The sequence below is a fragment of the Hyla sarda genome, chromosome 11 (assembly GCF_029499605.1).
Source record: "Hyla sarda isolate aHylSar1 chromosome 11, aHylSar1.hap1, whole genome shotgun sequence".
Classification (NCBI taxonomy): Eukaryota; Metazoa; Chordata; class Amphibia; order Anura; family Hylidae; genus Hyla; species Hyla sarda.
The window spans coordinates 85,482,726-85,626,904 of NC_079199.1; the positions used below are offsets into that span (position 1 = coordinate 85,482,726).

Sequence of the window (144,179 nt, forward strand, 5' to 3'; positions counted from 1 at the left end):
GCTGGAACGGACCTTCCTGTCTCACTGGACTCTCTAGTCACGCTGGCTACCCCCATTGATGTACGTTTCTGGGAGCGGTTTTCTCAAGCTGCCAGAGCGAAGGGAATTCCAAGACTAGCTCCAGTTTTTCAGAAGCCTGTTCAGACTGTTCCTATGATACCGCCTGAAGAGCCAATGCAGGTGGAACATCTTAAGCTTACAGCTTACGGAGCGTCAAAGACGTTGAGCAGAAAATCTATGTCTGTACTGTAGCGGAAAAGGTCACTTAGCCCGTACCTGTCCCCAGAAGGCACAAAGCTTTAGTGCCTTGGTTCATTGGGAGTAGTGACCCTAGGTGGAAGTGACAATTCTCCCAAACTTCTGGTTCCAGTGGTCCTGTCCTTTGGCAAGTCCAGTATTCCTGTATCTGCTTCCCTGGATTCCGGCGCTGCAGGGAATTTTGTGAGTTAAGCTCTAGTCTCTCAGTACCAGATACCTACCACTCATCTGGCAAAGCCAGTAATTGCAACTATAGTAAATGGACTGTCTCTGCCTAAACCTATTCAGTATGTGATTACTTCCATCAAGTTGCAAGTTGGGGTTCTTCACTCTGAGGAGATCGTCTTCTACGTTCTGCCTGACTCCATAGACTCTGTACTTCTGGGACTACCCTGGCTTCAACAGCATGCTCCTGTCCTGGATTGGAACACTGGGAGTATCCTTCATTGGGGACCTCAATGCCATACTACCTGCCTGTCTGAGGTTTGCCCAGTATCTCCTCTTCCAGCTGTCATGCCCCCTGCCATAGGCTTGCATTGAGGGGGCGGAGCGTGATGTCACACGGGGAAGGGGCAGTGACCCCACAAAACTCTGGCCCCGTGGTTGGCAGTCATCAGACCCGGAGCGAACATGCTCCAGGGGCTGATGGTAACAAGGTGCTGCGTGAAAGATCACAGGGGTCCCCAGCGATCAGGCATCTTATCCCCTATACTTTGGATAGGGGATAAGATGCCTTAGCGCCGGAGTACCCCTTTAAAGAAAACCTTGAGATGGGGTTTATCCGAAAGCCCACTTCTCCGACAGGAGCCGGCTTCTTCTTTGTGGCTAAGAAAGATGGCTCTCTGCAACCATGCATAGACTATCATGGACTAAATAAGACTATTGTAAAGAATAAGTATCTCTGAACTTTTTGACCGCATTCGTGGCGCCTGGATCTTTACCAAGTTGGATTTGCGAGGGGCGTATAACCTGATCCGAATCAGTGAAGGCGATGAGTGGAAGACTGCTTTCGACACTCGTGATGGCCAATATGAATACTTGGTCATGCTCTTCAGCCTCTGTAATGCACCTGCAGTCTTCCAGGAATTTGTGAATGATATCTTCAGAGGTTTGCTGTATTCCTGCGTAGTAGTGTACCTGGATAACATCTTAATCTACTCCCCTGACTTGTCCACTCACAGAAAACAGGTGCGTCAAGTTCCACAGCAACTGAGGGAGAATAGACTGTATGCTAAATTCGAGAAATGTATCTTTGAACAGTCTTCTGTGCCTTCCTGTGATACATCATCTCTGACACTGGTTTACAGATGGATCCTGACAAAGTTTTTGCTGTCCTGAATTGGCCTCGTCCACAGGGTCTTCGTGCAATCCAAAGATTCCTCGATTTTGCCAACTTCTACAGGCAATTCATCCCCAACTTTTCTTCTCTCACTGCTCATATTTCTGCACTGACTAGGAAGGGAGTGGATGCTAAAAAAGTGGACCTCTGAGGCGGAATCTGCCTTCTTGCAACTAAAAGACTGTTTTGCTGCTTCACCAGTTCTTCATCATCATGACACTCCCAAACAATTCTTCCTTGAAGTGGATGCTTCTTCGGTCGGTGCTGGAGCAGTTCTGTTGCAAAAAAACACTTGTGGTTTTTTCTCTAAACTTTTTTCTTCCGCAGAAAGAAACTACACCATTGGTGATAGAGAGCTGTTAGCTGTCAAGATGGCCTTAGAAGAATGGCGATATCTTCTGTAAGGGGCGCTGTATCCTGTTGTAATCTTTACTGACCACAAAAATCTTACTTATTTACAGTCTGCACAGCGTCTGAATCCTCCACAGGCCCAGTGGGCACTCTTCTTTGCCAGATTTAACTTCCTTCTGCATTTTAAGCCTGCAGACAAGAATGTGAAGGCGGAGGCCCTTTCCCCTTCCTTTGATTCCACAGACCAGGGTAAGGAACCTCAAAACATGATCCTGCACAGTTGGTGTCGGTTGCCAGCATCAAAGTAAGAGACATTCCTCCTGGAAAAATCTTTGTCCCATCAGCCAAGAGAAAGAACATTCTGTCTTGGGGACATTCTTCCAAGTATGCTGGTCATCCTGGGGAGCGTAAGACTCTTGAACTTGTTAGTCGTCATTACTGGTGGCCCACTCTCCCAAAATATGTTTGTGAATTGGTGGCTGCCTGTTCCTCTTGTGCCCACAACAAGGCTTCCAGAACAAAACCAGCTGGTCTTCTTCAGCTTCTGCCCATTCCTGAAGTTCCTTGGCAGCACATCGCTATGGACTTTATTACTGATATTCTGCTCTTTGCTGGCTGTTCTACTATCTGGGTGGTGGTTGACAGGCTTTCTAAGATGGCTCATTTCATCCCACTTCCTGGACTACCTTTTGCAAGTCATCTGTCTCATCTATTTGTGGTGCACATATTCCGTTTGCATGGCCTACCCCTGCATATTGTCTCTGACCGTGGAGTACAATTTACCTCCCGTTTCTGCCATGCTCTCTATGGACTACTTGAAGTCAAACTGGATTTCTCTACTGCATATCATCCACAGACCAATGGGCAAGTGGAACGAGTGAATCAGATCCTGGAGAATTATCTGCAACATTATGTCTCTGCGCACAATGATGACTGGGTTCGTCTTCTTCCCTGGGCAGAATTCTCCTATAGCAGCCATACTGGAGAGTCTACAAGGTCTTTTCCTTTCTACATTGTGTACGGCCTTCATCCTCATGTTCCTTTGCCTATGTCTGCAAGTTCTGTGGTTCCTGTTGCCGATTCCTCTTAAAGAGACTTTATCAACATTTGGAACCAAACCAAAGACGCAATCTCTCAGGCGGTGTGCCGAAAAAAAATGTTGAAGAACGCCTCCTCAGTTCTCTCCCGGTGACAAAGTTTGGCTTTACTCCGAATGAAAATACCATGCTATAAATTTGCTCCTCGGTTCTTGGGTCCATTTGAAGTTTTGGAGCGAATAAATTCTGTTTCCTACAAGCTCCGTTTACCTCCTTTTCTCCGGATACCCAACTCCTTTCATGTTTCTCTGCTGAAGCCTTTGATCCTGAACTCCTACTCCAAATCTTTTCCTTCTGCTTCTGTACCTGCAGACGAAGAGTCTGAATTTGAGATCAAAGACATCCTCGATTCCAAGACTGTCGGTGAGAGGAGATTTTTTCCTGTAGATTGGAAGAACTATTGTTACGCCGAGCGCTCCGGGTCCCCGCTCCTCCCCGGAGCGCTCGCTTCACTCTCGCTACTGCAGCGCTCCGGTCAGTTCCACTGACCCGGTGCGCTGCGATACCGTCTCCAGCCGGGATGCGATTCGCGATGCGGGTGGCGCCCGCTCGCGATGCCCATCCCGGCTCCCGTACCTGACTCGCTCTCCGTCTGTCCTGTCCCGGCGCGCGCGGCCCCGCTCCCTAGGGCGCGCGCGCGCCGGGTCTCTGCGATTTAAAGGGCCACTGCGCCGCTGATTGGCGCAGTGGTTCCAATTAGTGTGTTCACCTGTGCACTCCCTATTTATACCTCACTTCCCCTGCACTCCCTCGCCGGATCTTGTTGCCATTGTGCCAGTGAAAGCGTTTCCTTGTGTGTTCCTAGCCTGTGTTCCAGACCTCCTGCCGTTGCCCCTGACTACGATCCTTGCTGCCTGCCCCGACCTTCTGCTACGTCCGACCTTGCTTCTGTCTACTCCCTTGTACCGCGCCTATCTTCAGCAGCCAGAGAGGTTGAGCCGTTGCTAGTGGATACGACCTGGTCACTACCGCCGCAGCAAGACCATCCCGCTTTGCGGCGGGCTCTGGTGAAAACCAGTAGTGACTTAGAACCGGTCCACTAGCACGGTCCACGCCAATCCCTCTCTGGCACAGAGGATCCACCTCCTGCCAGCCGGCATCGTGACAACTATGGTCCTGAAGAGTGTTCTTGAGAACCTGAGGAGAATATCAATGCCCCAAGTCTTCTTAAAAAATTCTTCCAGCGTATCAGGACAAAGAAGATAGGGCATGGGGGGGGGGGGTAATGTAATGCTGGTGGTTGGCGTCCGCCGACATGTACCTCGATCCACCGTCTTTCGGGGACATGCAGCATGCACGATTCATCCTGCTTGCTGCAGACTAAGATCAGTGAGGTCTGCAGCTGTTCCTGATGCCTCCAGCAGAGATCGCACTGGGTCAGTTGATCTGAAGATCTGTGCATGCCCATGATCCAGCCCTCTCACCAATCACACTCTAGTTCCTGTTATATAAGGAGCCTCTGAACTTCCAGCATGTGCCTGATCTTCTAGTGTTTACACCTTGAGCTAGGCACCTGCTATCTGACTTGCTGTATCCAGTTTATTGACCTCGGCCTGTTCCGGACTTCGTTCCTGCTTTATTCTCTGTTCCTGTTTTGCCTCTCCTGGATTGATTCGGACTGCCTGACCACTCTACTTGCTTTTGGAGCTATCACTTCTACTTCACCTGTACACTTTCAGCTCTACTGCATCTTGCTAAAAACACCTGAACTGTTCCAGTTTCCAGTCCTGGTGCTCACCAGCACCATCTGGTGTCAGCCAGCTCCTTCTGAAGTGACCTCTCCTTCCAGAATTCCTGATCTGCTTCTGCCAGCAGTCATCTAGCCGAGGCCGCGTTTCCATCATCTGGATTCTGGCTAAAAAGAACTTGGCAAGTGACACAGAGGGATAACACCCTGATGAGCATTATAAACATACTCTTAGCACACCAATAAGTCCAGCCTAAAGTCCAACTTCTTATTCCCTAATTATGATGGAAAAATTTATTTAGGTTTATTTAGTGTGGTTGTGCCTTGGCTTGATCATAACACAACCCCTGGCACAAGCTGATAAACCACTGTTAATGGATACACATAAAAACCACAAGACTCAATATAAAATTTATAGTAAGATTACAATGTAATAGAATTGTAACCTCAGAGTTCTACCACCGCATCCTATAGATCAACTATGTCACATTCTACTTGGTTTGCACTTTGGCCGCTGTGTTGTAGGTGTCCTTGGAGGGTGGAATAATGAAGAGAGGCTCCATACTCATCGTTCCGTCCTGATCATCTTTCAATGGCACTTGAAATGTGTATTGCTGTGAGTGACATCATCAAGGGCACTTGGCTAAATTGCTGTCATGCATTGGATGCAATTGTAGATGACAAGATTTTACATTCTGTTCTGCAAAGGGGAGAACTCACTGGTGGACACTGGAGTGGAACATACTCCAAATAATAAGCTGTAATTACCAATACTTTTTAGTCATTCAAATATTTGTTCCTCCAGAAGATGTCTTGTTTATGAATATCACACAAATTAAGGAGCAGAAACGTATTTGGACTGAAATGTTTCTTTTTTGATATTAGTAGTAATAAATCTTTATAGGGGTTCTCTGCTTTGGACGATCCCAACTTGCTAGAAGCAGATGATAATAAGCAGACCATTATGTTTTCCTGCTAGGGCACACAGCGATCAGAAATCATCTGTTGCAAAACCTGGCTGTATGTGTTAAATCTACCTGCAGGACCATCACAGGGGAAACAAATCATTACAGAGTTACTTGGTTGTGTGTAATGCAGGGTAGGCCCGGTCTCAGAGAGAAGGAGCTATGCTCTTAGTAAAAACTCTCTACTCTGTCCTTTAGAAAAGGTTCCTGAACATTGATTAAAAATTTCCAAAAGGATGGAAGTAATGATACACTTCTGTGTCTTGTTAAAGGGGTACTCCGTCCCTAGGCATCTTATTCCCCTATCCAAAGGATAGGGAACAAGATGTCTGATCGAGGGGGTCCCGCCACTGGGGACCCCTGTGATCTCGTCTGCGGCATCCCAGACATCCGGTGCAAGGAGCGAACTTTGCTCTGTGCCAGATGACTGGCAATGTGGGCAGAGGCTCGTGGCGTCATTGTCACGCCCCGCTTGTGACATCATGACCGCACCCCCCTCAATGCAAGTCTATGGGAGGGGGTGTGATGGCTGTCATTCCCCTTCCCATAGATTTGCATTGAGGGGGCGTGGCCGTGACATCACGAGCAGGGTGTGACCATGATGTCAGGAGCCTCTGACGTGGCACGCGACGCTCTATAACCCCGCGATCAGACATCTTATCCCCTATCCTTTGGATAGAGGATAAGAAGTCTAGGGGCAGAGTACCCCTTTAACCTGTTCAGGACATGGGGCGTATGTATACGCCCTGAATCCCGAGTCCTTAAGGACGTAGGGCGTATGCATACGCCCGTGGGAATTCCGGTCCCTGCCGCTAGCCGGTTGGGGACCGGACCGGGATGCCTGCTGGAATCATTCAGCAGGCATCCCGGCACATCTCCCAGGGGGGTCCTGAGACCCCCCATGTCGACGATCGCAGAAAATTGCATGTCAATTCAGACATTCGATTTTCTGCTATTCCGGGCTGATTGGGTCTCTGGTCAGTGACACCCCCGATCATCCTGCCTGATAGGAGCGAGGTTGCAGTGCTGCGATCTCCTCCTATCCCCTGCCATTAGTCAGAACTGAGTTCTGACCAATGGCAGCGCAGGACAGGGGGTTGCAATGGAAACCCCAGTTTAGCCCACCCCTGGATGTCGGGCAGAACGGGGGGGAGAAGATGGAGACCGGTACCTTACCTGAAGATGGCGTGGGGACCGAAGATCATCGTGGAGACTGCAGAGATCCCGGCTCAGGTAAGGAAACGACGGGGGGGGGGGCAAATGAAAGTGAAAATGAAGCGATCTTTACTGTGGCAACCACTAGGAAGGCCGAACTGCAACTCCCAGCATGCCCAGACAGCCAAAGGCTGTCTGGGCATGCTGGGAGTTGTAGTTTTGCAACATCTGGAGGGTCACAGTTTGAAGACCACTGTTACAGTGGTGCCCAAACGGTAGCCCTCCAGATGTTGCCAAACTACAACTCTCAGCATGCCTAGACTGCCCAGGCATGCTGGGAGTTGTAATTCTGTAACATCTGTCCCTTCAGATTTTGCAATTTTCATGAAATTTTTGAAAATTGATGCTCTACTTTGAAGCCCTCTAATTTTTTCAAAAAGTAAAAATATGTCCATTTTATGATGCCAACATAAAGTGGACATATTGTATTTGTGAAGACAAATAAAATTTATTTGGAATATCCATTTTCCTTACAAGTAGAGAGCTTCAAAGTTAGAAAAATGCTACATTTTCAAAATTTTCATGAAAATTGGGGAATTTTCATCAAAAAAGGATGCAAGTAACGCCGAAAATTTACCACCAAAATAAAGTAGAATGTCACGAAAAAACAATCTCAGAATCAGAATATTCGGTAAAAGCGTTTTAGAGTTATTAATGCGTAAAGTGACGGTGGTCAGAATTGCCAAAAAGGGCTCAGTCCTTAAGGTGAAAAAGGGCTGCGTCCTTAAGGGGTTAAATAACATCCAGACAAACTCAGGGAAGCTACCCATATTCTTCACCACTCTGGTTAGCAGGATCTCAGGCCACCCCTGTGCCCGCATCAGAGTCTGCCGCAAGGTCGAATGGACTCGGTTGCCAGGGACACAGGTTGCATCTGCAAATTGTGTTGTAACAGAACACACGCACAAGTCAGTAGAAAACAAAAACAACTCAGTGTACCAGGAAGGGTAACATTATTTTCCTATGCATATAGGTTCCCTACGTGACGAGACTGATGCCTGCGGTGTAGCGCTCCACGGAGGATTACTTATTCTATATTAAAGTATACCAACTTCCAAGTCAGGTAAGGGTGTGCTGTGGTTTTTTACTATGGGATATTACAGCACCCAGACCTGAGTAATGGTAAGGGTATGCTGGGAGTTGTTGTTTCGCCCATCATTGCTAAAGACCTTACATGTGACTACAGCACCGATGGGATACAGAACACACAACGTTTGTAACTCACAGGTGACAACTCATCTGTAATAGTTTCTTTCCTCTTGGTTTGGTCCAGACCACAATGACTTGTTTCTCTGTAATGTTTGATGCCCGGACATCTTTAGTGTTTCATCTTTGCAGCAGATCCTTATCCTCTATACCAAAACAAGCTCATCATAGTGGGTCACACTGTTCTCCCGAAACACAACTGCTTCACACACTGCCCCACGGAATATAATACTGCCACACACTGCCCCACTGAATATAATACTGCCACACACTGCCCCACTGAATATAATACTGCCACACACTGCCCCACGGAATATAATACTGCCACACACTGCCCCACTGAATATAATACTGCCACACACTGCCCCACTGAATATAATACTGCCACACACTGCCCCACTGAATATAATACTGCCACACACTGCCCCACGGAATATAATACTGCCACACACTGCCCCACTGAATATAATACTGCCACACACTGCCCCACTGAATATAATACTGCCACACACTGCCCCACGGAATATAATACTGCCACACACTGCCCCACTGAATATAATACTGCCACACACTGCCTGTAAATTGAATATTACCACACTTTCTTCTTAGTTTATCTGAATCCCACCCCTGTACTGCCCCCTCCCCCCCCAACAGACCCCTCTGTCCCCTCCTCCAGACTCAACTGCCTCCTCCCCAGACCCCTTTGCTCTGACACAGACTCCTCTGTCCTTCCTAGACCCATTTCTTCCACCTTAACTCCTCTGTCTTCACTTTACAGACCCATCTGTCCCCCCCCTCTTAGACTGCTTTGTCCTGCTCCAGAGCGCTGTCTCCCCCAAACTCACCTGGATTCAGGATTGCGGTAGGCATGGTAGGCAATCTGCAGGCTGCAGTTACTGTCCTGACACACAGCTGTAAAAAAAAAAAAAAAAAAAAAAAAAAAAGCGGTACACACAGTTTTGGGAGGTGTGTGCTGAATACACGTCTCCCCTGCTCAGGCCCTAGCCTCTGTGCCTATACCATCACCCAGCCCTGTAGCCTGTAACAACGGCTTGTGAGATAAAAGTGTTGCTGTCATGCAGGCAGGTAGCATGGTGGGCAGTTAACCAGCCCCCTCGCATAGACTTGCATTTAGGGGGCATGGCCATGACATCACGAGCGGGGAGTGACCATAACGTCACAAGCCTCTGGCGCTGCACCAGACGCTCTAAACGAATGCCGGGTGCAGCAGGAAGATCATGGGGGTCCTCAACAGTGGGACCCCCGCTATCAGACATCTTATCCCCTATCCTTTGGGCGGATTACCCCCTTTAAATAACATCCAGATAAACTCAGAGGAGCTACCAATGTTCTTCACCACTCTGGTTAGCAGGATCTAAGGCCACCCCTGTGCCCGCATCAGAGTCTGCCGCAAGGCCGAATGGACTCGGTTGCCAGGGACGCAGGTTGCATCTGCAAAATGTGTTGTAACAGAACACACGCACAAGTCAGTAGAGAACAAAACAAAAACTCAGTGTATCAGGAAGCTTAGTATAGCGGGTGACTAGTCAGGGTTAGAAACCAGGGACATGATTTGGAAACAAAGCTCAGCCCTGGAAACTAAGCCCTGACTGTCAATCAAGCAGGGACAGGGACGGCATAGAAGCATTCCAACCGTCAGCGAATCAGGGCTACCATGTACCTTCTGTCCCTAACGGTTATCTAACAATGTCAGCAGTTTGGACCATAAATTGCAGTTAACAACTTAATACTACTTACATAATACTGAACCACTAGGGATAAAGACAATGGAATCCAATGATCAGACTGTTCCACCACTATGGCTCAAACCACTGGCAAGTACCAGTCAGAGTACAAACTACCAAAGAACATTTCTGTACCACAATCAATGTTTACGGTGTACACTTGATTTATTGTACAGTATTTGGGGTTCAACAACAACAGGGTTAGACTTTTCCCACTGGTGTGCCAGAGGATCCTTCATTGTCCAATAATAAGCCCTAATGGTTTAGCAGAAGACAACCCATGCAGAACCAATGGCATGCCTTTAAGGTATCTCTCTTAGGAACTGATTCATAAATAACCTTATTTTTTATGTCCTGTCCTGTACAATGATAAAGAACATAGTTTTATGTGCTATTAAAAGGGGATTATGACCTTGACTCTAGTTATCAATTAGATAGTACAATAGTTGGAACTATTGCTTTTAAAGGGTACCTCTCATCAAATAAACTTTTGATATATTTTAGATTAATGAATGTTGAATAACTTTCCAATAGCATGTTAATGAGAAATAGGCTTCTTTCTATTGTATTTTTCCCGATCAGTCCTGTCAGCAAGCATTTCTGACTCATGCTGGAGTCCTAAACACTCAGAGCTGCCAGCCTGCTTTGTTCACAGCCAAACAGGCTGTGAACAAAGCAGGCTGACAGCTCTGAGTGTTCTCCTTTGTGAACAAAGCAGACTGGCAGCTCGTAGTGTTTAGGACTCCAGCATGAGTCTGAAATGCTTGCTGCCAGGACTGGTAGTGAGACCCCTAGTGGTCATTTCTTCAAAGTGGAAAATTAAATAGAAAGAAGCATATTTTTTAATAACATGCAATTGTAAAGTTATTCTGCATACATTAATCTATAATATATCTAAAGTTTTTTTGATGAGAGGTACCCTTTAATAGACAACAAGGATTCTATAGTTTGTCAGTGAAACTTTGATGAATAGTATGGACAACCCCTGTCCTACCCACAAGTTTTCCTTCTGTAGACAGTCTAATCCACTGATCTGGCAGGAATTGATGATATTCTCCTACATTGTTACCACTTAGGGGAATGGGACTGATGTGTTTAGGCTGGTTGCACCAAAATAGATCTGAGAATTGCATTATGCAAATACAGTACAGCCTGCTCTGTAAAACAGATTGAAACAGGGAGAATATTTTTAGCTGAGGTACAAGATAACAACCCAGGAGCTCATTTTTACAGTATAGAAAATAATCCACTTTAGGATTCACACATCAGATTATTACAATGTTCCAAATGATTTAAAGTTAAAACTAAAATCATAGAGTAAGTATAAACAACTGAACTGTTCTCTACAATCCCACATACAGTCATGAGAAAAAGAGAGAGCACTCGTTTTCAGTTCCATAGTTTTGCATCTCAGGACATAAAAAAAGACAAAAAAACATTGGGTCCATAGAAGGTGGTTTTTATTTTATTTTAAATTAGGTAAATTAATGGAAAACGTAGAGCGATTTGCGGGAGTCTACGCTAAGCCCAAATTGAAAAAGTACATCCAGCATATATACAAAAATAAGGGGGAACTGTATAGTGTCCGGGATGTGCACTAAAATTTTACTTTTAATGTCTCAATTAAAAGATGATTATTAAAGGGTAGCTCCCACCATCCTATTTTTTTTTTCTGTTCCTGCCTATTGCCAATCTATCCCTAACCCCCTCCCTGCTTTTAATTTTTATTTTTACTATATTAAAAATGCCTTTTGTCTGCCTGGCACTGTGCTCACTACCAGGCAGACTTCTCCAGCAGGCACCACGTCACTGATGCCTGCTGGGGCCGACACTTCCGCCCTTAGTTCATCTACACAGGGTGCCTCCAGCTGTTTCACCACTACAACTCCCAGCTTGCCCTGACATCTATTGGCTGTCAGGGCATGCTGGGAGTTGTAGTAGTGAAACAGCTGGAGGCACCCTGTGTAGATAAACTATTAGTTAGTTACAGGCGGCGCTATCCCGTTCCCCCCCCCCCCCCCCCGCTACGGCACTAGCCCGTTCCCTCCCCCCCCCCGCCCTGCATACCCCGTTCCCTCATTACACTTGCAGTTACTGCAGAGTCCGGCAGCGGGCGTGCAGGGACAGCGGCGGCAACGAGGCGGCGGCGATGTGGGGGAGGAGTGGCCTCCCAGCCAGTGGCCGGGGAGCTAATGCACTCGCTCCCGCCTGTTTGATTGACAGGCAGGGAGCGAGTGCAGCCTAACTGAAAAAGGACTGATTGCCACTCCAAAATCAGTCCTTTTTCAGTGGCCGGTTTTTAAATGTAAATTAAACCTTTTTAGTGAAAAAAATTATAATAAAAGTATATTAGAGATATGTTGTAGTACATAAGTGCTACAACATATCAAAAAATAAAGTTGGTGCCAGTGCCCATTTAACTTGTGTCAAAAAAGTGATGAATATTTTATATACAACTCGGTCTATTTATGAATATGTGGGTTTACTTGGGACTCTGCAGGGCCCAACCAGTCCCAAGTAACCTATCACAGGAGGATGCTGTAATTCGCAAACCTGATGTGAAATTTAAGTACCAACACCCAACGCGTTTCTGCTCGCTTGTAACTAGCGAGCGTCCCCAGGACCTAGAGAGACTTTTTCTATCCCTAAAACAGCCTGCAATGTAAAAATATATCCGCAAGGTGTATTCCTGTGGGGAGGAAAGTCTATCCCTAGGGTCACTTAGGCATACAGAAATATAGTGCAGTCAGCGTGATGAGGATCCACCTGCAAAAAAAAGAGAGGAAGCCGATTTTGAGGAGCCGGACCTGAAAGAAATTGCCACACTATACAATGATAGTGTAAGTTTACTCACGGTTAGCCGAACTGCAAGCTGTATGCAGACGCAGTGCCCGCTGTCACCGGAAGCCGGAGATGTCCGTCCGCTCTCTCCTCGTGTGGGGAGCGATGGCGTCTGACGTCACATCCCTCAGCTGATCTGCTTAAAAACAGCGCGGCGCGCACCGCCCCCATGACGCCATCCGGGGGTGTGCGATCGCGTGTAAACAAACACACGCCGTGCTGTCAATATAAAGGTATATACTGCTAGAGAAACGGTATAAAATGCAAATGACTACTGAATGATATTAATAATAATGCACAGTTCATATCCATGATTGGTATATCTATGACCCGCCCGACCCTCCCTATTCCCTCCTCCCCCTCCCCATATTATTTCTACCCAAATTTCCGAGTAGGAGGGGGTACTTATCATTAATAATGATATCATACTATACCGCCCGTGACCTGGATGCCTGTCTCTCCTTTAATGATTATTGGTTCTCATACCAATTGCAGTCCCATATATGTATATATTCACGATCTGACTAAGTATCCTCCCACCATGGATTTTCCATAGATATCCCAATCCTGGATATGAACTGTGCATTATTATTATTAATATCATTCAGTAGTCATTTGCATTTTATACCGTTTCTCTAGCAGTATATACCTTTACAGTGGTCCCTCAAGTTACAATATTAATTGGTTCCGGGATGACCATTGTATGTTGAAATCATTGTATGTTGAGACTAGAACTCTATGGAAACCTGGTAATTGGTTCTGAAGCCCCAAAATGTCATCCAAAAATAGGAAAAAGTGAGAATTAAAGAAAAATAAGTAGATAACTAATATAGATAAAGCAAATCCTTACATATAAAAGTAATAAAGATCTGCTGGGAGCTGTAATCACTGTCTATTTCAGTGTTTCCCAACCAGGGTGCCTCCAGCTATTGCAAAACTACAACTCCCAGCATGCCCGGACAGCCAACGGCTGTCCGGGCATGCTGGGAGTTGTAGTTTTGCAACAGCTGGAGACACCCTGGTTGGGAAACAATGGTTTATGTAGAGGACAGGAGCTTCTTCAGGGTCCTATACAGTACACACAATGTCCAAAATGGAGCCGCCCTTACTTGGTGTCCAAAGGAGCAGCTAACCCTGGCACAGGTAAGGAGTAGTACAGAACTTGTAGTTCCTCCCTGTACTGTAGGGGGCGCTACCAGACAGCCAGTCAGTGCATACGCTTCAGTAATACAGGTGATTTACCAGTGAATGCCCATTCTGATTGGTCAGTTCCTCCAGTTGTGACACATTTCACAGATCTGGACTGTCCGTAGCATTGTATGTTGAGTCTGGTTTCAAGTTACAATGGTCCAGAAAATACCATTGTATGTTGAAACTATTGTATGTTGAGGCCATTGTAAGTTGAGGGATCACTGTATATTAGTTATACATCAGACGCTCCAGCTTATACCTAGCCATTTTCCGGTATGTTTCTAAAACTAAGTGATCCCTTCATTATTATCTATTATAAACGACACTATGTATACGATCACTAACATCGGCATCTGCTGGCTATCTTTGACAGCACGGCGGGTGTTTGTTTACACGCGATCGCACACACCCCCGGATGGCGTCATGGGGCCGGTGCGCGCCGCGCTGTTTTTAAGCAGATCAGCTGAGGGATGTGACGTCAGACGCCATCGCTCCCCACACGAGGAGAGAGCGGCCGGACATCTCCGGCTCCCGCTGACAGCGGGCACTGCGTCTGCATACAGCTTGCAGTTCGGCTAACCGTGAGTAAACTTACACTATCATTGTATAGTGTGGCAATTTCTTTCAGGTCCGTCTCCTCAAAATCGGCTTCCTCTCTTTTTTTGCAGGTGGATCCTCATCACGCTGACTGCACTATATTTCTGTATGCCTAAGTGACCCTAGGGATAGACTTTCCTCCCCACAGGAATACACCTTGCGGATATATTTTTATATTGCAGGCTGTTTTAGGGATAGAAAAAGTCTCTCTAGGTCCTGGGTCACTACAACTAGATTACCTATTATGCTCCCGATGTCATTTTGCAACTATAAGACATTTTAATATTGTGCATATTTAGAAAAAATATTTTTCTCTTAGCAGGATATTGATGTGTATACCCCCTGAGGACGCAAGCGAGCAGAAACGCGTTGGGTGTTGGTACTTTAATTTCACATCAGGTTTGCGAATTACAGCATCCTCCTGTGATAGGTTACTTGGGATTGACTAGGCCCTGCAGAGCCCCAAGTAAACCCACATGTTCATAAATAGACCGAGTTGTATATAAAATATTCATCACTTTTTTGACACACGTTAATAATCATCTTTTAATTTAGACATTAAAAGTTAAATTTTAGTGCACATCCCGGACACTATACAGTTCCCCCTTATTTTTTAAATTAGGTAAACACACAATAAATTACAATTTGCCATTATTATAATTTTAATTTTTTTTTAGCAAAAACTCAAGTACTGCTAATCTTTTGACCTTGATAAATTGATCATCAGCAAGTGTGACCACAACTCTTAAAGGGAATGTGTCACAAAATTATATATATATATATATATATATATATATATTTTTTTTTTTTTTTTTTTTGTTAGAGGTTAAATACATTTGTTTACATGTTTGAAATATTTTTGGAAATCTTTAAAAAAAACATTCTTATGTCAGAAAATATGAAAAATAATGATTAAAGTTTTCTTATACAACTACAATTCCCAGCATGTCATGTCCTTCAGCTGTCAGTACATGTTGGGAGTTGTAGTTTTGCCACAGCTAGAGGCACATTGGTGGGGAAACGGTTACCTAACTCAGTGTTTCCTCACCAATGTGCCTCCAGCTGTTGCAAAACTACAACTCCCAGCTTGCACGTTCTGTCAGTGCATGCTGGGAGTTGTAGTTTTGCAAAACATCTGGAGTTCTGCAGCATGGTATGGTCTCAGCATGCAAGTGAAGCAGATGCTCGGCATCTGTTATCCCCTTTGCCAGGCATAGGCAATCTTCGGCACTGCCGATGTTTTGGACTACATCTCCCATGATGCTTCGGAAGCATTTTAGCTCTAAAAGCATCATGGGAGATGTAGTTCAAAACATCTGCAGCGCCAAGGGTTGCTTACACTTGCCCTTTGCCCTGTGTCTGCTATAAAGCCTCTCTCACTGTGTCGTGCAGTGACGCAGTAGAGAGATGTTTTAGACATGGCAGTCCCTCTTTATAAGCAAAATAATAAATAAAAATGCAGTACACTTTGCAACGCACACATATGTACATATATACATTCATATATTAGAACAAATATTTTCATTAAAAATGATGACACGTTCCCTTTAAACCACTTTATTTTTGCAAAAACGCCACTAGGCACACAGCACTGGGCACTCAATGGTTAATTGCCTGACCTAACAATTTTGTTATGGAGGGGAGGGGGGTTGGAGTCCTGGTCAGCAGTGGGAGAGGTCAGATAAATGACAGGACAAGTACAGGACTTCTGGCAGGGTTAGGGTGTGTTCACACTACGGATAATGAATGGAATCTCCGCTCGCAGAATTCCGCGAGCGGAGATTCCATTCTGGCGGCCACCGCCGCAATACGGCGGTAGGACCACGCGGCAATGCGCTGTCACCATTGACGGCTATGCAGTGTTCGCGCAAAGAATGAACATGTAGAGTTGCCCATAGTAACCAATCAGATCCCTTCTTTCATTTTTCAGAGACCTTTTCAAAAATGAAAGTAGTGATCTGATTGGTTGCTATGGGCAACTCAGCAACTTTTCCTCTGGACAGGTTTTTGATAAATCTCCCCTGGTCTGTATACACTCCTCCTGACTGTGGAACTTGTACAGTGGTCCCTCAACACACGATGGTAATCCGTTCCAAATGGACCATCGTTTGTTGAAACCATCGTATGTTGAGGGATCCGTGCAATGTAAAGTATAGGACAGTGGTCTACAACCTGCGGACCTCCAGATGTTGCAAAACTACAACACCCAGCATGCCCGGACAGCCAACGGCTGTCCGGGCATACTGGGAGTTGTAGTTTTGCAACATCTGGAGGTCCGCAGGTTGAAGATCACTGGTATTGGAAGTTGTACTCACCTGTCCCCGCCGCTCCGGACCGTCACCGCTCGTCACCGCTGCCCTGGATGTCGCCTTCCATCGCTGTCGCCGCGTCACCCGAGGTGTCCCCGACGCTCCGGCAAGGCCTCTGCTTCCCCGGCATAATCGCTCTCTGTCGCCGCCATCACGTCGTTACGCACGCTGCTCCTATTGGATGACGGGACGGCGTGCGCAGCGACGTGATGACGACGATAAAGAGCGCCAACGATGCAGGGGATCCTGAAGAGGACGCGCCGGAGCCCCGAGGACGGGTAAGTGATCGTCAGCGGACCACACGGGGCACCGTAAACGGCTATCCGGTGGCAGCTGAAGCAGTCTGCGCTGCCGGATAGCCGTTTATGCGATGGCCCCGACATACAAAAGCATCGTATGTTGATGCTGCCTTCAACATGCGATGTCCTCTGAGAGGGCCATCGTAGGTCGGGGCCATCGTAGGTCGGGGGGTCACTGTATATAGTGGGTTTCTAGAGCCTGGGGGTCAGCAAGGACTGTCTGCGAGGGCTCCCTGTGATAGGGAGGGGGCCTAATGCTGAAACTTCAGTGATATTTATGCTCAAATGTTTATAGAGATCGGGCAGAAGATGGAGCGGCATCACGTTGTGCAGACTACATGTCCCACACAGCACAACACAATGCTGCCCCAGTACCTGGCAGTGAAGGTGCAAATCGGAGAGCTGGCATATGAGGAAGTGGCTGCCCTCATAGATTAGAAGAATTGAAAGCTCGTCATGCTACAGGGGTGGGTCCTCTGGGCTCCACTAACATGGCGCTGGGCACCCTCTACTTCTCCAGAGTGTAAGTGACCTGCCAAGCTGAGAATCATGCGCATTGCAATACAGTTCCTGTATACATTTTCAATTTGAAAACCGTACGGAACTGTATTGAAAACCGTATGCATTGACTCTCCATTAAAAACCATATGCCAACAGATGCATCCGGTTGTGTCCGTTTTGCATCCCGTACGGTTATGTCAGTTTTTTTTCCCGTACCCGAAACCGTAGCCTACCACGGTTTTTGGTCCGGTTGAAAAACCGTATTGAAACGTATACGTTTTCTTTAACATGGGAGTCAATGGGAACCGTACAGAATCGTATGTGCGTACGGTTACATCCGGTTTGCACCATACGGTTTTTGACTTTGCACAGTTTTTTTTCTTGGAATTTCAATAAAACAAGTGAAACTTTATTCATAATGGAATGAAAAGTTTTTAGTATGTACATGCACGTTAATATGTTATTACAAATATAATAAAAACAAATAAAAACGGACACATTCCCTTTAAAGCAGACGTTTTGGCAGTGTGCTGGTCTGGAGCATTTAGGTGTTAGTTAAAGGGGTACTCCGCTGCTCAGCATTTGGAACAAACTGTGTCGGGAGCGTCGGGAGCTCATGATGCCATAGCCCGCCCCCTCATGATGTCACGCCCCCCCTCAATGCAAAACTATGGGAGGGGGCGTGACATCCGTCACGCCCCCTCCCATAGACTTGCATTGAGGGGGCGAGGCGTGACTTCACGAAGGGGCGGGCTTATGACGTCACGAGCTCCAGGCGCTGGCTCCAGCGTTCGGAACAGTTTGTTCGAAATGCTGAGCAGCGGAGTACCCCTTTAAAGGGGTATTCTGGTGTGATATGAACTTTAAACTATTTTTGCTGTTATGCAGAGTAATGTTACTTTCTTATATACATGTTTTCGGGGTCTCAGCTGGATCACCGACTTTTTTATGTTTTTCAGGTCACTCAGGTTAAGCCTTCCATTGTGGTCTGTATGTCGCTCAGCTCATTGAGGTTTTTGAGCAATGGCTGATACAGAAAACCTTACTTTAAAGGAGTACTCAGGTGGAAAACTTTTTTTTTTTTTTTTAAATCAACTGGTGCCAGAAAGTTAAACAGATTTGTAAATTACTTCTGTTAAAAAAATATTAATCTTTCCAGTACCTATTAGCTGCTGAATACTACATAGAAAATTCATTTCTTTTTGAAACACAGAGCTCTCTGCTGACATCACGAGCACAGTGCTCTCTGCTGACCTCTCTGTCCATTTTAGGAACTGTCCAGAGCAGCATATGTTTGCTATGGGGATTTTCTCCTACTCCGGACAGTTCTTAAAATGGACAGAGATGTCAGCAGAGAGCACTGTGGTCATGATGTCAGCAGAGAGCTCTGTGTTCCAAAAAGAAAAGAATTTCCGCTGTAGTATTCAGAAGCTAATAAGTACTGGAAGGATTAAAAAAAATGTAATAGAAGTAATTTACAAATCTGTTTAACTTTCTGGCACCAGTTGATTTAAAAAAAAAAAAAGTTTTCCATGGGAGTAAGGTTGTAAGTACCTAATTTTAAGACCTGATGTCCTAAGACGTAAACCATAGCACATTCTCTTTCTCATGACTGTATATGTAATGATTTCTGGTCCTTGCACTACATAGCACTTGCCCATAACCACCCCTAATAACCTTTTTACAACAAATTATCATTATTGCCCCCAATAGTAATCAATATTACTACTTTTTGGTTCAAAATCAAATTGTACTTCACAAGTAAAAGTATTACAAATTGTAGAAACACAATTGTGAACAAACTATTTTAGAAGTCAAGTAGAGTAAATATAGAGTAAATATATACATTGTTTGACATCTCTATTTATCTAAGGGGAAAAAAAAAACATTTTAGGCATAAAGATCATGAAGGCAGATACCAGGGGGCAAAAGGGAAGGAAAGAGAAATGGAGACAAAGGAGAGTGGTTGGATTCTACATGTAAGACTGGGGAAGGGTCCCAGAAAGCCAAATCTGGAATGCAGTGGCCATACACCTTCAAAAGCTGTCTGCCAAACATTTGTTTAGCTGACAACTATCTCTCTTGATTCCCGATCTCCACATGCACATGAATGTGACGCACAGCCGGACATTCTTATGTTTTCTTATGAGAGGCGGGGTAATCCACTGCCAGACAAAGTGTATGTGAAACTAAAGGGAGGTGAAGTAACAGAGTAGTCAGTGGCATAGCTAGGGTAGGCATCACCCTGAGTGTTAGAGAATGGTATCAACCCACTCTCCCCCCCCCCACCCCCTTCCTGCAAGTACTTATCTTTCCCATACAACACCTAGGGAGCTGTCTGAGGAAACTGCGGCTGTGTTAAAGGTTAACATTATTTTCCTATGCATTTAGGTTCCCTACGTGACGAGACTGATGCCTGCGGTGTAGCGCTCCACGGAGGATTACTTATTCTATATTAAAGTATACCAACTTCCAAGTCAGGTAAGGGTGTGCTGTGGTTTTTTACTATGGGATATTACAGCACCCAGACCTGAGTAATGGTAAGGGTATGCTGGGAGTTGTTGTTTCGCCCATCATTGCTAAAGACCTTACCTTGTATTAGAAGAGAACTACTTCTTATATGAGAATGCCTTTTACTTACAGAGGCAAGGGTCAGCTATGGGGGGGGGGGGGGGTGAATGTGGCCCCCCATACGCTAATGCCTATATGGCTTACTTTGAGGAAGTCCACATATATCCTCACCAACTTTTCCAGTGTTACATCAGAACCTGGAGAAGGTTCATAGATGACATTTTCTGTGTATGGGAGTGGCCACATTCCCAGCTCATACTATTCATGGAACACCTAAACAATGTCAGACCAGAACTTAAAGGGTACCTCTCATCAAAAAATGTTTTGATATATTATAGATTAATGTATGCAGAATAACTTTACAATTGCATGTTATTAAAAAATATGCTTCTTTCTATTTAATTTTCCACTTTGAAGGAATGACCACTAGGGGTCTCCCTACCAGTCCTGGCAGCAAGCATTTCAGACTCATTCTGGAGTCCTAAACACTACGAGCTGCCAGTCTACTTTGTTCACAAAGGAGAACACTCAGAGCTGCCAGCCTGCTTTGTTCACAGCCTGTTTGGCTGTGAACAAAGCAGGCTGGCAGCTCTAAGTGTTTAGGACTCCAGCATGAGTCAGAAATGCTTGCTGACAGGACTGATCAGGAAAAATACAATAGAAAGAAGCATATTTTTCATTAACATGCTATTGGAAAGTTATTCAACATTCATTAATCTAAAATATATCAAAAGTTTATTTGATGAGAGGTACCCTTTAAATTCACATTGGTGAGTGACAAGAACCAGGTGAATTTCATGGACACAATGGTGCAAAGGATAGGAGATAAGATGTCTGAGCGCGGGGGTCCTGCCGCTGGGGAGCCCCGAGATCTCGGCTGCGGAACCCCAGACATCCGGTGCACCGAGCGAACTTCGCTCTGTGCTGGATGACTGGCAATGTGGGGTGGAGGCTCGTAACATCAAGGCTGCGCCCCGCTCTTGACGTCACGGTCATACCCCCTCAATACAAGTCTATGGGAGGGGACGTGACGGCCCTCACGCCCCCTTGCATAGACTAGCATTGATGAGGCATGGCCGTGACGTCAAAGCAGGGTGAAGCCATGATGTCATGAGCCTCCGGCGCTGCACCCGACGCTTAAATGAATGCCTGGTGCAGCAGGGAGATCGCAGGGGTCCCCAGTGGTGGGATCCCCGCGATCAGACATCTTATCCCCTTTACCAAGCATAGGCAACCTTCGGCACTGCAGCTGTTCTGGACTACATCTCCCATGATGCTTTGTCAGCATTTTGGCTGTAAGAGCATAATGGGAAATGCAGTCCAAAACATCTGCAGTGCCGAAGGTTGCCCATGCCTGCCCTATACTTTGGATAGGGGAAAAGATGTCTAGGCATGGAGTACCCCTCTAATGTCATCTCTTTTTGTTGACATCACTTTTAGAAGCTGACCTGCGAGCCACTGTTGCTTACATTGGTATTATTCTGTTTTTTAATTCTTATTTTTTATTTCTGGTTTTGAAAATGCTTAATAATGAATAATATTAATAAAAAAATAAAGATTAATGACTGGATACGAGGGACCCAAATCCAGGTTTACTTACAAACATTTATTCTGGACATGGAAATAAACATTAGAAACTGGATTGTTTTGTGGTGGCCCAGTATGGGAGTTGTTACCCCGTACCCTTGCTGCCATGTCGGGCAGCCTCCCTGCAGTGTCCCCTGGGCCTACCCTGCATCTGTTCTACTGTAATTGTATATTATCCCTTATGTTATGTATATAAGAATGTTGTATCTTTAGGACAGGTTAACATGTGATCATCAGTTGTCATGTGATTGTTACCCAGGAGGAATCAGTGACCAGATGACCTAAGGGTGACCAATGGGACCCCACCAGAGTCTTCCCCATAAAAGCCCTGGGAGGAGCCTCTTCTCTCTCTTAGTTCCTGAGTCTTTGCTGAAATGCAGTCGAGCCTAAGAGTCTGGAGTCATAGGAGCCTCAAGTCAAGTCTGCAGCCACAAGCTACAAGTCTACAAGTAAGATAAAGTCACAGCTTAAATGGAGAAAGGACGTCCAAGGGATGAATGGCTTTGAACAGCGCTGACCACGAACAGAAGCATGAGGTAAAAACAGCAGGTTTATTTGGATTTCCCACAATGCAACGCGTTTCACTGCACCTGGGTGGCTTCATCAGGCATGACAAGTACAGGTAGGGGGGAGCTTATATATCGAATGAAATTAACCATTTCATGACATTTTGCACTATTCATACTATAAAGCTATTTGTGCTCTAGGGAGTGCAGAGGCCGCTAGTAGATCAGTATTCACATTCGCAGCAGCGGCACTCCCGCAACACACTTGCTTTCATATCACAAATAGACATATACAATAAACACATACACAAAGTCACAGCTTAGTCTGTCCCCAGTCAAGCCAATTCAGTCACTGTCATCTACTGTCAAGTCAATATGGCCTGCACTAAATTGTCTAAAACCACTGCAAGTCCCAACAAGCCCTTAAGGTCACTGAAGTCACTGGTCACCTCCGTGGGCCTGGCTACACTGTATAGACTGGTCCATCTGTCACTCAGTAAAGCTACCGTTGTCCGTAACTTGGCGTCGGAGTCATTATTGCCCCCGTGCCTAGCCCAGGATCCAGCAGTATACCTTCGGGTGGTATTGAGGATAAACCATGCCCTGGCGTCACAAATAAAAGGGGTTAATGCCATCTGCCCCTAGGGTAATTCCATCTGCCCTGCATCGCGCACCCCATACCACAACTTTAATAACCACTGACCACTTGTGACTGCACATCCATTATACTGCTTTTTATTTATTTTATTTAACCACTGACCACCAGGGAAAGTAGATGCATACACAAATGATCCCTATAGAACAGATTCAAGATTTAACTACTTAGACCCAAATCTAGGTTTACCACTAAACACTTAATGTCATGTTCTGGATATATCATTGAACACTACAAGCTGAATTCTTTAATAACTTGTGACTGCCTATCTTTTATCCACACCACATCCACACTTATTATTCATGATTTACCACCGATTACCAGGGCCTGGATTTACCACTTAACATTGGGAAGCAGACTTAGTCTTCCACCGAACACCAGGGACTCAATTGTGCATTATTTATTAAGAACATCTCAAACATCAAGACCGTGGTGTTTGTAAAGGCGTGTAAGCCAATGAAGAAGATAATGTAGCATGTGTGGGAGGTAGGAATCCCGGCAATGGTCTCCTATCCTTCCCCTGGGTAACAATTTCGGCGCTGCAGCGCCGAAATTGTTACCCACGGGAAGGATAGGAGACCCTTGCCGGGATTCCTACCTCCCACACACGCTACAGGATCGCACCAACCGTCTCAGACGGGACCGACGGCCAGCTGCTCCCGGCGCACCTACAGAAAAGATACCTGCTTAAAGGGGTACTCCGCCCCTAGATATCTTATCCCCTATCCAAAGGATAGGGGATAAGATGTCAGATCGCCGGGGTCCCGCTGCTGGGGACCTCGGGGATCGCTGCTGCAGCACCCCGCCATCATTACTGCGCAGAGCGAGATCGCTCTGCACGTAATGACGGGCAATACAGGGGCCGGAGCATTGTTACGTCACGGCTCCGCCCCTCGTGACATCACAGCCCGCCCCTTTCAATACAAGTCTATGGGAAGGGGGCGTGGCGGTCGTCACGCCCCCTGCCATAGACTTGCATTAAGGGGACGGGCCTTGATGTCATGAGGGGCGGAGCCATGACGTCACGCTGCTCCGGCCCCTGTATTGCCCGTCATTACGTGCAGAGCGATCTCGCTTTGTGCAGTAATGATAGCGTGGTGCCGCAGTGGCGATCCCCGAGGTCCCCAGCAGCGGGACCGCGCCGATCTAACATCTTATCCCCTATCTTTTGTATAGGGGATAACATGCCAGGGGCGGAGTACCCCTTTAAGGCTTCCAATCAGCGTTGCGCCTGACATTAGCGCAACATATAAAGGTGAGCAGGCTCTTATCTACCTATCATCCGTTATCCACGGATAACCGGCACTATTAGCACCACATCTGTCTACCTTTTTCTCCCCTACATATTAAGGAAGAAGAGAACACATCTGGCCACGTAATAAGGAAGGAGCAGACCTAGAGCCTATCTTTCCTGGATTTTTGTGGTTTGGCTGATCACAGTTATCATGGATAGAGATGAGCGAACTTACAGTAAATTTGATTTGTCACGAACTTCTCGGCTCGGCAGTTGATGACTTATCCTGCATAAATTAGTTCAGCTTTCCGGTTCTCCCGTGGGCTGGAAAAGGTGGATACAGTCCTAGGAGACTCTTTCCTAGGACTGTATCCACCTTCTCCAGACCACCGGAGCACCTGAAAGCTGAACTAATTTATGCAGGAAAAGTCATCAACTGCCGAGCCGAGAAGTTCGTGACGAATCGAATTTACTGTAAGTTCGCTCATCTCTAATCATGGACCACATTACAATTGTACTTTTAACTGCAGCTTCCCTATATATAAATGTGGACCCTAATCCAGAATCATATTAAATAATAACTCTTAAAGGTATCATTGGGATAGCAATTCCATCTCTCAGGAGACAGTGATAATAAAGATATAGACTCATTATCTGTGCATAAAATTGCACACTTGTGAGGGTTTTATTCACTCTTCTGCCCACTTAACTTGCTGGGGTCTCTTTTTTTCTTTTATGCAACCTCCGGACATAGGCATGGGTTGAAAGCTGGCTTTTAGTGTATGAATGGATGTGGGACACAGAATGTTGCATTGTCTTTGAAGTCCATAGACAATGCATGCTGGTGGGTAATTGGTTGCTACGGGCCTCATAACAAAGATGCATCTACTGTCTTTGATTATTGAAAGGTTACAAGATGTATAGTGTATCGGCACAAAGAACAACCCACTGAAATATCAGTGGCAAGGGGTTGCATAGAAACTTTTTGGTGGGTGGCAGGATGAAATGGTAATCCCCACCAATGATGCCAGGGACCAATGTAGACGAATACATTTTCTGTAAAGTAGGAAAAGTAAAAAATTATTTGGTGATTAAAACTTTAGTAAGTGGATACATAAGTACAAATACACATCCTTTCTTGTTAAAGGGGTATTCCAGGCAAAAACTTTTTTTTATATATCAACTGGCTCCGGAAAGTTAAACAGATTTGTAAATTATACAATGGAAAAGGGTAGCGTGCACTCACCGCGGGTAAACTGCTGCAGGCCCGAGATCACCGCGGCATAGACGAGGACGGTAAGGGGCGCTCAGAGGCTACGCCGGCAGTTTCGGACGTAGGAACGTCCTTCTTCCGGCCTCCAAGATGGAGGCCGGAAGAAGGACGTTCCTACGTCCGAAACTGCCGGCGTAGCCTCTGAGCGCCCCTTAACGTCCTCATCTATGCCGCGGTGATCCCGGACCTCGGGCCTGCAGCTGTTTACCCGCGGTGAGTGCACGCTACCCTTTTCCATTGTATTGTTTGATACTTTATCTAGTGTGTGCACCCCGCAGGTGCTGCGTATGTTATATATCTGGTCCGGAGGCTGCCAGTGTTTACCAGTGGTATCGTATATCTGCTTGCTTAAGTTGTACGGTGTGCTCTCTCTACGGTGGCTTAAGATTTGTAAATTAATTCTATTAAAAAAATCTATAGTTATTAGCTTCTGAAGTTTTCTGTCTAACTGCTCATTGATGATGTCACGTCCCGGGAGCTGTGCATGATGGGAAAATATCCCCATAGGAACTGCACAGCTCCCGGGACGTGAGTCATCAGAGAGCAGTTAGACAGAAAACAACAACTCAACTTCAGAAGCTAATAACTATTGGAAGGATTAAGATTTTTTTTATCAAAGTAATTTACAAATCTGTTTAACTTTCCAGAGCCAGTCGATATATAAAAAAAAAGTTTTGGCCTGGAATACCCCTTTAATATTAATCCGCTCTTGTTAGCTGAACGTACTCATGTGGTCAGATAAGTGGCTATTCTAACAATTTAAATACCTTTTAAATGCTAATTTTGAACATATGCGCCCCTGCTGCATTGAGAGGAGAGGCTGCAGTAGTAGATGTATATGTGTCATTTTGTTCCAAATCTGCGTAAGAATAGAGCCGGCCTTTCACATTTTTAGCAGCGCCTGCCTCCCACTCAGCTCTTTGGATACTAAAATAGAAGCTGAAAACATGCAGGAGAGAACAGACGGAGTTGTGAAACCCACCATGAAAAATGACAGCATGAAATTACCTGACTGAGCATTTGCAGTAGGTGTTTTTAACTCTCACTGTGGCGGAGGGGCCTTACAGGATACACAGGAGAGAAGCAGAGTCTGAGGATGTACGATTATTACTGATCTGTATATCTATAGACGACTGTTTTCTGAAGAGTTGGTTGGGTTTATCTGACCTCACAGATAAAAGGTTTAGTTTAGTACAAAATACTAATACATCATTTGTCAAATAGTAAGATGCTACATTGTGATTTTAAAGCAGTGAAATGCTGTATTAAAGGAGTAGTCCAGTGGTGACCCAGTGGTGAACAACTTATCCCCTATCCTAAGGATAGGGGATAAGTTTGAGATCGCGGGGGGGTCCGACCGATGGGGCCCCCTGCGATCTCCTGTACGGGGCCCCGACAGCCCGCGGGAAGGGGGCGTGTCGACCTCCGCACGAAGCGGCGACCGACACGCCCCCTCAATACAACTCTATGGCAGAGCCGAAGTGCTGCCTTCGGCAATCTCCGGCTCTGCCATAGAGATGTATTGAGGGGGCGTGTCGGCCGCCGCTTCGTGCGGAGGTCGACACCCGCTATCTGGCCGGAGAGCCGGGGCCCCGTACAGAGAGATCGCAGGGGGCCCCAGCGGTCGGACCCCCCGCGATCTCAAACTTATCCCCTATCCTTAGGATAGGGGATAAGTTTTTCACCACTAGACTACCCCTTTAAGTGCACCTCACTTCTCCTGATGCACCGAGTGACCTCTGCTTCGTGCATGGACTACTGCCGATCACAGCACAAAGCAGTGGTTGAAACACCCCTCCAAGTATCTCTATGGGAGAGCCGGAGATACACGAGCGCTGTTATCTTCGGCTCTCCCATAGAGATACATGAAGGGGCGCATCGGCCACCGCTTCCTGATGCGATCAACAGTAATCAATGCATCGAGCGGAGGTCACTCCGTGCATGGGGAGAGCCAGGGTGCTGAACAGGAGATCACAGAAGGTTTCCACAGTCGGACGCCCCGCCCCCCCTGCAATCAGATGTTTGTCCCCAATCCTGTGGATAAGGGATAAGTACTTATGTACCAGAGTTCCCCTATAAGGTGGTGATATTCTTCTATTAGCCAAAGACAAGATCTCTTGGAACTGGTGGAACTTGGAAATGAATGATGCAGAGATTACTTGGCTTCTGACATGCTATCTTAGATGTTTAAAAGAAATAAACACCCATTGATTTAAGGAGTCATATCTTGTCCTAGTGATCAGCATGACTGAGGGTGACCAGCGCTACATGGAGGAGATTTCCAAAGTAGTCTAAAATTAAAGGAATATTCACATCTGCACGTTTATGACATATCCACAGGATATGTCATAAATGTCCAATAGATGCAGGTCTCAACCACAGGAACCTGCACCCATCTTGGGAACTACATTGCATTTTTCATCAGATTTCTATTCTGCAGACTTACTCTCTGATTTAATATGTCCCTAAGTTTGTGAGTGGAGCCTAGTCTGATTGATCCCTCCATACAGGGATCACACACAAAAGAGGAGATACTGCCCTTCTATCTCTTTACAGTACACCCTAAAAAGCAGCTACAGCATGGAAGACATTATAGAGAAGTACTGGGTAGTCTTACCTCTAAATCAAGCACATGGAGATCTGATACTCTAAACTAGTATACATTCTCTGAAGTCTCTGTTTGCTTCTGGCTCTCTCCAATCACTATCACTCCCATTTCCCTCCTCACCTCCTTCCATCCTATAGATTTGAATGGCTAGTATGTAATCTGATCCTTCAGAGTTTTGTTAGTCTATCTAGTATATTCAAAAAGGAATTAAAGGGGTTATCCACCATAAGGTGATTTTAGTACGTACCTGCCAGATAGTAATGGACATGCTTAGGAAGGATCTGTGCTTGTCTTGGGGCTAAATGGCTATGTTGTGAGATTACCATAACACTGTGGCTAGCTTTTTGGGAACTTGTGTTTCCTGTTTGACTTTTCTTTTTTGACTGCAAATCCCTCAATTCCATTTTATTCCCTCCCACACAGCCACCCCACCCATTGAAACAAAAGACCTGTGGTTTTCAATCAGGGTGCCTACAGCTGTTGCATTAGTTGCAGATTGATCTCTCTCCCACCAAGCGATCCCTCCACCCATTAAAGCAGACAGGCTCCCTGTCATCAGCTGACTAGTGAGTCAGGTCTCGTCCACATTGCAAGCTGGGAAAAATGTGAGACAACAGTCATTTTGTATGCTGGTAAAAATAAATAGTGGGGTGAAAATCACATAAGAATTGTGAGAAAACCGTCACACACAGGTACAGAAACTATATTATGAACTACACTAACTTTACAGCTCCTGTAGCATAGTCAAATAAAAAAAAATCCTGGAATACGCCTTTAATCTATTTTTCGGAGTGCAGGAAAAGAGCCTGGTAGGAGAAAGAAGCATTTTTCCTCTAATAAGATATTTTAAAATGTTTGTTACATTCATCTGTACAACTGATTAATGCAAAGGAAGTTTAAACAACAATACTTATAAATGGGTAAATTTATTGCCATTTTTATTGCTTCAGTGGATCTAAAATAAAAAAAATCAAGCTAGTAGCATTAATTGAAATATTTTACCATTCTGTCTATACAGTCAGCATGCAGACCTGTGTCTCCATGGTTAAAAGGGTACTTCGGTGGTCAATGTGTTTTTTTTGTCATCTTAACTTACCCTTGTTGTTGTTTGTCCTTAGTTTCCTTTGTGTCTTGGTTGCTAATTTTCAGTTCTCTGGTGTTTTTATGTCTGCAAGTTGATGTTTTTTAGCTTTGCTGTTTCCTTTTTGTTGCTGGGCTCTAAACTACAAATCCCAGCAGGCCACATGTTTTCGTTTGGGGCGTGTACTTTGCTTTCGTTTGTTCGTTTGCTTTCCCCTTTGTTTTTTGGTGACACCTAGCTCCCGCCCTTCTGGTTAGCATTATGTCTCTCACGTGGCTAGGTGTTTGGTTGCTATGTTGCCCTGTCAGTGTTTGCTTATGTTTGTGGGGTATTGGCCAACCAGGAATGTCTGTTGCACGTGACACACACACAAACGCACGCACAGATCAGTTTTTAATCCGTTGGTATAAGCTGTCTGCAGACTCCCGCAGCTGGAACTACTACTACTCCCATCATGGAACAGACTCCTTTCCATAATGGGAGTAGTAGTTCCCTGTTGTGGGAGTCTGCAGGCGGCTGGGAGGCTAGATTAGTGTTTGTACTACTACCCCCATCATGGAACAGACTCTGTTCCATGGTGGGGGTAGTAGTACAGGGGATAAGGGATTGATCACACCGGGTCTCACTTCTGAGACCTGATGGGATCAGCAGTTATTAAGCAGGGGAGTGGGCGGCATGGCCCACTGCTCTGCGATATATAGAATGTTTTTACTTTCACTTTTAAATTCCCTGCCGGGAGCCCTGAATGGCCGGTACCGAGGAGCCTGTCAGGGCTCCCAGCAGGGTTTATAAAATGAACAATGTGAGTGTGAATATGTTTATTAAACGCGCTGTTGGTGGGAAGATATATAGCGCTATATACAGTCATTGCCGTAAATGTTGGCACACCTGACATTTTTCGAGAAAATTAATTATTTGCCACAGAAAAGGATTGCAGTAACACATGTTTTGCTATACACATGTTTATTCCCTTTGTGTGTATTGGAGCTAAACATTAAAAGGGAGGGGGAAAAAAAAAATAAGCTAATTTGACATGTCACACTAACTCCAAAAATGGGCTGGACAAAATATTTGTCTGCACACCCTTTGGAAAAAATAGCTGAAATCCTTCCTATAACCATCAATAAGCTTCTTACACCTCTCAGCCGGAATGTTGGACCACTCTTCCTTTGCAAACTGCTCCAGGTCTCCCTTATTGCCACTCTCTTTTCCCAGCAGCAATTTTAAGCTCTCTCCACAGGTGTTCAATGGGATTTAGATCTTGACTCATTGCTGCCACTTCAGAACTCTCCAGCGCTTTGTTGCTTTTGACGTATGTTTGAGGTCATTGTGCTGCTGGAAGACCAAAGATCTCGGACATATACCCAGCTTTCTGACACTGGGCTGTACAGTACGACCCATAATCCGTTGGTAATTCACAGATTTTCAATTCAAGGCACCTAGTGCCAGAGGCAGCAAAACAACCCCAAAACATAATTGAACCTCCACCATATTTCACTGTAGGTACTGTGTTCTTTTCTTTGTAGGCATCATTCAGTTTTCGGTAAAGAGTAGAATGATGTGCTTTACCAAAAAGCTCTATCTTGGTCTCATCTGTCCACAAGACGTTTTCACAGAAGGATTTTGGCTTACTCAAGTTCATTTTGGCAAAATGTAGTCTTGCTTTTTTATGTCTGTGTCAGCAGTGGGGTCCTCCTTGGTCTCATGCATAGTGTTTCATTTCATTTAAATGTCGACGGATAGTTCACGCTGATGCACTGACACTGATGCTCCCTGAGCCTGCAGGACAGCTTGAATATTGTTGGAACTTGTTTGGGGCTGCTTATTCACCATCTGGACTATCCTGCATTGACACCTTTCATCAATTTGTCTCTTCTGTCCACGCCCAGAGATTAGCTACAGTGCCATGGGTTGCAAACTTCTTGATAATGTTGCGCACTGTGGACAAAGGCAAATCTAGATCTCTGGAGATGGACTTGTAACCTTGAGATTGTTGATATTTTCCACAATTTTGGTTCTCAAGTCCTCAGACAGTTCTCTTCTCCTCTTTCTGTTGTCCATGCTTAGTATGGCACACACAGACTGACAATGCAAAGACTAAGTGAACTTCTCTCCATTTTATCCGCTTTCAGGTGTGATTTTTATATTGCCCACACCTGTTACTTGCCCCATGTGAGTTTAAAGGAGCATCACATGCTTGAAACATTCTTATTTTTTCACAATTTTGAAAGGGTGCAAATAATTTTGTCCACCCATTTTAGTGTGACATTATGTCCAATTAGCTTTTTTTTCCTCCCTTTTATGGTTTAGTTCCATTACACACAAAGGGAATAAACATGTGTATTGCAAAACCTGTGTTACTGCAATCCTTTTCTGTGAGAAATACTTCATTTTCTAGAAAAATTTCAGGGGTGCCAACATTTACGGCCGTGACTGTATCTAGCACCTCAGCGCATTTATCCTCTTAAGGACGCAGGGCGTACCTGTACACCCTGCGCACGGTCCCGGTATTTAAAACAGGGTCACAACGTGACCCCGCATCATACCGGGTCGGTCCCGACTGCTAATGATAGCCAGGACCCTGGGCTAATAGCTATTAACCCTTCAGACGATTGAGCTGCCGGGAAGCTTTACTTTCGTTTTGGACGCGGCGATCAAAGTTGATCGCCGCGTCCAAAACGAAAGTAAAGCTTCCCGGCAGCTCAATCAGGCTGATCGGGACTATCACGATAAAATCGTGATGTCCCGATAAGCTAGGGCGCGAGCGGAGGCCCCCTTACCTTGCTCCGTCGCGTCCGATCAGCGTTTGATTGCTCCAAGCCTGAGCTACAGGCTTGAGCAATTGAGCCCCTAGAACACTGATCCATGCAAAGCTATGGCTTTGCAGGGATCAGGGTAAAAGATCAGTGTGTGCAGTGTTATAGCCCCCTATGGGAGCTATAACACTGCAAAAAAAAAAGTGAAAAAAAAAAAAAGTTAATTAGGTCATTTAACCCCTTCCCTAATAAAAGTTTAAATCACCCCCCTTTTCCCATAAAAAAAACAGTGTGTAAATAAAAATAAACATATGTGGTATCGCCACGTGCGTAAATGTCCGAACTATAAAAATATATCATTAATTAAACCGCACGGTCAATGGCGTGTGCGCAAAAAAATTCAAAATCCAAAATAGTGTTTTTGGTCACTTTTTAAATAATGAAAAAAATGAATAAAAAGCGATCAATAAGTATGATCAATACAAAAATTGTACCTTTAAAAACTTCATAACACAGAGCAAAAAATTAGCCCTCATACCGGCCCATATGCGGAAAAATAAAAAAGTTATAGGGGTCAGAAGATGAGAATTTTAAACGTATACATTTTCCTGCATGTAGTTATGATTTTTTTCAGAAGTACGACAAAATCAAACCTATATAAGTAGGGTAATATTTTAACCGTATGGACCTACAGAATAAAGATAAGATGTATTTTTACCGAAAAATGCACTACGTAGAAACGGAAGCCCCCGAAAGCTACAAAATGAAATTTTTTCTTAAATTTTGTCGCACAATGAATTTTTTTTCCGTTTCGCCGTGGATTTTTTGGTAAAATGACTAATGTCACTGCATAGTAGAATTGGTGGCACAAAAAATAAGCCATAACATGGATTTTTAGGTGCAAAATTTAAAGCGTTATGATTTTTAGAAGGTGATGAGGAAAAAATGCAAAAATGGAAAAACGCTTAAAATAAGGAGTCCTTAAAATATGCCTCCACTGAGCATTTATAAAAAAATAATATGACCCCCCCCCCCCCCCCCCCCCGGCACAATTAGAAATATACATCCCCCTACGCGCATTTTTAACTATATGCTCCCTGCCGGCGCATTTTTAACTATATATCCCTGCTGCGCATTTTTCATATTATGCCACCGTAGCGCTATATATGAATAGTATTCTACGAGCAGCACATCAAGCCAGCAGCCAAATGCAGCTGATAGATTACTTTTCACATATAGCGTTGCAGGGGCATATGTTGTTAGATGCGCTAGGGGGGCAGACATAGTATTATCTTGCCCCACACCAGCGCTTCTATATACATACAGTGCATAGTGAAAGTATTCGGCCCCCTTGAACTTTTTGACCTTTTGCCACATTTCAGGCTTCAAACATAAAGATATAAAACTGTAATTTTTTGTGAAGAATCAATAACAAGTGGGACACAATCATGAAGTGGAACAAAATTTATTGGATATTTCAAACTTTTTTAACAAATAAAAAAACTGAAAAATTGGGCGTGCAAAAATTATTCAGCCCCCCTTAAGTTAATACCTTGTAGCGCCACCTTTTGCTGCGATTACAGCTGTTAGTCGCTTGGGGTATGTCTCTATCAGTTTTGCACATCGAGAGACTGAAATTTTTGCCCATTCCTCCTTGCAAACCAGCTGGAGCTCAGTGAGGTTGGATGGAGAGCGTTTGTGAACAGCAGTTTTCAGTTCTTTCCAAAGATTCTCAATTGGAATAACACCTGGATATGTTTATTTGTGAACCATTCCATTGTAGATTTTGCTTTATGTTTTGGATCATTGTCTTGTTGGAAGACAAATCTTCGTCCCAGTCTCAGGTCTTTTGCAGACTCCATCAGGTTTTCTTCCAAAATGGTCCTGTATTTGGCTCCATCCATCTTCCCATCAATTTTAACCATCTTCCCTGTCCCTGCTGAAGAAAAGCCCAAATCATGATGCTGCCACCACCATGTTTGACAGTGGGGAGGGATGGTGTGTTCAGGGTGATGAGCTGTGTTGTTTTTACGCCAAACATAACGTTTTACATTTTTGCCAAAAAGTTTGATTTTGGTTTCATCTGACCAGAGCACCTTCTTGCACTGTTTGTAATCCAAGAAATAATTTATTCACCCATCAGTGAGATGCAACGTTTCGATCCACAATCCGGATCTTTATCAAGCATAGTGATCAAGTGTAACAAAACAGTATTTATATGGTATCACATGATGACATCATATCCTTCAGGGGGTGTGGCCACCCATGTAAACACAAACTAATTAATAATATAATGCATAATCAACATGACATAATACATAGTCCACCAGACCTAGTGTTAATATAATCATGTACCTAATAAATACAGTGAAAATCCACCTATATAAGTGTGTATAATAAGAGTTCTGACCTCCGATATCCAACTGTCCGGTCACCTTCACTTACCACCATATCCGGAACGTCATTACCAGAAGCATGCGGCCTGTGTTTGTACACAAACACTCTGCGCAGAAGCTGATGGCCGCTCGCGATCGCAATGGGCCGACGCTGTGCGCCAGCATAAACAGCAGACAAGTCCCATGATCACAGTCACATGACCATGTGACTTGTCTGCTGTTTATGCGGGCGCACAGCGGCGGCCCGTCGCGATCGCGAGCGGCCATCCGCTTCTGCGCAGAGTGTTTGTGTACAAACACAGGCCGCATGCTTCCGGTAATGACGTTCCGGATATGGTGGTAAGTGAAGGTGACCGGACAGTTGGATATCGGAGGTCAGAACTCTTATTATACACACTTATATTAGGTGGATTTCCACTGTATTTATTAGGTACATGATTATATTAACACTAGGTCTGGTGGACTATGTATTATGTCATGATGATTATGCATTATATTATTAATTAGTTTGTGTTTACATGGGTGGCCACACCCCCTGAAGGATATGATGTCATCATGTGATACCATATAAATACTGTTTTGTTACATTTGATCACTATGCTTGATAAAGATCCGAAATGTGGATCGAAACGTTGCATCTCACTGATGGGTGAATAAATTATTTCCTGGATTACAATCCCTGGAGTGCCGCTTCTTATTTGTATTCTTCAGTTACTTGGGATCTTGAGTCGGACCCTTGGAGCCTGTGCACCCACTTTGGACTATAAGTCCTCCACTGTGCCTTACCTATTTTTTCTTTGTTCTTCTTCCACTGTTTGGTGTGTCTCCCAGGTGGCTTGTGGCAAACTTAAAATTACACTTTTTATGGATATCTTTAAGAAATTGCTTTCTTCTTGTCACTCTTCCATAAAGGCCAGATTTGTGCAGTATACGACTGATTGTTGTCCTATGGACAGTCTCCCACCTCAGCTGTAGATCTCTGCAGTTCATCCAGAGTGATCATGGGCCTCTTGGCTGCATCTCTGATCAGTCTTCTCCTTATATGAGCTGATAGTTTAGAGGGACGGCCAGGTCTTTGTAGATTTGCAGTGGTCTGATACTCCTTCCATTTCAATATTATCGCTTGCACAGTGCTCATTGGGATGTTTAAAGCTTGGGAAATCTTTTTGTATCCAAATCCAGCATTAAACTTCTCCACAACAGTATCTTGGACCTGCCTGGTGTGTTTCTTGTTCGTCATGATGCTCTCTGCACTTTAAATGGACCTCTGAGACTATCACAGTGCAGGTGCATTTATACGGAGACTTGATTACACACAGGTGGATTCTATTTATCATCATTAGTCATTTAGGTCAACATTGGATCATTCAGAGATCCTCACTGAACTTCTGGAGAGAGTTTGCTGCACTGAAAGTAAAGGGGCTGAATAATTTTGCACGCCTAATTTTTCAGTTTATTTGTTTACAAAGTTTGAAATATCCAATAAATTTTGTTCCACTTCATGATTGTGTCCCACTTGTTGTGGATTCTTCACAAAAAATTACAGTTTTAGATCTTTATGTTTGAAGCCTGATATGTGGCAAAAGGTGGAAAAGTTCAAGGGGGCCGAATACTTTCACTATGCACTGTATGCACACACAGCCAGCGCTATGAATGAAAATTAGTCTATCAACAGCGCATCTGCCGTCCGGCTTCCCCGGCAGATGCGCTGCTGATATAATACTTTTCATACATAGCGTTGCGGGGGCATATCTATATAGAAGCGCTGGGGGGACAGATAATACTATATGTCGCGCCCCCCCCCCCCCCCCCAGTACATCTATAGACTTATGCCCCCTGCAACGCTATATGTGAAAAGTAATCTATTAGCAGCATCGGACTGGCTGCTGGCTTGATGTGCTGCTCATAGAATACTATTCATATATAGCGCTATGGTGGCATAATATGATTAATGCGCAGAGGGGGTATATAGTTAAAAATGCGCAGGCGGGGGTCATATTTTTTATAAATGCACAGCAGGGGCATATTATAAATGCACTGGGAGGCAAGATAAGTAGCGTGATATGTCTGCCCCCTACAGCGCTACATATCTTTCCACCAACAGTGCTTTTAATAAACATCATTGACTGAGGTATAGATACTGGCACTGGTACTGGCATTAAAAGCAAAAGAAGGAAACACGAGGGCACTCACGGTACTTCGTTCATAGCAGGCTTCTTTATTCAAGTAGCGGTTGAACACATGTTCTGGCGGGGCGCCGGGAGCGAGCGCATGGGACCGTTCCTGGTGCTCGCTCCTGGCGCCCCGCCAGAACATGTATTTAACCGCTACCTGAATAAAGAAGCCTGCTTTGAACGAAGTACCGTGAGTGCCCTCGTGTTTCCTTCTTTTGCTTTTAATAAACATATTCACACTCATGTTGTTAATTTTATAGACCCCGCCGGGAGCTCTGAATGGCTCCTCAGTGCCAGCCATTCAGAGCTCCCGGCAGGGGATTTAAAAATGAAATATAAACATTCTATACATCGGAGAGCAATGGACCATGCCGCCCGCTCCCCTGCTTAATAACGGCTGATCCCATCGGCCTCAGAAGTGAGACCCAGTGCGATCAATCCCTTATTCCCTGTACTACAACCCCCAACATCGAATAGACTCTGTTCCATGATGGGGGTAGTAGTACACGCACCAATGTAGTCTTCCTAGCTACCCACAGACTCCTATAGACATATAGCACTATATATCTAGCCCCCCGGAGCATTTAGAATATGCCCCCACATTTCTTAAAAAAATAAAAATATATAGGAACCCCCGCCGGCACATTTAAACTATATACCCGTCGCAGCGCATTGATCATATTATGCCACCAGAGCGCTATATATGAATAGTATTCTATGAGCAGCGCATTGGGACAGCAGCCAGCCCGATACTGCTGATAGATTACTTTTCACATAAAGCATTGCAGGGGGCATATATATTTTCATTAAGAATAGTAAAAATAAGATCCCACGCAGTAATCGGCAGATGTCCCTATACGCATCCTTTAGACAGAAAAGGCAGTCATTCATTAACTTGGACTGCCCATCGGTCTCCTAAGCCCTGAATAAGCTGGGATCTCATTCAGTAAGTTGCATCTTTTCCTGCAAAACCATATATCAATCTGCTTACCTAGTCTTGCTTTCTAACACAATGGCAGTAGGATAAATAGAATTTTCATGGTGACGGGTTCCCTGAAAAGGATTTTTTTTTTAAGGCGGCAGCATTTTCAAATATTATAACTCTCCACACAGGGTTTACTCCCCTTCCTCCTCCCTTGACATATTTTTCAGTCCCTGCTGAGGTCCTATTATTTCAATGACATTGCATTAAAGGGGTACTCCAGTAAAAACCTTTTTTCTTTTAAATCAACTGGTGCAAGAAAGTTAAACAGATTTGTAAATTACATCTATTAAAAAATCTTAATCCTTCCTGTACTTATTAGCTGCTGAATACTACAGAGGAAATTCTTTTCTTTTTGGAATTCTCTCTGATGACATCACGAGCACAGTGCTCTTTGCTGACGTCATTATAATAATAATAACTCTTTATTTATTGTTGTCCTTAGTGGGATTTGAACCCAAGGCCCCAGCACTGCAAGGCAACAGTGCTAACCACTGAGCCACCATGCTGCCCTTAGCATACATCTGCTATGCATGGTTGCTAAAATGGACAGAGATGTCAGCAGAGAGCACTGTGCTCGTGATGTCATCAGTGTTCCAAAAAGAAAGGAATTTCCTCTGTAGCATTCAGCAGCTAATAAGTACTGGAAGTATTAAGATTTTTTTAATAGAAGTAATTTACAAATATGCTTAACTTTCTGTCACCAGTTGATTTATAAGAAAAAAGGTTTTCACCGGAGTACCCCTTTAATGCCCCGACAATCACGGGGCAGAATGAGCAGTTCCTGCAGGCAAAACATCAGAAGACCAGGGCAGTAAGTGAAAGATTGACAGTGGCAGGGAAGGTGAGTATATCCTTTTTGTTGCTTTTACTGCATCAGGAGTCGGAGAACATAAAAGTTCTGGAAAATCATGTCGAAAGGTTTATTGGTCAGAGTTTGGGTGTTCCTACCCCCGCAGAATGCTTGAACAAGTTGGGAGAAGCACTTAGCTGAGCACATCTCCGTGGCTTGCTGCTCTTCAGGTCTAGCTGCAGAACATGGATTCTATAGTAAGTCTATAGAGCCTGTCTCCTACAGTGAGAACAGGAAGCTCCGCTCCGCTGAGTGCTTTTCCTGACTCGTTCTTGTGATCAGTCAAGTTTTGATCTCTCTGCGACATGTCAAAAATTTTGGTAAGTTACAATGGTAAGTTAAAATGGGAGAACGACGCTGATTCCGCCTGAAAGAAAGAACATGTTCTTTCTTCAAGCGGAACAGACTTCCTCGTCAGAATTCTGCTTGAGGAAATTCCTCAGTGTGAACTGAGGGGCAGAAATTCTGCACAGCTCTATGGGGTTTTCACTGCTGAATGATTTGGAGAGGAAAAAGCGAGTAGAATTACTCGTGGAAATTCCTCTCCAATTCCTCAGTGTGAACATAACCTAATTCAGCAGTTATACACAGATGGCTCTTTTTCTGTATGTGAGCCAAGTCTTATGCGGTCTATATAAATCAAATAGGTGAAGTGATTATACAAAAAATAAATAAATAAAAAGGGACAGATGTTCATCACCAAGAGCTGGTCACTGGCACACCAACAAGGACTTTTTCGGCCGGTCTTAAGTGCAATTATTAGTGGGCAGTTCGCAGAATCTTAACTCATGTAACAGCTTCCTGCCCATATGACAGCAGCTATGTGAAGGATGACGGCCATTGCCTGCATTCTTTACATTGACCCCAATAAGCAATCAGTAGCCCTGTCTGTTTTGTTTCCCTATGTGCTGTTCACCATCCACCCACAAAGACGACTAACTTAGCAGTGAGTAAGTACAGAACACTCGTCATCTAGTCACATTTTACTTCAATGGAAACAGACTGGTTTAGTCATCTGCACACGGAGTACAGAGCTTAAAAACACCATCATTCAATACAACCCATTAAAAGAGGCCTTTTCTATAGACGGCAAGGTCATCATGCCGAGGATAACAAAATAGGCGTAAGTATTATATGTTACAATTTATCCTCTATGAATGAATTTCACCGGTCCTTCACAATCTCATCTCAAGTAAAAACATTTAGCTGGAGGTTCAATGTGTATGCTGGAACATTACAACCGAATACCAGAGATATGTCCTTAAAAGGATTCTCCAGGACTAAAACACAGATGTCCAAACTTTAGGACCAACCTCCACCACACCTCAAAATCATGGGACCACTAGAACTTCGTTTAGATGTTGTAGATGAGAGAATCTGCATCAGGGCAAGGTGGTCGTTCTAGATTTTATTTTGTTAGAGTTTATTTTTCCTTTTTTCTTACAATGTGTTAAAGCTAAAACTTTATCTGCAAATAATATTTCTCCATATATTGCCGGCTTTAGGAACAGTTGCCCATGATGCAGGTGACACAACTGGATGTCCACATTTATGTAAAGACCATCAATGTCTCTTTTTATACAACAGATGGCTTTCGGCAAAACACTAATAAAATCTATTAACATAAGGCTAAAAAGGTTGGTCCCGTGTAATATTGTGACAGTTCTCTCTTAAAGGGGTACTCCCACCCTAGACATCCAAAGGATAGGGGATAAGATGTCTGATCTCGGGGGTCCCGCCGCAGTATTGCATGCGGCCGTCACGTCCCCTCCCATAGACTTGCATTGAGGGGATGGGCATGACGTCACATGGGGGCGGAGTCCTGACGTCACGGACTTCCGTTCCCATAGTCGCGACTCAGACCCTCCAGCGCTTCTGCACAAAAAACAGGTGGGTGCCGCATGCAATACTGCGGGGGTCCCCAGCGGCGGGACCCCCGAGATCAGACATCTTATCCCCTATCCTTTGGATGTCTATTGTGGGAGTACCCCTTTAACTTGCTGAAGTCATAGTTAAAGATTAAACTTCACGGGACTGTTGGGCTTTACCGTCTACATACACAACTGTCTTTCCTTCATGGTCAAAAATAAGCAAGGAGTGTTCTATATATTGTTTGAGAAAGAGTCATCTGTCACAGATCCTTTTATAGGATTTCTTCTCCGTTAGACTTCATTAACTGTGTTGTAGCTGGCTGGCCCAGTTGCCTTGTTCAAAGGGGGCTCCTAGTTCCTATTATTGCTATTGGTCCATTTTTGTATGCCCTTTCAATTGGGAAATGTTCTTTACATTTTTCAAGCTTTCTGTAAACACTTTTTAGAGCGGCATCCATTTATTCCAAACACATTCAACAATGTTGAGGTCTGGGTTTTGGGTAGGCCATTTCATTGTTCTAAGATGCTAGAATTTTCTCTACTAGGTTCTTCTTTATCTTAACTGAAGACATCTTCCTCAAATTGTGTCATTTATTAAGGAAAACCACCAATTCCAAATATTGTACTACATATTTAGCCCCTTAAGAACACATCCCATTTTGGCCTTAAAGGGGTACTCCCCTGGAAACATTTTTTTTTAAATCAACTGGTGCCAGAAAGTTGAACAGATTTGTAAATTACTTCTATTTAAAAATCTTAATCCTTCCAGTACTTACAGTATCAGCTTCTATTTGCTCCAAAGAAAGTTCTCTTCATTTTGAATTTCCTTTCTGTCTGACCAGTGCTCTCTGCTGACCCCTCTGTCCATTTTAGGAACTGTCCGGAGCAGGATAGATTTGCTATGGGGATTTGCTTCTACTCTGGACAGTTCCTGACATGGACAAAGGTGTCAGCACTGTGGTCAGACAGAAAGGAAATCCAAAAAGAAAAGAACTTCCTCTGGAACATACAGCAGCTGATAAGTACTGGAAGGGTTAAGATTTTTAATTAGAAGTAATTTACAAATCTGTTTAACTTTCGTATCCATACGCGTGGGAATTCCGGCCCCCACCGCTAGCCGGTTGGGGACCGGAGCCGGATGCCTGCTGAAATCGTTCAGCAGGCATCCCGGCATATCGCCGACAATTCAGTCCAGCGATCTGCGGCGATTCCGGGTCAATCGGGTCTCCAGTGACCCGATGACCCGGAATTACTGGCTGATCGGGGCCGTCAGAGACGGCCCCGAACAGCCAGAGCCTGCAGGGGTGAGGTGGCACTGGTGCCACCTCACGATCTCCCTGATTCGTCGGCCGGATTACAGCCGACCAATCAGGGCGCCTGCTGCGGGTGTCACTCCCGCACCCGCTCCGCCCCTCTTCTGGAGGACGTGAGCGGGTGCGGGACGTGCACCCCGGGTGCTGGAGACCCCGATCCCCGGCGCCCCTGTTGGGATCGGGGCACCAGGAGCAGCTGCGGCGGCGGAGACGAGGGACTGACCTGTGCGGCGAGGATCGTTGGAGGTGAGTGACAGCCTCCTGCTGTTGCTTAGCAACAGCTCCCAGCATGCAACAAGGGCATGCTGGGAGCTGTAGTTATGCAACAGCAGGAGGCAGACCACCACAACTCCCAGCATTCCCTTATGGGCATGCTGGGACTTATGGTTTTGCAACAGCTGGAGGCACATTCTTTCTATGGAAAAGTGTACCTTCAGCTGTTGTATAACTACAACTCCCAGCTTGCACAAACAGCTAAAGTGCATGCTGGGAGTTGTAGTGGTGCATCTGCTGGTTGCATAACTACAACTCCCAGCATGCCCGTTGGCTGTCGGTGACTGCTGAAAGTTGTAGTTTTGCAACAGCTGAAGGCACACTGGTTGTGAAACACTGAGTTAGGTCACAAACTCAGTGATACATAACCAGTGTGCCTACAGTTGTTGCAAAACTGCAACTCTCAGCAGTCACCGACAGCCAACGGGCATGCTGGGAGTTGTAGTTATGCAACAGCTGGATGTCCCCCCCAATGTGAACGTACAGGGTACACTCACATGGGCGGAGGATTACAGTAAGTATCTGGCTGCAAATTTGAGCTGCCGCAAACTTTCTGCTGCAGCTCAAATTGCCAGCGAGAAACTACTGTGAACCCCCCGCCCGTGCGACTGTACTCTAAAAACACTACACTACACTAACACAAAATAAAATAAAAAGTAAAAAACACTACATATACACATACCCCTACACAGCCCCCCTCCCCTCCCCAATAAAAATGAAAAACGTCTGGTACGCCACTGTTTCCAGAACGGAGCCTCCAGCTGTTGCAAAACAACTCCCAGTATTGTCGGACAGCCGTTGACTGTCCAGGCATGCTGGGAGTTTTGCAACAGCTGGAGGCACCCTGTTTGGGAATCACTGGCGTAGAATACCCCTATGTCCACCCCTATGCAATCCCTAATTTAGGCCTCAAATGCGCATGGCGCTCTTACTTTGGGTCACATATGGGGTATCGCCGTACTCGGGAGAAATTGTGTTACAAATTTTGGGGGGTATTTTCTGCTTTTACCCTTTTTAAAAATGTAAAATTTTTGGGAAAACAAGCATTTTAGGTAAAAAAAAAATTTTTTTTTTACATATGCAAAAGTCGTGAAACACCTGTGGGGTATAAAGGTTCACTTAACCCCTTGTTACGTTCCCCGAGGGGTCTAGTTTCCAAAATGGTATGCCATGTTTTTTTTTTGCTGTCCTGGCACCATAGGGGCTTCCTAAATGCGGCATGCCCCCAGAGAAAAATTTGCGTTCAAAAAGCCAAATGTGACTCCTCTTCTGAGACCTGTAGTGCGCCAGCAGAGCACTTCTCACCCCCATATGGGGTGTTTTCTGAATCGGGAGAAATTGGGCTTCAAGTTTTTAGGGGTATTTTCTGCTATTACCCTTTTTAAAAAAAAAATTTTTGGGAAAACAAGCATTTTAGGTAAAAATTATTATTTTTTTTTTACATTTGCAAAAGTCGTGAAACACCTGTGGGGTATTAAGGTTCACTTTATCCCATGTTACATTCCCCGAGGGGTCTAGTTTCCAAAATGGTATGCCATGTGTTTTTTTTTGCTGTTCTGGCACCATAAGGGCTTCCTAAAGGTAACATGCCCCCCAAAAACCATTTCAGAAAAACGTACTCTCCAAAATCCCCTTGTCGCTCCTTCCCTTCTGAGCCCTCTACTGCGCCCGCCGAACACTTTACATAGACATATGAGGTATGTCCTTACTCGAGAGAAATTGGGCTACAAACACAAGTAAAAATTTTGTCCTTTTACCCCTTGTAAAAATTCAAAAATTGGGTCTACAAGAACATGTGAGTGTAAAAAATGAAGATTGTGAATTTTCTCCTTCACTTTGCTGCTATTCGTGTGAAACACCTAAAGGGTTAAAACGCTGACTGAATGTCATTTTGAATACTTTGGGGGGTGTAGTTTTTACAATGGGGTAATTTATGGGGTATTTCTAATATGAAGACCCTTCAAATCCACTTCAAACCTGAACTGGTCCCTGAAAAATACTGAGTTTGAAAATTTTGTGAAAAAAATCGGAAAATTGCTGCTGACCATTGAAGCCCTCTGGGGTCTTCCAAAAGTAAAAACACGTCAATTTTATGATGCAAACATAAAGTAGACATATTGTATATGTGAACCAAAAAAAAATGTATTCGTAATATCCATTTTCCTTACAAGCAGAGAGCTTCAAAGTTAGAAAAATGCAAAATTTTCAAATTTTTCATCAAATTTACGGATTTTTCACCAAGAAAGGATGCTAGTATCGACAAAAATTTACCACTATGTTAAAGTAGAATATGTCACGAAAAAACAATCTCGGAATCAGAATGATAACTAAAAGCATTCCAGAGTTATTAATGTTTAAAGTGACAGTGGTCAGATGTGCAAAAAACGCTCCGGTCCTTAAGGCCAAAATGGGCTCCGTCCTGAAGGGCTTAAGGATTTTATTTTTGCATTATCGTTTTTTCCTCCTCACCTTCTAAAAATCATAACTCTTATATTTCCATCCACAGATGATTATGAGGGCTTGTTTTTTGCATCACCAATTGTCCATTGTTATGAGATCTCTCATTTTGCCATAAAATGTATGGCAACATTTTTAAAATACTATTTGTGTGGGGAAATTGAAAATAAAATCGCAATTTTGCAAATTTTGGAAGGTTTCGTTTTCACGCTGTACAATTTACCGTAAAAATGTTACAAAATCTTTTTCTTTATTCTGTGGGTCAATACGATTAAAATGATATCCATGATTACATACTTTTCTATTATTGTACAGCTTTAAAAAACTCAAACTTTTTAACCAAATTAATGTGTATAATATCCCTCTATTTTGACAACCTATAACTTAAATTTTTCCATATATGGTGCAGTATGAGGGCTCATTTTTTGCGCCACGATCTGTACTTTATTGATACAACATTTGCATATATGAAACTTTTTAATTAATTTTTGTTACATTTTTTTGGGGAATATTACGTCACAAAAAAGCAGCAATTTTTGACTTTTTATTTAAGTTCACGCCCTTCACCGTATGGGATCAATAACATATTTTGATAGTTCGCACATTTACGCACGCGGCAATACTAAATATGTTTAATTTTTTTACATTTTCTGGGGGTAAAATGGAGAAAAAGGGATGACTTACATTTTAATTGGGGGAGGATTTTTTTTTTTTTTTTTTACACTTAAAAATTAGCATCATTTGATTGCTAATACTGTTCAGTGTTATGCATAGGGCATAGCACTGATCAGTGTTATCAGTGATCTTCTGCTCTGGTCTGCTCGATCTCATACAAGAGCAGAAGACCCGTGGAGACGGCCAGAGGCAGGTGAGGGGTCCACCATTATGGATGATGGGATCCCCGCAGCAGCGTTGTGGGCGATCTGATCAGCCATTTTACCGACCACACTGCCGCAGATGCTGTGATCTGTATTGATCACAGCATCTGAGGGGTTAATGGTGGACATCAGCCCGATTGTTGATGTCTGCCACTCCAGTGCTCGCGGTCATGTACAGAGCGTAAATCCTTTAGATAGGGGATAATATGTCTAGCAGCAGAGTACCCCTTTAATGCTGCTTGAACTAAAAGTCATCGGGTAGCTTCTGGTGTTTATCTATGTCCCACTAGCCTTGATAGATCTCTCTGGGTTAGGGGACCGCCTCAATGACTTATTGTTCTGGCATCATAAAAGTGATGACAGCTTCCCTTTAACCCCTAATGGACGCAGGTCATACATGTACGCCCTGCGCCCGCCCAATTTCTATGGCATGCATTCAGGAGCTGAGCGCATATAAGAGAGGGATGGTCCCGGTGGCCGGGACCCGTGGCTAACCCAGACATCACCGATCGTGGTGATGTCCAGTATTAACCCCTTAGATCAATGCTGATTGCGGCGTCTTAAAAAACAATCGCGGCTGCTCAGCAATGCTGATCGGGACAACCGCGATACAGAAATCCTGGCATAGCATTGATCAGTGTATGCAATCTAATGATTACATGCAATAGCCCCTATGGAGACTAAAAAAAAAAAAAAATGTATTTAACCCCCTTCCCTAATAAAAGTTTCAATTACTCCCCTTATCCTATTAAAAAAAATAATATGCAAACAAAAATAACCAATGACCAAACTATAAAAATATAACGCTGATTAAACCGCACGGACAATGGCGTATACATAAAAAAAATACTTAAGTCAGGAATTTCGTATTGTGGCAGGCAGACCAGCCGCCGGTGCGCACGCCAGCCTCTTCGGGACGGACAGCAAAAATATCTCTAAAATCTTGCACATCCATCTCATTGAGCCGGTAAATATAAATACATGCCGACCATACATATGTGAGAGCGGACTGTGATAATAAACTGATCCTTTGCTAACGGACCATACATCTGCCAGATTATAAGATCAGAGACTCTCTGCAGTATTGCAATATTCTCTAAATTTTATTGAAATTTCTATTGAAGTTTTATAACAATTTTCCTCCCCACAAGGGCCCTGTGTAAGGAGGCATTTGTTTCTTACATTGTATATGATATCTTTTATTAGCGGTTATCTTTTTATATGAATAAATAAAATTTTGAAGCACAGTTCTAATTATTTAACCATCATGTATCAGGTCATCCTGGTATTAGTCTAGAGGTGAATGGTCCCTATTTGTTTTTACTGAAAGTTTTTATTGTACTTTGTGGTGTAAGTACTATCCATTCATACCTTGACTAATTTTTTGTGAGCTGCACTCCACTATCTTTTCCTTCCTAATTTACAAATCTGTTTAACTTTAATGGCACCAGTTGATTTAAAAAAAAAAAAAAAAAAAAAAGTTTTCCATGGGAGTATCCCTTTAATTGTGCTATTTGCCACTAAAAATACTTCCATTTAAATGTACTTGAGAAGAAAGTTTCCAGGTGATTTGTACAAATATTGCTAAAAGCAAACAATGTCATGATCACACCTTATATTGGAAGGACTCAGCAGTACACAGGTAGTTTTACATTTGGAAGGATTAAAGTGTTAAAGTGGCAGTAGGGTGCCCAAAATTGAAGGAAAGTTTGCCATTATAATTGGTATTTAGAGCTGGCGTCTTTTTCTTTGGTAAATATGCTGCCTGGTTTACTTTCTGGCACAAAAAAAAAATAAGAATTTTATTTTTATGAATCACCTTTTTCCAAAACAGAATGTGGAATATTTATTATATGGAAAGACATACAATAAAATTGTTTTGAGATACATTTAATAAGGGTTAAAATAAATAAGTGACCCCAAAAAATGTAATACATTTTTTGCTCCTTGTGGAGTATTTCTTTTTTTGTTAACAAAACGCCATTCTCAGCAATACAGTAAAAATGTAATGACTTCTTTTGAAGCTTTCCGCAATGGTTGTTATCAGACAAACCTAAAGTGGCAATTTGCTGAAGGTTTCCTAAGCTTTCATTGAAGACTTGAGATGGTAGAGTCGGCTCATCTTGTGATTCCCACATCATGAGGACACTAAATAAAGAGTAGAAAAGAGGTAGTTTGGAATCCCAACCACAAATTCCCATTTACAAACTTGGACTAGAACCAAGGGGCATTAGACAGAGGATGGGCCTCATAATATGATCCTGCGGTGTGGACTGATTTGCGCATCTTGGTTCAGACACTGGAGGAAAGAGTGATCTACAATGATCCCAAATCCATAAAAAAAAATTGTTCTACAAACATTTTTATACCAGTCATCAAATGCTTGAGAATTTGTATTGCCATAATCATACAGAACTAAGAAATTAGAGAACCACCAATTAAAAGGTGTACTCCGCTGCTCAGTGTTTGGAACAAACTGTTCCGAATGCTGGAGCCGGCAGCTGGTGACATCATAGCCCTGTCCCCTCATAATGTCATGCCCCACCCCTCAATGCAAGTCTATGGGAGGGGGCGTGATGGCTTTCACGCCCCCTCCCATAGACTTGCATTGAGGGGGTGGGGCGTGACATGAGGGGGTGGGGCGTGACATCACAAGCTCCCGGCGCCAGCTCAGAATAGTTTGTTCCAAACGCTGAGCAGCGGAGTACCCCTTAAACTCAATGTCACATTAGAGTGCCTACCATAAAGGGCTTGTTATATGGAATTCTAGACAAATTAAAAGGGGTTTACCACTGATTTACATTTATGGCCTCACTATTATGTAAGTACTATGTGTGATTGGTGGGTGTCAGATCCCCAAGACCTCTAGTGATCAGCGTAATGTAGAGTATTGGTTCCCAACCCAATCCTCAAGGATCACCAACATTCCAAGTGTTTTTCAGTTACTCCATTGGAGTAGAAAAAGGAACAATTCAAATCCTGGATGGTTTTGGGGCCATGAGGACTGGTTTATGATATAGGGGGGGATATGATAAATGTATATAAGTATATAAATGGCCCATACAAAAAATATGGAGAAAAACTGTTCCAGGTTAAACCCCCCCCCAAAGGACGAGGGGGCACTCTCTCCGTCTGGAGAAGAAAAGGTTTAGTCTAAAGGGGCGACACGCCTTCTTTACCGTGAGGACTGTGAATTTATGGAACGGTCTACCTCAGGAACTGGTCACAGCAGGAACAATTAACAGCTTTAAAACAGGGTTAGATACATTCCTGGAACAAAATAACATTAATGCTTATGCAGAATTATAAAACTACATCCCTTTCCCTTATCCCCTTACACCCTTCCCTTCAATTCCCTGGTTGGACTTGATGGACGTATGTCTTTTTTCAACCATACTAGCTATGTAACTATGTTTGGGGCCTCTGATGTAGAGGATAATTCAGTTACTGGAACACTATAGACTTTCCATTGTTGCACTAGCTGAGAAGTTTGTCACAAATCGAATTACTGGAAGCTTGTTCATCTCTAGTTTCACACATGTGACGAATTGTGCAGCCAATTAAATTCATCATTATTAGCTATACATCCCATTTATACAGGGAGATGCGTGACCAATAATGATTTTATTGGTCACTCAAAACATACAATCAGCCAATAAACAATGGTTTTCTCTTTCGTTGGCAGATCGCTGACCCCTGTACACAGATGAATTATTGTGAATGATCATTCTTACGAACACGTATTTACCCCATGATTGGCCTGTTTAAAAAAGCCTTCCGACTATAAGCAACTAAACTGACCAGGAGAAAAAGATTACTAAGTAATTGTGCAGAGTTTTTCATGTTTCAAATAGTGACCACATAGTTTAGACAAATCCTTTTATACAATTATGTACACTTCTGTAAAACGCATATTATAAAGTGCTCTGTTCGTTCTGTATTGCGTGTGTGTGTATCTCAGCACATGAAGGCTGTACGTTTTCAACTATACAGGCTCTGTAGACAGCTCTTCTGTGCACATTAACATTACTGTTTCTTCCAGTTCATATAATATATATCTAATACAGAGGTAAATTTTACCGTTTCAGGACAAAATAATGCATCACTGGAACAGGCTAACCAGCTATTGCTGTAGGTCTGAAGACCATTTAATTAAAATGAAAGTGCCTTGTACATGTAATGACTCCACTTTCTGTACTGCGGCCTCCTTCAGAATAATTGCCTTTTTCATGTGGTTAAGCTGCTTACCTCCATTCATATTCTCTAGTGTAAGTAATGGTTGGGGGATGCACATCTGCAGGATCAGCCAAGAATCACAGAAATGCCCACTGTATTTATGTTGCAGCCCGAAAAAAAAAAAAAAAAAAAAAAAAAAAAAAAAAAACACACACACACACACACCAGGTTGAAAATAGTGGGGGAGATCTATCAAAACCTGTGCAGAGGAAAAGTTTCTTAGTTGCCCATAGCAACCAATCAGATCGCTTCTTTCATTTTTAATAAGGCCTCTGCAAAATGAAAGAAGTGATCTGATTGGTTGCTATGGGCAACTTTTCTTCTGGACGGGTTTTGATAAATCTCCCCCAGTGTGTATACTGCGCCATCAAATTTAGGTGATTAGAACGTGGACGATCATTGAAAATAAGAAAGTTGAAAATATTGAATCTGGTTGCAGAAATGTGTAAAGGGTCCTGAGTCACCTGTAATGTCAACCCAAAAAAAAAAAATTAAAAAGGGGTAATCCGCTGCTCAGCGTTTGAAACAAACTGTTCCGAATGCTGGAGCCGGGAGCTTGTGACGTAATAACCCCGTCCCCTCATGACGTCACGCCACTCAATGCAAGTCTATGGGAATATGGGTGACAGCCGTCACACCCCCTCCCATGCATTGCATTGAGGGGGTGGGGAGTGACATCATGAGGGGGCGGGGCTATGACGTCACAAGCTCCCGACTCCAGCATTTGGAACAGTTTGTTCTAAATGCTGAGCAGTGGAGTACCCCCTTTAAGAAAAATGACCAGATAAACACACATAAAGCAAGTCCTTACATATAAACGTCACAAGCTGATTATGTTTTGACCATCAAAGTCAATAGGGTCCGTGCCTATAAGTTAATCTATATGTCAGCACATTTTGACAGGATGCAGATGTATACATGGAATGTCAGCAAATCAAGGTGTGAATGTGGCCTAATATGCGAAAATACTGCCCCTTGCTCAGCTCCCCATTTTGTATAACTGGTAAGAAATAACAGAGGGCTAGCCTGATATATCTGTTGGCACCCGCGCTGCAACAACATATCTCCTAGGTTTTTGTTAGCAAATATTAGAAAAATTCTGAAGTCCTATTAAAACGCCATAACAGTATTAAACACAGAGCCAGTCACAGACTACTAGAGCAACAGTTAGAAACCGGCAATCCAAAACTGCCCCACTTAGGGTTGTATAGAAGGTATAAGAACCCAAATGGTTAGATGTGCACCCCCCCCCCCCTCTCATAATACATTTCTTAATGGTTATATATTTTTATTTTCTTGCAGCCTGGACCTGCTCTCCAGATCTTGGGTATAGCAGCTGTGTAGCGATGGGTCATTCGTGAATGAACAGGTTCTAGTAGACATCTTTTATCTGAACAACTAGCGCCTGGTGTTGCCTGTTTTTTTCTACCTAATCCTTGTGGGGGGAGGAAAAGCAACATAGGAAGAAGAACTTGTCCTCATATCTCGACCACATCTCCGGTCCTCAGATCCCATCCTCAGGTGGGGCTGAGTTGTGATGAAGAGATTGTAGGGGGAAAATAGAAGAAGGCATGGTTTTGTGGAAGTGGGCATGACTTGTAAGCCAGACCAATGCACAAAAAAGGTGTGTGGCTTTGTGAGATGGGGTGTGGCCGGACTGACACATTCAACAGGAGATGCAGAGCAGAGCTTGTGGAGTAAGGTACTGGAAGTCCCATATACTTGCCATGGACTTCTAGTTAGCATTCAAAATTTGCTGCAATTTTATCGAATCCATTTTTCCTTCTACCCGTGAGATGTTCCCTGTGCCACTGGCTGCAATACAACCCCAAAGCATGACTGATCCACCCCCATGCTTAACAGTTGGACAGAGGTTCTTTTCATTAAATTCTGTTCCCCTTCTTCTCCAAACGTACCTTTGCTCATTCAATTTTAACCTCATCGGTCCACAGAACTTGTTTCCAAAATGCATCAGGCTTGTCTATATGTTCATTTGCAAAGTTCAAACGCTGATTTTTGTGGTGAGGATGTAGAAGAGGTTTTCTTCTGATGAATCTTCCTTGAAGACCATATTTGTACAAGTATTTCTTTTTAGTGGAAGTGTACACACAACTCCGCCTGCCAGATCTTTCTGGAGGGATTGTGCAGTCAAACGTGTGTTTTGAGTTGCTTTTCTCCCAATCCTGCGAGCTGTTCTGTCTGATATTTTTCTTGGTCTTCCAGATCTTGCTTTAACTTCCACTGTTCCTGATGACTGCCATTTCTTAATTACATTCCGAACAGAGGATATTGACATCTGAAAACGTTTTGCTATCTTCTTATAGCCTTCTCCAGCTTTGTGAGCGTCAACCATTTTCAGAATTCTAGACAACTGCTTAGAAGAACCCATGGTGCTGATTGTTGGGGCAAGGTCAGATGAGTCTGGGCATTTAAAACCTTTTAGATTGACATCACCTGGTCTTCCCCGATGATGATTGAGAACAATCCATGACACTGGCAGGTCTCAGCTATGCAAAGGGGACAGTGCATGCTACAAATTCTGCAGGGTGCCCAAACTTTTGCAGACGCCATTTTTTTTCCCTATTATTTTGAAAGTGTAAATGGAAATAAAATCTAACTTTTGCTGACATATAAGAATGTCTAATCTGTAATTTGATGCCTTTTGGAGATTTTTCCATCTTTCCTTGGCTTCTTTATGCACATTAATACAAATTTTTATCAAATGTTTTATTCCCACTAAAACTAACATGTGTTCTAAGTTTCATCAAAATATCTTCAGCCATATGGAAGTTATGCTGGAACATTTCCTACAGACTTGCATGGGGGACATGTATCAAAGATTTTACCACTGTTTTGTGTTTACATTCTTGCGCAAAATTTTGCACAAGCTGTTTTTTTTTTTTGCGTACATTCTGGTGGAGCATTCCCTCCAGATGTGCAGGTTTTCGGTGTACTTTGGAATGACATATTTAGGACGCTCGAATTTATTAACTGCGCAGAAATCTTGCGCAATGACCATATTTTTTACGCAAATCTAAGCCATCTTGGACTGCACGTAGCAAGATGCTCTAAATCATCGATTTCCTTTTTCAAAGAGTGGAGCTATGAGGAGATTACTAAATTTGCCCACAATTTATGAAACTCATTGAGCTTGATTGATAAATTTAGCGCATCATTTAGAATTCAGCAAAAGGGGTTAACTGCTTCTACCATACACAAATAATGATACATGTCCCCCATTGAGGAGAGAGAGAGACAGAGGAGATGAGAAGTGGATCCCGGGTAAGAGTCATCATACTCTCCAACCACACCCATTGCTTAGCCAGCCTGTATAAATTCCCAGAAAACAAGAAGGTATATTCCTTTTCTGACACATCACCCACCCCAAAACATCTGCACTCCTCCTGACCCCATTATTCTCAATAATCTAAAACAGGGTCACATGCCAGTGCTGACCTCCACCTACCTAGAAATTAGTGTGGATTTAAATAGAACATATAGAGGCTCATAAACCACAGGAGGCACATACAACTCTCCCCTGGTCAGATTCAGACCAGAAAAATAGAGCTTAACCCCTTAAGGACTCAGGGTTTTTCAGTTTTTGCACTTTCGTTTTTTCCTCCTTACCTTTTAAAATTCATAACCCTTTCAATTTTCCACCTAAAAATCCATATTATGACTTATTTTTTGCGTCACCAATTCTACTTTGCAGTGACATTAGTCATTTTACCCAAAAATAATCAGCGAAACGGAAAAAAAAAATCATTGTGTGACAAAAGCGAAGAAAAAACGCCATTTTGTAACTTTTGGGGGCTTCCGTTTCTACGCAGTGCATATTTCGGTAGAAATGACACCTTATTATTCTGTAGGTCCATACGGTTAAAATGATACCCTACTTATATAGGTTTGATTTTGTCGTACTTCTGGAAAAAAATCATAACTACATGCAGGAAAATTTATACGTTTAAAAATGTCATCTTCTGACCCCTATAACTTTTTTATTTTTCCACGTACAGGGCGGTATGAGGACTCTTTTTGCGCCGTGATCTGAAGTTTTTATCGGTACGGTATTTGTTTTGATCGGACTTTTTGATCACTTTTTATAAATTTTTTAATGGTATAAAAAGTGACCAAAAAGAAGCTTTTTTGGACTTTGGAATTTTTTTGCGCATACGCCATTGACCGTGCGACTTACTTAATGATATATTTTTATAGTTCGGACATTTACGCACACGGCGATACCACATATGTTTATTTGTGACATCTCGCCCGCCCCCTCGTGACGTCACACCCGCCCCCTCTACCAAAGTCTATGGGAAGGGGGCGCGACCGCTGTCACGCCCCCTTCCCATAGACTTTGGTAGAGGGGGCGGGTGTGACGTCACGAGGGGGCGGGCGAGATGTCACGAATAAACATGTGGTATCGCCGTGTGCGTAAATGTCAGAACTATAAAAATATATCATTAATTAAGCCGCACGGTCAATGGCGTACGCGCACACGGCCGCGAACACGGAAGCCCGCACACAGCGTTCGGAGCAATGAACTTCCGGAAGCTGTGAGCGGAGCTCCGAACTGCAGGGCAGCGCACAACCCCTTTAAATGACCTTTAAGACTTTATTTTATTTTTTTTTTTTGCAGTGTTATAGCTCCCATAGGGACCTATAACACTGCACACACTGATCTCTCATGCTGATCACTGGAGTGTATTAACACGCCTGAGATCAGTGTTATCGGCGCTTTACTGCTCCTGCCTTGATCTCAGGCACGGAGCAGTCATTCGTCGATCGGACACCAAGGAGGCAGGCCCTCCCGGTGTCCTGTAAGCTGTTCGGCACGCCGCGATTTCACCGCGGCGGTCCCGAACAGCCCGACTGACTAGACGGGATAGTTTCACTTTCACTTTAGAAGCAGCGGTCAGCTTTGACCGCTGCTTCTAAAGGGTTAATACCGCACATCGCCGCGATCCGCGATGTGTGGTATTAGCCGCGGGTCCCAGCCGTTGATGAGCGCCGGGACCGACGCGATGTGGGGTCGTTAAGGGGTTAAAAGGGTTTATCCAGGAAAAAATATAAAAATAAACTAATAGATAGAGAGAGAATATATATATATATATCTCTATATATCTCTATCTATATCTCAACTGGCTCCAGGAAGTTAAACAGATTTGTAAATTACTTCTATTAAAACATCTTAATCCTTTCAGTACTTATGAGCTTCTGAAGTTAAGGTTGTTCTTTTCTGTCTAAGTGCTCTGATGACATGTGTCTCGGGAACCGGCCAGTTTAGAAGAGGTTTGCTATGGGGATTTGCTTCTAAACTGGCCGGTTCCCGAGACACATGTCATCAGAGAGCACTTAGCCAGAAAAGAATAACCTTCACTTCAAAAGCTCATAAGTACTGAAAGGATTAAGATTTTTTTTTTTTACATAGAAGTAATTTACAAATCTGTTTAACTTCCTGGAGCCAGTTTATTTATATATATATATATATATATATATATATATATAAAAAAGTGTTTTCCTGTATAAATACATGTTTTGGATCTTTACTAAGCCAGGGTGCAGAATAAAGAAGTCAGGAAAGCCAGCCCCGCTTCCTTTGCCACTTCACATGACTGTGCTGCCAATGGTGTGCCAGGCAGAGAAGCCCTCACATGTGTGCCAGCTGGGAACACCCCCAAAACTGTACAAACATTGGTACAAATGTCACCATAACACTATCTGTCATAGAAGTCACTAACTTTTTGCCAACCATGGTGCCCCCATAAGAATATTTATAGAACACTATCTTAGATGCCACCACCAGTAATACAGTATATGGACAACAGCAGTGGGGCTCCTGAACATTATACCCACTGGACCTTGCTTTGTGCACTGGGGCACTGTCCTGCTGGAACAGAAAAGACCTGAACCCCCAACTGTTCTCACAAGGTTGGGTGCATAAAGCTAAAGCATTAAAGGGGTAGCATTTGGCTTGTTAAGGATTACCTGACCCCCGCAAATAGACTTTATATGGATTATTTCCTTTAATATCCATTCTCAACAGCTGCAATACCCTCATTTCTGGACCACTCCAGTGGTGCGCATTTTCCTCAATTCCATCCAAGAGGACGCCGCACTCCAAACACTCACCCCACCACCTTCGGCCAGTTGCCTACCTGTGCCACTCCGTAGGACCATCACCTGAGGACGTCAGGACGCGACTACTGTCATCTATGAAGTCCTCCGACTATTCGTTTATGCTAAACGGCACAATATTCATCTTTATAATAATACCTGTGATGCCAGCGAGGATGTGGGGTGTGTAAACCCCTTAGGTAGTAGCTGCTCACCTTAGAGCAAGTATAAGACTCGCATATCAACCCACATGTGGGGTTATGAAGAAAGGTGAACTGCTGGGCCTGAGGTTGCAGGTGCGGTGAGAACCGTCTCCTGGAGATAGGCAAGAAGTGGATGAGCAGAAAAGGACCTCTGAATGGCGCTGCTAGTTCCGTAGATGAATATGAAGAATCAAATTCAGAGAGGAGTAGCTGTAAGAGCTGGAAGGTTTATTGCATTTCAATAAAAATAAAACCACTGCAGGAAAGTATTACGTGTTTCGGGGGATCCACCCCCTTCTTCAGATCAGTGTACAAATGTAGTCAGATAAAAGGAGCGTGATCAGTCACTCCACACATTTCTTCTGCTGCATCCCTACAAAATGTGTAAAACATCCCCGCAGGAGGACTACAAGGCCCAGCCATGCCCTCAGGTAACATCCCTGCAGAAGGACTACAAGGTCCAGCTAGCGTTGCCACCTTTCTTGCCATGCTACTTGCATAATTATATGTGTGTGACATCACAGGATACACATGTGGGAGGAATTTTGTCTTATTCTGACCCCCTAAAACTTTCAATTCAGCCTGTGTGAGGGCTTATTTTTTGTGTGCCCCGGTCTGTAGTTTTTAACAGTATTTTTTTTTATTTTTTATAGCAAATTCGGGACTTGCAGTTAGTTACTAACTACAACTCCCAGCATGCCCTGATACAGCCTGAAGCTCAGCAGTTGCCCCAAATAAAATAAAAGTTGGAGTTTTGCAACAGCTGGAGGCGCTATGGTTGGGAAACACTGGTATAGTATATGGTGCAACATTCCAGGAGTTGGAGGATCAGTTGGATAAATACCGGCCATTGAATTGCCGGTATTTTTAATATAAAAACACCGGCAGGGTGACCAAAATACTGGCCAGGTGGCAGCCCTAGGTCCAGCCAGGCTCCCCCCAGCCTCAGTAAAATCCCTGCAGGGGGACTACAAGGTCCAGCCAGGCTCCCCCAGCCTCAGTAATATCCCTGCAGAGGGACTACAAGGTCCAGAGAGGTTCCCCCCGCCTCAGTAATATCCCTGCAGGGGGACTACAAGGTCCAGCCAGGATCCTCCTGCCTCAGTAACATCCCTGCAGGAGGACTACAAGGTCCAGCAAGGCTCCCACAGCCTCAGTAACATCCCTGCAGGAGGACTACAAGGCCCAGCAGGCTCCCCCCACCTCAGTAACATCCCTGCAGGAGAACTATAAGGTCCAGCAGGCTCCCCCCACCTCAGTAACATCCCTGCAGGAGAACTATAAGGCCCAGCCAAGCTCCACACGCCTCAGTAACATCCATGCAGGAGAACTATAAGGGCCAGCCAGGCTCCCTTGCCTCAGTAACATCCCTGCAGGAGAACTATAAGGGCCAGCCAGGCTCCCTTGCCTCAGTAACATCCCTGCAGGGAGGACTACAAGGCCCAGCCAGGCTCCACACGCCTCAGTAACATCCCTGCAGGAGGACTACAAGGTCCAGCCAGGCTCCCTTGCCTCAGTAACATCCCTGCAGGGAGGACTACAAGGCCCAGCCAGGCTCCACACGCCTCAGTAACATCCCTGCAGGAGGACTACAAGGTCCAGCCAGGCTCCCGCCGCCTCAGTAACATCCCTGCAGGGGGACTACAAGGTCCAGCCAGGATCCTCCTGCCTCAGTAACATCCCTGCAGGAGGACTACAAGGTCCAGCAAGGCTCCCACAGCCTCAGTAACATCCCTGCAGGAGAACTATAAGGTCCAGCAGGCTCCCCCCACCTCAGTAACATCCCTGCAGGGAGGACTACAAGGCCCAGCCAAGCTCCACACGCCTCAGTAACATCCCTGAAGGAGAACTATTAGGGCCAGCCAGGCTCCCTCGCCTCAGTAACATCCCTGCAGGAGAACTATAAGGGCTAGCCAGGCTCCCCCCACCTCAGTAACATCCCTGCAGGGAGGACTACAAGGCCCAGCCAGGCTCCACACGCCTCAGTAACATCCCTGCAGGAGAACTATAAGGGCCAGCCAGGCTCCCTCACCTCAGTAACATCCCTGCAGGGAGGACTACAAGGCCCAGCAGGTTCCCCCCGCCTCAGTAACATCCCTGCAGGAGGACTACAAGGTCCAGCCAGGCTCCCGCCGCCTCAGTAACATCCCTGCAGGAGGACTACAAGGTCCAGCCAGGCTCCCGCCGCCTCAGTAACATCCCTGCAGGAGGACTACAAGGTCCAGCAGGCTCCCCCCACCTCAATAACATCCCTGCAGGGAGGACTACAAGGCCCAGCCAGGCTTCACACGCCTCAGTAACATCCCTGCAGGAGTACTACAAGGCCCAGCCAGGCTCCCCCGCCTCAGTAACATCCCTGCAGGACTACAAGGCCCAGCCAGGCTCCCCCGCCTCAGTAACATCCCTGCAGGACTACAAGGCCCAGCCAGGCTCCACACGCCTCAGTAACATCCCTGCAGGAGGACTACAAGGCCCAGCCAGGCTCCCCCGCCTCAGTAATACCCGAGTATTATGTGCTGCTCAATGGGAGCTGAACATGCGACAGACCCTTAAACCCGGGCGGTCACCCCTCATTTGACCCAGCAGCTGTCCACTCGGGCCGCAATTCTATTTTTCCTCTTATTTACGCGCAGCAACAGCCTAATCCTATACCGCTGACCTAGGTGCCACCCATCACCATAGTAACCACACCTTCCCATCGTTTTCCTGTTAGCTGTCCCGCCTCTGAGCTCACTGATTGGCCGTTCAGTCCGTGATTGTCGGACAACTGGACCAATAGTTATACGCGAAATAAAGATCTCGATGACGTCATCAGTCAGCGCCAAGAACCTTGCGTCCCACGTGTGGGGAGGAACGTTATAAGGTAAACATAAAGCGAGACAAATGCATAAAGATCAGGGTCAGCTGTTAGTTATTGATATGACCTTTTCTAGAGGGCAAGGCTTGCTGGGATTTATGTTCCTATTTTATATACATAAAGGAGCACAGTGGGACTACAAATCCCAGCACGTCTCTAAACCTGTAGTATTATGTCACACACCAAGAACTTTACGGGGTTATACATGGATAAAAACAGACAATTACTTCCAAAAACAACACCACACCTGTCCTCAGTTGTGTATGGTATTACAATTTGGCTCCATTCACTTCAATGGTACTCCGCATTAGAACCACACCCAACCTGAGGACAGGGGTGGTGTTGTTTTTTGGAAGAAATCAGCTATATTTTGCTTCTAGAGAATGTATGCAGATTCTCAGCTCACCCCCTGTGTCCTATAGCGCTCAGACTGGCGCGGACTCCGCCAATTAACTTGTAGACAATGAAGGAAAAGTGTCCAGCGCACCTACTTTCCAAGCAGAGCTTTAGGGTTCGTTCACACTATGGAATTCCCGCAAGAATTCCACAAGCGGAACTCTGCAGTGTGAACTGAACATTAGTGTGAATGGGTCTCCGCGAGACCCATTCACACTGGGGAATTTCGCCGCTGAAATTGTTCCGCGCAGAGAAAGAACATGCTCATTCTTTGCGCGGATTCCGCGAGCACTGCATAGCCGTCAATGGTGAGGGCTCAGTGCCCCGTAGCCCTAGCGCCGAAGCCACTCCGGCGGCGGCCGCCAGCCGGAATCTCCGCTCGCGGAATTCAGCTGCGAGAATTCCTTAGTGTGAACGCACCCTTATTGCATGATTCACCTCAGTGCACAGACAGTGTAGACATTCGTGATGCGTTTTGGCCCCACAAATGGGCCTTAGTCATATGACTAAGGCCCATTTGTGGGGCGGAAACATGTCACGAATGTCTACACTGTGCACTGAGGTGAATCATGCAATAAAGCTCCGTTTAGAAAGAAGTTGCGCTGGACACTTTTTATTCAATGTTTTCCTTCTAATCCTGAAAAATACAACTAGGTGCCACGTTTTCCTAAAAGAAAAAACATCTGCCATATATGACTATTTAAGGGTGGAGCCATAAAAATGGAGGTGCCAAAGGAGCAGGACTACTCAATTTGGTTCTGCTAAAGGGGTACTCCCCTGGAATTGTTTTTTTTTTTTTTTTTTAACTCAACTGGTGCCAGAAAGTTAAACAGATTTGTAAATTACTTCTCTTAAAAAAAATCTCAATCCTTCCAGTACTTATCAGCTGCTGTATGCTCCACAGGAAGTTCTTTTCTTTTTGAATTTACTTTCACAATGCTCTCTGCTGACAACTTTGTCCATTTTAGAAACTGTCAGGCAGGGCTGTGGAGTCGGTAGATAAATGTTCCGACTGCAGTTTTTTGTACTTCCGACTCCCCCACTCCGACTCCCCTGTATTAATATGCAAATGTATTTGATACATTCCTTGAAGGAAAGAAAGGCAACTTACATGTCATTACCGCAGGACTACTGGCTGGGAAGCCAACAGTCTACTGTCTTGAACAGTTTGTGTGCTGATCTGCTGCTGAAGATAGGGCAGTGGGAGGATCCAGGAAGGGGCATTTATTATAAAACATGATTTCCCTAGTAGAATTCCATAGTCATGTTTAAAGTTTAAGCTAACAATCGAGTTTACAAGTTTTTATAGCCTTAGCTGAATGACAGCAGTTTTTCCAATGGTTTACAGCTTCAGTCTTGAACTATTGACCCTCCATTCCCTTCACTTATACAAGCGTCTCTAGTCCTGCAAAAAACATATTTACTTAATCCCTTAGGCTAGGTTACCCATGGGATCCCTGTAACACAGAACACAACACTATGGAAAGTATAAGTATTGCCGCTCCTATTTGTGCGTTGTGGGCCATATAGTAAAGCACATGAAAAGCTTCTTCACGGTCACTTAACATGTTCGTTTTGTGGTTATGTGAGGCACTGCATGCATTGCTCTTTATTCTTACAGTGGAGAAGTCATTAATTATAAGTTTTTGTGAATTGGGACATTTAAACTTGCTTTTTTTTTTATTCCAATCTAAATTTACTAGGAGTCGGAGTCAGTGCATTGTTTGCCGACTCCAACTCCAGGTACCCAAAATTTCATCCGAATCCACAACACTGCTGTCAGGAGTAGGATAGGTTTACTGTGGAGATTTCCTCCTGCTCTGGACAGTTCCTGACATAGACAGAGGTATCAGCAGAGAGCACTGTGGTCAGATTTCCTCTGTATTATACAGCAGCTGATAAGTACAGGAAGGGTTAAGATTTTTCAATAGAAGTAAATTACAATTCTATTTAACTTTCTGGCATCAGTTGATTTCTTCTGATTAGTTGTTATGGGCAACTTTTCCTCTGGACAGGTATTGATACAGGTGTTGCCAGATTGCTACTTTTATTTCTCAAAGAAGAGATCTGATTGGTTGATATGGGTAACTCAGCAACGTTTCCTTTGGACAGGTTTTGATACACCCCCCCCCCCATGTGTCCTTGATTTATCTTTTGCTGTTCAGCCATCACATCACACTGCTGCTCAGCCTATCATCGGCTGACAATTAGCTGAGCAGCAGTATTATGTCTCGGGCCCCAGAAGCATGAAGAAGCCTGGGGCCAGAGAATGGGACAACAATACTGGGGGAGCGGCGGGAGGTAAGTCAAGCTTTATTTGCATCAGCCGGGGCAAATAGAGAGAAAATATTTAGAAAATCGCCGGAGTATCCCTTTGAATGACTATAAACATTTACTCATGACCATCACCCTGATGCCCACCTTGCTTTGATCTCAAATAGGATAATTTCTTCAGTGCAGACATTTTTAACACTTATTTTATACCATTGGACACCAACACACATTTTTTATACCATTTGGATCGATTTGCGTCATGATCTTGCAGTCTGCTATATCAACATTCTGATTTATGCACAAGTATTATCTGCACGAATATAGATCAGTGTCCGGGCACACTGGTTTGGAAATACTGAGCTGTCTGCAGAGCATTGCCTGATCCTAAAGGTTTACAGTCAGGGTTAAAGTCCTGAAGGAACGCATGGGAATGGAGTTCTTGCACTTTTTCCACAGGAGGAGCACCATTCCCATTAGCAGGAGTCCAGCAGGACCAGCCCTTTGGGTACGTTCAGATAAGTGGATTTACAGCGGATTTTATGCTGTGGATCTGCCACTGAAGGACCTCTGTCTTCTGCCTTTACATGTGCCTGCTCAGAGCGGCAATACACCGCAACATGCAGGCACACTGAAGCGATGTGCTAGTCGTCGCGCATGCGCGGTGTACTCGCCCACATCGCGGCCGCTCCCCCTGCTCTATGAGCTATGCCCGAGAGCTTCCACGATGTGCGAGTATACTGCGCATGCGCCCGGCGACTCGCACATCGCAGTGTGTCTGCTCGTAGCGACGTATTGCCGCTCTGAGCAGGCACATGTAAAGGCAGCATACCGAGGTCCTCCAGCGGCAGATCCGCAGCAAAATACGTGCTGTAAATCCGCTCATCTGAACATACACTTTGAGTGGAAATCTTGGGTGAGTTCCTGCACTTTTTTCCCAGGACTTGGCTCCTGGTTACAGTGAAATGTTAGTAGTGCAGAGGGGCATTGAAGCATTTTCCTGCAGCAGGGCAGAGGTACACAGGGGCGTCCGGAGGTGCACAGCTGGGGCTGAGATCTATGTTGACTGCTGTGGTTCTCTCTTCACATGATCCCGGCAGCAGAGGCCCTGCCAGACCACATAGGTAGTTCTGCAGAACAGCTCGGCACAGCTATCTCCAGCACAGCACAAGAGGCAGGGTCACCAGAGGTGGCTGCCAGACCCATATACTTACCAGGCTACAGTCTACAGCAGGGACTGAGGTGCCACTGCTGCCTACCCACACTTGCGTCGCCCTCTCCTCTGTCCCTTTGTTGCAGCTTTTCCTGAGTTAGGCATAATGCATGGAGGGATTTGTAGTTTTGCAAACCAGGGATTGGTCCCAACACAAAAATACCAGTATAGTGCTTATACCGATTCCAGCTCCAGCATGGTAATTACCAGTCGGGTGGCAACCGTATCCCCAACTAGCTTGAGAACCGTGGTGTAGTGTTCCCCATACTTTGGCTTTCAAGTTGTTGCGAAACAACAACTCCCAGCATTTTCCAGACAGGATGTTGTAGTTGGGGAATGTCCACACGTTGGGGAAAACTGGGCTAGAAGGAGATGAATTGGTCACTGGCCTCACATCATTATAGGAAACTCCCATTCACTACTATGGAGATTGAATACACCAAAAGGTGATCATTCAACCCTGTTCTCTGGATCGATGCGGGTCCTGTCATCTTGATCGTCACAGTGTGAACACAGCCTAAGGGTAAATCCATATGTGGACACACAACAAAAAAAAATGCTGCTTATAAAATCCGAATGGAAAAATAAGTCTTTCAGCTCACCTCCTCCACGGTCTGCAAGGACTCGAGCCCGGCCCAGCTCGGTACTTTTGAGTAAATGAAAAATAGGTAGTCCAGCAGTACCTTTTAAGGGTACATTCCCACACAGCGTATTTGCTGCGTATTTGCTGCTGCGTATTTTATTTTCTCTGTTGAAGTCAATGGGTAGGAAAATACGCAGCACCAAATACGCAGCAAATACGCAGCAAAATACGCCGCGTGGGAACGTACCCAAAATGTAGATCCTTTATTGAGCTTTTCTTTAAAATGCAGAGCACACACCATACACCTTCACCTGGTCAGCTAACCTCTCCTATGGACGCGTTTCGAACGCATGCGCGTTCTTGACGCGCATGCATTCGATACGCGTCCATAGGAGAGGTTTGCTGACCAGGTGAAGGTGTGTGGTGTGTGCTCTGCATTTTAAAGAAAAGCTCAATAAAGGATCTACATTTTAAAGGTACTGCTTTAAAGGTACTACCTATTTTTCATTTACTTATAAAATCCGAAGCAGAATACAGCGCTGTGCCAGTCCACGTGCCACAGTCCTAGGCCATGGTTACGGAAGAGGATTAGCCCCGTTTATTGAGACCAATACACATGACACAGTGGCTTAGTCAAGAAGCGAAGTCACTTGTTTCTTTTCTACAACATGAATTGCAAATCCATGTCAGAAGAATCTACTCCATATAAACGTTGCAGCAGATTCCCTTTAAAAATCAATGGGACGCAGATTTCACCCGGATTTGATAAGATTCTGAAAAGAAATCTGTGTAAGGCTGGAATTCCACTTGGTTTTTTTCCATCATTTTTTTTCACTGAAAAAAACCACCAGTTGTGGATAGGCAACCCCCCTAGCCTCCCTCCACTTTTCACCCCTATGTTTCTCCCCTTCTTGCGTTTTCCTTTATGTCGTGCTGTCATTGTCTTTGTCTGTCTTGTGTTGTTGGGGCTGGTCCCCCTCCCCCCCCCCCCCCCTCCTATTTGGACCCTCAGGGTCTTTATAGTTACTCTTCTGATGCTTTAATGCGCTTTTTTTTTGTTTGGAAACGTTATTGGATGTTAACAATATGATTCAATCTCAAGACGGCTTATCTTGACACTCTTTTGATGTGCCATATTGTCTTAATGTTGTAAATTTTGAAAACTTTAATACAAATTTACAGTAAAAAAAAAGAAAAAAAACACCAGTGCAATTTCCTGCGTCTGACGTTTTTTCTGGTGTTTTTGCATTTGAGTTGAAATTGCATTTTTGGCTTCTTTGGCATTTTTTCAAAATTTGTTGGGTACCAAAAAAAAAAGAAGGATGCAGTAGGGATGGGAAAAAATTTATTTAAGGAAATTTTTTTTTATATAATGAACTTTTAATAAATTTTTAATAAAGTGTGTGTTTCACTTTTTTTTTTCTATTTATTTTGTAAATTTTTTTAGGTAGTACTACTACTCCCAGCATGGAACAGACTCTGCCATGATGGGAGTAGTAGTACCTGTACTAATAGACATATTGCCCCGGGTGTCACTCCTGACACCCTGTGCGATCGTCCATAATATAGCAGAGATGCGGAGCGGCTCTATACAGTGCTCACATCTCTGCACTATACTCCGGGCATATTTTCCGCCCAGAGTGGTGATTGGCCAGATGGTGGTGGCCAATCACAGCTCTCAGCGGGAAATATGAATGAGTGATGTTCTATTCATATCACTAGCAGGAGTACAGAGCAGAGATGCCAGCACTGTATAGAGCTGCTCTACATCTCTGCTATAGAGAGGACGATCAGAGCGGGTGTCAGGAGTGATACCCGCTGTGATCTTTCCTTAACTGCAGGTACTACTACTCCCAACATGGAGCACACTCTGCTCAATGCTGGGAGCTGTAGTACCTGCATTAATAGACAGATCGCAGCAAGTGTAACTTCTGACACCTGTTGCAATCTTTCTATAAATGCAGGGACTACAGCTCCCAGCATGGAGCAGAGTGTGCTCCATGTTGGGAGTAGTAGTACCTGCAGTTAAGGGAAGATCACAGCCAATGTCACTGCTGACACCCGCTGTGATCCTACTGTATAATGTATAGATGTGGCCGGCCGCTCTTCTATGGTCCCCTGCACTGACTATATATATATGTATATATATATATATATATATATATGTACACACCTATTCATATTTCCCACGGAGAGCTGTGATTGGCTGGAATAATCTGACCAATCACAGCTCTCTGTGGGAAATATGAATAGGTGTATATATACGGCAGTGCAGGGGACCATAGAAGAGCGGCCGGCCGCATCTATACATTATACAGGAGGATCGCAAGGGACCTGGGCGATCTGTCAATTAGTACAGGAACTACTACTCCCATCATGGAACAGTGTGTTCCATGCTGGGAGTAGTAGTGCCACCTAAAAAATAAATAAAAAAAATTTGAAAAACACACACACACTACATTTTTATTATTGTCAGCAACATTTTTAGTGCCCTGCCCGCCCACATAAATTGATCCCTGTTTAACCCCTTCAGGACGGAGCCCATTTTGGCCTTAAGGACCGGAGCGTTTTTTGCACATCTGACCACTCTCACTTTAAACATTAATAACTCTGGAATGCTTTTAGTTATCATTCTGATTCCGAGATTGTTTTTTCGTGACATATTCTACTTTAACATAGTGGTAAATTTTTGTCGATACTTGCATCCTTTCTTGGTGAAAAATCCGTAAATTTGATGAAAAATTTGAAAATTTAGCATTTTTCTAACTTTGAAGCTCTCTGCTTGTAAGGAAAATGGATATTACGAATACATTTTTTTTGGTTCACATATACAATATGTCTACTTTATGTTTGCATCATAAAATTGACGTGTTTTTACTTTTGGAAGACACCAGAGGGCTTCAAAGTTCAGCTGCAATTTTCCGATTTTTCACAAAATTTTCAAACTCAGTATTTTTCAGGGACCAGTTCAGGTTTGAAGTGGATTTGAAGGGTCTTCATATTAGAAATACCCCATAAATGACCCCATTATATAAACTACACCCCCCAAAGTATTCAAAATGACATTCAGTCAGCGTTTTAACCCTTTAGGTGTTTCACACGAATAGCAGCTAAGTGAAGGAGAAAATTCACAATCTTCATTTTTTACACTCACATGTTCTTGTAGACCCAATTTTAGAATTTTTACAAGGGGTAAAAGGACAAAATTTTTACTTGTATTTGTAGCCCTATTTCTCTCGAGTAAGCACATACCTCATATGTCTATGTAAAGTGTTCGGCGGGCGCAGTAGAGGGCTCAGAAGCTAAGGAGCGACAAGGGGATTTTGGAGAATACGTTTTTCTGAAATGGTTTTTGGGGGGCATGTTACCTTTAGGAAGCCCTTATGGTGCCAGAACAGCAAAAAAAAAACCACATGGCATACCATTTTGGAAACTAGACCCCTCGGGGAATGTAACATGGGATAAAGTGAACCTTAATACCCCACAGGTGTTTCACGACTTTTGCAAATGTAAAAAATAAAAAAAAATTTTTACCTAAAATGCTTGTTTTCCCAAAAAATTTTTATTTTTAAAAAGGGTAATAGCAGAAAATACCCCTAAAAATTTGAAGCCCAATTTCTCCCGATTCAGAAAACACCCCATATGGGGGTGAAAAGTGCTCTGCTGGCGCACTACAGGTCTCGGAAGAGAAGGAGTCACATTTGGCTTTTTGAACGCAAATTTTTCTCTGGAGGCATGCCGCATTTAGGAAGCCCCTATGGTGCCAGGACAGCAAAAAACCCCCCACATGGCATACCATTTTGGAAACTAGACCCCTCGGGGAACGTAACAAGGGGTTAAGTGAACCTTTATACCCCACAGGTGTTTCACGACTTTTGCATATGTAAAAAAAAAAATACGGCGATACCCCATATGTGACCCTAAACTGTTGCCTTGAAATACGACAGGGCTCCAAAGTGAGAGCGCCATGCGCATTTGAGGCCTAAATTAGGGACTTGCATAGGGGTGGACATAGGGGTATTCTACGCCAGTGATTCCCAAACAGGTTGCCTCCAGCTGTTGCAAAACTCCCAGCATGCCTGGACAGTCAATGGCTGTCCGACAATACTGGGAGTTGTTTTGCAACAGCTGGAGGCTCCGTTCTGGAAACAGTGGCGTACCAGACGTTTTTCATTTTTATTGGGGAGGGGAGGGGGGCTGTGTAGGGGTATGTGTATACGTAGTGTTTTTTACTTTTTATTTTATTTTTTGTGTTAGTGTAGTGTAGTGTAGTGTTTTTAGGGTACAGTCAGGGTACAGTTTAGGGTTCACAGTAGTTTCTCGCTGGCAATTTGAGCTGCAGCAGAAAGTTTGCGGCAGCTCAAATTTGCAGCCAGATACTTACTGTAATCCTCCGCCCATGTGAGTGTACCCTGTACGTTCACATTGGGGGGGGGGGACATCCAGCTGTTGCATAACTACAACTCCCAGCATGCCCGTTGGCTGTCGGTGACTGCTGAGAGTTGCAGTTTTGCAACAACTGTAGGCACACTGGTTATGTATCACTGAGTTTGTGACCTAACTCAGTGTTTCACAACCAGTGTGCCTCCAGCTGTTGCAAAACTACAACTCCCAGCATGTACGGTGCATGGTGTACGGCGACTGCTGAGAGTTGTAATTTGCAACAGCTGGAGGCACACCGGTCGTGAAACACTGAGTTAGGTAAAAAAAAAACTCTGAGTTTCACAACCAGTGTGCCTTCAGCTGTTGCAAAACTACAACTCTCAGCAGTCACTGACAGCCAACGGGCATGCTGGGAGTTGTAGTTATGCAACCAGCAGATGCACCACTACAACTCCCAGCATGCACTTTAGCTGTTTGTGCAAGCTGGGAGTTGTAGTTATACAACAGCTGAAGGTACACTTTTCCATAGAAAGAATGTGCCTCCAGCTGTTGCAAAACCATAAGTCCCAGCATGCCCATAAGGGAATGCTGGGAGTTGTGGTGGTCTGCCTCCTGCTGTTGCATAACTACAGCTCCCAGCATGCCCTTTTTGCATGCTGGGATCTGTTGCTAAGCAACAGCAGGAGGCTGTCACTCACCTCCAACGATCCAGACGCTGCAGGTCAGTCCCGCCGCCGCAGCTGCTCCTGGGGCCCCGATCCCAACAGGGGCGCCGGGGATCGGGGTCCCCAGCACCCGGGGTGCACGTCCCGCACCCGCTCACGTCCTCCAGAAGAGGGGCGGAGCGGGTGCGGGAGTGACACCCGCAGCAGGCGCCCTGATTGGTCAGCCGGTAATCCGGCCGACGAATCAGGGCGATCGTGAGGTGGCACCAGTGCCACCTCACCCCTGCAGGCTCTGGCTGTTCGGGGCCGTCAGAGACGGCCCCGAACAGCCAGTAATTCCGGGTCATCGGGTCACTGGAGACCCGATTGACCCGGAATCGCCGCAGATCGCTGGACTGAATTGTCCAGCGATCTGCGGCGATCGCCGACATGGAGGGGCATAATGACCCCCCTGGGCGATATGCCGGGATGCCTGCTGAACGATTTCAGCAGGCATCCGGCTCCGGTCCCCAACCGGCTAGAGGTGGGGGCCGGAATTCCCACGGGCGTATGGATACGCCCTGCGTCCTTAAGGACTCGGGATGCAGGGCGTATCCATACGCCCTATGTCCTGAAGAGGTTAACAATTAATAAAAATGTTGTTATAAAAAAGATACATTTGGTTAAATACAATTTTTTCCATCACTACTGTATCTTTTTTATTATTTTTTCTTAATGAAATTTTAACAAAATTTTATTAAAAAGGTATCTCCATCACTTTTTTGGATCACTAAGTCCAAAAGAGAATAAAAACCGCATGAAAAACGCCAAAGTTAAAACCCACATGGCGTTTTTCTTGTCGTTTTTTCACTCCCATAGACTTCTATGAGAGAAAAACATCACAATTTCAGGGAAAATAACCGCCATAGGCTCAACATGCTGAAAAGGAGCTGAAAAATGCCAAAAAAAGAGTGGAAAAACGCCAGAAGGATTTAAAAAAAAAACAAACTGAAAAACGCCAAGTGGAAAAAGAATTTAGCGATTTCTCATTGATTTATAGCTAGGGATGTCCCGATACTGGTCGGGGCCGATACTAGCTATTTTCATGGTATCGGGGACTCGTTTAATGTCCCCGATACCATGCCCGATACCTGCTGCCACTCCACTGTCCCGTTCTTTCGTCCTCCGGGCCGCATTATGTCGTCCTATGGAGGAGCATGTGGCACACACGTTGCTCCGCCTCCTCCCCTGCGCCCGGCGTAACGCTACGGAGGAAGCAGAGTGACGTATATGTCACATGCTCCTCCATAGGACGACATGATGCGGACCGGAGGACAGGAGAACGGGACAGTGGAGCGGCAGCACCCGACAGAGGAGGTGAGCTGCCTGCAAGGAGGGGGTCTTCTACTAATGTCTACCGGGGGGCCCTGCTGCTGTTTAAATGGGGGGGGGGCCTGCTGCTGTCTAAACGGGGGGCCCCTGCTGCTGTTTAAACGGGGGGGCCACTTCTGCTGTCTAAAGGGGGGCCCCTGCTGCTGTCTAAAGGGGGCCCCTGCTGCTATCTAAAGGGGGGCCTGCTGCTGTCTAAACGGGTGGCCACTGCTGCTGTCTAAAGGGGGCCCCTGCTGCTGTCTAAAGGGGGGGCCCCTGCTGCTGTCTAAACAGGGGGCCCTGCTGCTTTCTAAATGGGGGGGGGGGGGCTGCTGTCTAAACGGGGGGCCCCTGCTGCTGTCTACATGGGGGGCCACTGCTGCTGTCTAAAGGGGGGCCCCCTGCTGCTGTCTAAAGGGGGGGCCCCTGCTGCTGTCTAAAGGGGGGCCCCTGCTGCTGTCTAAACAGGGGGGGGCCCCGCTGCTGTCTAAACGGGGGGGGGGGGGCCTGCTGCTGTCTAAACGGGGGGCCTGCTGCTGTCTAAACGGGGGGCCCCTGCTGCTGTCTAAAACGGGGGGGGCCCGCTGCTGCTGTCTAAACGGGGGGCCCCTGCTGCTGTCCAAACGGGGGGTGCCCTGCTGCTGTCTAAACGGGGGGCCCCTGCTGCTGTCTAAACGGGGGGCCACTGCTGCCGTCTAAAGGGGGGGCCCTTGCTGCTGTCTAATGGGGGGCCCCTGCTGCTGTCTAAAGGGGGGCCCCTGCTGCTGTCTAAACGGGGGGGGGGCCCTGCTGCTGTCTAAACGGGGGGGGGGCTGCTGCTGTCTAAACAGGGGGCCCCTGCTGCTGTCTAAACGGGGGGCCCCTGTTGCTGTCTAAAAGGGGGGCCCCTGTTGCTGTCTAAAGGGGGGCCCCTGCTGCTGTCTAAAGGGGGGGGGGCCCTGCTGCTGTTTAAATGGGAGCCCACTGTCTAAAGGGGGGCTGCTGTCTACAGGGGGGGCTGCTACTTATGTCTACAAGGGGGCTGCTGCTCATGTCTGCTAGGGGATACTACTTACTATTAAAGGCAATATTACAGCAGAGTCACCTGCACTAAGTTGAATTTATAGGTAGATAGTGCAGGTGACCCGGTTTCTACCGCTGCTCATCATGTGATCATCGGTTTTGCCGCCAAATTCCCTGTTCTGTCCAATGGAGAAGAGAGAAATCTTGGCTCCTACTACAGCAGCCGCCTCCATTGTACACAACAAGGACCCACATATCATACGGTAAACAGCGCCAGAAACCGCGTCACCCTGCTGTCAGATTCCCTTTAAAATATAAGTACTCGTACTTGGTATCGGCGAGTACTAGAATTAAAGTATCGGTACTCGTACTCGGTCTTAAAAAAATGGTAACGGGACATCCCTATTAACAGCTAACATCTGGCCGCAGCGTTTTTTGACCGAAAAACACCATGCAGCAGAATTGGCGCTTTTCTTGGCGTTTCCCCCCCCCCCCCCCCCCCCCCCCCCAAAAAAAAAATAGTGAAATTCCAGCCTAATAAACCTCTGTGTGAAGGTATTTGAGTAGTAAGTTCCCACTCAGCAAAACCTTATATACCTTAGTGGATTTAGTCTCAGGCAAAAATCTGTATTTGGATGTATGTGTGGATTTTAGGGCTGTGTTCACAAACTTTTTTTGAAAGCCAATTTTTTGAGCCTTTTTTTATCACAATTGGTAAAAATAGTGCTCAACAAATCTCAGGTCGCCATGGTGACAGAGAATTTTGTCCTGGCGCCTAGGTTTTTGTCATCCATTTCCATTAAAGGGGTACTCCAGCCCTAAGACATCTTATCCCCTATCCAAAGGGTATAAGATGTCTGATCGCAGGGGTCCCACCGCTGGGGACCCCCACAATCTCTCATGCAGCACCCACCTGTCTCAGCTGCACGAAGCAATGATCACTCTGTGTCTGAAGCCTCACGACCATGGGGCCAGAGTAACGTGATGTCATGACTCCGCCCCCTTGGGACATCACGCCCCGCCCCCTTAATGCAAGCCTATGGGAGAGGGCATGACGGCCGTGCAGCTGAGACAAGTGATTGCGGGGGTCCCCAGCAGTGGGACCCCTGCGATCAGACATTCTTATCCCCTATCCTTTGGATAGGGGATAAGATGTCTTAGGGCCGGAGTACCCCTTTAACTCCATTTTGACCAATGACATACAACATTTACATAATGGGTGGGATGAAAGAGTATAACGTCATATCCATCAATTATCAGCTGCCATCTTCGCTGACACCTGTCAGTAATGACTGTAACGTTTAACTCTTTAAATGCTGCGGGTTGTAGTATTTAAACAGTTATGGCTGGTATACCTGGTGGTCTAGTGGTGCAGGCCATGAGTTGGCAATGGATACAGCATCTCTCAGGCAGGCTGGAGCAATAGAGCTCTTGTCGTATACATTATTGTAATGCTTTGCATCACACTGATCAATATAAGCAGTCAAACAATTAAAAAGTGTAAAAGATAAAAGTAAAAAAAAAATAAAAAATTTAAGAAATATAAAAAAATCCCCCCCCCCCCAATAAAAATTCTAATTACCCTTTTCCCATTGTCCAAACTATGAGTTATTACATTCCTGATCCAATATGAATTGCATGAGACCATAAGCTGTAATGACAGAATAAATATAGTGGAAATCAGAGGGAATGCCACTCAAATTAGGACTGTTGTGGTACTGGTCGGCTATGTGGAAGTGTTGTCATGTTCCCCTCTCATTGTTAATAGAAATGCATATTTGTAATTTCTGGCGATTAAAGTCTCATGTCTTTGTTTTTCATACAGGTTGGAATTTAATGTTTTAGGCCAGTGGAGCTGAGAAGATGGCAGGACGGGGGAGGGGTGCGGGCCGCGGGCAGATGACATTTAATGTTCAGGCCATTGGCATTGGAAGGGGTGAAACATTGCCCCCACCCACCCTTCAGCCTCCCCCTTTGTTCCCTGTAAGTAATATTTTATTTTATTTTTAATATGAGTAAGTTTAATCTGTACGTTGGAAGAGTTCCTAGATTCCATTATTAAAGGGGTACACTGGTGGAAAACTTTTTTTATCAACTGTTGCCAGAAAGTAAGGGTACGTTCCCACACAGCGTATTTGCTGCTGCGTATTTAATTTTCCCTGTTGAAGTCAATGGGTAGGAAAATACGCAGCACCAAATACGCAGCAAATACGCAGCAAAATACGCCACGTGGGAACGCACCCTTAAACAGATTTGTAAATTACTTCTATTAAGAAATCTTAATCCTTCCAGTACTTATTAGCTGCTGAATACTACAGAGGAAATTATTTTCTTTTTGGAACACAGAGCTCTCTGCTGACATCATGACCACAGTGCTCTCTGCTGACATCTCTGTCCATTTTAAGAACTGTCCAGAGCAGCATTTGTTTGCTATGGGGATTTTCTCCTACTCTGGACATTTCTTAAAATGGACAGAGATGTCAGCAGAGAGCACTGTGCTCGTGATGTCAGCAGAGAGCTCTGTGTGACCAAAAAGAAAATAATTTTCTCTTTAGTATTCAGCAGCTAATAAGTACTGGAAGGATTAATATTTTTTTAATAGAAGTAATTTACAAATCTCTTTAACTTTCTGCCACCAGTTGATTTAAAAAAAAAAAAAAAAAGTTTTCCACCAGAGTACCCCTTTAACCCCTTAAGGACTCAGCCCATTTTGGCCTTAAGGACTCAGACAATTTAATTTTTACGTTTTCATTTTTTCCTCCTCGCCTTCTAAAAATCATAACTCTTTTATATTTTCATCCACAGACTAGTATGAGGGCTTGTTTTTTGCGCGACCAGTTGTCCTTTGTAATGACATAACTCATTATATCATAAAATGTATGGCGCAACCAAAAAACACTATTTTTGTGGGGAAATTAAAACGAAAAACGCAATTTTGCTAATTTTGGAAGGTTTTGTTTTCACGCCGTACAATTTATGGTAAAAATGACGTGTGTTCTTTATTCTGAGGGTCAATACGATTAAAATGATACCCATTATTATATACTTTTATATTATTGTTGCGCTTAAAAAAAATCACAAACTTTTTAACCAAATTAGTACGTTTATAATCCCTTTATTTTGATGACCTCTAACTTTTTTATTTTTCCGTATAAGTGGCGGTATGGGGGCTCATTTTTTGCGCCATGATCTGTACTTTTTTTTGATACCACATTTGCATATAAAAAACTTTTAATACATTTTTTATAATTTTTTTTTAAATAAAATGTATTAAAGTAGGAATTTTGGACTTTTTAAATTTTTTTTCGTTCACGCCGTTCACCGTACGGGATCATTAACATTTTATTTTAATAGTTCGGACATTTACGCACGCGGCGATACCAAATATGTCTATAAAAAATGTTTTTTACGCTTTTTGGGGGTAAAATAGGAAAAAACGGACGTTTTACTTTTTTATTGGGGGAGGGGATTTTTCACTTTTTTTTTACTTTTACTTTTACATTTTTTTACATTTTTTTTACACTTGAATAGTCCCCATAGGGGACTATTCATAGCAATACCATGATTGCTAATACTGATCTGTTCTATGTATGGGACATAGAACAGATCAGTGTTTTCGGTGATCTTCTGCTCTGGTCTGCTCGATCACAGACCAGAGCAGGAGACGCCGGGAGCCGCACGGAGGAAGGAGAGGGGACCTCCGTGCGGCGTTATGAATGATCGGATCCCCGCAGCAGCGCTGCGGGCGATCCGATCGTTCATTTAAATGGCGAACTGCCGCAGATGCCGGGATCTGTATTGATCCCGGCACCTGAGGGGTTAATGGCGGACGCCCGCGAGATCGCGGGCGTCGGCCATTGCCGGCGGGTCCCTGGCTGCGATCAGCAGCCGGGATCAGCCGCGCATGACACGGGCATCGCTCCGATGCCCGCGGTTATGCTTAGGACGTAAATGTACGTCCTGGTGCGTTAAGTACCACCTCACCAGGACGTACATTTACGTCCTGCGTCCTTAAGGGGTTAAAGGGGAACTGATAGATGAATCAACTTCACTAACCTGAACATACAGGTGGTTACTGTTGGTGATCCTGAGTAAAATGATGTATTCCTTACTCCAATCCATTTTGCCATTCCCAAGATATAGCGCAATCTTACAATATGCAAATGAACTCTTAAAGGGGTTATCCAGGAAAAAAACTCTTTTTTTATATATCAACTGGCTCCAGAAAGTTAAACAGATTTGTAAATTATTGAAGCAAAGAGGAATAGTAGAAAAAGTCGGCAGACTCACCATAAACTTCTTTTCCAGGGTAATTTCTTTATTGCATACTCACATATAAATAAGCTGATACAAAACGAGGGAGAGAGGGATCACTGTGGGGGTATTCACTGTCTGGCTTGCCAGACAGTGAATACCCCCCACAGTGATCCCTCTCTCCCTCCTTTTGTATCAGCTTATTTATATGTGAGTATGCAATAAAGAAATTACCCTGGAAAAGAAGTTTATGGTGAGTCTGCCGACTTTTTCTACTATTCCTCTTTGCTTCAAGATTTGTGATTCACTACCAACAGTCAGAGCACCACCAACACTTCGGGGAACACTCCTACACGTCCCATAGTCCAGTAACGTGGGAATATCAGCAGCAGTGCCGGACATTACACTCTTCGTTTGAAGATTTGTAAATTACTTCTATTAAAAACTCTTCATCCTTTCAGTACTTATGAGCTTCTGAAGTTAAGGTTGTTCTTTTCTGTCTAAGTGCTCTCTGATGACACGTGTCTCGGGAAACGCCCAGTTTAGAAGCAAATCCACATAGCAAACCTCTTCTAAACTGGGCGTTTCCCGAGACAGGTGTCATCAGAGAGCACTTAGACAGAAAAGAACAACCTTAACTTCAGAAGCTCAAAAGTACTGAAAGGATTAAGATTTTTTAATAGAAATAATTTACAAATCTGTTTAACTTTCTGGAGCCAGTTGATATATATAAAAAAGTTTTTTTCCTGGGATACCCCTTTAAGTCCTCCATACTAGAAAGGCATACATCCTGTAGCTGTAGGCACTAGTGGTCTTTCAACGTTCCCAAGTAGGATGAATAACAATTAGGTTATGTTCCCACTGAGGAATTGGAGAGGAATTTCCACGAGTAATTCTGCTCGCTTATTCCTCTCCAATTCATTCAGCAGTGCCATACCCCATAGTATGTAGTTAAAGGGGTTATCCGAGAAAAAACTTTTTTTTATATATCAACTGGCTCCAGAAAGTTAAACAGATTTGTAAATGACTTCTATAAAAAAAATCTTAATCCTTTCAGTACTTATGAGCTTCTGAAGTTTAGGTTGTTCTTTTCTGTCTAAGTGCTCTCTGATGACACGTGTCTCGGGAACCGCCCAGTTTAGAAGAGGTTTGCTATGGGGATTTGCTTCTAAACTGGGCGTTTCCCGAGACACGTGTCATCAGAGAGCACTTACACAGAAAAGAACAACCTTAACTTAAGAAGCTCATAAGTACTGAAAGGATTAAGATTTTTTAATAGAAGTCATTTACAAATCTGTTTAACTTTCTGGAACCAGTTGATATATATAAAAAAAAAGGTTTTTCCTGGAATACCCCTTTAACTTTCCTCTCATCAGTTCACACTGAGGAAATTCCGCTAGCGGAATTCTGTTCACAGAATTCCGTTCCGCATGAAGAATGATCATGTTCTTTCTTCATGCGGAATTCGGCTCGTAACTCCATAGAAGTCTGCCACGCTTCAGCGCGGAATTCGCCCATTACTGTGTGTCCTATCCTCTTTCATTTGCGCAAGGAAATCAGAGCGGAATTCCGCGCGAAAAGAAAACGGCATTTTGGTGCGGATTTTGTAAGCGAGCATTCCGCTCACACCTTATCCAGTGTGAACATACCCTTACATGTTGGCACCCAATAATCCACCCCAGAGTGCATAGTGTCTTTTTTGAGGTTGAATGTCTAAATCTTGCCGATGTATGCATTATCTTCCTGTACCAGGCCTTAGACTTCAAGCCGGTGCCTCTACAGACGGGGGAGGAGGTTGAATACATGCTGGCCTTAAAACAGGAGCTAAGAGGAGCCATGAAGAGCCTCCCTTATTACATCAAACCAGCAGCACCCAAAAAAGGTACATTTACTTTTAATTCCTCTTAGGGCTGGGCGGTATACCGGATACCGAATTTTTTGTGCTGCACGATATGAATTTTTCACGTACCGCAATATCGGTTTGGCCCCTCCCCCTCGGGAATGAATGACTTATCAACCCAGCGCTGCGCTGTCCCCCACATCGGGGAACTAATCATATGTGACCCGCGAGCACTGTTCTGCCCCCCCCCCCAATTAATTATTAGCCCAGTGCTGCGCTGTCTCCTACTCACATATGTCACCCTCAAGCGCTGTTCTGCCCCCATCGGGGTAAATACTCACATATGTCACCCGCAAGCGCTGCCCTCCTCATCCTCCTGTTTGTTGCGGCTGCCGACGCTGACACTCTATACCAGTGGTCTTCAACCTCCAGATGTTGCAAAACTACAACTCCCAGCATGCCCAGACAGCCGTTGGCTGTCGGGGCATGCTGGGAGTTGTAGTTTTGCAACATCTGGAGGTCCGCAGGTTGAAGACCACTGCTCTATACTGTATCCCTATTGCCCGGGCTGCAAAGGTAAACAAAATAAACTTTAACTCACCTTCCCCGTCGGTCCGGACCAGCTTCCAAGGGAATGGAACGTCGGAGAGCCGTCAGCCGATCACCGGCCGCAGCGATGTTCTGCCTCGGCCGGTGATAGGTTGAGCGCACTGTCATTTAAGGAGTCTGCTTCTCACATGACAGTGGGCTCAGCCTATCACCGGCCAAGGCAGAACATCGCTGCGGCCGGTGATAGGCTGACGGCTGTCCGACGTTCACGTCCCCAGGAAGAGCGTAAGGCCAACGGAGGAACATGCGTTAAAGTTTATTTTGTTCACCTTTGGTAGCCCGGGCATAGGGATACAGTACAGAGTGTCAGCGCAGGCGGCCGCAACAAACAGGAGGACGAGGAGGGCAGCGCTTGCGGGTGACGTGAGTAGTACCCGATGGGGACAGCGCAGCGCTGGGCTAATAATTACCGTATTTATCGGGGTATACCACGCACTCTCATTTTACCAAGGATATTTGGGTAAAAAAAGTTTTTTACCCAAATATCCTTGGTAAAATGAGGGTGTGTGTGTGTGCATGTGTATACCCCGACACTCTGTGCTCTCTCCTGTCTGATAGCACTCCTCTGTGCTCTCTCCTGTCTGATAGGACTCCTCTGTGCTCTCTCCTGTCTCATGGCACTCCTCTGTGCTCTCTCCTGTCTGATAGCACTCCTCTGTGCTCTCTCCTGTCTGTTAGCACTCCTCTGTGCTCTCTCCTGTCTGATAGCACTCCTCTGTGCTCTCTCCTGTCTGATAGCACTCCTCTGTGCTCTCTCCTGTCTGATAGCATTCCTCTGTGCTCTCTCCTGTCTGATAGCACTCCTCTGTTCTCTCTACTGTCTGATAGTACTCCTCTGTGCTCTCTCCTGTCTGATAGGACTCCTGTTCTCTCTCCTGTCTGATAGCACTCCTCTGTGCTCTCTCCTGTCTGTTAGCACTCCTCTGTGCTCTCTCCTGTCTGATAGCACTCCTCTGTGCTCTCTCCTGTCTGATAGTACTCCTGTCTGATAGCACTCCTCTGTGCTCTCTCCTGTCTGATAGTACTCCTCTGTGCTCTCTCCTGTCTGATAGCACTCCTCTGTGCTCTCTCCTGTCTGATAGCACTCCTCTGTGCTCTCTCCTGTCTGATAGCACTCCTCTGTGCTCTCTCCTGTCTGATAGGACTCCTCTGTTCTCTCTCCTGTCTGATAGCACTCCTCTGTGCTCTCTCCTGTCTGATAGCACTCCTCTGTTCTCTCTACTGTCTGATAGTACTCCTCTGTTCTCTCTCCTGTCTGATAGCACTCCTCTGTGCTCTCTCCTGTCTGATAGCACTCCTCTGTGCTCTCTCCTGTCTGTTAGCACTCCTCTGTGCTCTCTCCTGTCTGATAGCACTCCTCTGTGCTCCCTCCTGTCTGATAGGACTCCTCTGTTCTCTCTCCTGTCTGATAGGACTCCTCTGTGCTCTCTCCTGTATGATAGCACTCCTCTGTGCTCTCTACTGTCTGATAGTACTCCTCTGTGTTCTCTCCTGTCTGATAGGACTCCTCTGTGCTCTCTCCTGTCTGATAGCAGTCCTCTGTGCTCTCTCCTGTCTGATAGGACTCCTCTGTGCTCTCTCCTGTCTGATAGGACTCCTCTGTTCTCTCTCCTGTCTGATAGGACTCCTCTGTGCTCTCTCCTGTATGATAGCACTCCTCTGTGCTCTCTACTGTCTGATAGTACTCCTCTGTGTTCTCTCCTGTCTGATAGGACTCCTCTGTGCTCTCTCCTGTCTGATAGCAGTCCTCTGTGCTCTCTCCTGTCTGATAGGACTCCTCTGTGCTCTCTCCTGTCTGATAGCACTCCTCTGTGCTCCCTCCTGTCTGATAGTACTCCTTTGTGCTCTCTCTTGTCTGAAAGTACTCCTCTGTGCTCTCTCCTGTCTGATAGTACTCCTCTGTGCTCCCTCCTGTCTGATAGTACTAGCCCACCCTAACGTACTGAACTTTGTCCATGCCTGTGCTTCAGCTTGGACAAAGCCGTGATTTCTATGAAAAGAAAATAATATTTTCTTATGAATTATATATAAACAATATGTTTGTTGTTGACAAAATTCAATAAAAGCATAAATCCAGCAGTGAATAAAAATGGCATACAGCGATAAAGATCGTTCTCTGTGTGTTTTTTCATTGTCCATTTTTATTCACTGCTGGATTTATGCTTTACTGAATTTTGTTCACGTGATTATGGAGTTCTTATCCTGGACTGACTTTTCTGATTATTGTGTGGGTGAAGTTTGTTAAAGGGATCCTCCAGGATAAAAAATACACAGCTGCTTTCTTCCAAAAACAGTGCCACACTTGCCCTCTGGTTGTGTGTGGTATTACAACTATGCTCAATACGCTTTAGTGGAACTGTGCTGTAATACCACACACAACCTTGGAACATGAGTGGCACTGTTTCTGGGAGAAAGTAGCTACCGTATGTTTTTCTGGATTATCCTGGCTAACTCCTTTAAGACCTAATCTACTTTGCTGGTGCTGTAATACTATGTGGCGTAGGGGCTGGATTATCAGGTGGAATCATATAATTCGCAGTGTTCTGCTGTATACAAGTGCGGTTTATCAGACTCTCTGGACCAGATGATGAAGTTTACTGTAGCATTAAATTTGCCATTTATTACATGCTGGGTGCATTCCTTTAAATTGTTACTCCCCCCCACACATATTTTATTGTAGCTCAGTCTCCAGCTGCCACGTCTCATGTCGTCCTCATCATAACCCAATGCCCGGCAGAAGAGATTCATTAGTGGAGCCCATCATGCCATCTGTCTGCAGGATTTATTACCTCGGGTGAATGCATTGTCACGTAGTGAAGTAACGAGGGCAGCGTCCATGTACGGCTTTATAAATATAGACGGTTCCTCTTTGCATCATGGCCCATTGCCTGTCACAGACTGCACCAGCGCCTACCCGGAGGCTGCGGCTCTGTGACTTCTCATTGGTCGGCTGCTGCTTCTCTCACAGTCTACGTTTTTCTATTGATTTTGCCTGTCGGTGACGCACACAGCGCTGCCTCTATTTTTATCCTCTTCTTCTTTCTCCTGCTCAGATGTGGAACGATACTCTGATAAATATCAGACGTCTGGACCTGTTGACAATGCCATCGACTGGCACCCCGGTAAGATCCCACTGCTGCTTTGTGTTCAGTACTGGAAAGATCTAAAGGTTTCTGATCTAGCCGAATAATACATTAGGGCTATTATTGACGACCGGTTTAAAATAAAATAAATAAAAAATAACCGAGGCATGGTGATATCATTATAATTGTGGGGATAGAGATGAGTGAATGTGATGTGCTCCCCACACATTACTCAGGATGGTGATTGGTGATATGGAGGAACTTACAATGAAAGCACTTTAATTGTTTGTTAATTTGTTAGTCATAAAGGTGTGACCACTGGGGCCTCAACTGATCCTGGAAATGATTGCTTATACAGCTTCCTTTATAGTGTATTGGACATACCAAAGTTGAGGGCAGCAAACTGAGATGTCCTATGAGAAGAGCCAGGGAAATGAGGGCTCCTCCATGAATGGCACCTCAGTTAGTGCCACCATACGTAGAGCTCCTCCATGAGTGTCGCTATCCGTAAGGCTTCCCCATGAGAGGCACCATCTGTCAGGGCCTCCTCCATGAATGGCACCATCTGTAGGGCTTCCCCATGAGTGGCACCATCCATAGTGTTTCCCCATGTGTCGTGCTTTCTGGAGAACTCTCCCATGAGTGGCACCATCCATAGTGTTCCCCCATCCTGAGATATTCCCCAAAATTAGCACCATCCTGAAGTAAGTGGCACCATCCAACATGATCCCCCTTTAAATTGCATCTTTAGTGGTCCCACTATATATAGTACCATCCAAAGGGGCACCCCTGTCCATGGCACCATCCAACTGAGCTCTCCTGCGAATGGTGCCCCAGTAATAGTGCCACCAAGAACACCCCTATAACATTTCCCCCCAGAGCACCCCCAGGAATACATATACAGGGGTGTGGAAATGTAATAAAAAAACTACTTGTCCACGGGACTAAAATGGAGCAAAATCGACTTGTCCCTCATGATGATCCACTTGTCTGTGCCAATTTTCGCTTTTACACTCTCGTTTTTTCCTCCTCGCCCTATAATAGCCATAACTACCTACTATAATGATACCTTTTAATTTTTCAATAACATATTTTTCGAAACAAAAAAATATATACATATAATTGGTGAAGTAAAAGATAATTTTGCTAATTTGGTGGTTTTCTTTTCTACGCCTTGTGGTTGCGCTAACATGTTGTTTTGATACTTTAGGCCGCCTGATACCAGATTTGTATAGGTTATGTCATGTTTTACTAATTAAAAAAAAATTCTGAACTTTTTTGAATTTTTTTAATAGCCATTATTTGACTGTAGCTTTAAAAAAAATTTGCATACCAGGCTGTATGTGGGCTAATTTTTTGGGCCATAATCAGTTTTTTGTATCGGTACCATTTTGGTATTGATCTGACTTTTTAATCGCTTTTTAACTTTTTTTTTTCTGGGATATTATAAAAATTGCAATTCTGTGGTTTGGTATTTTTTTTTACATTGATGTCATTTACCGTATGGGATACATAATGTTATATTTTAATAGTTCGTACAATTACGCACACAGCAATACTAAATATGTGTATTATTATGTTGACATGTTTTTATATAGGAAAAGGGGGTGACGTGAACTTTTAACATAGATGGGGTTAATGTGTGTCTTTTAAACTTTTTTTAAAACTATTAGACTTTTAGGAGGAATCATTAGATTTCTCATACAGATCAATACAGTGCTATTGAACTCCATTGATCTGTGTGCTCTGCGATCCATTGATAGAGCCTAGTCCAGCCAGGCTCTATCAATGACAGAGCCACAGACAGCAGGGAACAGAGGTAATCTCTCTGGATACCTCTATAGTGGATCCACCCCCCGCGATCGTGCTGCGGCGGGGGGCGATCCACCTCACTAGCCCACCAGGGAGCATGTCCCTTTAGACGCAGCTGTCAGCTTTGACAGCGGCAATCTAAAGGGTTAATAGCCAGCCGCGGCGATCGCCGCATGCTGGCTATTAGCGGCGGTGCGAGGTTGAAATTTGGGGAGGAGCTGTCGCAAGTCTACACGGGTCACAAATTTCAACCTCACAGCGGCCCCCGGCTACTGAGAACAGCTGGGGGCTGCAGAGTATGGAGCGGGCAGTAGTCGGGAGCCCACTCCATACAGACTACTGAGCGCCGCCATGCTTGTCAGGTCACCTGACCAGCGCCCGGAACTGCATGTCCCGGACGTCGGGGGATTGGAATTCCACATCCCTGATATAAGATGTGTTGATGCAGGATCCTGAGCTGCTATTTTATATAATAAATTAATCTTCTAGATTGGACTCTTTTGCCTCGGGAGCTGAAGATCAAAGTGAGGAAGATACAGAAAGAAAGTAAGTGTTATGCCTGTTATCTATGTAGGTTGGGTCCCTTGTAAATAATTTATTGTGAAATTATTCAAATAGCAATTTCCTAGCTTAATGTTGTTTTAAGAAATTTGCCCTTAGAAGGATTAGTACTTTCAGAACTTCCATGATGGGATGTAAACTTCATAGAGAAAACGCCTGGGGTGGTCCCAGGGACCCCTTACTATTAGCCATTCTAGTGCTGTATAACGACCAGAGAGTAAGAGGACCTGGTGCAGTCATTGAGGGATAGCGGCTCGACCAGCTGAACACTTGGAGATCTCAGCAACCAGATCTTGTTTATAATCCTGCAGTATGACTGATAACAGAGAATAATAGACTGCACTCAGCGTAGTGTGCAATAGTCAAGTAGCTGGTAACTATGGGAGTTTGTTGCCCTCTAGTGGCCAGACAGCAGAAACCAGTGGAGACTTACAGCTGCAGCTTCATCTTTATGTTTCTTTCTCACTTTTGCTTTTTCTGTAGAGTCCACCATCATTCTTCCAAAACACAAGCAGAGGGTCCCGCTGGATAAGGAAGAAATAATTAAGAAGCTGGAGGTAAGCTGCTATTTTATCCCCAATATTCCCTATCCTGATAATCCAGAAATCCTCATTACCCCAAAGCACACTGGACGATGGTGGGGTCACAGGGTCTGATGTGAACAGCTGTTATGACGAGGATTGGGTTAGGCTGCATTCACACCACGATTGCAGCCTAGGGTACCCCAACCGGACCCAGCCTCCTTCTCCGGTCGGCTCATTTTTTCCCTGCATCTGGTTTTGTGACCGGACCTAAGACTGTAGTAGCCGACCGGAGTCACTGTTTCACTCCGGTCGGCTCATTAAAGTGAATGGATTTCAGCGCCAATCCTGCTGGGGTATGGGAGCGCCCAGTTTTCCCCTCCCCCAGCCGGATCCGGCAACCGTAGGCTGCAATCGTGGTGTGAATGCAGCCCTAGACTAACAATTAGTGAGCTCTGGACAAGGGCAATAAGACATCATTGGAAACACCACTTCCGCCTTTTTGTTATAATGGGAAGCACTGTTACCGTGTTTCTCCGAAAATAAGACCGGGTCTTATATTAATTTTAGTCACAAAAAACACACTAGGGCTTATTTTCAGGGTATTTATTTATGTAGGTAGGTATGTACCTTGAACAACATGGGGGGCTGTAGCAGTGTGGAGGATGCCGCCCCCCCCCCCCCCATCTTCCACACTGCTACAGCCCCCCATCCTCCACACTCCTGCAGCCCCCCATCCTCCACACTCCTACAGCCCTCCATCCTCCACACTCCTACAGCCCCCCATCCTCCCCTTCCCCCATTGTCCTCCACTATCCTACAGTGCCCCCCACCCCTCTGCCATAATAAATTAGGGTATACATTCCACCCCCCCGGCTCAATTACGGTAACTTGCCGCGGCACCAGCCAAGGGGGGGGGGGAGGGGTGGATAGTGGTCTACGGGCATTACTGGCAGCCGCGGTCCGGATCTGGACCGCGGTCTGCCAGTTGATTACCCCTGGCCTAGGTCTTATTTTCGGGGTAGGGCTTATATTGTATGCGTTTTTAAACACTATATTGTTTTTAAAAGTGCATACAGTTCCGTCCGTTTTTATAAAAAATAAAAAAAACATACGTTTTTGAAAATTCTGTCCATTTTTTATGGGAGGGGTCTTGGGTGGGGACTTTAGGATGTAAATGAGCATGTGCAAAGAAAAAAAGGCATACGGTTTTGCCGTATGGAACCGTATACATGAGCGTTTCCCATTGGCGTCCATGTTAAAAAAAAAAAAAAGGTATGCGGTTGCAATATGGTTTTTAAACTGTCAAAACTGTGGTTGAACACGGTTTGGAGTACTGTTAAAAACCGTATTGCAAGCAAACCGTACGCAACCGTATGCATCATGGTGCATACGGTTTGCAATGTTTTGCCTATGTATACGGTTTTCAATACCGTTCCATACGTTTTCACTAATGAAAACGTATGCGGGAACCGTAGTTGAAAAACGTGATGTGAACCCAGCCTAAGAACATGTATATAAAGGAGCAGTATACCACAGCAGCACAGAGTGTGTCAGGAGAGTGGTGTGTAGAGATGAGCGAACTTACAGTAAATTCGATTCGTCACGAACTTCTCGGCTCGGCAGTTGATGACTTTTCCTGCATAAATTAGTTCAGCTTTCCGGTGCTCCGGTGGGCTGGAAAAGGTGAATACAGTCTTAGGAGACTCTTTCCTAGGACTGTATCCACCTTTTCCAGCCCACCGGAGCACCGGAAAGCTGAATTAATTTATGCAGGAAAAGTCATCAACTGCCGAGCCGAGAAGTTCGTGACGAATCGAATTTACTGTAAGTTCGCTCATCTCTAGTGGTGTGCTGATCTTATGATATCCGTGACCTGTTCACTAATGTTATAATGAGGACAGAGCTACATATGGCAGGAGGTCACAGACACATAGCGGCAACAGCCGGGTCTCTGAGCAGCACAGCACTGGGGGAGATTTATTAAAACCTGTCCAGAGGAAAAGTTTCCCATAGCAACCAATCAGATCGCTTCTTTCATTTTGCAGAGGCCTTGATAAAAATGAAAGAAGCGATCTGATTGGTTGCTATGGGCAACTCAGCAACTTTCCCTCTGGACGGGTTTTGATAAATCTCCCTGTGTGCACATCTTGTTGGGGGCAATAACAATATTAACGTAAATGAGGAGAACGAAAAGGGGCAGTGCCACAATGCCAGGGGAGAATGTAGCCAAGGGGTAGGAGCAGGTTGGCAGCAGCACAGAGTATTTTGGGAGATTAGTGCGTTGATCTTGTGGGAGGCGGTGACCTGTGGTGGTGATGAGAGAATAGGTCAGTTTGGGACGTGGCAGTGGTATGGTGTCAAGAGGGGGGCTGAGACAAGTAAGAGAATACACAGCCAAATTCAAGGGGGCTGGGCAAATATCTAAACTCACAGAGTGCTGCTGAGTGTAACGCCGAGCGCTCTGGGTCCCGCTGCCTCCCTGGTCCCGCTGCTGCTCGCGGCGTCGACCTGTATGCATCGCTCCTCTGTCACCGGTGGGGACACGATCCGTGGGACGGGACGTGCCCGCTCACGGATCGCGTCCCATGTAACTCACCGCACACCTGCTGCTGCTCCTTCCCGGCACACGCGGCCCCGCTCCCTAGGGCGTGCGCGCGACGGCTTACTAAGATATAAAGGGCCAGTGCACCATTAATTGGTGCCTGGCCCAATCTGTGTAACACATGAAAACCCACTCCCCCTTCCTGTCCTTGCCGGATCTTGTTGCCCTAGTGCCCTGTGAAAGCGTTCTGTGTGTTCCCTAGCCTGTGTATCCAGACCCTTTGCCGTTGCCCCTGACTATGAATCTTTGCCGCCTGCCTTGACCTTCTGCTACATCTAACCTCGCCTTGCCTTGTCCTTGTGTACCGCGCCTGTCTCAGCTGTCAGTGAGGTTGAGTCGCTATCGGGTGGAACGACCTGGGGGTTACCTGCCGCAGCAAGTCCATCCCGCTTTGCGGCGGGCTCTGGTGAATACCAGTAACCCCTTAGATTCCGTTCCCCTGGTACGGCCCACGCCATCACCCCACTGACTCAGAGGATCCACTCCCGTGTCCTCCCCGAATTCCAGTCCGGACCCTGACACTGAGTATATCAATATTCAACCTAGTACCACAAAAGAAAAGATGATGGGGGATATTTATAGAAGGATTTAGACTGGTTTTTCCTGTCTAAATTTGTCGCACAGAAAGTCGCAGTTTTAAATGTGCGACTTTTCTGCATGATGCATTCTAGTCTATTTTAAACAGAAAAATGCATTGGTGCTGAATTTATCAAAAGAGACTTTTCAGCGACAAGTCGCATCGGCTGAAAGTACGCCGAAATGTCAGACCATGTTGGAGCAGGTTTAGATACAGTCTAAAGCATAGATCCTGAAGTTTGTGTGCAGAATTTATCAAGAGCTGTGCGCCATTTGATAAATTAGGCGCACAATAGACCAGACTAACCCTCTGTAGTTTGGTCTATATTGATGCAGGACATAGACAACTTTGATAAATCTCCCCCCCCCCCCTTTGATGTTGCCAAAAGAGCGCACATCCACTATAAGAATACAATTGAAAACATGAATTTATTTCATTGAATTAACGCACATGAATAAAGCAGACAGGAACATTTAAAACCATTAAAAGGCACCCCTGTGGAAGTTGCCGATGGACAATGGAACTCGTGGGGTTCATGGGGCATCCGCATGTTTATCCCCCATCTGTTGTCTCTAGCCCTCCTTTCTCAGTCCTAACCAGGTTGTATATTTTACCATTGCTGTGATTACAGGCTGCAATATTACCAGTATATGTGAACCGAGCAAGGATATATATGTGATTGTGCACTTTATTCTGCAATTTTGCTTAGGGCTATGTGACTATATCGACAACCATTTACTGTACGGGTGTCCCGGGGGTGGCTTCCTCCTTTTTTAGGGGGTCCCCCCTGTTGTGTAGTGGCTTTTGTGCCTTTTAATGGTTTTAAATGTTTTTGTCTGCTTTAATCATGTGTGTTAATTCAATAAAATAAAATCATGTTTCTTGGGGGACACAGGACCATGGGTATATGCTGCTTGCCACTAGGAGGCTGACACTAGGCAAAAAACAAAAGAAGGTCGGCCCCTCCCGGCAGGATATACCCGCCTCCTGGCTCTGAGCAACTCAGTTTTAGCTTAATGTCAGAGGAGGCAGATGCAGGTCTGGAGCTCTCCAGACCTGGTCGTATTTCTTTTTGGGTTTTTTTCCCTAGTTTTAGGTTCTAGTTAGATATTCTCTCCCTTTTTGTTTTATCTAGCGTGGGGCGACAGGAGCATGGCGCTGCCTGATCCCCCCAACTGTGAGCTAGGGGCACGGTGCATTGCTAAATGGGCTGTTAACCCCTCCTCGCCAGCAACCAGCGCTTGGTGGTGTACCCTGGGTCCGGGTCCCCCTGTTTGCCAGCTGAGCCTGGCTTAAGGCACATGGCCCTAGCTGGCCGAAGACTTCATTGGTGAGTATGCTGGAGCTCTGTAGGTGAGTATTCCCTCCCTTTCCTGGGCCCCCTTCTCCCTTTCCTGGGCCCCTTCTCCCTTTCCTGGGCCCCTCTCTCCCTTTCCTGGGCCCCTCTCTCCCTTCCCTGGACCCTCTTTTCCTTATGGCTGGGGAATGTGTGTTGTCCGGGGAGGTTAGGGTTAATCCACACCCCCCCCCCCCTCCACCCCCCTATCTCCGGCAAGCTACGGGTTAACTTGCCTGTGGTTCCCTAGGTCTCCTGGGGAACCCGGACCGCAGGCATGCATTAAATTTAGCCCACGGTTTGAGCCTGTCCCGCTGCGGCCTCCGTCCCGGCGCTTCTCCACTCCTGGGGCACTCTGTGTGCGGAGGACTCTGGCACGATTACCGGCTGGCTGCGGGCAGGATAATTACTATAGCCCGCGGCTTCGGCCTGCGCTTAGCTCCGCCTACCTACTCTAGACCTGTATCTCCCTGGACACAGGACCGATCCCACTGCTCCCAGTAGACCTGCATCTCTCTGGGCACAGGACCGATCCCACTGCTCCCTCTAGACCTGCATCTCTCTGGGCACAGGACCGACCCCACTGCTCCCTCTAGACCTGCATCTCTCTGGGCACAGGACCGATCCCACTGCTCCCTCTAGACCTGCATCTCTCTGGGCACAGGACCGATCCCACTGCTCCCTCTAGACCTGCATCTCTCTGGGCACAGGACCGATCCCACTGCTCCCTCTAGACCTGCATCTCTCTGGGCACAGGACCGATCCCACTGCTCCCTCTAGACCTGCATCTCTCTGGGCACAGGACCGATCCCACTGCTTCCTCTAGACCTGCATCTCTCTGGGCACAGGACCGATCCCACTGCTCCCTCTAGACCTGCATCTCTCTGGGCACAGGACCGATCCCACTGCTCCCTCTAGACCTGCATCTCCCTGGACACAGGACCGATCCCACTGCTCCCTCTAGACCTGCATCTCTCTGGGCACAGGACCGATCCCACTGCTCCCTCTAGACCTGCATCTTTCTGGGAACAGGACCGATCCCACTGCTCCCTCTAGACCTGCATCTCTCTGGGCACAGGACCGATCCCACTGCTCCCTCTAGACCTGCATCTCTCTGGGCACAGGACCAATCCCACTGCTCCGTCTAGACCTGCATCTCTCTGGGCACAGGACCGATCCCACTGCTCCCAGTAGACCTGCATCTCTCTGGGCACAGGACCGATCCCACTGCTCCCAGTAGACCTGCATCTCTCTGGGCACAGGACCGATCCCACTGCTCCCTCTAGACCTGCATCTCTCTGGGCACAGGACCGATCCCACTGCTCCCTCTAGACCTGCATCTCTCTGGGCACAGGACCGATCCCACTGCTCCCTCTAGACCTGCATCTCTCTGGGCACAGGACCGATCCCACTGCTCCCTCTAGACCTGCATCTCCCTGGACACAGGACCGATCCCACTGCTCCCTCTAGACCTGCATCTCTCTGGGCACAGGACCGATCCCACTGCTCCCTCTAGACCTGCATCTTTCTGGGAACAGGACCGATCCCACTGCTCCCTCTAGACCTGCATCTCTCTGGGCACAGGACCGATTCCACTGCTCCCTCTAGACCTGCATCTCTCTGGGCACAGGACCAATCCCACTGCTCCCTCTAGACCTGCATCTCTCTGGGCACAGGACCGATCCCACTGCTCCCAGTAGACCTGCATCTCTCTGGGCACAGGACCGATCCCACTGCTCCCAGTAGACCTGCATCTCTCTGGGCACAGGACCGATCCCACTGCTCCCTCTAGACCTGCATCTCTCTGGGCACAGGACCGATCCCACTGCTCCCTCTAGACCTGCATCTCTCTGGGCACAGGACCGATCCCACTGCTCCCTCTAGACCTGCATCTCCCTGGGCACAGAACCTGGGTGAGCTCGCTCTTTGTCTGTCTGTTGTCTGACTTACTAGTGGCTATGTCCGTTTTGTTTGTTGTCGGTTTCCTTCCTTTTCTGGGGTTTGTTCGGACAGTTCTGTCTTGGTTGGTTCTCCTCTGCTTTGGGACTAAACTGAGTTGCTCAGAGCCAGGAGGCGGGTATATCCTGCCGGGAGGGGTCGACCTTCTTTTGTTTTTTGCCTAGTGTCAGCCTCCTAGTGGCAAGCAGCATATACCCATGGTCCTGTGTCCCCCAATAGAAGCTCCGAGAAAGAGATTTTACAGTAAATCCAAAAATCTACTTTTTCAAATGTATTCTTATAGTGGATGTGCGCTCTTTTGGTATATCATCTTTTCTTTTGTGGTACTGAGTAAGAGAATACAGGCGAATAGCAGAGCAGGATACTTCAGCAGCACAGATTATTTAAGAAGATGAGCGTGTGCACTATTCAGAGTATTTCAGAAGGGGGTGTGTTGTGGCTATCCATTTAAGTGATTGTCTTAAAGGGGTACTCCAATGAAAAACATTTTTTTTTTTTTTTAAATCAACTGGTGCCAGAAAGTGAAACAGATTTGTAAATAACTTCTATTTAAAAAATCTTAACCCTTCCAGTACTTATCAGCTGCTGTATGCGCCAGAGGAAGTTCTTTTCTTTTTGAATTTCCTTTCTGTCGCTGCTGTAGAATACTTTTCATTCATAGTGCTGCCAGCGGCTTATGATATTGCTGCCTGGGGAACATATATATGTGCTGCGGTGGTAACATATATAACTGTGGTGCAGAGGGGAACATATATATATATATGCGCTGCGGGGGAACATATATAACTGCGCTGCGGAGGGGAACATATATAAAATGCGCTGGGGGGGGCAAGCTATATAGAAGCGCTGTGGGGGCCAGATATATACCCCCCCCCCCAGGCGATTCTATATATCTTTCCCCACCACAGCACATCTTTTTGAAAACCCTGCTGGGAGCCCTGAATGGCTCCTCAGTACCAGCCATTCAGGGCTCCCGGTGGGGAATTTAAAAATGAAAGTAAATACATCATACATCGTAGGGAGCGCAGCATGCCGCCTGCTCCTCTGTTTAATAACTTCTAATCGCATCGGGTCTGAAACCCTTGCGATCAATCCCTTAGCCCCTGTACTACAACCCCCATCATGGAACAGAGCATGTTCCATGATGGGGGTTGTAGTACAAACACTAATGTAGCCTCCCCAGCCACCGGCAGACTACCGCAGCCGGGGAATTACTACTCCCATCATGGAAACAAGTCTGTTCCATGATGGGAGTAGTAGTAGTCCCTCAGCACTGCAGGAGTCTGCTGCTGTCACCTCTTCTGAGCATGCTCAGGAGTAATAACGGATATTGTAAACCGGGTGCAAACGGATGACATAAAGGCTCATCCATTTGCCATAGACTTCAGTGTTAAAAATAATGGCCGTTAATTTACCCGTTTCTTGTGACGGAAGAAAAATTTGTGCATGTGCCGTTTTTTCTTCCATCACAATTAACGTCCGTTATTCATGACGGACTATAACGGGTCGTAACGGATAATGAAAAAATCCCATAGACTTGATTGAGATTTTGTAACGGATGTTTAACATCCGTTTTTAAAGATTTTCTAACAGACGTTTATAATGGATCTTTTAACGGATGAATTTTATAGTGTGGATGCAGCCTAACACTACTACTGCACTTCAGAATTTAGGTTACACCTCTAGACCTCCTTGTACTCATTCCCATGAACTGTCTTGTATCTGTAGTCAGTACTCAGCATGCACCACATCACTGTAGAGTAGAGTTTCCCAACCAAGGTGCCTCCAGCTGTTGCAAAACTACAACTCCCAGCATGCCCGGACAGCCGTTGGCTGTTCGGGCATGCTGGGAGTTGTAGTTTTGCTACAGCTGGAGGCACCCTGGTTGGGAAACGCTGCTGTGGAGTAAAGCTGCGTATGTCAACATGCCCCTTCTCTTTAGGAATCCTACACACAGACCCTAAACTGCTGGGATACGCGTGGGAGTGATGAACCGGGAATCGGCAGCAGCATTTTTCCTGTCACATTCTCCTCACATGCCTCCCCCAACCAGCAGCCATGATTGCTGTATTACTAGACAAGTCATCATTACCTCAGACAATACATATACGTGTAATTGTTCTCCACCGCAGCAGCTGCTGCCAGACGGCGTCGGGTCCCCGCAGCATTCACTGTCTGCTATGATTCAGTAACAGACAACAGGTAGTTCTGTAAAAGAGGGAGAATTAAACAGCAGTAACTTGACAAATTAAGCTCTGCTTCATCTTTACATTGTGGTAGCTGAAAATGAAATAGTGTCAGTAAACGTAATTCTTTCTGATGGTGACTAAAGGGGCCACCGTTACAGATTTCCCAAGCTCCTGAATGGCAGCTGTGTTTACAGTGATACATTCCCATGCTGCTTACCTAGGACAATTTGGTATTAACCCATCTAGGACACAGGACATACAAGTACGCCCTTTCTACCTGGGACTTAAGGACCTGTACGCCCGTGGGAATTCCGGTCCCTGCCTCTCGTCGGGCGGGGACTGGACCTGAATGCCCCCCTCCCCCAGCCCAGCGATCGCCGTAGAACGCGGGAGAATTCACACCGGCGATCTGCGACGATTCCGGTCTTACGGGTCACCTCCTGTTGCTTGGGGGGAGGTGGTTGGACGACCATCCGACCAATAGCAGCCAGCAGAGGAGGGGTTAATGTCCCCTTCTCTCAGCTCTGCCAACCCACTGAGCTCAGTCAGTCGGCAGAGCTGAGTGAAGGTGCCAAGGACCCCCCATCTGACGAGATCTGTGCCCCTCAGGGCAGAGAAAGTGGCCTCCTGCCACCATTAGTGCAGGGAAAGATAGAGCAAGGGAAAGGTGGGTAGACTGTAAAAAGAAAAAGTAAAAAAAAATCTCCCATAATTTGACCCCAGTGTACCAAGTCTAGAGTACATTCCAAATGTTAACCCCATAAACCATTAAATTCCCCAAAAACTCTTTTATACAAAAATGGGTCACTGTGTCACTATCATCGGGGGGGGGGTGTTGCCTCAAATGTACAGCGCATTTGAGGCAACAGGTTAGGGACGGCCACACACATCACATTCCCAGAATGATGATTCAGAGCATAGGGTTTGGGGCGGGCATATTTTTTACTTTTGGCTATGCTCTGTGTCATCATTCTGGGTAAATAATTGGCATATCAGTAGTAAAATTTTAATTTTCCCCATAGTACATTTCATCCATTCCTAGAAAATAAATTTTGGGAACACCGGTCCATTCCAAATGTCAAGTCCTCCCAAATACACCTTCCCCAGTGGGGGGGGGGGGGGGGGGGGTACTGTCTGTAATAGGGTCACATGTGGGTGTTTCTTTTTGTTATTTTCCGCTTAATATAGGTAACCGTCAGCTACTGATATGCCATAGGCCTCAAATGCAAAGATAGCTCCATGACTCTTGAGCCGTGTAGTGCGCCCGCACAGCATGTTACATCCACATATGGGGTATTTCCATACTTAGAAGCAATGGGGTTACAAAATTTGGGGGGCGTTTTCTCCTATTACCTTTGTGCAAATAAAAAATTCGAGGTAACACCGGCATTTTTGTGAAGTAAAAACTATGTTGTCATTTTATGGCCCACTGTTCAAAACACCTGTGATGTGTAAATACTCACTGTAACGCTTGTTATGTTCCTTAAGTGGTATAGTTTCCAAAATGATGGCACTTGAGGGGGGGTCCCGCTGTTCTAGCACAATGGTAGCTCTGTTAACGCTCAAGGCCCCTGACCGATTCGAGTAAAATTCTCCAAAAGCTGAATGGCACTCCTGCTCTTCTGAGACCTGGTGTGCACCCGCAGAGCAGTTAACATCCAAATATGAAATATGTCCTTACTCCAAAGAAATGTATTTACAAATTGTGGGGGACATTTTCTCCTGTTACAACTTGTGAAAATGAAAATTTGGGGTAACCCCAGCATTTTAGTGTAAACATTTTTTCCTTTTCACATCCCACTTTAACGGACATTTATCAAACACCTGTGGGGTGTTAAGGCTCACTGTACTGCTTGTTACGTTCCTTGAGGGGTGTAGTTTCCAAAATAGTATGCCATGTGGGGGGGGTTCTGTTATGGCACCATAGGGGCTTCCTAAATGCAACATGCCACCCAAAAACAATTTCCGCAAAATTCTCTCTCCAAAAGCCAAATGTGACTCCTTCTCTTCTGAGCATTGTAGTGCGCCCGCAGAGCACACGACATCCACATATGGGGTATTTCCATACTTTCAATACATACAGTGGGGGAAAAAAAAGTATTTAGTCAGCCACCAATTGTGCAAATTCTCCCACTTAAAAAGATGAGAGAGGCCTGTAATTTTCATCATAGGTTATACCTCAACTATGAGAGACAGAATGAGAAAAAAAGATCCATAAAATCACATTGTCTGATCTTTAAAGAATTTATTTGCAAATTATGGTGGGAAATAAGTATTTGTTCACCTACAAACAAGCAAGAATTCTGGCTCTCACAGACCTGTAACTTCTTCTTTAAGAGTCTCCTCTGTCCTCCACTCATTACATGTATTAATGACACCTGTTTGAACTTATTATCAGTATAAAAGACACCTGTCCACAACCTCAAACAGTCAGACTCCAAACTCCACTATGGCCAAGACCAAAGAGCAAAAGACACCAGAAACAAAATTGTAGACCTGCACCCGGCTGGGAAGACGGAATCTACAATAGGCAAGCAGCTTGGTGTGAAGAAATCAACTGTGGGAGCAATTATTAGAAAATGGAAGACATACAAGACCACTGATAATCTCCCTCGATCTGGGGCTCCACGCAAGATCTCACCTTGTGGTGTCAAAATGATCACAAGAACGGTGAACAAAAATCCCAGCACCACACGGGGGGACCTAGGGAATGACCTGTAGAGAGCTTGGACCAAAGTAACAAAGGCTACCATCAGTAACACACTACGCCACCAGGGACACAAATCATGCAGTGCCAGACGTGTCCCCCTGCTTAAGCCAGTACATGTTCGGGCCTGTCTGAAGTTTGCTAAGAGAGCATTTGGATGATCCAGAAGAGTATTGGGAGAATGTAATATGGTCAGGTGAAACCAAAGTAGAACTTTTTGGTAAAAACTCACCTTGTCGTGTTTGGAGGAGAAAGAATGCTGAGTTGCATCCAAAGAACACCATACCTACTGTGAAGCAGGGGGTGGAAACATCATGCTTTGGGGCTGTTTTTCTGCTAAGAGACCAGGACAACTGATCCGTGTAAAGGAAAGAATGAATGGGGCCATGTATCGTGAGATTTTGAGTGAAAACCTCCTTCCATCAGCAAGGGCAATGAAGATGAAACGTGGCTGGTCTTTCAGCATGACAATGATCCCAAACACGCCACTCGGGCAACAAAGGAGTTGCTTCGTAAGAAGCATTTCAAGGTCCTGGAGTAGTCTAGCCAGTCTACAGATCTCAACCCCATAGAAAACCTTTGGAGGGAATTGAAAGTCCGTGTTGCCCAGCGACAGCCCAAAAACATCACTGCTCTAGAGGAGATCTGCATGGAGGAATGGGCCAAAATACCAGCAACAGTGTGTGAAAACCTTGTGAAGACTTACAGAAAACATTTGACCTGTCATTGCCAACAAAGGATATATAACAAAGTATTGAGATAAACTTTTGTTATTAACCAAATACTTATTTTTCACCATCATTTGCAAATAAATTCTTTAAAAATCAGACAATATGATTTTATGGATTTTTTTTTTCTCATTCTGTCTCTCATCGTTGAGGTATACCTATGATGAAAATTACAGGCCTCTCATCTTTTAAAGTGGGAGAACTTACACAATTGGTGCATAAATACTTTTTTGCCCCACTGTCCCCTCAGTCTTTTTTGCAAGCTTAGAGTTGTAGTATCACTTTAGGAACTGAGGTGTGCTCTGTGTCCTGCAGAACCTAGAAAAGAAGGAAGAGGAGATCAGCTCTGAGGAGGAGGAAGAGAAGAAAGAAGAGGAAGAAGAGAAGGAAGAAGAGGAAGAGTATGATGAAGAGGAGCATGAGGAGGTAAGACTAGGTTTTTTTGTGTATCTTCTGCATATACATAAATGTTCTTGTATGTTATATATATATTGTAATCTACTGGTAATTATACGTATGATAATTCATTCTCTCCTATAAATTATAAGAACATTAGAAGCCTCCATGGAATTTTGAGAGCATATGAACCGGTATACATTATATACTATACATTATTCTGTGTATTGTGCACATCAGCTGCTGCAGAATATCTTTTTGAAGAGTAAGTGGGGATTCGTGTCCACAGTAGATTGATATGAATTGCCCTCGTTATAAAAATGAAGGTCTGCATCAGCTGAGGTGTATTATGAGGCTTAACAGCAAATTGTGTTTATGTGCTATAATGCACATGAGGTGTGTATTATAATGCTCTACAGCACATGGGGTGTGTATTATAATGCTCTACAGCACATGAGGTGTGTATTATAATGCTCTACAGCACATGAGGTGTATTATAATGCTCTACAGCACATGAGGTGTGTATTGCTTTACAGCACATGGGGTGTGTATTATAATGCTCTACAGCACATGAGGTGTGTATTATAATGCTCTACAGCACATGAGGTGTGTATTATAATGCTCTACAGCACACGAGGAGTGTATTATAATGCTCTACAGCACATGAGGTGTGTATTATAATGCTCTACAGCACATGAGGTGTGTATTATAATGCTCTACAGCACATGAGGTGTGTATTATAATGCTCTACAGCACATGAGGAGTGTATTATAATGCTCTACAGCACATGAGGTGTGTATTATAATGCTCTACAGCACATGAGGTGTGTATTATAATGCCCTACAGCACATGAGGTGTGTATTATAATGCTCTACAGCACATGAGGTGTGTATTATAATGCTCTACAGCACATGAGGAGTGTATTATAATGCTCTACAGCACATGAGGAGTGTATTATAATGCTCTACAGCACATGAGGTGTGTATTATAATGCTCTACAGCACATGAGGTGTGTATTATTGTCACAATTCGGCTGGCTGGAGGTGGATCCTCTGTGCCAGAGAGGGATTGGCGTGGACCGTGTTGGTGGACCGGTTCTAAGTTGCTACTGGTATTCACCAGAGCCCGCCGCAAAGCGGGATGGTCTTGCAGCAGCGGTAGCAACCAGGTCGTATCCACCAGCAACGGCTCAACCTCTCTGACTGCTGAAGATAGGCTCGGTACAAGGGAGTAGAGCACATGGGGTGTGTATTATAATGCTCTACAGCACATGAGGTGTGTATTATAATGCTCTACAGCACATGAGGTGTATTATAATGCTCTACAGCACATGAGGTGTGTATTGCTTTACAGCACATGAGATGTGTATTATAATGCTCTACAGAACACGAGGTGTGTATTATAATGCTCTACAGCACATGAGGTGTGTATTATAATGCCCTACAGCACATGAGGAGTGTATTATAATGCTCTACAGTACATGAAGTGTGTATTATAATGCTCTACAGTACATGAGGGTGTATTTATAATGCTCTACAGCACATGAGGAGTGTATTATAATGCTCTACAGCACATGAGGTGTATTATAATGCTCTACAGCACACGTGGTGTGTATTATAATGCTCTACAACACACAAGGTGTGTATTATAATGCCCTACAGCACACGAGGTGTGTATTATAATGCTCTACAGCACATGAGGAGTGTATTATAATGCTCTACAGCACATGAGGAGTGTATTATAATGCTCTACAGCACATGAGGTGTGTATTATAATGCTCTACAGCACATGAGGTGTGTATTATAATGCTCTACTGCACATGAGGTGTGTATTATAATGCTCTACAGCACATGAGGTGTGTATTATAATGCTCTACAGCACATGAGGTGTGTATTATAATGCTCTACAGCACATGAGATGTGTATTATAATGCTCTACAGAACACGAGGTGTGTATTATAATGCTCTACAGCACATGAGGTGTGTATTATAATGCCCTACAGCACATGAGGAGTGTATTATAATGCTCTACAGTACATGAAGTGTGTATTATAATGCTCTACAGTACATGAGGGTGTATTTATAATGCTCTACAGCACATGAGGAGTGTATTATAATGCTCTACAGTACATGAGGAGTGTATTATAATGCTCTACAGCACACGAGGTGTGTATTATAATGCTCTACAGTACATGAGGTGTGTATTATAATGCTCTACAGCACATGAGGAGTGTATTATAATGCTCTACAGTACATGAGGAGTGTATAATAATGCTCTACAGTACATGAGGTGTGTATTATAATGCCCTACAGCACATGAGGAGTGTATTATAATGCTCTACAGCACATGAGGTGTGTATTATAATGCTCTACAGCACATGAGGTGTGTATTATAATGCTCTACAGCACATGAGGTGTGTATTATAATGCTCTACAGTACGTGAGGTGTGTATTATAATGCTCTACAGCACATGAGGTGTATTATAATGCTCTACAGCACATGAGGTGTGTATTATAATGCTCTACAGCACATGAGGTGTATTATAATGCTCTACAGCACACGTGGTGTGTATTATAATGCTCTACAGCACACAAGGTGTGTATTATAATGCCCTACAGCACACGAGGTGTGTATTATAATGCTCTACAGCACATGAGGAGTGTATTATAATGCTCTACAGCACATGAGGTGTGTATTATAATGCTCTACAGCACATGAGGTGTGTATTATTGTCACAATTCGGCTGGCTGGAGGTGGATCCTCTGTGCCAGAGAGGGATTGTCGTGGACCGTGTTGGTGGACCGGTTCTAAGTTGCTACTGGTATTCACCAGAGCCCGCCGCAAAGCGGGATGGTCTTGCAGCAGCGGTAGCAACCAGGTCGTATCCACCAGCAACGGCTCAACCTCTCTGACTGCTGAAGATAGGCTCGGTACAAGGGAGTAGACAAGAGCAAGGTCGGACGTAGCAGAAGGTCAGGGCAGGCAGCAAGGATCGTAGTCAGGGGCAACGGCAGGAGGTCTGGAACACAGGCTAGGAACACACAAGGAAACGCTTTCACTGGCACAATGGCAACAAGATCCGGCGAGGGAGTGCAGGGGAAGTGAGGTATAAGTAGGGAGTGCACAGGTGAGAATACTGATTAGGCCTGCTGCGCCAAACAGTGGCGCAGCGGCCCTTTAAATGGCAGAAACCCGGCGTGCGCGCGCCCTAAGGAGCGGGGCCGCGCGCGCCGGGACAACACAGACGGGGAACGGGTCAGGTACGGGAGCCGAGATGCGCATCGCGAGCGGGCGCGTCCCGCATCGCGAATCGCATCCCGGCTGGGAGTTATATCGCAGCGCACCCGGTCAGCAGGTCTGACCAGGGCGCTGCGAATGAGAGAACGCTGCGAGCGCTCCGGGGAGGAGCGGGGACCCGGAGCGCTCGGCGTAACAGTACCCCCCCCTTGGGTCTCCCCCTCTTTTTGGAGCCTGAGAACCTGAGGATAAGACTTTTGTCCAGGATGTTGTCCTCAGGTTCCCAGGATCTCTCCTCAGGGCCGCAATTCTCCCAGTCGACCAAGAAGAATCTTTTACCTCTGACCGTCTTGGATGCTAGAATCTCCTTCACAGAAAAGACGTCAGAAGATCCGGAAACTGGAGTGAGAGAAACAACTTTGGGAGAGAAGCGGTTAAGGATGAGTGGTTTAAGGAGAGAGACATGGAAGGCATTGGGAATACGGAGAGAAGGAGGAAGAAGGAGTTTGTAAGAGACAGGGTTGATCTGGCACTTGATTTTGAAAGGACCAAGATAGCGTGGTCCCAGTTTATAACTGGGGACACGAAAGCGGACATATTTAGCGGAGAGCCATACCTTGTCTCCGGGAGCAAAAATGGGGGGAGTTCTTCTTTTTTTATCAGCAAATCTTTTCATCCGGGATGAAGCCTGTAAAAGAGAATTTTGGGTCTCTTTCCATATGGTGGAAAGATCACGAGTCACTTCATCCACAGCGGGCAAACCAGAGGGCAAGGGAGTAGGGAGGGGAGGAAGAGGGTGACGGCCGTACACCACGAAAAATGGGGATTTAGCAGAAGATTCGGAGACTCTGAAGTTGTATGAGAATTCGGCCCATGGTAGAAGATCTGCCCAGTCATCCTGGCGGGAGGAAACAAAATGCCGTAAATAGTCACCCAGGACCTGATTAACTCTTTCTACTTGCCCATTGGATTGGGGATGATAAGAAGAAGAGAAGTTTAATTTGATCTTGAGCTGTTTACAGAGGGCCCTCCAGAATTTAGACACGAATTGGACGCCTCTATCTGAGACGATATGCGTGGGCAAACCGTGAAGACGAAAAATGTGTACAAAAAATTGCTTTGCCAACTGAGGCGCTGAAGGAAGACCAGGAAGAGGAATAAAATGTGCCACCTTGGAAAATCGATCAACGACCACCCAAACAACTGTGTTGCCACGGGATGAGGGCAAGTCCGTAATAAAGTCCATACCAATCTGTGACCAAGACTGTTCAGGAACAGGCAGAGGATGAAGGAGACCAGCAGGCTTCTGGCGAGGAGTCTTATCCCGGGCACAGACAGTACAGGCCCGCACGAAATCAATAACATCAGTCTCCAGAGTCGGCCACCAATAAAATCGAGAGATGAGTTGCAAGGATTTTTTGATGCCCACATGGCCTGCGAGGTGGGAGGAGTGTCCCCATTTGAGAATCCCGAGACGCTGGTGTGGAGAAACGAAGGTCTTCCCTGGAGGAGTTTGCCTGATGGAAGCTGGAGAAGTGGAGATCAGACAGTCCGGAGGAATGATGTGTTGCGGAGAGACCTCTACTTCAGAGGCATCAGAAGAACGAGAGAGGGCATCGGCCCTAATGTTCTTGTCAGCAGGGCGAAAATGGATTTCAAAGTTAAAACGGGCAAAGAACAACGACCACCTAGCCTGGCGAGGGTTCAGTCGTTGGGCAGACTGGAGATAGGAGAGATTCTTGTGATCAGTGTATATGATAACTGGAAATTTTGATCCCTCCAGCAGGTGCCTCCATTCCTCAAGCGCCAATTTAATGGCCAGTAGTTCTCGATCCCCGATGGAATAGTTTCTCTCCGCCGGGGAGAAGGTCCTAGAAAAAAAACCACAAGTCACAGCATGCCCGGAAGAATTTTTTTGTAGAAGGACAGCTCCAGCTCCCACTGAGGAGGCATCTACCTCCAATAGGAAGGGTTTAGATGGGTCAGGTCTGGAGAGCACGGGAGCGGAAGAAAAGGCAGACTTGAGATGTTTAAATGCGTCTTCCGCTTGGGGGGACCAGGACTTGAGATTGGCATTTTTCTTGGTTAAAGCCACGATAGGAGCCACAATAGTGGAAAAGTGTGGAATAAACTGTCTGTAATAATTGGCGAACCCCAAAAAACGTTGGATAGCACGGAGTCCGGAGGGGCGTGGCCAATCTAATACGGCAGAGAGTTTATCTGGGTCCATTTGTAGTCCCTGGCCAGAGACCAAGTATCCTAGGAAAGGAAGAGATTGACATTCAAAGAGACATTTCTCCATTTTGGCATAAAGTTGATTGTCACGAAGTCTCTGAAGAACCATGCGGACATGTTGGCGGTGTTCTTCTAAGTTGGCAGAAAAAATCAGAATATCGTCCAGATAAACCACAACACAGGAATATAGGAGATCACGAAAAATGTCATTAACAAAGTCTTGGAAGACGGCAGGGGCGTTGCATAGGCCAAAGGGCATGACCAGATACTCAAAGTGTCCATCTCTGGTGTTAAATGCGGTCTTCCATTCGTCCCCCTCCCTGATGCGGATGAGATTATAAGCACCTCTTAAGTCCAGTTTGGTAAAGATGTGGGCACCTTGTAAGCGATCAAAGAGTTCCGAGATAAGAGGTAAGGGGTAGAGTTTTTTTACCGTGATTTTATTAAGTCCGCGGTAATCAATACAAGGACGTAGGGAGCCATCTTTTTTGGACACAAAAAAAAATACAGCTCCGGCAGGAGAGGAGGACTTGCGGATAAACCCCTTTTTTAAATTCTCCTGGATGTACTCCGACATGGCAAGAGTCTCTGGAGCAGACAGAGGATAGATTCTGCCCCGGGGTGGGGTAGTACCCGGGAGGAGGTCAATAGGACAGTCATAAGGCCTGTGAGGAGGCAAAGTCTCAGCTTGCTTTTTGCAAAAAACGTCAGAATAGTCCATATAAGCCTTAGGAAGACCGGATACAGGGGGAACCACAGGGTCACGGCAAGGAGTACTGGGAACCGATTTAAGAAAGTCCTTGTGACAAGAAGTACCCCAGTTCTTGATTTCTCCTGTGGACCAATCAAGGGTTGGGGAATGGCGTTGAAGCCACGGTAATCCAAGAAGAATTTCAGAAGTGCAGTTGGAGAGGACCAAAAATTCTATTTTTTCGTGATGAGGTCCGATACACATTAGGAGAGGTTCCGTGCGGTAACGCACGGTACAGTCCAATCTTTCATTGTTAACAGAATTGATGTAGAGGGGTCTGGCGAGACTGGTCACCGGGATGTTGAACCTGTTGATGAGAGAGGCCAAAATAAAATTTCCTGCAGATCCGGAATCCAAGAAGGCCGTAGCAGAGAAGGAGAAGGTAGAGGAAGATATCCGCACAGGCACAGTAAGGCGTGGAGAAGCAGAGTAGACATCAAGAACTGTCTCATCTTTGTGCGGAGTCAGCATACGTCTTTCCAGGCGGGGAGGACGGATAGGACAATCTTTCAAGAAGTGTTCGGTACCGGCACAGTACAGGCATAGGTTCTCCATGCGGCGTCGTGTCCTCTCTTGAGGTGTCAAGCGAGACCGGTCAACTTGCATAGCCTCCACGGCGGGAGGCACAGGAACGGATTGCAGAGGAGAGAGGAGCCAGGGAGAGAAACCGCCTCGTGCGAACAAAGTCCATATCCTGGCGGAGCTCCTGACGCCTTTTGGAAAAACGCATGTCAATGCGGGTGGCAAGATGAATAAGTTCATGCAGGTTAGCAGGAATTTCTCGTGCGGCCAGCACATCTTTAATGTTGCTGGATAGGCCTTTTTTAAAGGTCGCGCAGAGGGCCTCATTATTCCAGGATAATTCGGAGGCAAGAGTACGGAATTGGATGGCGTACTCGCCAACAGAAGAATTACCCTGGACCAGGTTCAGCAGGGCAGTCTCAGCAGAAGAGGCTCGGGCAGGTTCCTCAAAGACACTTCGGATCTCCGTGAAGAAGGAGTGTACAGAGGCAGTGACAGGGTCATTGCGGTCCCAGAGCGGTGTGGCCCATGACAGAGCTTTCCCAGACAGAAGGCTGACTACGAAAGCCACCTTAGACCTTTCAGTTGGAAACTGGTCCGACATCATCTCCAAGTGCAGGGAACATTGCGAAAGAAAGCCACGGCAAAACTTAGAGTCCCCATCAAATTTATCCGGCAAGGATAATCGAAAGCCGGAAGCGGCCACTCGCTGCGGAGGAGGTGCAGGAGCTGGCGGAGGAGATTGTTGCTGGAGCTGTGGTAATAGCTGCTGTAGCATCACGTTCAGTTGAGACAGCTGGTGACCTTGTTGCGCTATCTGTTGCGACTGCTGGGCGACCACCGTGGTGAGGTCGCGACAACTGGCAGTGGGACTTCAGCGGGATCCATGGCCGGATCTACTGTCACGATTCGGCTGGCTGGAGGTGGATCCTCTGTGCCAGAGAGGGATTGGCGTGGACCGTGTTGGTGGACCGGTTCTAAGTTGCTACTGGTATTCACCAGAGCCCGCCGCAAAGCGGGATGGTCTTGCAGCGGCGGTAGCAACCAGGTCGTATCCACCAGCAACGGCTCAACCTCTCTGACTGCTGAAGATAGGCGCGGTACAAGGGAGTAGACAAGAGCAAGGTCGGACGTAGCAGAAGGTCAGGGCAGGCAGCAAGGATCGTAGTCAGGGGCAACGGCAGGAGGTCTGGAACACAGGCTAGGAACACACAAGGAAACGCTTTCACTGGCACAATGGCAACAAGATCCGGCGAGGGAGTGCAGGGGAAGTGAGGTATAAGTAGGGAGTGCACAGGTGAGAATACTGATTAGGCCTGCTGCGCCAAACAGTGGCGCAGCGGCCCTTTAAATGGCAGAGACCCGGCGCGCGCACGCCCTAAGGAGCGGGGCCGCACGCGCCGGGACAACACAGACGGGGAACGGGTCAGGTACGGGAGCCGAGATGCGCATCGCGAGCGGGCGCGTCCCGCATCGCAAATCGCATCCCGGCTGGGAGTAATATCGCAGCGCACCCGGTCAGCAGGTCTGACCGGGGCGCTGCGAATGAGAGAACGCTGCGAGCGCTCCGGGGAGGAGCGGGGACCCGGAGCGCTCGGCGTAACAATTATAATGCTCTACAGCACATGAGGTGTGTATTATAATACTCTACAGCACATGAGGAGTGTATTATAATGCTCTACAGCACATGAGGTGTGTATTATAATGCTCTACAGCACATGAGGTGTATTATAATGCTCTACAGCACATGAGGTGTGTATTATAATGCTCTACAGCACATGAGGTGTGTATTATAATGTTCTACAGCACATGAGGTGTGTATTATAATGCTCTACAGCACATGAGGTGTGTATTATAATGCTCTACAACACATGAGGTGTGTATTATAATGCTCTACAGCACATGAGGTGTGTATTATAATGCTCTACAGCACATGAGGTGTGTATTATAATGCTTTACAGCACATGAGGAGTGTATTATAATGCTCTACAGCACATGAGGTGTGTATTATAATGCTCTACAGCACATGAGGTGTGTATTATAATGTTCTACAGCACATGAGGTGTGTATTATAATGCTCTACAGCACATGAGGTGTGTATTATAATGCCTTACAGCACATGAGGAGTGTATTATAATGCTCTACAGCACATGAGGTGTGTATTATAATGCTCTACAGCACATGAGGTGTATTATAATGCTCTACAGTACATGAGGTGTGTATTATAATGCTCTACAGCACATGAGGTGTGTATTATAATGCTCTACAACACATGAGGTGTGTATTATAATGCCTTACAGCACATGAGGAGTGTATTATAATGCTCTACAGCACATGAGGTGTGTATTATAATACTCTACAGCACATGAGGTGTGTATTATAATGCTCTACAGTACATGAGGTGTGTATTATAATACTCTACAGCACATGAGGTGTGTATTATAATGCTCTACAGCACATGAGGTGTGTATTATAATGCTCTACAGCACATGAGGTGTGTATTATAATGCTCTACAGTACATGAGGTGTGTATTATAATGCTCTATAGTACATGAGGTGTGTATTATAATGCTCTACAGTACACGAGGTGTGTATTATAATGCTCTACAGCACATGAGGTGTGTATTATAATGCTCTACAGCACATGAGGTGTGTATTATAATGCTCTACAGTACATGAGGTGTGTATTATAATACTCTACAGCACATGAGGTGTGTATTATAATGCTCTGCAGCACATGAGGTGTGTATTATAATGCTCTACAGCACACGAGGTGTGTATTATAATGCTCTATAGCACACGAGGTGTGTATTATAATGCTCTACAGCACATGGGGTGTGTATTATAATGCTCTACAGCACATGAAGTGTGTATTATAATGCCCTACAGCACATGAGGTGTGTATTATAATGCTCTACAGCACATGAGGTGTGTATTATAATGCCCTACAGCACATGAGGTGTGTATTATAATGCTCTACAGCACATGAGGTGTGTATTATAATGCTCTACAGTACATGAGGTGTGTATTATAATACTCTATAGCACATGAGGTGTGTATTATAATGCTCTACAGCACATGAGGTGTGTATTATAATGCTCTATAGCACACGAGGTGTGTATTATAATACTCTACAGCACATGAGGAGTGTATTATAATGCTCTATAGCACACGAGGTGTGTATTATAATGCTCTACAGCACATGGGGTGTGTATTATAATGCTCTACAGCACATGAAGTGTGTATTATAATGCCCTACAGCACATGAGGTGTGTATTATAATGCCCTACAGCACATGAGGTGTGTATTATAATGCTCTACAGCATTGGGGGTTTATGTTATTATTAAATATTTTTAAGGAATTTTCACCTTTTTATAAATAACCAGTGAATTCTTACAATGTGTTACATAAATTAGAACTTCAGTGAGTTTTTTTTTTTTTATCCCTAATGCCCAGGCAGCCAGAATAAAAATAATACAAAAGAGAACAGGGTGCGCGCCCCTGGATAGAACCTGATGGATGAGATAGTGGAGAGCCCAATCAAAAGGCACTCACCTGTGCGAGTTGTGCGAATGGAGGCACAACACTCAATGCGCTTTATCAGGAATCCTGTGATAGCGGCTGCTGCGGCTCCCAGCGTCCAGGCGCAAATGTAGGTAAAAGGAATCCAAGAAAGGGAGAGGAATCGCGCTGCCACAAGAAGTATGTATAAGGTAAATTAATTGCACACAAAGGATCCACGCAACACGTTTCAAACTTGCTCCAGATTTTTTTGTCAGGCGTCTGACGAAAAAGCCGGATCAGCTTTGAAACGCGTCACGTGGATCCTTTGTGTGCAATAAATTTACCTTATACATACTTCTTGTGGCAGCGCGATTCATCTCCCTTTCTTGGATCTCCTATTACCTAGAATAAAAATAATAAACATTAACTTACCTTCCGCTGCTCCCCCGATGCCACAGATATCGCTGTCCCATCCTCCAGCGCCGGTCCTCTCCCGGCTTTTGGTGCCCGACACGTATAACTACGGCTTAGACATCATAACAGTGTTACATGTCGGGCACCAGGGCCAGAGGACGAGACGGTGGTATCGGTGGCATCGGGTGGGGGGGGGGGGAGCGAAGGAAGTTACGTTAATGTTTAATATTTTTATTTTGGTAGCCTGGGCATAAGGGATTAAAAAAAAATATATATCTTTTAAGCATCTGTACCCCTCTTACCCCTGACCGTTGTTGTTGCAGGAGACGGATTACATCATGTCCTATTTTGACAACGGTGAAGATTTTGGAGGAGACAGTGATGACAATATGGATGAAGCGACCTACTGAAGCCCTTCCCTCGCCCTATCTGTAATGGACTAATGGCAGTGGATTTCATCCACAGCTCAAGACGATTTTATTAAGTTTTTTTTTACATGGTTTTAATGTTATTTTATACAGAACTTTTAAAATTTTTAAATCCATTCCCACATGTTTTTTTCATACACCATTGAGGCAAGAATTCAAATCTATGGACTGTAAAATACTTTTATTATTCTCTGCCTATGTAACTTCTCTTCCTAAACTTAAACCACACTAAATCCAACCAAGTAGGGAAAAACAAGAAGCACTCACCAATGTATGGCAATAAGACAAGGGTCCCTTTATTCCATTACACGAGTACAGTACACAGAGACAACTTGAGCAGACGCGGGCGTCTGCTCAAGTTGTCTCTGTGTGCTGTACCCATGTAATGTAATAAAGAAACCTTTGTTATATCGGTGAGTGCCCCTCCATTTCTATGCTACTTGGTGGAATGTTGAACCTACTTTACAAGGATGTTGAGCACTGCCTTGAGCAATTTCCTTCTGGTTGGCATCTTGCTCAGTTCAGGCTGGTACAATAAAATACTTTGGGCAGGCTGTGTCGCCTATCTTTGTTCTCTGGTGTATTCAAACCTCAATATAGTTGAGTGACAAGCAGAAGAGTTGCCATGACATCTCCCACAGGAGTAACTTTCCAGCTTTCCTAGAGGCCTAGCTATGGGCTTAGCTATGTAGTGATACATACATCAGACTTGCTTTGTTTTTCAGGACTCTGGAAAAGCTGAGTGACAACTCCTGTGGGAGCTTATATTGCAAGCTTATTGGTTGTCACCCAGAAAATATCTACAATAACCAAGAAAGTATGCCATCAAGTATCACCCCTTAAGGACACCGGGCGTATCAATACGCCCCTGTTTCAAAGTCCTCGCCGGGCACGGACCGGACCGGGATGCCTGCTGATACTATTCAGCAGCCATCCCGGCATATCGCCCAGGGGGGGTCCTGTGACCGGTCAATTCAGACCCGCGATTTTCGGCGATTCCATTCCCCGCAGCTCGCCGGGCAGGGATCGGAGCCGGATGTCTGCTGAAATCATTCCTGAGGATCCCCCATATCGGCGATTGCCGCAGATGGCCGGTAAATACTAACCAGCAGTCTGCGGCAGTTTTGGGTCATCTGGGTCACTTGTGAACCAATGACCCGGATAATGAAGATGATCGGTGGTGTGATATACACCACCAATCATGATCCGTACAGTACTGGGGGGCGGCACTGTTGCCACCCCCCCAGTACAGCAGTGATTGAGCGGCCGTAGTGACCGCACCAATCACTGCAGTATGGGGAGGAGGGAAGTGGGTGCAGGAGCACGCTGTTCCATTCTGCCCACCATTCTTCAGTGATCTGGTGTACAGGACGGAGTCCCGTGCTGCCATCTCCCCCCTCATACACTAAAAAGTGCCCCCTTGCCCCCTTTCTGTCGCCCCTTGACACAGAAAGCAGTCAGGGAAAGCAATAGATTAGGTAGGGATAGTTAGGGGTTAATTTTTTTTTTGGGTGTGTACCATCTGTAGGTGTCTGTGGGTCCGTAGCACCTTTAGCTGCGTGACCCGGCCCTACAGGGTCGCTGTGGTCTGCCCCCAGCTTTTTTTTGGGGGGGGGGGGCGGGGTGCAGACCTTTTTTTTTTCATCTGTAGGTGTCCGCGGCACCTTTAGCTGCGCGACCCCGGCCCTACAGGGTCGCTGTGGTCTGCCCCCAGGGTTTTTATGGGGGCGCAGACCTATTTTTTCTAAATGTGTGGCGGGCCCTCTTAGCTATAAAAGAGTGGTCCGCCACTGTTAGCTAAAGCCCACCCGGCGCTTATCAGTCCCGTAGTACTGATCTGCGTTTTTTTGTGGTGAAGGCGCTTTTTTGGGTATTAACCCCTTAAGGACCAGGGGTTTTTCCGTTTTTGCACTTTCGTTTTTTCCTCCTTACCTTTAAAAAATCATAACCCTTTCAATTTTGCACCTAAAAATCCATATGATAGCTTATTTTTTGGGCCACCAATTCTACTTTGTAGTGACATCAGTCATTTTACCCAAAAATCTACGGCAAAATGCAAAAAAAAATAATTGTGAGACAAAATGTAAAAAAAAAACGCCATTTTGTAACTTTTGGGTGCTTCTGTTTCTACGCACAAAATTTTTCGGTAAAAATGACACCTTATCTTTATTCTGTAGGTCCATACGATTAAAATGATCCCCTACTTATATAGGTTTGATTTTGTCGCACTTCTGAAAAAAATCATAACTACCGTATATACTCGAGTATAAGCCGACCCGAGTATAAGCCGAGACCCCTAATTTCAACCCAAAATCCCAGGAAAAGTTATTGACTCGAGTATAAGCCTAGGGTGGGAAATACCTCATCCCCCCCTGTCATCATCCAGACCCGTCATTAACATCCTCATCATCATCCCCTTGTCATCATCCCACACATCCCCCCTTCATCATCCCCTTATCATCCCACACATCCCCCCTTCATCATCCCCTTGTCATCATCCCACACATCCCCCCTTCATCATCCCCTTATCATCCCGCACATCCCCCCTTCATCATCCCCTTATCATCCCACACATCCCCCCTTCATCATCCCCTTGTAATCATCCCACACCCCCCCCTTCATCATCCCCTTATCATCCCACACATCCCCCCTTCATCATCCCCTTATCATCCCACACATCCCCCCTTCATCATCCCCTTATCATCCCGCACATCCCCCCTTCATCATCCCCTTATCATCCCACACATCCCCCCTTCATCATCCCCTTGTAATCATCCCACACCCCCCCCTTCATCATCCCCACCCCCCTTCATCATCCCCACACCCCCCCCCTTCATCATCCTCTTCTCATCATTCGCCCTCAGTGGTCTTCAACCTGCGGACCTCCAGAGGTTTCAAAACTACAACTCCCAGCAAGCCCGGGCAGCCATCGGCTGTCCGGGCTTGCTGGGAGTTGTAGTTTTGAAACCTCCGGAGGTCCGCAGGTTGAAGACCACTGCGGCCTTCAACATCATCCAGCCCCCTCTCACCCCCTTTAGTTCTGTACAGTACTCACCTCCGCTCGGCGCTGGTCCGGTCCTGCAGGGCTGTCCGGTGAGGAGGTGGTCCGGTGAGGAGGTGGTCCGGGCTGCTATCTTCACCGGGGGGCGCCTCTTCTCCGCGCTTCCGGCCCGGAATAGAGGCGTTGCCTTGACAATGACGCAGAAGTACGTTGGCAATGAACGCACCTCTGCGTCGTTGTCACGGCAACGTGACTATTCTGAGGCCGGGCCCGAAGCGCTTAGAAGAGGCGCCCCCGGTGAAGATAGCAGCCCGGAACCACTATGCCACCGGACCACCTCCTCTCCGGACAGCCCTGCAGGACCGGACCAGCGCCGAGCGGAGGTGAGTACTCAGAACTAAAGGGGGTGAGAGGGGGCTGGATGATGTTGAAGGCCGCAGTGGTCTTCAACCTGCGGACCTCCGGAGGTTTCAAAACTACAACTCCCAGCAAGCCCGGACAGCCGATGGCTGCCCGGGCTTGCTGGGAGTTGTAGTTTTGAAACCTCTGGAGGTCCGCAGGTTGAAGACCACTGCGGGTGGGGGAGTTCACTCGAGTATAAGCCGAGGGGGGTGTTTTCAGCACGAAAAATCGTGCTGAAAAACTCGGCTTATACTCGAGTATATACGGTACATGCAGGAAAATTTATATGTTTAAAATTGGCATTTTCTGACCCCTATAACTTTTTTATTTTACCGCGTATGGGTCGGTATGAGGGCTCATTTTTTGCGCCGTGATCTGAAGTTTTTAGCGGTACCATTGATCTGACTTGTATTGATCTGACTTGTTGATCACTTTTTATTCATTTTTTCATTATATAAAAAGTTACCAAAAAGACACTATTTTGGACTTTGGAATTTTTTGGCGCGTACGCCATTGACCGTGCGGTTTAATTAATGATATATTTTTATAATTCGGACATTTCCGCACGTGGCGATACCACATATGTTTATTTTTATTTACACTGTTTTTTTTTTTATGGGAAAAGGGGGGTGATTTAAACTTTTAATAGGGGAGGTGTTAAATGATCTTTATTCACTTTTTTTTCCACTTTTTTTTTGCAGTGTTATAGCTCCCATAGGGGCTATAACACTGCACACAATGATCTTTCTCATTGATCACTGGTTTCTCATAGGAAACCAGTGATCGATGATTCTGCCGCTTGACTGCTCATGCCTGGATCTCAGGCACAGAGCAGTCATTTGGCGATCGAACACCAGGAGGCAAGGTAGGAGACCCTCCTCGTGTCTAACAGCTGTTCGGGACGCCGCGGCGATCCCGGCATGGTTTCACTTTCACTTTAGACGCAGCGTTCAAGTTTGAACGCCGTGTCTAAAGGGTTAATAGCATGCGGCACCGCGATCAATGCCGCGTGCTATTAGCCACGGGTCCCGGCCGTTGTTAGAGGCCGGGCCTGACCCGCTATGACGCGGGGCCACGTCGTTACAGAAAGGGAAAGGACTCAGGACGTACCGGTACGTCCTTGGTCCTTAAGGGGTTAAATCGTCTTTTTATTTTTTGCACCAATAGGCGGTCTGTGCCACCAGTAGCAGGCCTGTGCTGTGTGGACAGACCGTACCTGTGTGTGCGGCCTGTCCCACCGCTGTCAGTGATTTATCAATGATTAGCGTTTTTTTTTTTGGGTTCAGGCAGGTGTTTTTTTTCCAGGTAAATCTTTTTTTTTTTTTTTTTTTTCGGGTTTTTTGTGCGGGGGTCTGTGTACGTGCCATCAGCCATTGTTCTGGGCTGAGTGGCCAGACACCCCACTGACTTCTGCGCTCCCTGCCGCCACCAAGCGCTAATCAGTGTGCACACCACTGATTAGGTAAACGCCTTTTTTCGGCGCAGGGTTCTTTGCACTAGAAGTCTTTAAAAAAAAAAAAAAAAAAGTTAATTTTCTTTTTTTTAGTTTAGTTTTATTTTATATTTCTGTTCTTAGGGCGGGTTAGTTAGGTTAGGGCGGGTTAGGGAGGTAGTATCACACCACACACACCAATTAAGTTTCCCCCCCCAAGTTTCCCGCCGCCATGCGAGGCCGCAAACCTCCTCTGCTCCTGACCCTGTGCCCTATGCTAGTATAAGTCCCCCCTGGCGCTCATACTAGTCAAGCCCCCCAGCCAAGTTCACTGGTGCCCCGTACCAGCGAACTTGTCTGGACTCAGCCAGCGGACCACGAGCTCGTGATTCCTGAGTTTGTTGGACTATTTCATTTTTTTTTTCAGTGACGACTTTTGTCAATCTGATTTTTGACCAGACGAACCTGTGTGCCCAACAGTTCATCGCCGCAAACCCAGGTTCATTTTTTATCCAGACCCAATGAGTGGTTCCCAGTCAATGCAGCCAATATGAGGACATGGTCCTTGTGCTGCATATGGGTCTAGTTAAAAAAAAACAGTGTCAGGCAATACTGGAGTGGGGGCGTCCTTTACCAGACCCCGCTCTACAGTATGGCCATGGCACGTCCCCGGTTCGAGGCCATTTGGAAATGTTTGCATTATGCTGATAATGCGGCATGTCCCCCCTTAAAGTGATAACGCATATGACCGCCTGTATAAAATCAGGCCGGTCATCAATCACTTCGGGGCCAAATTTTGGGAGGCCTATGTCCCGGGTGTGGGAGGTCGCTATTGATGAGTCTCTCATCAGCTTTAAGGGGAGACTCAACTTCCGGCAATACATCCCTACCAAGCGAGGGCGGTCCTCAAGCCCGAATGTATTCTGGACTACAATCGGTATATAGGGGGAGTTCATCTTTCTGATCAAGTCCTGAAGCCATATGATGCCATGCAGAAAACACGGACATGGTACAAAAAAGTTGCGGTCTACATGGTACAGGTTGCCATGTACAACTCTTGTACTGTCCCAGTACGCTGGCAACACAGGGACATTCCTGCGGTTTCAAGAGGTAGTTCTAAATGCCATCATCTTTGGTGGCCGCCAAGGAGTGGGTCATAGCACCTCTGGAACTGTGGGCCCCGGATCATTTCCAGCCAACACTTTCCAGGTGAGGTCCCCCACACTGGAAAGAAGGGACAATCCCAGAAAAAATGTGTGTCACAGGAGGGGGATTCGGAAGGACACCACCTCTCAGTGTGACACTTGCTTCGATCATCACGGCCTCTGCATTAGAAACTGCTTCAGGGAGTATCACACTTCCATGGAGCACTACATTTTTTATCCTTTTCCCTAATTTTAATTTCCCAGAATTCGACTCCCAATGTACCAGTCCAGAGTACATTGTCTTCCAATTTTTTAACCCCTCAAGGACGCAGCCCTTTTTCACCTTAAGGACTGAGCCCTTTTTCGCAATTATGACCACCGTCACTTTACGAATTAATAACGCGAAAACGCTTTTACCGAATATTCTGATTCTGAGATTGTTTTTTCGTGACATATTCTACTTTATTTTGGTGGTAAATTTTCGGCGTTAATTGCATCCTTTTTTGGTGAAAAATCCCCAAATTTCATGAAAATGTTGAAAATTTAGCATTTTTCTAACTTTGAAGCTCTCTAATTGTAAGGAAAATGAATATTCCAAATAAATTTTATTTTTCTTCACAAATACAATATGTCCACTTTATGTTGGCATCATAAAATGGACATACTTTTGCTTTTTGAAAAAATTAGAGGGCTTCAAAGTAGAGCAGCAATTTTCAAAAATGTCATGAAAATTGCTAAATCTGAAGGGACAGATGTTACAGAACTACAACTCCCAGCATGCCTGGGCAGTCGAGGCATGCTGAGAGTTGTAGTTTGGCAACATCTGGAGGGCTACTGTTTGGACAAACTGTGACCCTCCAGATGTTGCAAAACTACAACTCCCAGCATGCCCAGCCAGCCTTTGGCTGTCTGGGCATGCTGGGAGTTGCAGTTTGGCCCCCCTAGTGGTTGCCACAGTAAAGATCGATTTACTTTCACTTTCAATGATTTCAGCAGGCATCTGGCTCCGGTCCCCAACCGGCTAGCGGTGGGGACCGGATTTCCCACGGGCGTATGGATACGCCCTCGGTCCTTAAGAACTCGGAATGCAGGGCGTATCCATACGCCCTGTGTCCTGAAGAGGTTAAACCAAACCCCCCCCCCCACCCACCCCAAAAAAAAAAACTCTTTCCCAATACCCATGATATCTTTTTTTCCCCCCAAAAACAATTAGTCATGGGACACAGAGTCAACAGCATTGGGGGTTTACAGTTGCCTCAAATGTGCAGCGCTCTCTCCCCACCTGAGTGGAGTGCGTATTTGAGGTAACAGGTTAGTAATGGCCACACACAGAATGATGATTCAGAGGATAGGGTTTGGGGCTGGCATAATATTTACTTCGGGCTATACTTTGGGTCATCATTCTGGGAATTGGCATATCAGTACTAAAATTGCAATTTTCATTCTGCCGGTCCCTCCCCTCCTCAATAGTACACTTCATCCATTCCTGGAAAATAAATTTAGGGAACACCCGTCTGTTCCAAATGTCCACTTCACTCCTATACACCTTCCCTAGGGGGTGCACTGTTTGTAGTATTCTCACATATGGGTATTCCTTTCTTGTATTTTTCTCTGAATGTATGTAACTGTTAGGTCCGTAACAAACATCGGCCTCAAATGCTGAGTTCTCGCTCATGAGCTCTGTCGTATTTCCAGGTGACAATTCGGAGTCACATGTTAGTTTTTCCCAGAAAAATTAAGCAGAGCATAGGTTGAAGATTGCAATTTTCAAAAGCTACCCTTCATCCATTCCTGGAAAATAAATTTAGGAAACACCCGTGCATTCAAAATGTCCTTTTTACCCCTATACCCATTCCTCAGGGTGGGTACTTTCTGTAATGGTGTCACATGTGGGTGTTTCATTTTTGTATTTTCCTCTGAATGTATGTAACCGTCAGCTACTGCTATGCCATAGGCCCCCAATTTCTCCAATTACCCCTTGGGGAAAAAAATTTGGGTAACCCCAGCATTTTAGTGTAAAAAAATCTAATTTTTCAATTTACGGCCCACTGTTCAAAAAAACTGTGAGGTATAAGTACTCACTGTACCCCTTGTTACCTTCCTTGAGGGGTGTAGTTTCAAAATTGTGGTCACTTGCCAGGGTTTTTATTTTAGCTTTTACGTCAGAACCTCAACCATTGCAGTGCAGAGCACCACTTTAGGCCTCAAATCTTATCGGTGCTGTCTCACTCCTAAGCCCTGTTTTGCACCCACATAGTGCTTTACCGCCATGTATGGGGTATATCCTTATTCTGGAGAAATTGGGCTACAAATTTTGTGGAGCTTTTTTTCTCTTTCTACTAAAAAAATTTTGGTTAATACCAGAAATTTAGTATTAATAATCTAATCTTTCACATTTATGGCCCACTGTTCAAAAAACCTTTGAGGTGTAAGTACTCACTGTAACCCTTGTTACGTTCCTGGAGGGGTCTAGTCTCCAAAATGGTGTCACATGTGGGAGGTTTCTGCTGTTCTGGCTCCATGGGAGGTTTGAAAATGCACATGGGCCCCGACTTCAATTTCAGCAAAATTCTCTCTCAAAAAGACTAATGGCGCTCCTTCTGTTCTGAGACCTGTAGTGCGCCAGCAGAGCATTTAACATCCACATATGGGGCATTTTTTTAATTGGGAGAAATTGGGCTTCAAATTTTGGGGTCCATTTTCTCCAATTACCCCTTGTGAAAAAGAAAAATTTGGGGTAACAAATTTTCAAAACTCCCACAGTTGCTCTTTCCCTCTTGAGTCATTTTGTGAGCCCACAGAGCACTTTATGTCAACATATGAGATACTGTATATACTCGAGTATAAGCCGAGTTTTTCAGCACGATTTTTCGTGCTGAAAACGCCCCCCTCGGCTTATACTCGAGTGAACTCTCCGCCTGTCAATCTCTTCATCAGTGGTCTTCAACCTGCGGACCTCCAGAGGTTTCAAAACTACAACTCCCAGCATGCGCTGTCCGGGCATGCTGGGTGTTCTAGTTTTGAAACCTCTGGAGGTCCGCAGGTTGAAGACCACTTTGGCGTTTATTGGGGTTTACTAGCCAAAACTGATGGTATGGCACTTTTTTATGTCAGTTTAAAAATGACTTTGAATTGCAACAAAATTTCGGTATTAGTAACCGTTTTTGCGAGTATAAAAGGCACTAATAGTAAATTCCCGACCACTGCAAAAAAGAAGCTGTCAAAAGTTGATTTGCAGTCAGAACCTGAAAACAACGTAATGACAAAGGCGCAATGAAAAGTCGCAAATCGCAATAAAAGACGTGTATATGCAATGATAAATACCCCCCAATGTATTTGTGAATCAATATAACATTTATTTGGAATTTCCATTTTCCTTAAAAGCAGAGAGTTTCAAAGTTAGAAAAATGCTAAATTTAAAATTTTTTCATCAAATTTTTGAATTTTTCACCAAGAAATGATGCATTGAAAGTATCGACGAAAATGTACCACTAACATAAAGTAGAATATGTCACGAAAAAACTCTCGGAATCAGAATAATCGGTAAAAGCATTCCTGAGTTATTAATGCATAAAGTGACAGAGGTCAGAATTGCAAAAAATGCCTCAGTCCTTAAAGGGGTACTCCGGTGAAAACCTTTTTTCTTTTAAATCAACTGGTGGCAGAAAGTTAAACATATTTGTTACTTCTATTAAAAAATCTTAATCCTTCCAGTACTTATTAGCTGCTGAATGCTACAGAGGAAATTCCTTTCTTTTTGGAACACTGATGACATCACGAGCACAGTGCTCTCTGCTGACATCTCTGTCCATTTTAGCAACCGTGCATAGCAGATGTATGCTAAGGGCAGCATGGTGGCTCAGTGGTTAGCACTGCTGCCTTGCTAGTGCTGGGGACTTGGGTTCAAATCCCACTAAGGACAACAATAAATAAAGCGTTGTTATTATTATTATAATAATGTCAGCAGAGAGAACTGTGCTCGTGATGTCATCAGAGAGCATTGCAAAAAGAAAATAATTTCCTCTGTAGTATTCAGCAGCCAATAAGTACAGGAAGGATTAAGATTTTTTAATAGAAGTAATTTACAAATATTTTTAACTTTCTGCCACCAGTTGATTTAAAAGAAAAAAGGTTTTCAACGGAGTACCCCTTTAAGGGGTTAAACCCTTTTTAAAGAGTACATCTCATGATCTTGTAAAATTTTATAATCCTCCCAGTTCACTGCCCCCATCATGATAAACCACCCCCTGCCTTTACTTTTATTATTTTTTATTATTTTTTAGTTTTCTACCTTGATATTGCTCTGTATTTTCTGCTCAGTCACATTCACAGACTGGGAAGGGGGCGTTCCTCAGCAGGCGTGACATCATCTGAAGCCATACAGGGGAGAACTTCCTCCCTCACTCTGCTACACACAGCCCAGAGCAGTTCAATGTGTGAGATAAGCTATGATTGGCTTAGGCTGCACACACCCCCCTCAGCATTTGCTGATTTTGGACTTCTACCAGGCCAGCAGGAGACACCTAGAGGCAGCTTTTTAAAACACAAAAAAAGATAGAAAATTAAAAAGATTTTCAACTCCACAATTGTACCACCAAGGAGGATAATGGAGCGCTGCCCACGACTTCTTGAATAATAGTATTTATTTAAAAAGGATAATAAAAACGTACAACGCGTTTCAAAGCTGGACCAAGAGAGAAAGTAGCCAGTCCGGCTTCGAACCGCGTTGTACGTTTTTATTATCCTTTTAAAATAAATACTATTATTCAAGAAGTCGTTGGCAATGCTCCATTATCCTCCTTGGTGGTACGATTGTGGATTTGGATTTTACTGAACACGCAGCCCAGCGTGTCGGAAGAAGCAAAAGGGCACTGCAGCCTTGTACAGTGGCGTTGCTAGGGTTGGTGTCACCCGGTGCGGTAGGAAATGGTGTCACCCCCATACCTTCCCCCCCTCAGTAAGTTCTTTCTAGATTTTTAAATTATTTCTATTTAAAATCTTAATCCTTACAGTACTTATAAGCTGTTGTATTCTCCACAGGAAGTTGTGTAGTTCTTTCCAGTCTGTCCACAGTGCTCTGTCTGTCCATGTTAGGAACTGTCCAGAGCAGGAGAGGTTTGCAATGGGGATTTGCTCCTACTATGGAGAGTTCTTGACATGGACAGAGGTGTCAGCACAGAGCACTCTGGTCAGACAGAAAATAAATTAAAAAAGAAAAGAACTTCCTGTGAATCACTTATACAGCATCTAATAAGTACTGGAAGGATTAAGATTTTTAAGTAGAAGTAATTTATAAATTTGTTTATCTTTGTAGCACCAATTGATGAAAAAATTTTTTTTTCCAGTAGAGTACCCCTTTATGCAGTGGTGAGGTTATGCTGGGAGTTGTAGTTTCACTCATCATAACTGTAGAACTGACAAGTGACTACAGCTCTGATAGGACATAGTGAGGAGAATGTACAATGATATCAGTGACTACAGGTGACGTCTTCTCTATAGTGAGGAGAATACACAATGATATCAGTGACTACAGGTGACGTCTTCTCTATAGTGAGGAGAATACACAATCATATCAGTGACTACAGGTGACGTCTTCTCTATAGTGAGGAGAATACACAATGATATCAGTGACTACAGGTGACGCCTTCTCTATAGTGAGGAGAATACACAATGATATCAGTGACTACAGGTGACATCTTCTCTATAGTGAGGAGAATACACAATGATATCAGTGACTACAGGTGACGTCTTCTCTATAGTGAGGAGAATACACAATGATATCAGTGACTACAGGTGACGTCTTCTCTATAGTGAGGAGAATACACAATGATATCAGTGACTACAGGTGACGTCTTCTCTATAGTGAGGAGAATACACAATGATATCAGTGACTACAGGTGACGTCTTCTCTATAGTCTTCCCTTATCTAATTCAGATGAAACATACCGCCTGGTCCAGCTAAAACTTCTCTCTGCAGAATGTGACGCCCAGATGTCTCCTCACTATGTCAGCGCATTCTCATCCTCTATATGAAAACAATAATTATTATAAACCTGCCAGACACTGTATCCTCTAAATATAATACTACTATACACTATACTCTTTGATTATAAACCTTCTATACACCATACCCACTGAATATAATAATACCACACACTGTACATTCTGAATACCAACACATACTGTACACTCTGAATATAAATCTGTCACATACTGTACCCTCTGAATATACCGTCACACACTGTACCCTCTGAATATAAATCTGCCACATACTGTACCCTCTGAATATAAATCTGCCACATACTGTACCCTCTGAATATAAATCTGCCACATACTGTACCCTCTGAATATAAATCTGCCACATACTGTACCCTCTGAATATAAATCTGCCACATACTGTACCCTCTGAATATACCGCCACACACTGTGCCCTCTGAATATAAATCTGCCACATACTGTACCCTCTGAATATAAATCTGGTGGTGTTGCTAGTTGATGATGGGGGTGCTAGTACTGGGGAGGTGTTGCTGGAGGATGATAAGGGTGCTACTGGCCATCCCCCCTGGCAGTATCACCCCCATCGTCCATCGGTAGGATCATACTCCTGGCAGGAGCACCCCCATCATCCACCATCAGGATCTGCTGATGGAGGTGCTGCTGCTGGGGGGGTTTGCTGGTGGATGATGAGGGTGCTACTGCCAGGGGGGGAGCATTAGGTAGGCAGCAGTTCCCCCACTTAAGGTAGGTAGCAGTTCCCCCACATTAGGTAGGTAGCAGTTCTCCACATTAGGTAGGTAGCAGTTCACCCACATTAGGTAGGTAGCAGTTTCCCCACATTAGGTAGCATAGATTCCCCACATTTGGTACCAGTTACCCCACATTAGGTAGTTATTTCCCCACATTAAGTAGCACAGATTCCCCACATTAGGTAGCACAAATTCCACACATTAGGTAGCACAGATTCCACACATTAGGTAGCAGTTTCCCCACATTAGGTAGCACAGATTCCCCACATTAGGTAGCAGTTTTCCCACATTATGTAGCAGCCTTCGCACATTAGGTAGCAGTTTTCCAACATTAGGTAGCAGTTTCCCCACATTAGGTATCATAGATTCCCCACATTTGGTAGTAGTTTCCCCCCATTAGGCCGCAGGTTTCCTTGCATGTTCCCCACAATAGGTCAAAGTCTCCCCACATTAGATCACTGGTTCAAACAAACCCCCCCTCCCCCCAAACAAAAAAAAAAACACACACACACAACACAGATAGATAGAGAGACACACACACACACACAGTCAGAGAGACACACACAGAGAGACACACACACACAGTCAGAGAGACACACACAGAGAGACACACACACACACACAGAGTCACACACAGTCACACACACACACAGTCACACAAAGACAGAGTGTCACACACAGACAGAGAGCCACACACAGACAGAGATTGCGACAGACACACACAGTCACACACACAGAGAGACACACACTCACAGACACACACACACACAGTCACACACACAGACAGAGACACACAAACAGAGAGAGTGAGACAGACACACACTCACCCATCCAGCGCAGCGCTCCTTCTCTCTGGGCGCTCTGCGAGTGACGTCACGTCCTCCTGCACCGGCCCTGCGGAGGGACGTCGGACCGGCGCAGCAGAAGGCGTGGGGGCGCAGGCCGGTTCACTGTGCAGGGGGGGGGGGTTGGGTGCTAGTACGGAGACGCAACAAGTCAGGACCGGGGGGGGGGGGAGAATGCTCTTACAGAGGCAGCTCAAGTGGGGGCCGTGGGGGGCTCCTAGTATGGAGACAGGCAGAGCAACTGAGGACCGGCGGCGTACCTGGTGTCACCCCATCAGGATGGTGTCACCCGGTGCGGGCCGCACCCCCCACACCCCGGTCGCAACGCCACTGGCCTTGTATAAATGCCCTAATTTACTATGAGCTTTTGGAGGATATCACACAAGGAAGCACTTCTCGTTCTTTTATTGCATTAGAAAGATTTTGTATTTACCATAAGGAGTGCGATAGAAAAAATTTTGTTTTAATTTAAGGGAACCTGTCGGGTGAAAATACAATCTAATTATAGAGCAAGAGGAGCGGAGCAGAGACTGATCTATATTTTTTGGGAAAAGTTCTTTGGGGAAAATCTCTATCTGCTCTAGGCTAAGTAGTCAAGTGGTGCGGTCCTAATGCTTTATGTGTATAAATGCATATGCAAAGAGTTGTCAATCACTGAGTAGGACCGCCCACCAGACAACTTCACTTAGAATGAGCAGAGATTTATATGTATAAATGACAATTTATCTTGAGACTTTCCACACAAAACTATACAGTGCCCTTTTGTTCACTCCCTTGAACTTTTTGCCCAACTTTTTTTCCTAGTGTTACAAACTGGAATTCAAATAGACTTAATATACTTTTACCATTTCATCAACACAACATGCAAAGTGCTTTGAAAGTGCAAAATACATTTTATTTTGATACAATAATGAGAACCAAAAAGTTTACGTATGTTGGATTCATAAGTATTCACTCTTCTTTCTTCTTGGCAACAAGAGTCAGATTGGATGGAGACTTCTAATAACAGCAATTTAAACACACTTTTCCAAATTACTTCTATTTAAAAAAATCTCAATCCTTCCTGTACTTATCAGCTGCTGTATGCTCCAGAGGAAGTTCTTTTTGAATTTCCTTTCTGTCTGACCACAGTGCTCTCTGCTGACACCTCTGTCCTTTTTAGGAACTGTCCAAAGTAGGAGAAAATCCCCATAGAAAACCTTTCCTGCTCTGGACAGTTCCTGACATAGATAGTGGTGTCAGCAGAGAGCACTGGTGTCAGACAGAAAAGAAATTCAAAAAGAAAAGCACTTCCTCTGTAGTATACAGCAGCTGATAAGTACTGGAAGGATTAAATTATTTTTTTAATGAAAGTAATTTCAAAATCTGTTTAACTTTCTGGCACCAGTTGATTTAAAAAAAATAAATAAATATATATATATATATATATATATATATATATATATGTTTTCCAGTGGAGTACCCCTTTAAGTTTTGCCAACGGTTCTAAGCTGGGTTCAGGTCTTGACTATTTTAGGACATTAACATGCTTTCATCTAAATTGTTCCATTGTAGCTCTGACTGTATGTTTGGGGTCATTGTCCTGAAAGATGAACCTCCGTCCCAGCCTCAAGTCTTTTGCAGACTGCATAGTTTTTTTTCAGCAGCTTCATCCATATTTCTTACCAGTTTCCCTGTCCCTGCTGAAGAGAAGATTCTCCACAGTAAGATGCAACCACCACCATGTGACACTGGGGGGATGCTGTGCTCAGGGCGATGGGCAGTGTTGGTTTTCTCCCACACATAGCGTTTTGCAATGAGGCCAAAAAGTAAAATTTTAGCTTAATCTGACCAGCGCATTTTCTTCCACTTTGCTGTGTGTGTTTTGCTTCCACATGGCTTGTGACAAACTTAAAGGGTAGCTCCCACCATCCTATTTTCTTTTTTTTGCTAGCCCGTTCCCCCCCCCCCCCTGCTACGGCACTAGCCCGTTTCCTCCTCCCGCCCCGCATACCCCGTTCCCTCATTACACTTGCAGTTACTGCAGAGTCCGGCAGCGGGCGTGCAGGGACAGCGGCGGTAACGAGGCGGCGGCGATGTGCGGGAGGAGTTGCCTCCCAGCCAGTGGCCGGGGAGCCAATGCGCTCGCTCCCGCCTGTCTGATTGACAGGCAGGGAGCGAGTGCAGCCTAACTGAAAAAGGACTGATTGCCACTCCAAAATCAGTCCTTTTTCAGTAGCCGGTTTTTAAAATGTAAATTAAACCTTTTTAATGAAAAAATAATAATAATAAAAGTATATTAGAGATATGTTGTAGTACATAAGTACTACAACATATCAAAAAATAAAGTTGGTGACAGTGCCCATTTAAAGGAGTATTCCAGGAAAAAACTTTTTTTATATATATCAACTGGCAGAAAGTTAAACAGATTTGTAAATTATCTTGATAGGAGAATGAATGAAAGAGTCGGCAACTCACCGAAGAAGCACATTCACTGTGTGAAACGGTTCCGTTGCCGACTTTTGTACCCCTCGCAGTGTTTCTCTCCCCTGTCATGTCATTGTGAGTATGCCGCAATAAAGAAGGATCTCACGAAAGAACCAGCGTGGTGAGTTGCCGACTCTTTCATTCATTCTCCTATCAAGATAATTTACTGTGTTTCATTGTCTGAGCACCGCCAGAGTTCACCTTGCTGCCTACCTGTGGTCCTACACCGAGCTAGTCCGTCAGTGCAGCCGCAGCAGTGCCGAGTCTCCTCTGTCCTTAGATTTGTAAATTACTTCTATTAAAAAATCTTAATCCTTTCAGCTTTTCTGATTAATTTTCTCCTCGCCCCGGCATGTCAGTTTGGGTGGATGGACTTGTTTTGGTAGGTTTGCGGTTGTGCCATATTCTATCCATTTTCTAACGATGGATTTTATGGTGCTTTGTGAGATGTTCAAAGGCTTAGGATATCTTTTTTATAACCTTTACCCATGAACTGATTGGTGAGCTCCTTGGTCTTAATGCTGCTGTTTGTTCAGTAATGCTCTCTAACAAACCCTGAGGCCTTCACAGAACAGGTGTATTTGTACTGAGTTTAAATTGCACACAGGTGGACCTTGTTTATTAAATATGCAATTTGCAAATGTGACTTGTGAAGGCAATTGGTCACACCAGATCTTTTTTTTAGGGTTTTCACCAACAAGGGGGTGAATACATAAGCACTTAACACTTTTCAGGTTTATTTGTAAAATCCATGTCATAGTTCTCCCCACTTCCAAATGATGGACTATTTTGTGTTGGTCGCAATGAAATAAATTAAAATCTGTGGTTATGCCTTGCCAAAATGTAGAAAAGTCCAAGGGAAAGGGGGCGAATATTCAAGCAAAGCCCCGTACATCAATCTTCTCAGCTTCTGTCCATGGACTGTGTCTTGTATTGTAATTGCTAAATGCAGTATCATGCACAACCCATGGTTTTTGGGAACAAAACAGTCCCTTTGCTTAAATTTTAAATGTCACTGTAAGTTATGTCAGTCACCAGCCCCAGAAATGAAGGTGTTCTTATGAAGCGCTCCCAATAAAGCCTAATAAGATGATAAATTGAAAATTGTAAAGTTTTAATTTCGCTAATATTAAAATTACAGCCTGCTTTTAGATTATTTACCCTGTAAATATTGTTTATGGACCAGCAGATGGTGCCCTATTCAATCTGTTTGCACATATTTGATAATATTTCTGGGCTGCATTGGTTGGACAGAGCTTTAAAGGTTAATTTGATTTTAACTAATAGAGGAAGGATCATTTATTAAAGGGGTTATCCACCATAAGGTGATTTTAGTACCTTACCTGCCAAAACTGGGTATTTCCTGTTGGATTTTGTTCTCTAAACTACACATCCTACAGTTCCATGCTTGAAAGTTTAAGCCCTTAAGGACTAAGCCCATTTTCACCATAAAGGGGTACTCTGGTGGAAAACCTTTTATTTTTATCAACTGGTGCCAGAACGTTAAACAGATTTGTAAATTACTTCTATTAAAAAATCTTAATCCTTCCAGTATTTATCAGTTGCTGTATGATCCACAGGAAGTTCAGGTCTTTTTGAATTTCCTTTCTGTTTGACCACAGTGCTCTCTGCTGACACCTCTGTCCATTTTAGGAACTGTCCAGAGTGGGAGCAAATCCCCATAGAAAACCTATCCTGCTCTGAACAGTTCCTAAAATGAACAGAGGTGTCAGCAGAGAGCACTGTGGTCAGACAGAAAGGAAAGTAAAAAAGAAAAGCACTTCCTCTGTAGTATACAGCAGCTAATGTACTGGAAGGATTAAGATTTTTTAATAGAAGTAATTTACAAATCTGTTTAACCTGTTAACGATCATGGACGTCTATGTTCATCCATGTGCCATTAACGGGTCATACCGGCCCGCCCCAACTGATTTTTGTAGCTGGGGGCCGGCGTTAATAGCCAACATGTGGCGATCGCCGCGGCAGGCTATTAACCCTTTATATCGCCGCTGTAAAAGCTGACAGTGGCATCTAAAGGTGCCTTTATCCCATCCCTGGTGGTCCAGTGGGGTGGATTTCCCCCCCCCCCCCCCCCGCAGCGCGATCGCGGGGGAGCGATCCACTGCTGAGGTAGCCTGAGGGCTCACCTCTCCTGTAGTGGCGGGACCAGGCTTTATCAGTCGAGCGCAGAGCACACAGATCAATGTGGTTCTATGGAACCACATTGATCTGTATTTGGAATCTAATAATTCCTCCTAAAAGTCCCCTAAGGGGACTAAAAGTGTAAAAACAATATAGAGTTAAAAAAAAAAAAAGTAAAAAAATACACACATTTACCCCTTCCTTATTAAAAGTTTAAATCACCCCCCTTTTCCCAAATTCCATATAAAAATATATTAACATAATAAAAATAAACAAAGGAATAAAAATGGTACCTGTTAAAAGTTCAGATCACGGCGCAAAAAATGAGCCCTCATACCACCCCATAAGAAGGTAAGAAGGAAAAACGAAAGTGCAAAAACAGAAAAACGCTTGGTCCTTAAGGGGTTAACTTTCTGCCACCAATTTATTTAAAAAAAAAAATGTTCTCCAACAGTGTACCCCTTTAATGATGGCTAATACTGTGTAGCATCTATGTAGTCAGGACTGTGTGTGTGATCATTGGTTGAGCTGTCTTGAGACTCTGGTTGGCACTAGTATGATCGCCTTCTATGAAGAGGGTGTCGCGGACGTGCAACAGTGTAATGTATTGCAATTGTAATGATCTGCATGTCCACTAGATGTCACTCTTCTCTGTGCAGAAGTCACCATGGTTCTTGTACGCTATTTTGAGTTTTCTAGAAAACCACTTGATTTCAATTTGTTTAATAGGAAAGGAAATAGGAGGTATGATCCAGCAGCATGTGACCACTCTGCTGTTTTCATTTTAGACAACACCCTAGAGGTTTACACATAGTGCAAGTTTTATCTCTTCATATACATTAATAGAAATCTTCATATATATATATATATATATATATATATATATATATATATATATATATACACATATACAGTGGTCCCTCAACATACGATGGTAATCCGTTCCAAATGAACCATCATTTGTATAGGACAGTGGTCTACAACCTGCAGACCTCCAGATGTTGCAAAACTACAACACCCATCATGCCCGGACAGCCAACGGCTGTCCGGGCATGCTGAGAGTTATAGTTTTGCAACATCTGGAGGTCCGCAGGTTGAAGACCACTGGTATTGAAGGTTATACTCATGTGTCCCCACCGCTCCGGACCGTCACCGCTCGTCACCGCTGCCCTGGATGTCGCCTTCCATCGCTGTCGCCGCGTCCCCGGATTGTCCCCGACGCTCCGGCAAGGCCTCTGCTTCCACGGCATCCTCGCTCTCCGTCGCAGCCATCACGTCTATACGCACACCGCTCCTATTGGATGACGGGACGGCGTGCGCAGCGACGTGATGGCGACGATGGAGAGCACCGATGATGCAGGGGATCCCGAAGAGGACGCGCCGGACCCCGAGGACAGGTAAGTGATCGTCAGCGGACCACACGGGGCACCGTAAACGGCTATCCTGTGGCAGCTGAGGCAGTCTGCGCTGCCGGATAGCCGTTTATGCGATGTCCCCGACATACAAAAGCATTGTATGTTGATGCTGCCTTCAACATGTGATGGCCTCTGAGAGGCCATCGTATGCTGAAATGATCGTATGTCGGGGCCATCGTAGGTCGGGGGGGTCACTGTATGTATATATATATATATGTATATATATATATATATATACACACACAGTCACTCAAATAAGTGAAGACACCCCATACATTTTTGAAAATATTTTATTATATCTTTTCATGTGACAACACTGAAGAGATGACCCTCTGCTCCAATGTAAAGTAGTGAGTGCACGGCCTGTATAACAGTGTTCACAATATCTCAACACACAGCCAAGAATATCTAAATCTTGGCAACAAAAGTGAGTGCGCCTCACCCAATTAGCCATGTTCCCTCCCTAGTTTCATGTGACTCATTAGCGTTAAAATGTCTTAGGTGTGAATGGGGAGCAGGTGTCTTAAAGTGTACTTGTCAGATCCCACAAAAAGAAAATTAAATATGTTACTCAGTACCTAACCCTGATCATGTACATCTAATTCTTATGCCTCTATCACCTATATTTATTATAAAAATCCCTCTTTGTATTAGCTCACAGTGTTAGAAATCGTCCCTTGTGGTGGTCGGAGGTGATTGGGGTGTAGTGGGAGGGGGCATGTCCCTTCCTTGTGGTGGTGGGAGGTGATTGGTGTGTCTGCTCATGTAGCCTTGTCCATGAGTCACCTCATGTTCATGACTCATGGACAAGCCTGATGCTGCTGCAGGACTGCTTAGTGTCCCAGTAGATATGGGGACCCCCAGTGGTGGGATTTTCAGGGACTGTTTTCCTTATTAAATATTTTTTTAAACAACAATATTACAAATTTACTTTAATTTTCATCAGTAACAGCCCACAAAAAGTTGTTGGATTTGACAGTGGCCATTTAAATTTGGAGTTATTGCTCTCACACTCTCTAATACAAATTGAAAAATAGATGTGAGTGCTGCCAGCATTGCTGCAGAGGTTGAAGGGGTCAGCCTGTCAGTGCTCAGACCAGACGCCATACACTGCATAAAATTGGTCTGCATGGCTGTCATCCCAGAAGGAAGACTCTTCTAAAGATGAAAAAGAAAGCCTGCAAACAGTTTGCTGAAGACAAGCAGACTAAGGACATGGACTGGAACAATGTCCTGTGAGCCAAGAAAAACTTATTTTGTTCAGATGGTGTAAAACATGTGTTGCGGCAACCAGATGAGGAGCACAAAGACATATGTGTCTTGCCTACACTCAAGCATGGGGGTGGAGTGTCATGGTCTGGGCTTACATGAGTGCTGCTGACACTGGGGAGCTACAGTTCATTGAGGGAACCATGAATGCCAACATATACTGTGATCTACAGAAGCAGAAGATGATCCCTCCAGAGACTGGGCTACAGGGCAGTTTTCTAACATGATAATGACCCTAAACACACCTCCAAGACCACCACTGCCTTGCTAAAGAAGCCGAGGGTAAAGGTGATGGACTGACCAAACACGTCTCCAGACCTAAACCATATTAAGCACCTGTGGGGCATCCTCAACCAGAAGGTAGGGAAGCGAAAGGTCTATAACTTCCACCAGTTCTGTCATGTAGTCATGGAGGAGTGGAAGAAAATCTTTGGTGAACTCCATGTCTAAGAGGCTTTAGGCATCACTGGAAAATACACCCTGTTCCAAATTATTATGCAAATGATATTTAAGTGTCACAAGATTAAATATTTTGTTTTTCAGTTTAACTCATGGATGGCATTATGACTCAGGGCTCTTTTGATCACTGAAAACAATCTCGGACACCTGTGATAATTAGAAACTCTAAATTTTTTCTCTCACGCAGTTTGATAAATCTGGACCTATGTACATTGTACAGAGCAACTACTCCGCCTCACAGCAGCGGTATTCCCTAATGGCTCTAGCCTCTTTCAGCAAGATAATGTGCCCTGCTACACTACAAATATTATTGAAGTAATAGTTTGACTTGGCCTCCATGTTCCCCAGATCTCAATATAACCATTTTTGTGGATGAGTATTTGTGGAAATGGGTTCACATCATGTTTCTTACATACAGGGACCAGATCCGGCTGGAAGATGGCAAAACTGGGTGCTCCCCAGTGCCCAACTGGGTGCTCGTATCCCAGCCAGACCCGGCCCTCATCTCATTCATTTGAATAAGCCGACCGGAGTCAGATAGTGTCCGGTTTTGTTACCGGACTTAAAACTGGTATACTACTGTATACCACGAGATGGGGGTCCAGCTGGGATACAGGAGAGCCCAGTTTTCCCATCTTCCAGCCGGATCCGGTCCTTGTATGTAAGAAACGTGATGTGAACCCAGCATTACAGCAATGGTCTCAAACTGTGGTCCTCCAGATATTGCAAAACTTCAACTCCCAGCATGCCCAGGCAGCCGTTGGCTGTCCGGGCATGCTGGGAGTTGAAGTTTTACAACATCTGGAGGGCCACAGCCTAACATACAGGATCTGCTGGTAACATCTTAGTGCCAGATACCACAAGACACAAAGAGTGTGTGTCGGAGCTGTTTTGGCAGCACAAAGAGGGCACGTTCAATGCTTAGCAGCTGGTTTTATTATTTTTACTGATCCGTGCATGCACATTACTGGTAACAGCATGGAGATAACCCTAAGCTGATGCCCCATTACTGTTTCTGTCTACTGTACGTGAGGGTTGCAGCAGAGACCCTATAACAGATTAATATGCACTACGACCAGTGGGATTGTGATCTGGAAAATGTACTAGTGTAATGCAACATTTCTATCCACCTTTCATAACTTTTTGATTTTTGTTTGTATTTAACATTTAGGCTCCATATGCAATCAGCTCATCCTCCATTTTCTCCATGTTCTTCAAGGTTCAGGTTGGCATTTCCAAAGCTCTTCTTACTGCAGGTATCTGCGACAGAGCAAAATGGCATGTTGGATTTCAAGACGCTAACTCTTTGTTCTGGCTGGAGATGTCTGGCAGGGGCTTGTCTCCCTCTTTCTACAAAAATAAGCATACCAGCTTGGCATAGATGTCTACTCACAAGGTCATAATCGGCTCTCAGATACTGTTTTGACCTCTCTTCTGCACTTCATTTGCCAGTCACTGGTAAACGTGGTGCCAGCCTTTTTGAAACAACTGCTCTTGGTTGTTCCCAGACCATGTTTCCAGGAGTGTGCCAAGTCTGGATGAATCATGGACAAATTACCTTCAGAAGATCACACAGTGGCAGGCCAGAGGCAAGTGTCAGGTGGCATGTTTGGTATCTCAGCAACTATTTTACCACAGAAGGCTAGATTCACACGGCCATTTGCATCAGATACACTCATGGCCGTAAATGTTGGCACCCATGACATTTTTCTAGAAAAAGTATTTCTCACAGAAAAGGATTGCAGTAAAACATGTTTTGCTATACACATGTGTATTCCCTTTGTGTGTATTGGAACTTAACCAAAAAAGGGAGGAAAAAAAACTAATTTGACATAATGTCACCAAACTCCAAAAATGGGCTGGACAAAATTATTGGCACCCTTAACTTAATATTTGGTTGCACACACTTTGGAAAAAATGACTGAAATCAGTCGCTTCCTATAACCATCAATAAGCTTCTTACACCTCTCAGCCGGAATGTTGGACCACTCTACCTTTGCAAACTGCTCCAGGTCTCTCTTATTGGAAGGCGCCTTTTCGCAACAGCAATTTTAAGATCTCTCCACAGGTGTACAATGGGATTTAGATCTGGACTCATTGCTGCCACTTCAGAATTCTCCAGCGCTTTGTTGCCATCCATTTCTGGTGCTTTTTGACTTATGTTTTGGATCATTGACCAGCTGGAAGACCCAAGATCTCGGACGCCAACCCAGCTTTCTGACACTGGACTGTACAGTGCGACCCAAACTCCATTGGTAATCCTCAGATTTCATGATGCCCTGCACACATTCAAGGCACCCAGTGCCAGAGGCAGCGAAACAACCCAAAAACATAATTGAACCTCCACCATATTTCACTGTAGGTACTGTGTTCTTTTTGTGACGAACCGTCTCAGGGACTAGCTCTCGGATCGTCCTGGTCACTTGCCACGGGACAAGTTCCCCACAATAACACAGCAGTGTTCCTCATACAAGTCTGGCTCCTTGCCAGCTTTATTTCCTCAGGTTGCAGTTAAAAACAAAACATAAAGAGGAACAAAATAAAGTCCTAGACCGTCTGGTCGCTGACTATAACTCTCAGCATGCCCTGTCTATCAACTGGTGAGCTTCCTCATCCAGTTAAAACCCGTGGCACCTGCAACCTGTTTTACTACCAGTTCACACCCGAACTTGGACCATTCGCAGCGCCTTCTGTGTGTTACCTAAACAGGGCCCGTGTGTCTCCCCCTCTAACAGCCAGCATACTGTTTCCAAGGGAGAGCACAGATTAGACTGAGTCTCCATCTTATATACACCTCCCTTCCCTGCTGCCTCATTAATTAAGAAGCAGGTGAGATTCCTCAGGGTGAGCCAAGGAAATACACCCTTTCCTTGCCACCTTATCACATTTTCTTTGTAGGCCTCATTCTGTTTTTAATAAACAGTAGAATGATGTACTTTACCAAAAAGCTCTATTTTGGTCTCATCTGTCCACAAGATGTTTTCTCAGAAGGATTTTGGCTTACTCAAGTTCATTTTTAGTGTTGCTCGCGAATATTCGCAATGCGAATTTTATTCGCGAATATCGCATTTTCGCGAATTTGCGAATATTCGCGAATATAGCACTATATATTCGTAATTACGAATATTCATTTTTTTTTTTTTTCACAGTACACATCACAGTGATCATCCCTCTCTGCTTCCAGCTTGTGTGGTGTAAAGAAGGCTCTAATACTACTGTGTGAGACTGGTGTGCGTATTTTCGCATATGCGAAAATTTGCATATGCTAATTTTCGCATATGCGAATCTTCGCTCATGTTAATTTTGTATATACTAATTTTCGCATATAGTAATTTTCGTATAGGCGAATTTTCGCATATGCGAAAATAAAATGAGACTTTTTCGGATATGCGAATATTCGCGAATATATGATGAATATTCGTCCATATATTCGTGAATATTCGCGAATTCGAATATGGTCTATGCCGCTCAACACTATTCATTTTGACAAAATGTAGTTTTGCTTTTTATGTCTCTGTGTCAGTGGTGGGGTCCTCCTGGGTCTCCTGCCATAGCATTTCATTTCATTTAAATGATGCTCCCTGAGCCTGCAGGACAGCTTGAATATCTTTGGAACTTGTTTGGGGCTGCTTATCCTACATCCGGATTATCCTGCGTTGACCCCTTTCATCAATTTTTCTCTCCCGTCCACGCCCAGGGAGATTAGCTTCTGAACCATGGGTTGCAAAGTTCTTGATAATGTTGCGCACTGTGGACAAAGGCAAATCCAGATCTCTGGAGATGGACTTGTAACCTTGAGATTGTTGATATTTTTCCAGAATTTTGGTTCTCATGTCCTCAGACAATCCTCTTCTCCTCTTTCTGTTGTCCATGCTTAGTGTGGCACACATAGACACACAATGCAAAGACTAAGTGAAATTCTCTCCTTTTTATCTTCTTTCAGGTGTGATTTTTATATTGACACACCTGTTACTCTCCCCAGGTGAGTTTAAAGGAGCATCACATGCTTGAAACAATCTTGTTTTTCCACAATTTTAAAAAGGGTGCCAATAATTTTGTCCAGCTCATTTTTTGAGTTTGGAGACATTATGTCCAATTTGCTTCTTTTTTTTCCATCCCTTTTTTGGTTTAGTTCCAATACACACAAAGGGAATAAACATGTGTATAGCAAAACCTGTGTTACTGCAATCCTTTTCTGTGAGAAATACTTCATTTTCTTGAAAAATGTCAGGGGTGCCAACATTTCCGGCCATGACTGTACATTAACCCCTTAAGGACCCGGAGTTTTTCCGTTTTTGCATTTTAGTTTTTTCCTCCTTACCTTTATAAAATCATAACTCTTTCAATTTTGCACCTAAAAATCCATATGATGGCTTATTTTTTGTGCCACCAATTCTAGTTTGTAATGACATCAGTCATTTTACCCAAACATCTACGGCGAAACAGAAAGAAAAAATCATTGGGAGACAAAATTGAAAAAACAAAAAAAAACGCCATTTTGTAAATTTTGGGGGCTTCCGTTTCTACACAGTAACTTTTTCGGTAAAAATGACACCTTTTCTTTATTCTGTAGGTCCATACGATTAAAAAGATGCCCTACTTATGTAGGTTTGATTTTGTCGTACTTCTGGAAAAAATCATAACTACATTCAGGAAAATGTATATGTTTAAAATTGTCCTCTTCTGACCCCTATAACTTTTTTTCCCCCCGTGTATGGGGCACTATGATGGATCATTTTTTGCGCTGTTTTCTGAAGTTTTTAGCGGTATCATTTTTGTATTGATCGGAAAAAGTGACCAAAAATACACTATTTTGGACTTTGGAATTTTTTTGCCCGTACGCCATTGACCGTGCGGTTTAATTAATGATATATTTTCATAATTTTGAAATTTCCGCACGCGGCGATACTATGTTTATTTACCATGCTTATTTTTATTTAAACAGTTTTTTTTTTTTTAAATGGGAAAAGGGGGGGTGATTCAAACTTCTTTATTCACTTTTTTTTTTTTCCCTTTTTTTTTGCAATGTTATAGCTCCCATAGGGGGCTATAACACTGCACACACTAATCTTTTACATTGATCAGTGGTTTCTCATAAGAAACCACTGATGGATGATTTTGACGCTTGACTGCTCATGCCTGGATCTCAGGCACTGAGTAGTCATTCGGCGATCGGACAGCATGGAGGCAGGTAGGGATTCTATGGCTGTCATGTAAGCTGCTCGGGATGCCCGTGGCGATCCCGAACAGCTCCCTGAGCTAACCGGCATGGTTTTACTTTCACTTTAGACACGGCGTTCAACAGTATTCGGCATCAGTGTACAAGAAAGATATAGTGGAGCTGGAGAGGGTTCAAAGACGGGCAACCAGAGTAATCCGGGGAATGGGAGGACTACAGTACCCAGAAAGATTATCAGATTTAGGGTTATTTAGCTTAGAAAAAAGAAGGCTTAAGGGAGACCTAATAACTATGTGTAAATATATCAGGGGACCGTACAGAGATCTCTCCCATGATCTATTTATACCCAGTACTGTATCTATAACAAGGGGGCATCCTCTACGTCTAGAGGAAAGAAGGTTTCTATACCAGCACAGACGGGGGTTCTTTACTGTAAGAGCAGTGAGACTGTGGAATTCTCTGCCTGAGGAGGTGGTCATGGTGAACACTGTAAAAGAATTTAAAAGGGTCTGGAAGCATTTTTGGAGAATAATAACATTGCTGGTTATGGATACTAGATTTATATCAACTGAGTAGGGACTCATTAGGGTTATAGGTTGAACCTGATGGACTCTGGTCTTTTTTTCGACCCGATGAACTGTTACTATGTTACTGTTCACTTGCATGGGGTCCGTCGGTGACTCAGTAATTTTACTGGATTTTAGTGGAGAAAAAAATAGTGATTGCACCATTTTTTTCTCTGCTAAACTTGACGGAACTGCCGACATAGCTCCACCTAACAGATCCCGAATGCAGTGGGAATGAGGCCTTAACAGTACACCAGCAGGCAAGTTAGACAAATTTCCACAATAACCATGCAGTGCACCTTGCGTCGATGAGTTCAATAGATGTACACCAACATGGGTACCCCTGATTACCACGCATCATCACAAACTACTACTCACATGGGTCAAGGAAAGGTATCAATTGACTTTGGACATGTGGCATAAGGTTGTCTGGTGTGATGAGTCCCATTTCTTAATAAACCATACAGATTGCTTGGTCAGAATCTAGTGTACAACAGCATAAAGCCATATCCTATGGGTGCATTGGTTGACAGGTTGGTTGTGTCAATGTTTGGAGAACATTTTCTTGGCATGCCCTATGATTGTTTGTCATCTTACCACACAATCCTTAAATGGCGAACTAAAAGGACATGTTAGCTGACCATCTGTACCCATATCTCCAAGAGGCCTCCCCCCCCCCACAGTGCCATCTTTCCAAAGGACAATGGTCTGTGTCATTGGGCCTAGATCCGTAGGAAGTGGTTGGGGTAACATGACAATGCATTCTCCATACTGCCTTGGCCCCCAAACTCTTCAGATTGTAACCCCATTGAACATATTTGTGATACACTGGAACGGGCAGAAATAATCCACTTTCCATATTTCTAAAGATTCTTATATTTCTACAAATAAGCAGCAGAATATCTGGACGTGATGTGAGGATAAACGATGATCCACGTCACTTTAGTGCCAGGACAAAGCTGCCGCTATTTTTATGAAATGCAGTTTCCATTATGTGAGCTGAAGGAGCCTGGGAAATGTCACCAGCCCAATGTTCAGAGGCTTCTAGGAATTACACGGCTCACATCACGATCCATATACAGAGAATGGCCAGGGCACGCCTTCACCTGTCTACAAAATAAGTTTACTTAGGTAATCTGGGCTGCAAAGGGAACGTCTTGTACTTGCGGCTGAATAATAACAAAGATGTCATTGATACGACTTCGCTCACAATGAATTCACTACAGAGCAAAGGACTGTGCCAAGAGGAGGACTGGCAGCGGGCCAGAGAGGAGTTAATGTAAGAAGGAATTCAATGTACAGCGGTCCTGCTTCAAATCCCTGGTCACCTTGGTGCGACCTCTTGTCAGATCACTTAAAAGTCATTAAGAAAACATGGAATATTCATCAATAATTCACCAGACATGATTGTATTCTCTAAATAGGCAAGTTCCATCTGCATATCAGTCTGCAATGTCTGATCTGACCTATGATGATGCTAAATTATGAAATTCAAGGTCAATAGACAACATTTTCATGACCTCAAAGCAGACTGCTGACATAGGGGGCACTCCAGACTACTTAACCAGACCGCTGACATAGGGGGCGCTCCTGACTACACAGCCTGACTGCTCACTACATAACCAGACTGCTAACATAAGGGAACTCCTGACTACATAACCAGACTGCTAACATAGGGGGCGCTCCTGACTACACAGTCACACCACTGTTATAGGGGGTGCTTCATACTACACAGCCAGACGGCTGACATAGGGGGCGCTCCAGACTACACAGCCAGACTGTTGTTATAGGGGGCACTCCAGTCTACACATCCGCACTACTGACATAGGGGGCGCTCCAGAATACAGAGGCAGACCCAGGGGCAGACATATCGCCTGTGCAGTCAGTTCAGCTGCACAGGGGCCCAGCACTTTGCTGCTCCTTTTTTCATGGTAGGGCTGGCCCTGGAACTTTAGACAGTGAGTCTGCAGCCAGCCAACCTGGGTCTGACGAGGGACGTTGCGCAAGTGACTATGCTACCTAAAATGGGGAAAATGCTACCTAATGTGGGGAATCTATGCTACTTAATGTGGGGAAACTGTTACCTAATGTGGGGAAACTGTTACCTAATGTGAGGAAACTGCTACCTAATGTGGGGAATCTATGCTACCTAATGTGGGGAAACTGCTGGGGAAACTGCTACCTAATGTGGGGAAACTATGCTACCTAATGTGGGGAATCTATGCAACCTAATGTGGGGAATTTATGCTACCTAATGAGGGGAATCTATGCTACCTAATGTGAGGGAACTGCTGCCTACATAATGCTGCAGATTAATGTGAGTTGCAGTGCAATTTTATGGCATAGTACTTTTTTTTGGGGGGGGGGGGGGGGGAACAGGCACATTCTTTGCACAGGGGCCCTGTGCTTTCTGTGTCCACCCCTGGACAGACTGCTGACATAGTGGCCGGTTCTGACCACATAACCAGACTGCTAGGGGGCGGTGCTCCAGACTACACAGCCAGACTGCTGACATAGGGGGCGCACCAGACTGCTGTTATAAGGAGAGCTCCAGACAACATCCAGGCAGCTGTTACAGGGCGTGCTTCAGACCACACGGTCACCGTAGGGGGCAAGGGGAGGCATTTTTTTCCTTGGAAAAATGTTAATTAACCTGTTGACAATGCAGAAGGAGTAAATTCCTCTTGTGGCCTTCAACAATGTATGGAGCGGACTTGGGACTATTGTAATTGTCAGTTCTAATGGCTGCATCTAAACTGAGGGATTTAAAGAGTACCTCTCATTAACTTTATACATTTTCTAATCCTCCCAGTTCACTGCTCCCATCATGATAACCCCCCCCCCCCCCCCTTGCCTTTATTTTTATTATTTTCTGGTTTTCTACCTTGATATTGCTCTGTATTTTCTGCTCAGCGACAGGTTCAGGTTTACAGACTGGGAAGGGGTGTTACCCAGCAGGTGTGACATCATCTGAAGCGATACAGGGGAGAACGTCCTCCCTTATTCTGCAACCAACAGCAAATGGCAGTTAAGTGTGAGAAGAGCTATGATTGGATAAAGCTGGACACACCCCCCTCAGCACTCCAGACTGCATTTCCTGTGTTTGGACTTCTGCCAGGCAAGCAGGAGTCCAAAGTCTATGCAAAAGATGGGGGAAAATGTGCTCTGAAAAAGTAGGGAGACACCTAGAGGCAGCTTTTTTAAACACAAATAAAACATAGAAAACATCATTTTTTTATGTAATACAGTAATATGTCACTTCATTGGGGGTTCAGGTGATGCGATCGCCTGAGTAAAAATTGTGTCTGAGTAAAAAAACCTTGTTTAATTAGCAGGTTTTATTTTTTTTTTTATTTAAATTGTATGACAGTATGACATTGTCAAGAAGAGATGGAGCATAGATGACATTAAAACTGTGCGCCAGACTGCTATTATAGGGGCACTCCAGGCTACCCTGTCAAACTATTATTATAGACTACACTGTCAGACTGCTATTATAGGGGGGGGGGGGTTTGCTCCAGACTACACTGTCAGACTGCTATTATAGGGGGGGGGGGGTTGCTCCAGACTACACTGTCAGACTACTATTATGGGGGGGGGGTGTGTGCTCCAGACTACACTGTCAGACTGCTATTATAGGGGTGCTCCAGACTACCCTGTCAGACTGCTATTATAGGGGGCACTTTTTCAATTGATTTTTCAATCCTGCTCCCGAACGCTCCCGATTATTTTTTTTTTACCAATCCCGCCCGCTCCTGCAGGGTGTTTGCTCCACTCCCGCCTGCTCCTGCAACATTTTTGTCCAATCCCGTCTGCTCCCGCTAACATAGGAATGTATAGACACTAGGGTGCAATGCTCTGCACCGTCATTTAGGAATGTTACTTTATATGAGGGTGTAGAACAGGGGTCTCAAACTGGCCACCCGTTCCAGATGTTGTCCAAAACTTCAACTCCCAGCATGCCTGGACATTCCCTTTGCTGCAGCTAATTGCTGTCTGGGATGCTGGGAGTTGAAGTTTTGCAACATCTGGAGGGCTACCTGTTTGAGACCGCTGGGGTACAGCATTTCACCCCAGTGTCTATACATTCCCATATGAGGGGTAGGGGGGTGCAATGCTCTGCAAATACCCTCATATATATAGCAGTGTGTAAATGTGTACATAATGCTATACACATAGGGTATGTTCAGAGCATTGCACCCAGTGTCTGTAGAAGACACTAGGGTGCAATGCTATGCAGTGCACTTACCCCCATGTGAATAGCAGTGCACTGCTGACTGCAGAAGCCCTGGGACTGGGACTGAACAGTAACTTGTCTTGTATTAACATTGGCGGCAGTGTGGAATCGGATTTAAGCACGAGTCCGCCCCGGGCCCGGACCCCGCCCACATTATACAGCCGCAGCTGACCTACCTGGTCTGGCGGCAGGTGAAGATGGAGCCGGAGGGTGGTGTGGTATCAATGATGACGATCCTCCAGGGCAGACGCGGGCTCCCCAAAATAGCGGCATGGTGGGGGGAGGAGACTGGGACTGGGAGGATCTTCTGGTGTGATGCCTGCCGGTGAGCTATGTCAGTGAGGCTAATTTTATTGAGGTTGCTGCTGAATTTTGCGGGGCTTGTGGGACCCTCAGGCATAGCGCCTGACCGTCCACACCTGCCCACAGCAGCCTCCTGACCGCCCGCGTCCGCACTGGATTGGGTCCCTCGGGTCCTGCTGGATCCCCATCCCAATGTGGTGCTCTACTCCAGACTACACTGTCAGACTGCTATTATAAGGGTGCTCCATAAAACACCTGTTCCAAATTATTATACAAATTCTATTTAAGTGTCACAAAGATTAAATATTTTGGGAGAGATTTATCAAAACCTGTCAAGAGGAAAAGTTGTCGAGTTGCCCACAGCAACCAATCAGATTGCTTCTTTCTTTTTAGAAAACACGTCTGAAAAATGAAAGAAGTGATCTGATTGGTTGCTATGGGCAACTCAGCAACTTTTCCTCTGGACAGGTTTTGATAAATCTCCCCCTTTGTTTTTCAGTTTACCGTATATACTCGAGTATAAGCCGACCCGAATATAAGCCGAGGCCCCTAATTTCACCCCAAAATCCCAGGAAAAGTTATTGACTCGAGTATAAGCCTAGGGTGGGAAATACATCATCCCCCCTGTCATCATCCAGACCCCCGTCATTAACACCCTCATCATCATCACCCTGTCATCATCCCACACACCCCTTTCATCATCCCCCTGATCATCCCACACCCCCCTTCATCATCCCCCTGTCATCATCCCACACCCCCCTTCATCATCCCCTTGTCATCATCACCACATGTCATCATCCCCCCCCCCTTATCATCCCCTTGTCATCATCACCACATGTCATCAGCCCCCCCCCCCCACTTCATCATCATCACCGCTTGTCAAAGTCTGATACAGTGGTCTTCAACCTGCGGACCTCCAGATGTTTCAAAACTACAACTCCCAGCAAGCCCGGGCAGCGTTGTCGTCAAGACAACGTGACTATTCCGGGGCCGGTCCCGAAGCACGGAGAAGAGGCCCCCCGGTGAAGATGGACAGCCTGGAACGACTATCCCACCGGACGACCTCCCCACCGGACAGTCCTGCAGCACTGGACCAGCGCACCCTAACGTCACGCCGAGCAGAGGTGAGTACAAAACTAAAGGGGGTGGGGGGTCTGGATGATGTCGAAGGCCGCAGTGGTCTTCGACCTGCGGACCTCCAGAGGTTTCAAAACTTCAACTCCCAGCAAGCCCGGGCAGCCATCGGCTGTCCGGGCTTGCTGGGCGTTGTAGTTTTGAAACTCGAGTATATACGGTAACTCATGGATGGTAACTCATGGATGGCATTATGTCTCAGGGCTCTTTTGATCACTGAAAACAATCTCAGACACCTGTGATAATCAGATTGCCAGATGAGCCCAATTTAAGGAAAAACTACTAAGGGTGGGTGTTCCACATTATTAAGCAGACACCATTTTAAAGTAATATGGGGAAGAAAAAGGATCTCTCTGCTGCCGAAAAAAGTGAAATAGTTCAATGCCTTGGACGAGGTATCAAAACATCAGATATTTCACGAAAATGTAAGCGTGATCATCGCACTATTAAGAGATTTGTGGCTTAGCACAGACGGGTTTGTGCAGATAAAGGGACACTGAGGAAGATTTCTGTCCGATCCATGCATCGGATCAAGAGAGCAGCAGCTAAAATACCATTACATAGCAGCAAACAGATATTTGATCCTGCTGGTGCCTCTGGAGTCCCATGGACATCAAGGTGTAGAGTCCTCCAGAGTCTTGCAACTGTGCATAAACCTCCTATTCGGCCACCATTAACCAATGATCACAAGCAGAAATGGCTGAAGACTAATTTTCAAACAGTCCTGTTTGCTGATGAGTGCCGTGCGCAACCCTGGATGGTCCAGATGGATGGAGTAATGGATGGTTGTTGGACGGCCACCCAGTTCCAACAAGGCTGCAACGTCAGCAAGGTGGCAGTGGAGGCATGTTTTGGGCCGGAAATTATGGGAAGAGAGGTAGCCGGCCCTTTTAAGGTCCCTGAAGGTGTAAAGATGACCTCGGCAAAGTATGTGGGGTTTCTGACTGACCACTTTCTTCCCTGGTACAGAAGGAAGAAGTAATAAATATAACAAAATCATTTTCATGCATGACAATTAGGGATGTCCCGATACCATCTTTTTAAGACCGAGTACAAGTACCGATACTTTAATTCTAGTACTCGCCGATACCAATTACGAGTGCTTTTAATTTAAAGGGATTCTGACACCAGGGTGACCCGGTTTCTGGCGCTGCTTACTGTGCCGATATGTGAGTTCCTTGTTGTGTGCAATGGAAGAGGCTGCTATAGTATAAGCCAAGATTTCTCTCTTCTCCATTGGGCAGAACAGGGAATTTGCATTGTCGGCGAGACCAATGACCATGTTCACATGGTGAGCAGTGGTAGAAACCAGGTCACCTGCACTATCCAGACTATCAAGACTATACTGTCAGACTGCTATTATAGGGGGGACTCCAGACTACACTGTCAGACTGCTATTATAGGGGGGACTCCAGACTACACTGTCAGACTGCTATTATAGGGGGTACTCCAGACTACACTGTCAGACTGCTATTATAGGGGGACGTGCCAGACTACACTGTCAGACTGCTATTATAGGGGGGGGGGCACCAGACTACATTGTCAGACTGCTATTATAGGGGGTACTCCAGACTACACTGTCAGACTGCTATTATAGGGGGGCGTGCCAGACTACACTGTCAGACTGCTATTATAGGGGGTGCTCCAGACTACCCTGTCAGCTTATTATTAGTTTACTAATAATGCAATTCCTAACACTACACTAGGATCCCAGTTCAGTATGTGTTGGAAATCACGTACCGTATATATGATCTTTGGGCTGCATGATATGAGACACATGTTCCATCCTGTGCAGATGACCCTGGAAATATGCAATGACACAACACATGCACTCTCAGCCTCCCAGCTATGCAGATATGTTTGTTGTCTACATGTGAGATAGGAACTAGAAGAGGAGGAATTCATTCTAGGAAATGGGTTAATAAGATGTCATGGAAGATTGGGCTTCACAAGGATATAAGAGACAAACAAGCAATATATATATATATATATATATATATATATATATATATATATATATATAAAATCATATTCAAAGAGCATGTACACATAACATCAACAGATGTCCAGAACATACAACTCATATTGCTCATCCTCTTCGGTCAAGTTCTCCAGAACTAGAATAGCTTTCTGATCTAGTTAAAACTGGAAACTTCCAAGCAATAGTTTACATCTATGACTTCCATATGCCCTAATAAGTAAAAAAAGACAGGCACTGTTCTCAGGAAACATGCCTTTTAAGGGCAAAATTGTTTTTTAAGGGATAAATCACAGGTTACGAGCACTAGGGAAACCTGCCTAAGGTCCGCTGCCCAGTGTACCCCCAGTGGTGGGTTGGGCTCTACAACCCAACTTGTATTGAAAAAAAATTCAAGGTATAGAAAGACTGGTCAGCACTGTTCCTACGTACTATGCAGCTCTGGCAGTGTGAAGTGTCCAAAATGACACAAAACAATAGCAGTAATGGTTGCATACTTGCAGTAGAAAAAACACGGCACTTACTAATCTTTTATCTGAAGAATTTACAGATTGGTGAGTGCCGTAGTTTTTCTTCTGGATTTTACATGTGTATTGAAAAAATATAACTGAAGACCAGCAGTGAACATAGCCGCAACCATTAGGACACAACTACTACTACCTGATGCCAGGGCAGGGTTTGCCTATGTAACCACCCGAAGGTAGCTGCACTAGTCCTAGTTAGGCAGGGCAAATAAGAGTCCAAGGCCAGGTCAGGGTTAACGGTAGCTTTACTGAGGTAAACAGATGGTAACAGTCTTTACAGCTAGGCCAGGATCCCAGAAAGGTGGCCAGTAACAAAGAAGGAGGAGACCTTGAAGCTTGCTGGGACTTGCAGTGACTTGACAGACTTGACAGACTTGACAGACTTGACTGGACAGCCACGCTGACTATAATAGACTAGACTTGACTTGACTAAAGATAGTAACAGCATACAGAGATGACTAGACTTAAAGGGGTTCTTTTAAATCAACTGGTGGCAGAAAGTTAAACAGATTTGTAAATTACTTCTATTAAAATTTTTTAATCCTTCCTGTACTTATTAGCTGCTGAATACTACAGAGGAAATTCTTTTTTTTTGGAATGCTCTCTGATGACATCACGAGCACAGTTCTCTCTGCTGACGTTATAATAATAATAATAACGCTTTATTTATTGTTGTCCTTAGTGGGATTTGAACCCAAGTCCCCAGCACTGCAAGGCAGCAGTGCTAACCACTGAGCCACCATGCTGCCCTTAGCATGCATCTGCTATGCATGGTTGCTAAAATGGACAGAGATGTCAGCAGAGAGCACTGTGCTCGTGATGTCATCAGTGTTCCAAAAAGAAAGGAATTTCCTCTGTAGCATTCAGCAGCTAATAAGTACTGGAAGGATTAAGATTTTTTATTAGAAGTAATTTACAAATATGTTTAACTTTCTGCCACCAGTTGATTTAAAAGAAAAAAGGTTTTCAACGGAGTACCCCTTTAATGACATGTGGCTGTAGGTTAGGCTGGAGGCCTACAGGTGTGCTGGACACTGGCTCTGAGACATCTGGATTGAACTTGACCTCAGGCTCTAGAGAGTGATGGTAGTACCTCCCCCTCTTATAAAGGGGGGGGCTGTGCAAGGAGCCCATAGGTCAAGCTGCAGGTCACTTGGTTAGGTGGCGTTCTCTGGGTAACAAACATGTGAATTGAACATGTGACCACATTATCATGTGACTAACTCAAAGGTCCTCAAAGGTCCTTTATACATAATACATATAACACTATGGGGGAGACGCTGCAGGAGAGCCCCTAGGACACAGAGGGACTCTGGGACATAACAAACCCCCCTACTTAACAGTTGACTATACATATTACATTTGACTATCAATATAATATTCTATACATGACTAGACATGACACTGGTGGATTGCATTGCCAGAGGCTTTCTGCCCAATGCCTTGGTTAATGGGGTCCCTTGGCATTACACACTTCTCCCCAAAACACTAATTATTTTTGGACTAGACATTTTCTTATGCTTTCTTATGCATTTTTTTAGATAACATTTGACATTTGTTACCTTTGGCTTTTTGTTGCATACTTTTGTGGGTAACAGGAATACCTTCTGGCCAGCAAAGTATCCTGAGAACGAGGGCACAATATCATCAATATTTGACATTTCAGACATGTGACATTTGTATGGACTGTGTGGTTGTGAGTGTTACAGTCATACTGTACATGAAACATGTGTATTTGACTTTATGTGTACTTATGACAATGTGTAGTACACAACTTTACTGTTGACGGTACATGGTGTTGGTGATGGGGTGAAATGTTGCTTCTACTGATTAGTTCAGGACAACCCCTACAAAAAAACTACCAAACATCAGAGAATACGGTACTCTATGACTTTTTGGTGTACAACAAATGATATACATTTTATTACACAACATCAATTATAGTGCAGGACCACAAATATTTCCTTTGCACATAACGGTTGGCAAAATATATTGCTATGGCATATTTACACAAATCTCCATGTATCGCTCAGTAGTCCAGAAACACCATAGAGTTCAGGTTCCTGAGAATCACAACCGTAGCCGGGCGCAACACTTAGGAGATTGGTTACTGCAAAAACTTTCTTGACAAGTTCGTCAGGCCCTGTGCTTAAACGTTACTGTAAGAACCTGGAACAACAAAAATTGTGCTTACACACAGAAGTCAGTTAGTCATACGACCAAGTCTGGTAAAGTTATTGTACACAAGTTACACTGGTATTTTTCCATCCCATCCTCGCCTATCGGACTGGGCCCTAGGTTGCGACATAAACCTAGAGTTCG

General features: G+C 45.0%; 1 protein-coding gene and 2 long non-coding RNA genes across 4 annotated transcripts; 2 read left to right on the forward strand and 1 right to left on the reverse strand.

Moving 5' to 3' along the window:
• The first annotated feature begins 7,884 nt into the window (after positions 1–7,884).
• LOC130295356 (uncharacterized) lies at positions 7,885–53,556 on the forward strand. 2 transcript variants are annotated; one of them, XR_008848797.1, is made up of 4 exons: positions 7,885–7,975; positions 19,993–20,082; positions 22,019–22,295; positions 50,608–53,556. It is a non-coding gene; the product is annotated as an uncharacterized LOC130295356 (long non-coding RNA). The 2 variants fall into 2 exon arrangements; XR_008848798.1 differs by lacking the exon at positions 50,608–53,556 and adding an exon at positions 48,755–49,307.
• On the reverse strand, positions 46,892–58,398 carry LOC130295355 (uncharacterized). The gene is made up of 3 exons (XR_008848796.1): positions 58,317–58,398; positions 49,318–49,397; positions 46,892–47,217 (listed from the first exon to the last, which is right to left on the reverse strand). It is a non-coding gene; the product is annotated as an uncharacterized LOC130295355 (long non-coding RNA).
• Positions 58,357–106,908, forward strand: POLR3GL (RNA polymerase III subunit GL). The gene is made up of 8 exons (XM_056546021.1): positions 58,357–58,488; positions 72,171–72,328; positions 76,352–76,481; positions 80,102–80,170; positions 82,433–82,489; positions 82,988–83,061; positions 95,442–95,552; positions 106,510–106,908. The coding sequence occupies exons 2-8, from the start codon at positions 72,209–72,211 to the stop codon at positions 106,594–106,596; spliced, it is 648 nt and encodes a 215-aa protein (XP_056401996.1). The 5' UTR covers positions 58,357–58,488; positions 72,171–72,208; the 3' UTR covers positions 106,597–106,908.
• The last annotated feature ends 37,271 nt before the right edge of the window (positions 106,909–144,179 follow it).

Bases quoted from the DNA above. Each gene is read 5' to 3' on its own strand.
- POLR3GL (XM_056546021.1), top strand. From the start codon at position 72,209: ATGGCAGGACGGGGGAGGGGTGCGGGCCGCGGGCAGATGACATTTAAT. The intron at 76,482-80,101 runs GTACATTTACTT...TCTCCTGCTCAG, and splicing joins ACCAGCAGCACCCAAAAAAG to ATGTGGAACGATACTCTGAT. The intron at 80,171-82,432 runs GTAAGATCCCAC...TTAATCTTCTAG, and splicing joins TGCCATCGACTGGCACCCCG to ATTGGACTCTTTTGCCTCGG.